General features: G+C 31.9%; 3 protein-coding genes across 6 annotated transcripts; 2 read left to right on the top strand and 1 right to left on the bottom strand.

Moving 5' to 3' along the window:
• Positions 1-2,611: 2,611 nt before the first annotated feature.
• Positions 2,612-4,554, bottom strand: LOC133329841 (glucose dehydrogenase [FAD, quinone]-like). Its single transcript, XM_061538306.1, has 2 exons — positions 4,176-4,554; positions 2,612-4,110 (listed from the first exon to the last, which is right to left on the bottom strand). Exons 1-2 carry the CDS (start codon positions 4,552-4,554, stop codon positions 2,612-2,614), a joined length of 1,878 nt encoding a protein of 625 aa, XP_061394290.1.
• Positions 4,555-23,415: 18,861 nt separating this feature from the next.
• LOC133329845 (ecdysone oxidase-like) lies at positions 23,416-25,017 on the top strand. Its single transcript, XM_061538311.1, has 2 exons — positions 23,416-23,781; positions 23,872-25,017. Exons 1-2 carry the CDS (start codon positions 23,416-23,418, stop codon positions 25,015-25,017), a joined length of 1,512 nt encoding a protein of 503 aa, XP_061394295.1.
• A 4,934-nt stretch (positions 25,018-29,951) lies between these two features.
• LOC133329838 (flotillin-2) lies at positions 29,952-101,453 on the top strand. Of its 4 annotated transcripts, none has more exons than XM_061538302.1 (6): positions 29,952-30,144; positions 36,941-36,970; positions 41,284-41,392; positions 98,913-99,480; positions 99,547-99,730; positions 101,177-101,453. In XM_061538302.1, exons 1-6 carry the CDS (start codon positions 30,055-30,057, stop codon positions 101,354-101,356), a joined length of 1,161 nt encoding a protein of 386 aa, XP_061394286.1. In that variant the 5' UTR covers positions 29,952-30,054; the 3' UTR covers positions 101,357-101,453. The 4 variants fall into 4 exon arrangements, with proteins under 4 accessions (XP_061394286.1, XP_061394283.1, XP_061394285.1 ...); XM_061538299.1 differs by having other exon boundaries at positions 41,254-41,392; XM_061538301.1 differs by lacking the exon at positions 36,941-36,970 and having other exon boundaries at positions 41,254-41,392.
• The last annotated feature ends 12,028 nt before the right edge of the window (positions 101,454-113,481 follow it).

The following is a 113,481-nucleotide window of genomic DNA, read 5'->3' as shown; positions in this document are numbered from 1 at the left end:
AATTTTTTTCAGGAGGAAGGAGATCAGTTCTACAAATAAGCATGGCTGGTTTGGTGATGATCGCATAAAATTTAGCAGGACAATTAGACCTTGACTTTTATGTACAAAGTATACCAACAAATTTATTATTGTTTGTGTTTCATGTCGCTCTAGAAGCCACGATTATGACCCGAATGTAATGAAATTTTACACGAAGATGGTGATCGGTCCAATGAATAATCATGGCCAGTTTGATGATCATGGCTATACGTATAACGGGTCATTTGGACCTAGAATTGTATACGCAAAATGCAACAAAGACTTTATTTTTCTTTGATGACCTAAATGTTCCAGAGTTCGGAATCATAACCGGAATGTCACAAATTTTTAATCGGGATTTATGCAATGAATAAGTATGACTAATTTGAAGACAATCTACTATCATTTAGTGGGTAACTTGGACCTAGACTTTTGTGCGGAAAATGGACCAACGACTTATCTATTGTATGTTCTTCTAATCGCTCTTGGGACCACAAATACGGATCGAATGTCACGAAATTCAACACGGGTGATGGAATACGTCCAACCAGAAATCATGGCATAATGATCGCTCAATATTTAGCTGGTCAAATGGATCTGGACTTTGGTGCGCAAAATGGGCCTTAGACTTACTTTTTTGTTTCTTGTTCTAATCACTCTCGGGGCCAAAATTATGAATCGAATGCCGCGAAATTTTACATAGGGAGGGAGATGTACTTAAGTAATAAGCAGGGCTAGATTGAAGATGATCATTCACTATATAGCGGTTAATTTGAACCTAGAGGTTTGTGCGCAAAATTGATCAAAGACTTTATTTTTGTTTTCTATTCATATCGCTCCCACGACCACAGTTTTCAACCGAATGCCATGAAATTTTACATAAGGAAGGGGACATGACCAACAAATGAGCCTGGTTAGTTTGGAGATGATCAACTAATATATAGCGGGTCAAATTAACCTAGATTCTTGTGCGCAAAATTTACCAAATATTTCTGTTTGTCATTCCAGTCGCTATAGGGGCCACGATTATGATCCGAATGTCAGCAAATTTTACATGGGGAAAGAGATATGCCCAACAAATGATCCTGGCTAGTTTTATGATTATCGGTTAACATTTAGTGGTTCATTTGGACCTAGACTTTGATGCCCAAAATTGACCAACGTCTTAATTTGTATTTCTTGTTCTAATCGCTCTCGGGACCACAATTATGAACTGAATTTTACAAAATTTTACACAGGGAAGGGGATCTGTAGAACAAATGAGCTTGGCTATTTTGAAGATAATCGCTCGATATTTAGTTGGTAAAATAAACCTAGACTTTTGTGCGCATAATTGATCAACGATTTTTGTTAGTCTTTTAAGTCGTTCTAGAGGCCACGATTATGATCCGAATGTCACCAAATTTTACACAGGGAAGGGGTTCTGTCCAACGAATAAGTATGTGTAGTTTGAAAATGATCGCTCAATATTTAGCTTGTCAAATGCGCCTAAAACTTTGTGCGCAAAAGGGATTAACGACTTAATTTTTATTTCTTGTTCTGGTCGCTCTCGCGGCCACAATGTTGGACCGAATGTTACGAAATTTTTCATAGGGAAGGGGATCTGTGCAACAAATGAGCACGGCTACTTTGAAGATAATCGCTCGATATTTAGCTGGCCAAAAGAACCTGGACTTTTGTGCGCAAAATAGGCCATCGACTTTATTTGTTGTTTTTTGTTCTGATCGCTCTAGAGGCCATGAATCTTAACCGAATGTCACGAAATTTTGCACGCAGATGTGGATTCATCCAACGAATAAGCATGGTTAGTTTGAAGATGATCGCTCAATATTTAGTTGGTCAAATGGGGCTAGACTTTTGTGCGCAAAATGAATCAACGACTTAATTTTTGGTTCTTGTTCTGATTGCTCTAGAACCCACAAATCTTAACCGAGTGTCGCGAAACTTTGCATGGAGAATTGGATCCATCCAACGAATAAGCATGTGTACATTGATGGCAATCGCTCAACATTTAATGGGATATTTGGACCTAGACTTTTGTGCGCAATCTGGACCAGAGACATAATTTTTGTTTCTTGTTCAAATCGTTCTCGGGACCACAATTATGACCCAAGTAAAATTAAAATTTTCATGGGGAGAGGTATAAGTCCAACTAATAATCATGGCAAATTTCAAGATAATCGACCAAGATTTAGTTGATCAAATGGACCTAGAATCCTGTGCGCAAAATGTACCAAAGGCCACAATTACGAACCGAATATAACGAATAAACATTTTTTATATATTTAAATAATTTATTTTTATATTTTAAATTAAGGACTATTCAACTTAACCTAATTTTATAGTTTAATATCATAATTTTTATAAATAAATTGTCATTTCTTTCCTCTTCTTCTTATATAAATAATTTTTTTTTGTTGTTGCTATATAAAAAAAATTACTAAACTATGACAGGCACACTAAATACAGTTTTTTCGATTTGGTTTCACATAACTTAAAAAATAATTTAAAAAATAATTCATTCACTCGTCTCCACTCTCATACACTGGACCTCTAACGAGCATTCTCTCGCTCTTACTCTCCCTCCTTCCTCCTACACCACCGTATTTTTAATCCAAAATTCCTTAATCATATCCGAACCCTTTTCGGCAATCATAATGACAGGAGCATTTGTGTTGGCACTAACCAAATTCGGCATTATACTGGCATCGATGACACGTAGACCACGAATACCATAGACCCTCAGTTGTGGATCCACAACGGCCTCGGGGTCCCAATAGGGACCCATTTTACAGGTACCAACCGGATGATAAATTGTCACAGTGTAATGACGGATCATACATTCCCAATAGGGATCGGTAAACATTTGCAGATGTTGACACCCAGGCCATTTAATGGCTGAAAGCCTGGAACCAAATCTCTGCATTGCCTGGGTCCTTGATAGGGCCACTGCAATTTTCACACCTTCTATCAGAGTTTTTGTATCAAAATCATCGGTCAGGTAATTGGGTATAATGTAAGGATAGTCGAAGGGATTTCCGGATCGCAGTTTTATCGAACCTTTACTACGTGGCCTCAGTAACATGGGTATTATGCTCCAGACATCATGATTGTTGATCTTCTCAAAGACGGCACGGTAGAAGGCATCCGTAAGGCCATGGGCCTTGCGCAGCTGATTACCACCATCGGAATTTGTTGACCCTGAGACAAAATGGAATTCAATATCCGGCCAATCCATGGTGGCATTGGCGTACTTTGTATTGACAAAGGCCAGACCCTCAACACCACCCAAAATCGTGAGGGGACCCTGACCAAAGACGGCATATTGCAGCACCGTGGACATGGAATGGAAACGATTTTCCACAATCGACACCGGTTGGTTGACCATGAAGGTCAGACCACCCAATCCGATATGGTCCTGCATATTTTCTCCCACATTCAGCTCCTTGATGACAGGGATGCGATGTTTGGTCAATTCCTTGCGAGGTCCAATACCCGACAGCATCAACAGCTGGGGAGAGTTGACGGAACCTCCGGACAAAATTACCTCTTTCTTGGCTCGCACATGATACAGCTTCTGGTCCTTGACAAATTCCACACCAAATGCCAACTTAGTGACAGGATCAATCATAATCCTGGTGACATGAGAATTCATGGAAATGTGTAAATTGGGCCTGAGCCGTGCCGGTCTCAAGAAAGCCTTGGCGGTACTGCAACGACTGCCACGCCTCGTAGTACCCTGGGCAATCATAAAGCCAGCCTGCTTTTCACCATTCAAATCGCGATTTTCATAGCCCATTTCAACGCCGGCCTCAACAAAACTTGCCGCCAATGGGGTGTGATAGGGAGCCTCTCCCACCGTTAGATATCCACCCGTCGAATGATAAGGGGTACTGGCCAAATAGGGATTGGTATTGTCCTCTGATTTTTTGAAATAATACAAAGCATCACGATAACCCCAGCCGGGGTTGCCCAAGGCCTCCCAGGCATCGTAGTCATGTTTGCTGCCTCGAAGGTATAACATATAATTCAAAACACTGGAACCACCCAAGACTTTACCTCTGGGCCAGTTACAGCGACCTCCGTTCATGGCTAAAAGAAAAATCACAAATTAGCAACTTCTTTAAATCCAAAAAAAATTCTCCTCCTCTACTCACCCAAACAAGTGGTTCCCGACGGTTCTGTCTTATATTTCCAATCCATTTTACTCAACTGCAAATATCCCGCCATTAGTGGTACATCTGATATCTCCGTTTCATCACCACCTGCCTCAAGCAGCAGAACATTCCAATTTTCCACTTCCGTTAGACGATTTGCCACCACAGCCCCTGCCGATCCTGCTCCTATCACAATAAAATCGTAGTGATCTCTGATTTCATCTCCTGCGGTATCAATGGGTTTCGACTCGGGATCCATAATTTCTTCATATTGAAAATAGGCAATTGCTGCTAGTAGGGTGGGTATGAACCAACTGTTACTTGTGGCCGCCGTCAGGGCGCCACCCACCACTGCCGCCGTATTGGCTATTGCGCTCATGTTGTGGGAGAAGAGCTACTCTCAAGGGAATTCTCTTTTTTGTTGGCAGATCGTTGGGAGAGTTTACTGGGAGTGAGAGAACATTTCCCAGGGAGAAAGAACGAACTGGAAAGAGAAAGAAAATAAAATTATGAATAAGGGATCATTATTTTGTTATCGATAGTTTGAAAAATATATATAGAAAAGAAAAATTTTATCGGTAGTTTTTGTTTGAAAGAAAAATTATCGATCATTTTCTGTAATCGATAATTTAGATAACAATTTTTCTATATAGATAATGTTAACGATATTTTTTCCATACGGAAAAATAATTATCGATAATTGTTCTATACTGAAAATTTGTTATCGATAAATTTTTAAATATAGAAAATTATTATCGATAAAAAATATATTATCGATCATTTGTCAATGCAGAAAAATTATTGTCGACTGTTTTTTTCAATACACTAATATTGTTATCGATTGGTTTGCTACATGAAAAAAATGTTATCGATTATTTTTTATACATAAAAATTGTTATGGATAATTTTGCCATGCCAAAAATATGTTATTGATATATTTTTTTTATACAAAAATATGTTATCGATATATTTTTATACAAAAAAATGTGTTTTCGATATAGTTTTTATACAAAAAATATGTTATCGATATATTTATTTATACAAAAAATATGTTATCTTTAAAAAAAATATGTTATCTATATATTTTTTATACAAAAATTATGTTATCGATGTATTATTTATACAAAACACATGTTATCGATATATTATTTATACAAAAAATATGTTATCGATATATTATTTTATACAAAAAATATGTTATCGATATATTTTTTTATACAAAAAATATTTTATCGATATATTTTTTATACAAAAATTATGTTATCGATGTATTATTTATACAAAAAATATGTTATCGATATATTTTTTATGCAAAAAATGTTATCGATATTTGTTCTATACAATAAAGCTATTATCGATTATATTTCTATAAAAAATAACTATCATCGATAATTTTTCTTGGCATATAAATTATTGTCGATTATTTTTCCATACAAAAAAATTTTATCGATAATTTTTTCTATACAAAATTTTTTATCGATAATATTTTTATAAAAAAAAAATTATTATCGATAATTTTTCTACTCAGAAAAATAGTATTGATAATTCTTCTATACAAAAAAATATCGATATTTTTTCTATATAGAAAAATTGTTATCGATAACTTTTTATATAGAAATATTGTAGTCGATAATTTTTTAATACGGAAAAATTTTAATCGATAATTTTTGTATACAGAAAATTTGTTATTGATAATTTTTCGATACGGAAAAAATGTTATCGATAAATTTTCTATGCCAAATAATCACTATCGATAATTTTTCTATACAAAAAATATGTTATCAATAAATTTTTTTAACAAAAACACTTTTTATCGATAATTTTTCTATATACAAAATTGTTATCGATAATTTTTGATTGCGAAAAATTATTTTCGTTCTTTTTTTTCATAGAAAAATTGTTATCGATAATTTTATAGTTTGTTCAATTATTATCGATAATTGTTCTGTCCAAAAAATGAATTATCGATAATTTTTAATACAAAAAAATTGTTATCGATAATTTTTTTATACCAAAAAAATGTTATCGATAATTTGTTATACAAAAATTGTTAACGATAAATTTTCTATATAAAAAATGTTTTATCAATAATTTTTCTATACAGACAAATTCTTATCGATTGTTACTGATAATTACCGATAATTAATTTTTGGTATAGAAAAATTAATTATCGATAATTTTTTTACAAAAAATTTTTATCGATAATTTTTCAATACAAAAAATTAATTATCGATAATTTGTCAATGCAAAAAATTAATTATCGATAAATTTGTATACAAAAAATAATTGTTATCGATAAATTTTCTATATAAAAAAAAGTATTATCAATATTTTTTCTATACAGAAAAATTCTTATCGATTGTTACTGATAATTTTTTTTAGCCACAAAAATTGTTATCGATAAATTTTGTATATGAAAAAAATTTTATCGATAATTTTTCCCCAAGTAATAGTACTTTTTTGTAATCGAAACACGATTAAAACCCCATCTACATTTACATGGTGACTACAACAACAAGAAATCTCCCACCAATAGCAAAAACACCAAAATTTACTGTGAGTGACAAATAAAAATTGCGCCCAGAATATTAATTAGCCATGGTGGTCACTCCGAACTACGCTACGGTTATCATGTCCACGAATCAATGCACCGTAACGATGACACCATTTCTTTGGAGGTTTTTGTTTTTGGGTAACCTGGGTTATAAAGTTTTTTAGTTGTTGTTTTTTTTTTCTTGTGACCAACCTCTGTGTCTGATTGAAAATGAAAGCTTCGTCTTTTTGGCAGGTTTGAATAAAAAAATTCCGGAAATATTGCTCCATAATCACACAGCACACTGACACAATAATAATGTAACTGATAGACAGATACGCCGCGTTGATAAGGACGTGATGGGAATTGAACAATTAGTGGGAGGGTGAGACTTCGATTTTATATATGGGTATATAAAGTGTCATCATGTGCATCTTTTATTTAGAAAAAAAAAATTGTAATAAAATTCGAGTATTTTTTGAGTGATTTTTTGTGAAATAAAAAATCCCCAAGGAGATTTCCAAAGACCTATAAAATAGATTCCCATATTTTTGTTTTTTTTTTTTTTTTTTTTTTTTTTTGAAAATAAAAACATTTCAAATTTTTAACTATTCCCCTAAAATTTATTTTTGTATTTCGATAAAACACAATCTGAAATAATTTTCTGTATTGAATTTTTTTTTTTTTTGAATAATAGATCTTTCCCTTTCTCATTGGTTATAATAGCAGGTCTTAATTTTAAATTATAGCCACCAACATTTTCTTGGCATTAAAATGTGTTAATATATCACGTCGACACCTTTTTTTGGTTACGCTCGATAATTATGGTGTAAATGTGTGTATGTCGCACGCATGGTTGACACTAAGATATGCGGTAGCGTAATTAATAATTTTAATTTATAAAAAAAAAAATTGTCAGCCACGAAAAAAAATATTTTTAAAAAATCCACGCCTAATTGTAGGCATTGAAAAATTAATTTAAAAAAAATCCACGCCTATATGTAGGCAACTATGATTCAAGACTGGAGGTCACAAGATGCTGGTAAGGAGCATGCACCAGGTGATTAGTACAATTTGTCTAGAAGAATGCATGCCCAATGATTGGAACCTCAGCATCCTGTGTTCCGTGCACAAAACAGGAGACAAGACGATATGTGCCAACTATAGAGGTATAAGTCTCCTTCACATCGCATATAAAGTGCTATACAGCGTACTGTGTGAACGACTGATGGTCAATGACATTATTGGACCATACCAATGTGGCTTCAGACCTGGCAAATCTACCATTGACCAGATTTTCACACTGCACCAAATCCTGGAAAAAACATTCCACCTATTCGTCGACTATAAAGCCGCATTCGACAGCCCTATCCGTTCAGAGGTGTATAAAGTCATGTCTGCGTTTGGCATTCCTGCAAAATTAATTCGGCTATGCAGGATAATTTTAACAGGCACAAGATCAGCAGTTAAAATCGAAAAAGAACTCTCGGATCCCGTTTAATATCGAACGAGGATTCAGACAAGGCGATAGTTTGTCGTGTGACCTTTTTAACATCCTGCTGGAAAAGGTCATACGAGAGGCAAAAGTAAACCGGAATGGCACTCTGTACACCAAAAAACACATGTTACTCGACTACGCCGCCAATGACATCGACATAATGGGTCGAACATTAAGAGCGGTAACAGCCACCTTTGAACAAATTGAGAAGAGTTTGCCAAAGTGGGTCTGGCATTAAAAGCGCGAGAAGACCAAGCTGATGGTATCCAGTAGACTCGGACCAACTGTGGAACTTGAGAACTACAGCTTCGAGGTAGTCAAAGATTTTATATACCTTGGTACTGCCATAAACAAATCGAATGACATCAGTTTTGAAATTCGGAGAAGGATAGTGATGGTCAACAGATGCAACGATGGTCTAAGTAAGCAGTTTAGAAGCAGGGCCACCTCCCGCCAGACCAAACTCACACTCTACAAAACGCTGATACTACCCGTGCTGTTATATGGATGTGAAGCATGGGTACTTGCGCAAGCGGATGAGGCAGCTCATGGAGTGTTTGAGAGAAAAATTTTCCGAAAGATCTATGGGCCGATCTGTGAGTCTGGCAGTTGAACGGCGAGAAGACCAAGATGATGGTATCAACGCGCAAGACGTCCAGTAGACTCGGACCAACTGTAGAACTTGAGAACTACAGCTTCGAGGTAGTCAAAGATTTTATATACCTTGGCACCGCCATAAATAAAACGAATGACATCCGTTTTGAAATTCGGAGAAGGATAGTGATGTCCAATCGATGCTACTATGGTCTGAGCAAACAACTCAAAAGCAAGGCCACCTCCCGCCAGACCAAACTCACACTCTACAAGACGCTGATACTACTCGTGCTGTTATATGGATCTGAAGCATGGGTACTTACGCAAGCAGATGAGGCAGCTGTTGGAGTGTTTGTGAGAAAAATTCTTCGAATGATCTATGGGCCGATTTGCGTTGACGGTGAATATCGCCGTCGAATGAACCATGAGTTGTACCAGCTATTCTCGGACAACGACATTGTTAGACGTATTGAACTGCAGCGACCACGTTGGACAGGTCATGTTGTGAGAATAGATGAAGATGCCCCAGCTCAGAAGGCATATAAAAGCGAACCAGCAGATGCTTCACGCAGAAGGGGAAGGCCACGAATACGATGGGAGGATCAAGTGGAAGATAACATTGCCGAATATAGTCTTTCAAATTGGAAAAACTGCACAAAAGACCGAACGATAGTTCTGTCACAAGCCAGCTAAGTACTAAGGATAGGCATTGAAAAAATATTTTTAATAAATCCACGCCTGTGTGTAGGCTATGAAAAAATATTTTTAATAAATCCACGCCTGTGTGTAGGCTATGAAAAAATATTTTTAATAAATCCACGCCTGTGTGTAGGCTATGAAAAAATATTTTTAATAAATCCACGCCTGTGTGTAGGCTATGAAAAATTATTTTTAATAAATCCACGCCTGTGTGTAGGCTATGAAAAATTATTTTTACAAATACTTTTAAAAATTCCACGCGTATTTTTAGACCATGAAAAATACTTTTAAAAATTCCACGCGTATTTTTAGACCATGAAAAATACTTTTAAAAATTCCACGCCTATTTAAGGGCCATGAAAAAATATTTAGTAAAAATCCAATCCAATATTAATTTTCGTTATACTCCCCGGAAAAATCCCAAAATGACCCCGCAATGAAATTAATTCGTTGCTTCGCCGAAAGAAAAACACCTGCATAAATTACACAAAGCCATTGAACTTCCAATGTCTGCTACAAAATTTTACATGGCTTATAAACTAGGAAATAAAATTTGATAGTCACTTTTCCGCCACTCTCCATATAATTTCCAAAAAAAAAACAACAACGTCAGACAAAACATAATTAAAATAAATTTACATGGCTAGTTTTTAGTTTTGTTTCTGTTTTGGATTTCCAGTTGTGAACACCTTGAACTTGACTTTTCATCGTGTTCCGCAGAGGCTGCCATTGAGAGGCAGACATTGGCGGCTGTCATTCATGGGTTGATATAATTATCTCAATTTCATTTCAAGCTACTTCTTCTTCTTCGCCTTCTCATTTTTTTCGTTAGCCACTCTTTGAGGTAAATCGATGGTGTGGGTAGGTGGTGGCCAATGGAAAACCTGTTTGAAAAATTTTCCCGCTAGCCGACGAATTTTCTGGTTAACAATTCAACTGTTTTACAACAACTGGTTGTTATTTTTTATTGCCTGGATTGTTGTTGTTTTAAAGTTCCACACACACATACAGCCTTAGATTACCTTGGCATTACAACATTTTTTTCTCCTAGGCGGAACTTGTTTTTCCTTTGGCATTTTCCTCAAATCGAGTAAATTCCAAAAATGAATTTTCTTCTTCTTCTTCTTCACATCAATGCTTTGGTTTGGTTATTCAGAGAAGCATCGGAGTTATTAATACGTAATCTACGTTACGGTGGTGAATGTATCATTACGTTACGTCATTGACTAATTAAAAAAAACCATATGTTTGATGAATATTTATTTTGTTAATTACTGAGCGATTTGTTTATTTAAAAATCGAAATGCTATTTTTAGAGCGGGAGAAAGATTATGGTAATATTTAAAAATTTCGAAGTTAATTAGCGGGCGATAAATTATTTTTGGAATTAGTTTAACGACACGTTACGTGATTGCTTATATTGTGTTTACTCAGAGGAGTCTATAGTTTAAATATAGGTGAGGTCGTGGCCTTCCCCTTCTGCGTGAACCATCAGCTGGTTCGCTTTTATATGCCTTCTGGGCTGGGGCATCTTCATCCATTCTCACAACATGACCTAGCCAACGTAGTCGCTGCAGCTCAATACGTCTACCAATGTCGATGTTCGAGAATAGCTGGTACAACTCATGGTATAATCGACGGCGATATTCACCGTCAACGCGGATCGGCCCATAGATCTTTCGGAGAATTCTTCTCTCAAGCACCCCAAGAGCTGCCTCATCTGCTTGCGGAAGTACCCATGCTTTAGATTTATATAACAGCACGGGTAGTATCAGCGTCTTGCAGAGTGTGAGTTTGGTCTGGCGGGAGGTGGCCTTGCTTTTGAGTTGTGTGCTCAGACAATAGTAACATCGGTTGGCCATCACTATCCTTCTACGAATTTCAAAACTGATGTCATTCGTTTTATTTATGGCGGTACCAAGGTAGATAAAATCTTTGACTACCTCGAAGCTGTAGTTCTCAAGTTCCACAATTGGTCCGAGTCTACTGGACGTCTTGCGCGTTGATACCATCAGCTTGGTCTTCTCGCCGTTCAACTGCCAGACCCACTTTGGCAGACTCCTTATCAATTTGTTCAAAGGTGGCTGTTACCGCTCTCAATGTTCGGCCCATTATGTCGATGTCATCGGCGTAGGCGAGTAACTGGTGTTGTTTGGTGTACAGAGTGCCATTTCTGTTCACTTTTGCCTCTCGTATGACCTTTCCAGTAGGATGTTAAAAAGGTCACACGACAAACTGTCACCTTGTCTAAATCCTCGTTCGGTATTAAAGGGCTCCGAGAGGTCATTTCCGACTTTAACTACTGATCTTGTGCCTGTTAAAGTTATCCTTGAATTAATTTTGCAGGAATGCCAAACGCAGACATGGCTTTGAACACCTCTGAACGGATAGGGCTGTCGAATGCGACTTTATAGTCGACGAATAGGTCGAGGAATGTGTAAATGTGTTTTTCGTGGGTTTTTTTCCAGGATTTGGCGCAGAGTGAAAATCTGGTCAATGGTGGATTTGCCAGGTCTGAAGCCACATTGGTATGGTATGTCATTGACCATTGGCTTCAGTCGTTCACACACAGTACGCTGGATAGCACTTTATATGCGATGAGAAGGAGACTTATTCCTCCATAGTTGTCACAGTCCGTCTTGTATCCTTTTTTGTGCACGGGCCACAGGATGCTGAGGTTCCAATCATTGGGCATGTATTCTTCTAGCCAAATTGTACTAATCAGCTTCTGCATGCTCCTTACCAGCATCCCACCACCAGTCTTGAATAGTTCGGCTTGTAATCCATCGGCACCTGCTGCTTTGTTATTCTTCAGCCGATTGATTGCTATTCTGACTCCATCTTGGCTAGGTGGTATACTCTCTATACCGCCATCTATTATTGGTTCTGGGGTATCCTCTTCACCGCTACTATTTGATACCAGACGTTTTTCAAAATGCTCCTTCCAGATCCTCAGAACGCTGTCTGTATCTGCCACCAGGTTTCCTTCTTTATCTCTACAGGAGGATGTGCCTGCACCAAAGCCTTCGGTTTGATGTTTTACCCGTTGGTAGAATTTTCGGACTTCATTCTGACTCCTGTACATCTCGATTTGCTCACGGTTTTCTTGTTTCTTCTTTTTTTTTTTTGAAAATACGTTTCTTCTCTCTCCTTTTCTCCCGATAGTTCTTCATCGCATTACGCGTTGCTACTATCCGCAGGGTTGCCCTATACCCTGCGTTTTTCATATCAGTAGCATTACGACACTCCTGATCGTACCACGAATTTCTTGATGGTGGTCTTTGGTATCCAAGTGTTGCTTTTGCTGCAGTTTGTAGGGAGTGGACAATTCTCTGCCATTGTGCTTCTATACTATTATCGGGACAAGGGGTGCTTTCGTCAAGCAGTTGGGTAAGATGAACGGCCTCGGCTACCTGTTGTGTTTGCAGCTTTTTGACGTCAAATTTCCGTTAAAACCTTTGCGGCTACATTAAGACGGGTGCGTACCTTGGCTGCCACAAGGTAATGGTCCGAATCGATATTCGCTCCCCGGATCGATCGGACGTCTAGAAAACTGGATGAATGCCTTCCGTCTATCACAACATTATCAATATAATTGCTTGATCAGGAGAGATCCATGAGGTCTTGTGTAGATCGAAATACTTGAATCTGGTGCTGCTAACTACAATGTTTTTTGCTTCCGCGAAGTCAATCAACCACATGCCGTTGTCCGATGTTTCTTCGAGGAGGCTGAATTTTCCGACGCTGGGGCCAAAGATATTTAATATCATGGCCAGGTCAACGATCATATGCTGTTTCTAGGCGCCCGTAAAATATGTCTTTGGTCTGTTCATCTTTATTTTCGGTCGGAGCATGGGCACAACTAAGACTGATGTAGAGAAGAACTTCGTTTTTATGCGGATTATAGCAAATCGCTCATCTACAGGAGTGAATCTGGAGACGAAGTCTACAAATTCTATCTCATAGCTCAAATATAAAAATTTGATATTTTCTTTGTTGTTCTTTTTATTATTCTTTCTTAATTACCTTTCCGATCCACACCTCGTATTTTTTGTTCATTCAAATTTTAATAAAAAGCCGCTGGCTGTTACCTCCGCACACAATACCCGACATTCTTTCTTTCAAACAACTTTCATTGGATTACCGTTAACTGGCACAGATTTGTTTTCGAATATAACGATTTTATTCGAATTTGTTTGGACAAGAAGAAGACAAGTGTAAAACAAAATACGAAAAGAATGACACCGCCAAACAAGTAAAGGTTAAAAGCAAATGACTAACCCCCCACAATATGATATGAGGGCGTAGAATATGGCACACGTTTAAATACAGCAACAACAACAACAAATATTGATTTCCATATAGAGTAAAAAGTAAGAAAGTCGCTTAAGAAGCGGCGACGCATGTGCGCACTCACCTTTGCGGCTAACAAATTTTGGTTATGGATATTTATGAATAGGAAATGATAAAATAGAAAATAATAAAAAAAAAACAATTCTAATAAGAAATTCTGTCTCTGCTTTTGGTTGGGAATTTAAGATATGCAAATGTGTTTTTTTGGTTATTCGGCTTTTTTGGAATAAAATTAGTCGTAGCACTTTCAATTTCACTTTTTATACCCTTCAGCACACTGTGGTACAGGGTATTATGTCTTTGTGCATATGTTTGTAACAGGCAAAAGGAAACGAGATAGACCCATGGTTCCTTTTGAGAATATGTATAGAATCACTTTCTGAGTCAATTTACGTCCTTCTGTCCATGTTTTTTGTGAACAAAGTACAGATCGAATTTATAATGTGATTTGTATGAAATTTGGCACATTTCACTTATTTGGCCTAAGGACAATCCCTATTGAAATTTGGAGAAAACCAGTTCAGATTTAGATATAGCTCCCATATATAGTTTCGTCCGATTTAAGGTAAGTGGTGCACAAAATTCGGCACAGCGTACTGAATTAACCCTAGAATGATGTGTGCTAAGTTTCGTGAAAATCGGTTCAGATTTAGATATAGCTCCCATATATATTTTCGTCCGATTTAAGGTAAATGGTGTACCAAAGTACCTTAATATTTTTCGATTTGCACGAAATTTGACACAGCGTAAAGAATTAGGTATAAAATGATGTGCGTTAAGTTTCCTGAAAATCGGTTCAGATTTAGATATAGCTGTCATATATATTTTCGTCCGATTTAAGTTAAATGGTGTACCAAAGTTCCTATATATCTTTTGATTTGCACGAAATTTGGCACAGCGTAATGAATTAGGTCTAGAATGATGTGTTTTAAGTTTCCTGAAAATCGGTTCAGATTTAGATATAGCTTCTATATCTGACCAAACGATAAATTTAGTATCGGTTGCAGAATGATATTGATCCAATTTCATTTTACTGGTCCTTTAAAAATACGACGTCTGTTTGGATTCATCTGTTAAATATACCCAATGTGGTGAAGGGTATCATATATTCGGCCCGCCCGTCTTTACTACTTTCCTTACTGGATTTTATTTGGGAAAAATGCCTTTAACCTCTTTAAAGGTTTTTTTCATATTTAAGAAAATCAAATTTCTCAAAACCCTTATATTTTCAAAATTCTTAAAAAATTGTATTGCTTTCAATAAAAAACAGTGAGCGGAGCAGTATAGTCGGACGCGTCTGATCATACGATACCCTACAAAACTACCACCGAACTCTAACTTTCTGCGTATGTTTATTCCGAGCCTGAGCAATATTTCGTGATATTTGCACCCGCTTAGAGGCCAACAGCTTCTCTTCCTTACACAGCTTCTCTTCCTTACAGCCCTTCTAATTACTTGTCTAGAGTCCTTTCACCATGTGTTGTATTGTGATGTTCGGCTTATAATTGTGGCCTATAGATCGACTCGAAAAAACACAAACCATTAATTTTTTGATCCACATTATACCAAAATAATTATCTGATTATCACCGAAAATTATATTCGTTGTCCTTGACCATAACTGGAACCTCATGGAACATTTCAAAGCGATAAGCGCTATAATTCCGCCCTCTTCCGATAAACCATTACCACACTGGTTTATCTGAATATCTGAATGAAAATAATATCTGAATACGTAAGCACCTGTAAATATTTATGTGTAACTCTCACATCCGAGTACATACGACAATATTATTGATATCAATATAAAGGTCAACCACTCGTCTTGGATATACTATCAATTTTTTTGGGTCTCTGTCCTTCAGGAGTAAATATATACGCAATAGAATACAAATTTTGTAATTTTTCACACAAAAGTCTGGGTCCATTTGACCCTCTATACATTGACTAATCTTTTTCAAAACAGGCATGCTTATTCTTTGGCCCAATCCCCTTCTCCATTTCAAATTTCGTGATGTTCGGGCCATGATTGCGGCCTCTGGAGCGACCAGAAAATCAGACAAACATAAAGTTTTTGGCCCATTTCATCCCCTAATCTTTACCAAAAACAATAGGGGTCTTCATTGGCCAGAACCCATCATACATGCAAAATTTCATGAAGATTGGTCCATAACTGTGGCCTGTATCGTGTTTACAAATTATAATGGACAGACGGGCGGGCGGACGAACACACATGTCTAGATCGACTCAGCTAGTCCATATATGACGATCGGTATACTAAAAGGTGGGTCTATGACCAATATTTCGCTGCGTTACAAACTCTTGGGGCTGCACAAAGCTATAATATCCTGACAACTTATAAAAATCCAAAAATAATAACAATTTAATATTTTTCAGCCAATTATTTTTATTGTTTAAAAATAGTAGAAACCTCACACGCTTTCTTGTTTAAAAAAAAAAAAAACAAAAACATTTAAAAAAGTCAAAAACCAATTGTTTAAGAAATATTCTTTTAAAAATTCCACAAAAATCATACAAAATATTTTAATAATTTTCAGTCAGGACTAGAACTTTTTTAAATTTTATTTTTTTTTTAAAAATTTAATTTTTTTTTTTTTTAATTTAATTTTTTTTTAAATTTTTTTTAAAAAAAATTTTATTATTTTTTTTTAATTTTTTTTAATTTTGATTTTAAAAAAATTCACGCCTTGAACTCTTTAAAAATTATGCTAAAATATCCAAAAATATTTTTAAGATTCAACAATTTTCTATTCACGAATATCTAACCATTAAAAAAATATTTTGTTAACAAATCTATGCATATAGCTCTTAAAAATATATATGTTTTTATAAAAAGTTAATAAAGGAAACCCAATGAATATTTTCTCAAAAATTACAAAATTTTTTTTATAATGTTTACATTTAAAAAATATAATTATGATAATTTTTTTTCGAAATCGAAATAAAATCAGAATATACCGACAGAAATACCGACAAAAATTTAATCTAAAGATTTATCGATCTTTTCCAAAAACAATAGGGGTCTTCATTGGCCAGAACCCATGCTACATGCAAAATTTCATGAAGATTGGTCCATAACTGTGGCCTGTATCGTCTTTACAAATTATAATGGACAGACGGAAGGACACACATGTCTAGATCGTCTCAGCTAGACGAGATATGACGATCGGTATAATTAAAGGTCGGTCTAGGACCAATATTGAGGCTGCACAAAGCTATAATACCCTTACAACTTAGTTGTGGAGGGTATAAAAATCCAAAAATAAGAAAAATTTAATATTTTTCAGCCAATTATTTTTATTGTTTAAAAAATAGTAGAAACCTCACTCCCTTTGTTGTTAAAAAAATATTTAAAAAAAGTCAAAAACCAATTGTTTAAGAAATATTCTTTTAAAAAATCCACAATAATCATACAAAATATTTTAATAATTTTTAGTCAAGACTATAACTTTTTTTCAATTTTTTAAAAATTTTTTTGAATTTTTTTTTTCAAAAATTTTTTTTTTCATTTTTTTTTTAATTTTTTCCAATTTTTTTTTAATTTTTATTTTAAAAAAATTCATGCCTAGAACTCTTTAAAAAGTATGCTAAAATATCCAAAAATATTTTTAAGATTCAACAATTTTCTATTCACGAATATCTAACCAATAAAATTTTTTTTTTTTTTTAACAAATCTATGCATATAGCTCTTAAAAAAATATATATTTTTATAAAAAGTAAACCCAAAGAATATTCACTCAAAAATTAAAAACATTTTTTTATAATGTTTACATTTAAAAAATATAATTATGATAAATTTTTTTCGAAATCGAATTTAGGCGTGGATTTTAAAAAAAATATTTGTTTATAACCAACAAATTAAAAATATTTTAAAGAAAATCCATATCGAAAAGATGTGAAAAATATTTTATTTATTATCCACGCAGTGTTTTTATGAAAAAAAAATATACTTTTTTAAAAAATTTTCTTAGAACTCTTGATATTATATTTTATAAAGAAATGGCTCTTAAAAAATCTTTTCGTAGATTTAATATATATATATATATATATATATATATTTGTTCTTAAAAAGTCCTTGTATTGTGTTCTTTAAAAAAATATTTTTTCTTAAAAATTCTAGGTTAGAATTCTTTAACTAAATTTTAATCCAATCCTAGATACCTTTAAAAATAATTTTTAAAGAATCCATACCTAGAGCGAAAAAAAAATTATTAAAACATATATTTTAAAAACCCGTATGTATGAATCTAATAAAAACCAGTAAGGAAAGTAGTAAAGTCGGACGGGGCCGACTATATGATACCCTTCACCACTTTGAGTATATTCAAGAAATGAATCCTAACAGAAGTCGTATGTGTCAGTCTCGTTTCCTACTGCCTGCTACAAACATATGCGCAAAAACATAATATCCTGTGCCAGAAAAAAAATTGGTTCAAGAACCTCAAAACCTGGGGGGTACCAGAAAAAATTGACCACTATTTATAGTGTAGAGATGTGCTACCTAATAAGAACTCGACGTACTAAATTAAGTCAATTTGGTTGAAAAATACGATCAGAACCCCCAAAATACCAAAAATTTGGGGTACCGTTATATGGGGACTACCAGAAAAACTAGACCTATATTTATAATTTTTAGTGGAGTAATTTGGTACCCAATAAGAACCCAATGTACAAAATTTCAGAGAATTCAGTTATAAAACAAGCCCAAGAACCTCAAAATACCGAAAATGTGGGGTACCCTTATATGGGAGCTATGCCTAAACGTGGACCGATTTTCTCCAATTTCAATAGGTTTCGTCCTTGGGCCAATTAAGTGACCTGTGCCAAATTTCATCCAAATCGGATCATAAATGTGACCTGTACTTTGTTAACAAAAATACATGGACGGACGGACGGACGGACAGACGGACATGCATAAATCGACTCAGAAAGTGATTCTATGCATATTCTCAAAAGGAACCATGGGTCTATCTCGATTATTTTTGCCTGTTACAAACATATGCACAAAGACATAATACCCTGTACCACAGTGTGGTGAAGGGTATAAAAATATATATTTGCAAAAGTACACTTTATGTCCTTAAATAAAATATGTTTTGAAAACAAATTTACTATTATTTTTTGGGCACCTTCTAATATTTAAAAAAATATATAAAGTATTATTTTTTTATTTTTTGAGAATATAAAAAAAAAATCTTAACGAAAGCACTTTAAAAGAGCTCCTAATTTTTTATATTTATATTTAATATTTATTTTTTTCTATTACCGTTTTCATATTTCCTCTTGATAATTTTCTAGACAAATCCTCCCCCAATAATTATCATCATCATTCTCATAATGGTATTATTATCAGGCAACTTTTTAGGCCTGATAATATTTATACAAACAAAGAAAAAATCATATAACATTTCCCCACCCCACCCCCTTTAAGCACTTAATGTAACCGCCACGATTACGTTTATGGCTTTTTTATTTTCTCAAACAGATTTTTTGTTAGTCTTCTTCTTCTTCGATTTTTCTTGTTCAACAAATGGACTTTTGCACATGCGCACAGTGTCCACACTCTACTCCACACCACTTCGAAAGATGACTTGTTTGTCTTTTGGCCAATTTCATTGTTATTATTTTTATTCTCTTTTTTTCTTTAACGTTTTGCTTTCTTTGTTTTAGACACCTTTCTTTTTTCATTTTTTTTTTTTTTGCTTTGCTTTCTTGTGAGCATTTCTTTATTCTGCTTTTCACACTTACTTAATAATAAAAATAACTTTTTTTCCAAACTGCTGTAATAATTCACGACCGACGAACGATGATGAGATTGTTATGCGAGCGAACAGCAACAAAAAATTTCAATTCAATACGATTTTTTTATTTATTTATTTTTATTATTTGAAAATAATAATTTTTGTCGATTTTCTTTTCCTTGGAATTCGAATTTCTTTAAATTTCTTTGTTTTTGTTTTTGTATTTTTTTTTTTTTTGTTTCTTTGTATTTCTTTTTCTTTCACTTTCTTTTTTCACGTAGCTTCTGCTTTGTTTGCCAGGCTATACCACCCAAGCAATTTCGATTCGTTTTTTTTTATTTATTTTTTTTTCTTTTTTGACTTCAGCGTTTTGAACGTCTTTCCTTTACGACTTCCCTCGGTTAACTGATTTTTTCCGATTGGAACTTCTTTTAGCCAAGGTTCGTGTTCATTTTTTTCTTGGTAAGCCTCATTGGGGAAGAGGCCGGTATTTCTTAGGCTCTCTCCCCTACCTTCATTACAAATGGCCATGAAGTGGCTCTTCGAAAAAAAGAGTTCAAACATAAACACTCTGAGCATGCGCAACATAATTTATTTATTGGGGTGGAACGAGTTTTTGATCTCAAGAAAAAAAATTTTTTTTAAATAGAAAATAAAATTAGAAATTTTTAGAGGCTCTCTAGAAGTGCTGTATTTAAAGAAAATTATTTTAGAGGTACCCTAGGAGTGCTGTATTTAAAGAAAATATATTTGCATACCTTCTTGGCGAGGAGTGCTGCCTAGAAGTGCTGTATTTAAAGAAAATATTTTTAGATGCTCCCCAGAAGTGCTGTATTTAAAATATTTTTTAAGAGGCTCCTAGTTAATAATCTACAATAACACTTATATACAATTGTAAAGCATAGTTTTAGGAGGCCTTATGACAACAGGATTAAATCAGCTGATAGGTTCCAAACTTGACGATATCAAAAAAGTATTATGGATTTCTAGTTAATTTTTCCACAGTTCTAGGCCTGGTTAAATTAAATCCTTTGGAGAGCTTAAGGGACGATTTATTTAAAGAAAATATTTAGAGACTCCCTAGACATGGTTTATTTAAAGAAAATATTTTTGGGCAGCTTCTAGGTGGGATTCGTTTGAAGAAAAAAAATGGCATAGGCCGTCCTAGACATGGTTTATTTAAAAAAAAATATTTTTGAATATTCCAAACCCTGGTTTGCTTAAAGAAAATTTTTTTAGGGCTCCTAGTCATGGTTTCTTTAATGAAAATATTTTTTAGGGGCGCCCTATGCGTAGTTTCTTTAACGAAAATATTTTTAGGGGCTCCCTAGGCGTGGTTTCTTTAACGAAAATATTTTCAGGGGCTCCCTAGGCGTGGTTTCTTTAACAAAACTATTTTTAGAAGCTGCCTAGGCGTGCTTTCTTTAAAGAACATATTTTCAGCATAGTCCTGGGGGTGATTTATTTGATGAACATATTTTTTGCACAGCCCTCGGCGTGATTTCTTTGAAGAACATATTTTTGCATAGCCCTAGGCGTGATTTCTTTGAAGAAAATATCTTAAATGTTCCTTAGCCGTGATTTCTTCAAGGAACATTTTTTTAAAAGTTCATTAGCCGTGGGGTTCGGTATTTAAAATATTATGCCCCTAATTAATAATCAACAATAAAATTTATATTCAAGTGTAAAGCATAGTTTTAGGAGGCCTCATGGCAACAGGGTAAATCAGCTGTTGGGATTCAAACTTGACGCTATCGGGAAAATTATTATGGACTTCTTATTGTTTTACCCACAGATCTAGGCTTTTTAAAGAAAATATTTTTAGAGGCTCCCTAGACGTGGTTTATTAAAAGAAAATATTTTAAAGTCTCTCTAGGCATGGTTTATTTAAAGGAAATACTGTTGTCTAACTTCTAGAAGTGGTTTATTTAAAGAAAATAGTTTTAGAGGCTCCCTAGGCGTGGTTTCTTTAAAGAAATTATTTTCAGTATAGCCCTGGGGGTGATTTATTTAAAGAACATATTTTTTTGCATAACCCTAGGCGTGATTTCTTTGAAGAAATTTTTTTTAAAAGCTCCTTAGCCGTGATTTCTTCCAGGAACATATTTTTAAAAGTTCATTAGCCGTGGATTCCGTATTTAAAATATGATGCCCCTAATTAATAATCAACAATTAAATGTATATTCAAGTGTAAAGCATAGTTTTAGGAGGCCTCATGGCAACAGGGTAAATCAGCTGTTGGGATACAAACTTGACGATATCGGGAAAATTATGATGGATTTCTTATTGTTTTACCCACAGCTCTAGGCTTTTTAAAGAAAATATTTTTAGAGGCTCCCTAGGTGTGGTTTATTTAAGAAAAAATTTTGGAGGCTCCCTAGTTATGCTTTATTTAAAATAAAAATTTTCTGTGAATGCCTAGGCGTGCTGTATTTAAAGAAAAAAATTTTTAGTAGAGCTATTCTTCTACCCTTTGACTTTTCATAGCTCAAATCGAAGTGAAAATGTTGATAATTTTGCTAAATTATTTTGTCATTGTTAATAGAGCAGAAATAAATTCACTACAAAAAATAGGGCTTATAAATAGGAAAATGTTTATAAGAGAATATATTTTCTCTATGAAAAAAAAAATACCTGCTCTCACTCTCTTTGGCCGATACAACAGAGAGCTACCAAGAAGTTGCTCCCAATTTTTTTTCAATAACTCATTAAATAATTATCCAAAGATCAACTCCATTTCTTAATTTCTCGCTCTCTCTCTCTTTAATAAGAGAAAGTTTCAAATGAAAGAGCTTTCTTTATTGTGTATTTCTTCCTCAATTGTTTGATCATTGCTTGGTCAACATTTCTCAAATCCCAAGCTTCTTTTATTGGGGGGCCTGCTGCCCATTAAAGGCTACTCACGCTGGCGGCTTACGTGAGTGTGGTCACGTTTTGAAAGGCCTTGCCGTTAGCTGCTGGCCGGCTTGTGTAATTTTTATTATTTTTACCTTTCCTGCCAGTAAAGCTTTTCATACAGCAGGTGCTCAGAGTAGAGCACCATTTGCCTGATGATGATGATGGCCACAAACTATGATTATGGAATTCTGGCCTACAATTGGGTGACTTGCAATTTTTATTATCTGTTTGTCATTAGAAATTATTTTTTTTCTATCTTTTATTGATTTAAAAAGAAAGAAAAGAAAATGATAAACACATAAGTGGGTGCTATGTTGTAATATTGAATTTGTGTTGGATTTCTAAGGGAAATTGAAAGTGAAATGAAGTCAAGTGGGGGTTATTTAAAATTTCTTTAAATAAACCACGCCAAGGGAGCCTCTAGAAATATTTTCTTTAAATAAACCACGCCTAGGAAGCTTCTCAAAAAATTTATTTGAAATAAACCACCCATAGGGAGTCTCTAATTGTTTTTCTAAGTAAGCCTAGACCTGCGGAAAATATATTCAGAAATCCATAATCATTTTTCCAATATAGTCAAGTTTGGATCCCATCAGCTGATTTACCCTTTTGCCATTAGACCTCCTAAAAGTATGCTTTACACATGCATACATTTTATGGTAGGTTATTAATTGAGTATATTGAGTATAAATTTAATTGCCCACAATAAGTCTGCAATTTAAAAAAAGAAAATACTACTAATTTACTGTTTATTTTTCTCGAGTGTAAAGTAAATCCCATAATTCCAATGAACATAAAAACCAGTCTGTTTGCCAAAAAATGTTTTGTTTTTTTTATTTATTTATATGTTTTTTATTATTTTATTTGCTGACAATTATTTTATCAAAGTCGAAATAAAATACAATGGAAATGAATAAAGAAATTAAAACATCTGCAAAATTTAGTTTGAAGATGTTGCTTGAAGCGGGAACATCATCGGCATTGGCTACGGCGGCCAATTACTGTCCGATACCAAGTGTGGGAGCTGTAAATACTCTGGTTTCTCTATTGGTGCAGGGAATTTTAGCGGCTCAATGTAATATTTCAAATCCTGCGTTGTGGCCTGAGGATTATGCTGAGCAGGCTTTGAAAGAGGGTCTGCAGAGTTTTGATTTTGTGATAGTGGGAGGTGGTTCAGCTGGCTCTGTGGTGGCAAGTCGTTTAAGTGAAAATCCCAAATGGGATGTTTTGCTGTTGGAGGCAGGTGGAGATCCACCACAGGAATCTGAGGTATGACAAAAAAGATTGAGATAAGAAGAAGTTCGCAATTTAATGTTGAGGTGTTTTTGTAGTTCCCTATATTTTCCAATGACTTGTTAGATTCCATGGCAGCCTTCCATGGTCACCTTTGCCAATGGCCATCGCTGGAGTTCGGCCAAAAGTTATTTGGGTCCGGTTCGCCAAAGATCGAATCTCAAGGTTATTAAAAATGCCAGGGTCACAAAATTAAATTTTGATAGCCACAATCAAAAGGTACTCTCGGTGGAGTTTCTGTTAAAGGAAAGGAAGCCAATGAAGGTTCAAATCAACAAAGACGTCATTATTTCAGCAGGGGCCTTGGAATCTCCCAAACTGTTGATGCTGTCGGGAATTGGTCCGGCTAGAAATCTACAAAGGCTTAACATTCCTCTACGCCATGATTTACCCATTGGTCGGAATTTACAGGATCATGTGGTGATAAATTTATATCTCAAGATGCCAAGTGGATCCGACACTACATCTACTCCAGGTTCCCCGGATTTGGATGGTATATATGAGTATCTAATGCATAGCAAAGGACCCTTGGCCTCCTTTCCCACTGGCCAGTTGACAGCCTATCTGAAAACCCGACCAAATGGCCCCCGGAATATGCACACCTATTTGGTTGGCATGAAACGCGGAAGCTTTTCGCAATTGGAACAATCCGCCAAAATATCGGGACTGAAGGATGAAATCAAGCAGTACCTAAGGCAGCAATTGGAAGTGCAGGATATTTTCATTGTCTATATCCTGCTGGCTCAACCCAAATCTCGCGGTAGTGTAACCCTAAAATCCTCTTCCCCCAAAGATCCGCTCATAATCAACTCAGGTTATCTGACAAATCTCGAGGATAAGAAGGCTCTATTGGATGGTATTTCATATGTCATGGATTTATTGGAAACGGAGAGTTTTAAGAAGAGGCAAATAGAATTGCTGGACATACCCTTGAAGGAGTGTGCAAAATTCGCTTCAAAATCCCCTGAATATTGGTATTGTTTTATGGAGCATTTCTCTAGTACGGGTTATCATTTTGCGGGTACAGTTAAAATGGGCCCTGTGGGGGATAATGCCACATGTGTCGATGGGGAGTTGAGGATAAAGGGTGTCCACAATCTACGTGTGGCAGATGCCTCCATTATGCCTCAGGTAACCTCGCACAATACGAATGGTCCCACCATTATGATAGGGGAAAAGGCGGCGGATATGATTACCAAGAAGTGGGAATAAAATAGAAATAAAAATCAAATTTTATATTTTTTTTAATAAATAAAAAATAAATTTGAATTGAAAAAAAATCTAAAAATTTTTTTGAATACCCCAAGGCGTTCCCTATTTAAAAAAAGTAGCCAAGATTGGTTTATTTAAAGAAAATATTTTTGAATAGCCCTAGGCCTGGTTTATTTTTCAACACAGAGCCAGCTAAACCTTCTACTCCCTCGACCACTCGACAGACCCTGTTCCAAAGCCTGTTCCGCATAATCCTCAGGCCACAACGCCGGACTTGAAATATTACATTGAGCCGATAATATGCCCTGCACCAACAGAGAAACTAAAGTATTAACTGCTCCCACACTTGGTATCGCACAATAATTGGCCGCCGTGGCCAATGCTGATGATGTTCCCGCTTCAAGCAACATCTTAAAACTAATTTTTTTGGAGAAGTCTGAACTTCTGTCTTGCTATTTGTCTGTTTCATTTGACTTTGACAAAAAGTATTGTCAGCAAATAAATTAAAAAACAGATACATAAATAAAAAAACAAAACATTTTTTGGCAAACAGACTGGTTTTTATGGTCATTGGAATTATGCGACTTACTATACACTCGAGGAAAATTAAACGTTAATTAGCCACATTTTTTTAAATTGCAGACTTATTGTGGGCAATTAAATTTCATACCTCAATATACCCAATCAATAACCTACCATAAAATGTATGCATGTGTAAAGCATACTTTTAGGAGGCCTCATGGCAAAAGGGTAAATCAGCTGATTGGATCCAAACTTGATGATATCGAAAAAATGATTATGGATTCTTTAATATTTTTTCCACAGCTCTGCGCTTATTTACAGAAATTATTCTTAAAAGCTCCCTAGGTTTGTTGTATTAGAAGAAAATATTTTTCACATAGCCCTAGGAGTGATATATTGAAAGAAATTAATTTTGGTTTGCCCCTAAGCGTGGTTTATTTAAAGAAAATATTTTTAGAGTCTCCTCAGGCGTGGTTCATTAAAAGAAAATATTTTTTGAATCACTCTGCATGTTGTTTATTTAAAGAAAATAGTTTAGAGGTCCCCTAGGCATCCGCTTACATGTAACTCAATATACCTAACTAATGATCTACAATAACATTAGGTAAAAGTGTGAAGCATAGTTTTAGGGGGCCTCATGGCAATAAGGTAAATCAGCTGATTGGATCCAAACTTCACGATATCGGCAAAATGATTATGGATTTCTAATTATTTATTCCACAACTCAACGCGTGGTTTAACTAACATTATTGAAGGTTTAGGGATGTTTTATTTAAATATTGATTTAAATCAAATATTTTGAGAAGCTTCCTAGGCGTGGTTTATTTAAAGAAAATATCTTGAGAAGCTTCCTAGGCGTGGTTTAGTTAAGGAAAATATGCTGAGAAGCTGCCTAGGCGTGGTTTATTTAAAGAAAATATTTTGACAAGCTTCCTAGGCGTGGTTTATTTAAAGTAAATATTCTTAGAGGCTCCCTAGGCGTGGTTTATTTACAGTAAATATTCTTAGAGGCTCCCTAGGCGTGGTTTATTTAAAGTAAATATTCTTAGAGGCTCCCTAGGCGTGGTTTATTTAAAGCAAATATTCTTAGAGGCTCCCTAGGCGTGGTTTATTTAAAGAAAATATTATTAGAGACCCCCTAGGCGTGGTTTATTTAAAGAAAATATTATTAGAGACCCCCTAGGCGTGGTTTATTTAAAGAAAATATTATTAGAGACCCCCTAGGCGTGGTTTATTTAAAGAAAATATTATTAGAGACCCCCTAGGCGTGGTTTATTTAAAGAAAATATTATTAGAGACCCCCTAGGCGTGGTTTATTTAAAGAAAATATTATTAGAGACCCCCTAGACGTGGTTTATTTAAGGAAAATATTTTTGCATGCCTTGTAGTCGTGGGTTATTTAAAGAAACTATGTTGAGAAGCTTCCTAGGCGTGGTTTATTTAAAGAAACTATGTTGAGAAGCTTCCTAGGCGTGGTTTATTTAAAGAAAATATTTTTAGAGACCCCCTAGGCGTGGTTTATTTAAAGAAAATATTTTTAGAGACCCCCTAGGCGTGGTTTCTTTAAAGAAAATATTTTTAGAGACCCCCTAGGCGTGGTTTCTTTAAAGAAAATATTTTTAGAGACCCCCTAGGCGTGGTTTCTTTAAAGAAAATATTTTTAGAGACCCCCTAGGCGTGGTTTCTTTAAAGAAAATATTTTTAGAGACCCCCTAGGCGTGGTTTATTTAAAGAAAATATTTTTAGAGACCCCCTAGGCGTGGTTTATTTAAAGAAAATATTTTTGCATAGCTTCTAGGCGTGGTTTATTTAAAGAAAATATTTTTGCATAGCTTCTAGGCGTGGTTTATTTAAAGAAAATATTTTTGCATAGCTTCTAGGCGTGGTTTATTTAAAGAAAATATTTTTGCATAGCTTCTAGGCGTGGTTTATTTAAAGAAAATATTCTTGCCTACCTTCTAGGCGTGCTGTATTTAAAGACAATATTTTTGTATACCTTCTAGGCGTGGTTTATTTAAATAAAATATTTTTGCATACCTTCTAGGCGTGGTTTATTTAAAGAAAATACTTTTTGTATACCTTCTAGGCGGGCTGTAGTTAATAAATTTACTTTTGCATGCATTCTGGGCGTGGTTTGTTTATGGAAAATACTTTTGCATAGCTTCTATTCGTTTTTTATTTAAAGAAAATATTTTTGCCTATCTTATTAGAGACCCCCTAGACGTGGTTTATTTAAGGAAAATATTTTTATATACCTTGTAGTCGTGGGTTATTTAAAGAAAATATGTTGAGAAGCTTCCTAGGCGTGGTTTATTTAAAGAAAATATTATTAGAGACCCCCTAGGCGTGGTTTATTTAAAGAAAATATTATTAGAGACCCCCTAGGCGTGGTTTATTTAAAGAAAATATTATTAGAGACCCCCTAGGCGTGGTTTATTTAAAGAAAATATTATTAGAGACCCCCTAGGCGTGGTTTCTTTAAAGAAAATATTATTAGAGACCCCCTAGGCGTGGTTTATTTAAAGAAAATATTATTAGAGACCCCCTAGGCGTGGTTTATTTAAAGAAAATATTATTAGAGACCCCCTAGGCGTGGTTTATTTAAAGAAAATATTATTAGAGACCCCCTAGGCGTGGTTTATTTAAAGAAAATATTATTAGAGACCCCCTAGGCGTGGTTTATTTAAAGAAAATATTATTAGAGACCCCCTAGGCGTGGTTTATTTAAAGAAAATATTATTAGAGACCCCCTAGGCGTGGTTTATTTAAAGAAAATATTATTAGAGACCCCCTAGGCGTGGTTTTTTTAAAGAAAATATTATTAGAGACCCCCTAGGCGTGGTTTATTTAAAGAAAATATTATTAGAGACCCCCTAGGCGTGGTTTATTTAAAGAAAATATTATTAGAGACCCCCTAGGCGTGGTTTATTTAAAGAAAATATTATTAGAGACCCCCTAGGCGTGGTTTATTTAAAGAAAATATTATTAGAGACCCCCTAGGCGTGGTTTATTTAAAGAAAATATTATTAGAGACCCCCTAGGCGTGGTTTATTTAAAGAAAATATTATTAGAGACCCCCTAGGCGTGGTTTATTTAAAGAAAATATTATTAGAGACCCCCTAGGCGTGGTTTATTTAAAGAAAATATTATTAGAGACCCCCTAGGCGTGGTTTATTTAAAGAAAATATTATTAGAGACCCCCTAGGCGTGGTTTATTTAAAGAAAATATTATTTAAAGAAAATATTATTAGACCCCCTAGGCGTGGTTTATTTAAAGAAAATATTATTAGAGACCCCCTAGGCGTGGTTTATTTAAAGAAAATATTATTAGAGACCCCCTAGGCGTGGTTTATTTAAAGAAAATATTATTAGAGACCCCCTAGGCGTGGTTTATTTAAAGAAAATATTATTAGAGACCCCCTAGGCGTGGTTTATTTAAAGAAAATATTATTAGAGACCCCCTAGGCGTGGTTTATTTAAAGAAAATATTATTAGAGACCCCCTAGGCGTGGTTTATTTAAAGAAAATATTATTAGAGACCCCCTAGGCGTGGTTTATTTAAATAAAATATTATTAGAGACCCCCTAGGCGTGGTTTATTTAAAGAAAATATTATTAGAGACCCCCTAGGCGTGGTTTATTTAAAGAAAATATTATTAGAGACCCCCTAGGCGTGGTTTATTTAAAGAAAATATTATTAGAGACCCCCTAGGCGTGGTTTATTTAAAAAAAATATATTGAGATGCTTCCTAGGCGTTTAAAGAAAATATTTTTGCATAGCCCCTAGGCTTGGTTTCTTTAAAGAAAATATTTTGGCATAGCTCTAGGCGCGGTTTCTTTAAAGAAAATATTTTTGGCATAGCTCTAGGCGTGGTTTCTTTAAATAACATATTTTTGCCTACCTTCTAGGCGTGGTTTACTTAAAGAAATATATTCTAAACGTGGTTTATTTAAAGAAAATATTTTGAGAAGGTTCCTACGCGTGGTTTATTTAAAGAAAATATTTTTGTATACCTTCTAGGCGTGGTTTCTTTAAAGAAGTTAATTTTGGCATACCTCTAGGCGTGCTGTATTGAAGAAAAATATTTTTGCATACCTTCTAGGCGTGGTTTATTTAAAGAAAATATTTTTGCCTACCTTCTAGGCGTGCTGTATTTAAAGAAAATATTTTTGCCTAACTTCTAGGCGTGCTGTATTTAAAGAAAATATTTTTGGCTACCTTCTAGGCGTGCTGTATTTAAAAAAAATATTTTTGCCTACCTTCTGGGCGTGCTGTATTTAAAGAAAATTTTTTCGTGCTCTAGGCGTGCTGTATTTAAAGAAATTATTTTTGCATAGCACCTAGGCTATGCAGCTTCCCAGAAGCTTTAATATTTTTATTTAAAAAAATCTTAATTATTTTTTTTGATTTTTTCCAGGTGGCTGTTGTGGCTCCACAAAGAAACGCACCATTGTCGGTGGCTGGGCCTGGGCATGGTGGCTGGTAACAGATGTCCAACGACTCTCCCTGAACGTGATGACCCTAAATCCCATGTGTGAAAGTGTGGAGACCTCACAGGGTGTACCATTGACGGTGACCGGAGTGGCCCAATGTAAAATTATGAAGGTGAGTAATAACAATAATTAATTTTTTTAAGATTTATTAATTACTTATATTAATTATGTATTAAAAATTTAAATTATTAATCCAATTCTATTTTTATATTTAATATACAAAAAAATTAAATTAATACAACTACACTTTTTTTTATTGGAAATTTAAAAAGAAAAAACTATTTGTTGTATGTACAACTATGCATGCTGGCTTTCTTGTTTCGTTTTCTCTCTAAGGATACAAATTCGAATTATTGAAAAAAAAAATAAATATTTTTTCAAAATTATTTTTGAAATCTTTTTTCTATTTATTCTCTTCTTTTATCTCTTGTAATCAATATACAAAATCTCTTGCAACTTTTGTAAAATTTCTGTATTGTTGTTTTTTTTCTTTTTTGTAAATTTCATTTGTTAATTTTTCTTTTTGGATTACATTGTTTTTTCGATTATAGTTCTCAACACCAAGAGAATTTAATAAGAAAAATGTAAGTCTTGTTTAAAAAATTAAAATAAATAAAATAAATCATTTGTCGTGTTCGTGTCCACTAGCATTTTTGTCCAAGAATGTCTTCTTCACTCTTCCCCATTTTTTAATTTATTATTTTCAATTCGAAATCTTTCAATTTTATTTTTTATTTAAATCTGTCATATCACTATCCACAATTAGCGCCTCAAAGTTTGATTTGAGTTATTTGGCACAAGCAATATAGGAAGCAATTATTTTCTCTTAAAAAATACCCCTACGAATATTCCAGAACGTTTCCTTTAAATAAACCACGCCTAGGGTTATTTGAAAAATATTTTCTTTAAATAAATCTCGCCAAGGTATATTCGAAAAAATACTTCTTTAAATAAACCAAAAATTATTTGTATATATTTTTCAGGGTGCGCAAAAAATGGCTCGCGAATGATTCAAAATACATTCTTTTCGTTTTGTGCTCATTTTACGAATGAATTTATGGCGATAAATTCTTTACCAAACGAGCATTCGCCAAAGAATGTTCGCACACACATAAAAAACGAATGAGAGCATACAACAACGTTCGTCCGTTTCATTTCTGACATTCTCTCACGAATGAAAACAAACATTCCCGAATTCTCGCAAATGCTCAAAACAGCAACAACAAACGTTCGTGAACTCAATAGTTGTTGGGCATGTGTTTTTTATTCCACACACTTTCTACTACTCACACATTCATTTGTGTTTGTGTTTACTTTTTTATGATATTTTTGTTTGTGGTTGTTTCTAACAGTACTCGCGAGTATTCGCGAACATTTGTTTTTTGAGTTTTTCAACAGAATGTTCTTCAGTAACAAATGTTCGCGAAAGAATGAATCGTCGACGCTTGCAGCGAAATGTTATCGTTCGTGACTTTTTCGTACAATGCGAACATTCGCGAGAGATTGCAAAAGCTTGTTCATTCATTTGTAACATTATCATTCGCGATAAATTGAAAACATTCGAATTTTCGCCCATGAGAAAGAGTGTATTTTAATCATTCTCCGCACCCTGATATTTTTATTTAAAGAGAAAAAAATGAGGTAGTACACTACACTTGAGGGTACCTTCGCTGACAAGATGTATACCTTAGCGGTATGCATTGACATTGAAGGAGCCTTCAACAGTGTCAGCACTAATACGCTTATCCACCTTAGATACCTTCCAAATTGATCCGGCAATCATAGACTGGGTTAACTATATGCTAAGGAATCGATAGATTAGCTGTAGCATATATTACATAACAATCAGAGACAAAGTAGTTCAGGGAACACCACAGGGAGGGATTTTGTCACCGCTCCTGTGGGTACTTACTTCCATAAGCCGAGCTTAGAAAAGATTTCCAGGCGCGTCGGTCTTTTGCGCAGTTTTTCCAATTTGAAAGACCAATTTCGGCAATGTTGTCTTCGAATTCGACTTGATCATTCCCTCGTATTCTTGGCCTTCCCCTTCTGCGTGAAACATCAGCTGGTTCGCTTTTATATGCCTTTTGGGCTGAGACATCTTCATCCATTCTCACAAGATGACCTAGCCAACGTAATCGCTGCAGCTCAATACGTCTAACAATGTCGATGATGTCCAGCTGGTACAATTCATGGTTCATTCGACGGTGATATTCACCGTCCACTTTGGCAGACTCCTTCTCAATTTGTTCAAAGGTGGCTGTTACCACTCTCAATGTTCGACCCATTATGTCGATATCATCGGTGTAGGCGGGTAACATTTGTTGTTTGGTGTACAGCATGTCATTTCTGTTCCATTTTGCCTCTCGTATGACCTTTTCCAGCAGGATCTTAAAAAGGACACACGACAAACTGTCACCTTGTCTTAATCCTCGTTCGGTATTAAAGGGCTCTGAGAGGTCCTTTCCGACTTTAACTGCTGATCTTGTGGCACTTTAAGTTATCCTGCATAGCCGAAATAATTTTGCAGGAATGCCAAACGCTGACATGGCTTTATACACCTCTGAACGGATAGGGCTGTCGAATGCGGCTTTATAGTCGACGAATAGGTGGAATGTGCCGATGTGATTTTCGTGGGTTTTTTCCAGGATTTGGCGCAGAGTGAAAATCTGGTCAATGATGGGGATTTGCCAGGTCTGAAGCCGCATTTGTATGGTCCAAAAATGTCATTGACCATTGGCTTCAGTCCTTCACACAGTATGCTGGATAGCGCTTTATATGCGATGGGAAGGAGACTTATTCCTCTATAGTTGGCACATATCGTCTTTTTTGTGAACGGGACGCAGGATGCTGAGGTTCCAATCATTGGGCATGCATTTTTCTAGCCAAATTGTAGTAATCAGCTGGTGCATGCTCCTCACCAGCATCTGACCACTAGTCTTGAATAGTTCGGCTTGTAACCCATCGGCACCTGTTGTTTTATTATTCTTCAGCCGATTGATTGCTATTCTGACTTCATCTTGACTAGGTGGTATACAATCTATACTGTCATATATTATTGGTTCTAGGGTATCCACTTCACTGCTACTATTTGATACCAGAAGTTTCTCAAAATGCTCCCTCCAGATCCTCAGCACGCTGTCTGTATCTGTCACCAAATTTCCTTCTTTATCTCTACAGGAGGATGTGCCTGTACCAAAGCATTGATGGTGGTCTTTGGTATCCAAGTCTTGCTTTTGCTGCAGTTTGTAGGAAGTGGACAAATCTCTGCCATTGTACTTCTATCAGGGGTGCTTTCGCCAAGGGTAAGTTGGGCGGAGTAGGCTTCTGCTATCTGTTGTGTTTGCAGCTTTTGGACGTAAAATTTCCGTGTTACATTAGATCGCACCTTTGCTGCTATATTAAGACGGGTGCGTACCTTGGCTGCCACAAGGTAATGGTCCGAATCGATATTCGCTCACCGGATCGATCGGACGTCTATAACACTGTACTTCTAGGCAGATCTTTCTGCAGAAGAGTTGTGGGCTCTAAATGGGGTTTCAATCCAAAGATGGTACACTGGATCTATAAGAGCGTTATTAGACCAATTCTAACATACGCGTCTGTTGTCTGGTGGACAGCAATGGATAAAAAATTTAAGGTAAAAGCGTTCCCGAAAGTCAGGAACGTGTTGTCTAGGTATTGTGGAGCAATGGGTATAACACCAACTAGGGCCTTGGAGACAATATTATATATACATCCAATAGACATCCAAATAGACATCCGGCGGTTGCAGCTTTAAGACTTAAAGCACGTCAACATTCAATACCTTCCAATTCAGACCGCATACCTGAAACGAAATTAGTAACACGATGCGAAACTATAATACCAGATAGAGAACAATGGTATAGAACGGAACACTAGTTCGCATGCCGCCTGGTAACTGTTGCTACACAGATGGCTCTCGATTAGAAGGAAAAACTGGACTGGGACTTTTTATAGAAGAATCGGGTACCGAAATTTCTCTTCGTCTTACAGATCACAGCACGATCTTACAGGCGGAGGTTCACGGAGGAAAAACTGGACTGGGACTTTTTTTTATCGAAGAACCGGGTACTGAAATTTCTCTTCGTCTTACAGATCACAGCACGTTCAAGCTATAACAGAGTGTCTTAACTGGTTAAGTTCAAGTTATTATGGACAGCAAGCATTACGGACCAAGGAATCATAGGCAACGAGATAGCAAATCAACTAGCCGGGAGTGCTACTGCAGCACTATCCACAATAGATTTGAGTACCGCCAAACCCTTTTAGGGAAACACGCCAAGAAATGAGGAAATGGGCGAATGAGACCCACAAAACCCTTTGGGAAAATGAGGGGACAGAAAAAATCACCAAAATCTTATGGGGTGACCCAAATGGAGACAATATTAAGGAAATCCTAACGCTAAACGAAAAAGAAATAAACCGACTTAGGGGTATTCTAACAGGACACCTTAGCCTGAAGGCATATCTACTTAAGATTGAATGCGAAGGTAGCAGAATGTGCAGAACGTGTGGGGAAGACAGTGAACGGTGGAACATTTCCTGTGCTATTGCCCAGCATTTACAAGCCTTCGGAAACTGTTCTTGGGAAATGACACTCTTCACGGACTAACCGATCTGAGGGGGTGTGAATAGAGAAGACTGAAGGCGTTCACAAAAAATACGGAATTCCTAGATTCATAGGGGAATCAAACTCAAATGCTTTTTATACCCTCCACCATAGTATGGAGGGTATATTAGTTTTGTTTTTCCGTTTGTAACGCATCGAAATAATCATTTCCGACCCTATAAAATATATATATTCTTAAGCGTAAAATTCTATGACGATTTAAGCATGTCCATCTGTCCACATTTAGGCATAGCTCCCATATAAGCGTACCCTGATATTTTGAGGTTCTTGAAATTTGGCACATTGAGTTCTTATTGGGTAGCAAATCTCTCCACTAAAAATTATAAACATAGGTCCATTTTTTTGGATAGCCCCCATATAAGGGTACCCTTCAATTTTGCGGTATTTTGGGGTTTTTATCGCATTTCCGACCAAATTCGCTGAAATGTGGTACTTTGAGTTCTTATTGGGCAGCAAATCTCCCTACTAAAAATTATATATATAAATCAATTTTTTCAGATAGGCCCTATATAAGGGTACCGCCAATTTTCGGTATTTTGGGGTTCCTGGACTCGTTTTGCAACTGAATTAGCTGAAATTTCGTACATTGGTTTATTATTGGATACCAAATTACCCCACTAAAAATTATAAATATATGTCAATTTTTTCGGATAGCCCCCATATAAGGGTACCCCCCCCCCATTTTCGGTATTTTGGGGTTCTTGAACGCGCTTTTCAACCAAATTCTTTGTAATTTGGTTTTTTGTAATCGTATATGGTAACAAACCTCCCTCCCAACAATTAGTAATATTCGCCCCCCCCCCTTTTAGGGGTAGTCCCCATATAGCCCCCTTTTTATATTAAAATAGTTATCTGATTTGTTCCGCGTTTTGGGTTGGGTTCTAAGACTTTGTTGTAATCATTTTACCTGTGGAGGATATAGAGATAAACAATTAGAACGTGAGGTTCCTGAATGAACAATATAAAACCTCTGGTGATGGCCTTTTCTAACTGTAACCTCTACATTGCAGTATTTTGGTACCATGCGTCGTCTATATCGGTCCACTTTTTGGGGGGTTTTTAGTAAAAACGTCCTAAAAATTTCTGAAATTTGTATTTCCTGTATATCGGCAGGCATCTCTTCCTTATAATAAGATACATAATTGAGATACATACCTAAAATATTGGTTTCGAAATCTACATATATCGGTCATTAATTATGCATAGCCCTCATATAATGATAACCCCAAATATTCTCTAATTCCTACACTATGTAATCAATATTGGTCTCCCTTTACGCATTGCCTCATATAACTTTGCAATCTAAATTGCAGTAGTTTGAGGATTTTATACTCTACCATACGTTATTATTATCAGTCCATGCTTTGGGGTTTTCAGATTTTAGAAAATATCCCCATTAAAAATTGCTGAATTTTTTATTTGGTGTCTATAATATGGTTTACATAAATCCGTTTGTAGAATTATCGGTATAGGTTCACTTTCTGATATTTTCCCTATATTTACATTTCAAGTATCTATCAGTATACCTATGGTGGAGGGTATCCAAAGTTAACTTAACGCTTTTTTCACTTGTTTAATATAAACTTTCACTAATTCTGGACTTGACTTTCTCCGGATTTCTAGAGCGCACAACAGGCCTCATTTGGCTTATGTGTTTGTCCTTTTCATGTTGAACATGTTGTGGTATCATGCACCCCTCTTTTCAACCTTACCTATTATTGGTTTATTTTTAGAGAGATTTTCTTTTCATTAGCCTTCATTTGTATTAATTTGGAACACTTCCATTGCCAGTAACGTTAACGCCTCAAAGTATGCTTTAGTTTTGTAACATCTATTGGCACAGACCTCTAAAAGAATTAAATCATACCGTTCAACGTAGAATAAAAATCAATAAACAGAAAATTGATAGATTTTTTCTGAATTTTTACAAATAAGCACAACAAATAATATTTCGATTCCAATTTAATTTCGATTTTTTGCACAAATTCCAATTTTTTTAGAATTTTTGGCACATTTCCCCCTAATTTAATTTTATTTTTTATTAATATTTTATTTATTCTATATTTTTTATTTAGTTTTATTTTGTTTTTACTTAGAAAATTAGTAGTCCGTTTATTTTGTTTGATCATGCCTATTGTAAATTATTTTCCCATTTCTTTTCTGGAATGAACAAAAAAACAAAACTCCTTTATTTATTATTTGTTGTATATTTTTTTCTTCATTTCTTTTTTCTATTCTCTTTTTTCGATTGCAGTCTAGCAAATATGGAAAAATGGATGATGAGGTATGATTTGCAGTTTGTGATATGTTTAAGTTTTTTTAATTCTCTATCGCGAAGAATTCATCCTGAATGGAAGGGTAGATTTTGGAATTTTAAAAATAAATAAAAAAAATATTTTTTTTAGAAGCCAAAAGGTCTTTAAAAATAATTAAAATGGGATATAAAATAAATAAAATGGAACATAATTAAATTATATATATATACATATATATGTTATATATATATAATTTCAAATATGTTCATATATATTCATGCCTAAAATATTTTTTTAATAATTCCAAAATCTCCTTTCAATTTTATTTATTTTTTTCTTTTTCTTTTTTAATAAATTCTAATTTTTATTTTTTTTTATAATTTTTTTAATATATGATCTTCATCCTGTAATTTGTTTTCCATAATTTTGTTGGAGTATTTACTGCCGTAGTTTTGAGTTCCCCATTTGATGATATGATTTTTGAATATGTTTTTTCTAAATAAAAGGTATGTTGAATATATTTTAATATTTATTTTATTTTTTTAAATATTTTTTTTTTATAATATTTTCAGTAATTTTTGTTGTGTTTTTCACCACTTTTTCTCACTCTATTATTATTTATAAAAATTAATTAATTGTTTTCACCTAACTTCTTAATATGTTGCCATTAAATGTTGTACATTTTGTCCACGTCTAAATAACAAAAAAAAATAATTTTATATTTTTTTTAATTTTTTCACATCTCATATATTTAAATTTAATATATAAATATAAGTATATATGTACAGTCGAATAAAAAAACAAATAAAAAAACAAAACAAAAAACAATATTATTTGACTGTATATAAAAAGGAATTTTTTACAAATAATCACATTAACCACTGTGCTACAAGTTCAAAAAATACTTCAAGACTGCCCTTCAAAATCAGGGGTCGCTGAACATGTATTGGTTTTGTAAAAATATTCCTGACTAAATAAAGTATTGTATTAAAATATCGATTTTTATTAAAAGCAAGAGGGTTGATTTTTTTCAAAGTAACTTTTTCAGATTTTATATAAAAATCTAAAAAAAAAAATCTTTCAAATATAGACAATATCCTATATAAATTTTTATATCGATAACAAAAATTTCTTCATGATTTTATACCGATAACTGCATTTTCGGTAAAAATTCTTTTAGCTAACTAAATTTTCAAAGAAATTCTGAGCAATAAGAAAATTTTTCCGTTCCAAATCTCATCGATAACAAGAATTTTTAAAAAAATTTTTATCGATAACAAATATTTTTACTGAAAAATTTTTTGATAACTTTTAAATATAGTCGATTATAAGATTTTATTTTAAAATTTTTTATTTCCAAAAAAAAATGGTGATCGATAACAATATTTTCAAAAGAAATTGTAATCGATAACAAAAATTTCCGTTCAAATAATTAATAACAATTTTTTCTATAGAAATTACTGTCGATATTTTTTTTCCTAAAAATCTCTTCAAAAACAAAATTTGTTATCGAAAACAAAATTCTTAATTTCTTATCGATAACAGCATTTTCCACAAAAATTGTGATCGATAACTACATTTTCCAAAGAAAGTATGATCGATAACAACGTTTTCCGTTTTAAATTTAATCGATAACAGGACTTTTAATAAAAATGGCTATCGATAACAAATGTTTTTACAGACATTCTTATCAATAATTTACAAATACGGTCGATTGAAAGATTTTTTATCGAATTTCTTTTATCGATAACAAACATTTCCAAATAAGCTCATATCGATAACAAACATTTCCAAATAAGCTCATATCGATAACAGAATTTTCTACAGCAAGAATTAGAATTAGTGTCGATAACTTTCAAATATATATTCTTTATCGATTTTTTTAATATCGATTCAAAAATTGCCGATAACAGTACATTCTGCAGAAATTACCAATATTTTCTAAAGAAGATTAAAAATTCCCCCTTGAAATTCTTATCGCTAGCAAGATTTTTGATAAAAAAAAATTACCATCGCTAACAAAATATATTTGTGTTGTTATCGATAACAAAAATGTCCCTTTAAATTTATACAGATAACAACATTTTCTATCGATAACTGGATTTTTCATAGAAATTGTGATCGATAATATAGACAATAAAAAAGATTTTTTTCGAATTTTAATATCGATAACAAAAATTTTCCCATATATTCATGTCGATAACAGCATTTTGTGTTTGTAATTCTTATCGATAACAATATTTTTAATAGAAATTGTGTTCGATATCAAAAGTTTTCGTTGAAAAGCTAATCGATAATTAAATTTTTGTCCAATATACTATCGATAAAAATTTTTTATGGAAGTTATTATCGATAAATTGATTTCAGATAATACCAAGAAATTATTTTCGATAATATTATATTTCTATCGATAACAACGTTTTCTACAAAATTGTTTTCGATAACAATTATTTCTATAATAATTCTCATCGATAGTCTGTAAGAATTGTTATCGGTAACACGATTTTCTATTGAAATTTTTTTCGATAATATAATTCTTCTATCGATAAATTAAATTTTCTATAGTAATATTTATCGATAACAAAAACTTATATACAAATTCTTATCGATAACCGAATTTTCTATACGAATTCATATCGATAACAGTATTTTCTATTAAAATTCTTATCGATAACTGGATTTTATATAAAAATTGTTATCGATAACTAGATTTTTTTTCGATAATATAATTTTTCTATCGATAAACTAAATTTTCTATAGTAATTTTATATCGATAAAAAAACTTCTATACAAATTCTTATCGATAACCGACTTATCTATAAAAATTCTTTTCAATATTCGGATTATATATCAAATATTTTTATCGATAACTAAATCTTTATAATTTTTTCGATAATATAATTTTTCTATCGAAAAACTAAATTTTCTATAGTAATATTTATCGATAACAAAATTGTTTATAGTCAATTTTTCGTTAACAAAAACTTTTATAAAAATTCTTATCGATAACCAAACTTTCTACAGAAATTAATTTCTATAACATAATTTTTCTATCGATAACAAATTTTCCTATTGCAATTTTTATCGATAACAAAATTTTCTATAGTACTTTGTATCGATAACAAAATTTGCTATAGAGCTCATTTTTGATAATATGAATTTTCTATCCATAAACTAAATTTTCGATAGTAATATTTATCGAAACCAAATTTTCCATTGGAATTTTTACCTATAACAAAACTTGCTATCGTAGTTTTTATGGAAAACAAAAATTTCTACAGAAGTTATTTTCGATAATACGATTTTTCTATCAATAAAAATGTTGTTATTGTAACATTTATCGATTAATAAATTTTTTATAAAATTTTTTATCGATAACAAGGTTTTCTATACTATACAAATGGATACCAAAATTGTATTTTTCGATAATATAATTTTGGTATCCATTTGTATAGTAATTTTAATCCATAACTAAATTTTCTATAAAAAATATATATCGATAACAGGATTTTATACAGAAAATATTATCGATAACAAGGTTTTTTATAGAAAATATGGTCAATATCACAATTTTTTGTAGTAATTTTTATCGATAACCAGATTTTCTAAACATTTTTGTTAATGTCATGCGTGTCTATTGAAAATTCTAATCGATAACTATTTTTTTTAACTCGATAGTATCATTCTGAAAAAATTACTTTAAAAAAATCATCCCCTTATTAAATTATATAACTAATTTTGTATAATAAAATATTTTTAAATAAAAAACTAAAGATGTTTTTTTCTTTTACTTTCCCGACCCTCTTATACTCTATTGACAACCATGCATTTCCGTATCCGTTTGAATTGAAAACATAACCCAAAAAACAAAAAACCGATACAAATGCAAACGTCATTGTTTGTTTTGATGGATACCTTGATGTCTGTGTGGGTGTGATGTTGTACCGTTATCTTTTGTGTTGCGCTTTTTGGCTGTTGTGCTGCTCTCTGCTGTAACTACTCCTCTCTGTCTCTCTCTGCCGTTTCATCCTGAATTAAATAAATGCTGCCAACGAACGCTCTCTGTATTTCATAATAAATATAAATATACATGGATATATAAACATATATATAAATAAATAAACAAATAATTGTTGTCATAATGTACATATATAAATGAAATAAAAATATATATATTTCGCTGACGCTGCTGACAACGACAACAAAAACCCCACAACAACAACACATATTAATAAAACCATAAAAATTCCTTTTATATTCTCCAAAAAAACAAAAACCCCTGAACAATGAATGAACGGATTTGTTCATGCAGATGATGAATGTCTATTATTTTCATCATCAGGCTGACGAACTTCTGGGCACCGCCAGTGAACAGTTCCTGGGCAAGAGTGTTAGCGAAATTAAACAGACGATCCTGCAGACGCTCGAAGGACATTTGCGTGCAATATTGGGTGAGTGTTTTTTTTTAATAATTAATAAATATATTTTATTTCATATTCGATATTAATATTAAAGAAATCGATAACTTATCGATAAAATCTCAAAATATAGAGAAAAAAAATTAAGAAAAATTTCTGTAGAAATTATTGTTATCGATTATAATTTCTATAGAAAATCTTTTAATGTTATCGATCATTTTTTCGATAGAAAATCTTGTTATCGTTAAGTACTTCAATAGAAAATATCGTCATCGAAAATTATTTCTTTACAAATCATGTTATCGATAATATTTTTTGTGGAAAATCGTGTTATCAATTAAAATGTCGACAGAAAATCTAGTTATCGAAAATATTTTCTGTGAAAAATCTTGTAATCGATAATATTTTTTATGGAATATCGATAATATGTTCGGTAGAAAATCTTTTTATCGATAAGATTTTCTTTAGAAAATTTTGTTATCAATAATATTTTCGATAGAAAATCATGTTATCGATAATTTTTTGGTAGAACACCTTGTTATCGATAATATTTTCTATAGAAAATTCTATAAAATATTCTATAAAAAATCGTATTATCGATAATAATTTTTATAGAAAATCTTGTTATTGATAATAATTTTAAAACAACATCTAGTTATCGATAATATTTTCGATAGAAAATCATGTTATAGATAATGTTTTCGGTAGAACATCTAGTTATCGATAATATTTTCTATAGAAAATTCTATGAAATATTCTATAAAAAATTGTATTATCGATAATAATTTTTATAGAAAATCTTGTTATCGATAATATTTTATATAGAAAATATGGTTATCGATATAAAGTTATATAAACAATGTTTTTATCGATAATAATTTCAACACTAAATCTTTTAATCGATAATATTTTCTGTAGAAAATCTTGTTATCGGTAATGTTTTCTATAGGAAATCTTGTTATCGATATTGTTTTCTATAGAAAATCTTGTTATCAATCGGAAAAAATTTCTACAGTAAATCTTGTTATCGGAAAATATTTATACAGAAAATCTTGTTATCGATAATGTTTTCGATAAAAAAAAACTTGTTATCGGAAAAAAATTTCTACAGTAAATCTTGTTATCGGAAAAAAATTCTACAGAAAATCTTATTATCGATAATGTTTTCGATATAAAAACTTGTAATCGATAATATTTTCTATAGATTAAATCGTATTATCGGAAATAGTTTCTGTAGAAACTCCTGTTATCGATAATAATTTCTATAGAAAATCTTGCTATCGATATTAATTTGTATAGAAAATTATGTTCTCGATAACTATTTTAATAGAAAATCTTGTTATCGATGGTATTTTCTAGAGGAAATCGTGTTATCGATATTAATTTCTATAAGTATCAATAATAATTTTTATACAAAATCGTGTTATCGATAATAAATTTAATAGTAAATCTTGTTATCGATAATAATTTCTATAGAAAATCATATTATCGTATTGTTATTAGTAATAATTTTTATAGAAAATTTTGTTATCGATAACTATTTTTATAGAAAATACTGTTATCTTGCTATAGTGATTCTTATAGAAAATATTGCTATCAATAATAATTTCTAAAAAAACTTTTTATCGAAAATAATGCCTAATAAAAATCTTGTTATCGATAATAGTTTTAACAGAAAATCTTGTTATCGGTAGAAATATTTGTAGAAAATCTGGTTACCGACAATAATTTCTATAGAAACCCTTATTATCGATAAAAACTACCATACAAAATATTGTTATCGACAATAATTTCAATAGAAAGTCTTGTTATCGATAATAATTTATATAGAAAATCTTGTTATCGATAATTATTTCTATAGATAATCTATTATCGATAATAATTTCTATAGCAAATCTTGTTATCGATAATAATTACTATATAAAATCTTGTTATCGATTACATTATTTATAGAAAATCTTGTTATCGATATTAATTTGTATAGAAAATGTTTTTATCGTTAGAACTATTTATTGAAAATTATTGTTATCGATAAAAAAAATTAAAGAAAAATTTGTTATCGATAATAATTTCTATAGCAAATTTGATATCGATAATAATTTCTTTAGAACATTTTTTATCGATAATAATTTCGATAAAGAATCTTGTTATCGATAATATTTTCTGGATAAATCCATGTTATCGAAAATAATTACTATAGAAAATCTCGTTATCGGTAATTTTTTTTTATAAAAAATAAAAAAATTGTATCGAATATACTGTTATCGATAAAAATTTTCATCAAAACATTTTTTTATCGATAATAATTTATTATGAAAATCCAGTTATCGATAACACTTGTTTTTAAAAATGATGTTATCGATAAAATTTGTTACATAAAGTCATGTTATCGATAATAATTTATTATGAAAATCGAGTTATCGAAAACAATTTCTATAGAAAATGTTGTTATCGATCAAATTTGCTGTACAAAATCTTCCTTTTGGCCGGAAATTTGCATAGTAACTTATTGTTATCGAAAATATTGTTTTCAAATTAATTAAAAACGGTGTTTAGTCTCTCCATATTAAAATCTTTAAATATGTGGTTTTTATTATTATCCTCCCCATCATCACGTTCAGTTCACATATTGTCCTAAATATGTTATCCTCGATTTATATGCATATATTTGCAACATTAACCACAAAACAAAGCCGCCACAACACAAAAGAAACAAAATAGAAAAAAACCCCGCATAAATATCCCATTCATAGTGTACAACAAATACCGCAACAACAATACGGACATCCCGCCTTTGTTTACACATTGTTGTGTAAATGTATTTTGAATCCTTCAAAAATAACCGTTAGTCCACCACGAAACTACTCTCCGTGTTTGATTTTAGTGTGTCTTCCTTCCGTTCTATTCACTGCTCTTTCTTTTCCACCAAATTACACCCAGACACCAGCCCGCCCACAGAGCGTATGAATAATAAATGCCCCGAGTTTTATATCTTCCTTTTGTCTGTGCAGCAGGAGCAGCAGTAACTGCTGCAAATAATATCCTGTGGCCAAGAAGTAGATAATTTTTGCAATGTTTGCCATATTTTTTGTAGTGGGAGTTTCTTTTGCTTATAAATATTTATTGTTAATATATGCCGGGCAAATACACCAGCCCCCTCCTCCCAAAGGCAGCAGCCACTGCCAATATTATTGAGTTATACCCAGGAAATTTATGGATACAATATTCTTTCTTCTTTTTTTTTTTGCCACCCTAAAATCAATTCTCTATTTTGGAAACTTAAGAAGCAGTCAATGTTATTGCCAAAGATTCGATGTTATTTGGTTACGCTTGAGTGACCATAAATGTCTGTGTTTTATATACGTATGCGGTCAAGATAAGTCATTTCGATTAGTAAATGTTATATGAATTGATTTTAATGACCTTTTGCGGGACACAATGAAGTGGCAATTTCAGTGGCAGTTTGTATTTTATGATTTCTCACACACTAAATGTTTTCACACTTGATCTGTATTGGGTTAGGAGAGGGTTGGGAAAATTCAATCGATACAGTTTTTTTTGTCGATGTCAATGTTTTATATAGGAAAAAATGATCGATAACAGGATTTTCTATTGAAATTGTTATCGATAACAAACTTTTCTATTGAAATTATTATCGATAACAAGATTTTCATAAAAAAGTATCGATTACTAGATTTTCTACCGAAAATATTATCGATAACATGATTTTTTGTAGAAAATATTATCGATAACATGATTTTCTATAGAAAATATTATCGATAACACGATTTCCTATCGAAAATATTAATAATAATATAAGTTTACAGAGAAACTTTTATCGATAACTAGATGTTATATTGAAATTGTCATCGATAACATTTTTTTTTTTGCAAAAATTATTATCTATAACAAAATTGTCTATAGAAACGATAACACGATTTTATATTGCAATTATTATCGCTAAAAAGATTTTTTATTGAAATTATTATCGATAACAAGGTGTTCTATAGAAACTATGATCGACAACAATTTATGTAAAAATTATTATCGATAACAAAATTTTCTGCAAAACTTATTACGGATAACAAACTTTTCTATAGAAATTATAATTGATGTCAATATTTTTCTAAAGAAACTCATATCGATAACACGATTTCCTGTTTAAATTATTATCGATAACAAAATTTTCTATAGAAACTAATATCGATATCAATATTTGCTAAAGAAATTCATAGCGATAACACGATTTTATATTGCAATTATTATCACTAGGAAGATTTTTTATTGAAATTATTATCGATAACAAGGTGTTCTATAGAAAATATGATCGACAACAATTTATGTGAAAATTATTATCGATAACAACATTTTCTGCAAAACTTATTATCGATAACAAACTTTTCTATGGAAATTATTATCGATATCAGTATTTTCTAAAAAAAAATCATATCGATAACACGATTTCCTGTTTAAATTATTATCGATAACAATATTTTCTATAAGAACTTTTATAGATAACACATTTTTATATAGAAATTGTTATCGATAACATGATTTTGTATGCAAATGCTTATCGATAACAAGATTTTTTATAGATATTATTAGCGATTAAACTTTTTCGCATTTTGTCGAAACGATTTTCTATACAAAATATTATCGAAAATGTAATTTCGATAAAATTTCACTATAGAAGAAATTTCAATCGATAACAGTTTTTTGTCGATACCAAAGTGTTCTAATTATCGATAACAAGTTTTTCTATTGAAATTGTTATCGATAACAAAATTTTCAATTGCAATTATTATCGTTAACAAAAAAAAATTTTCTGCATAAAAATATTATCTTATTTTCTATCGATAACAAACTTTTCTAAAGAAATTATTATAACAAATTTTATTGTAAAAATTATTATCTATAACAAAATTGATATCAATCAATATTTGCTAAAGAAATTCATAGCGATAACACGATTTTATATTGCAATTATTATCACTAAGAAGATTTTTTAAAATTATTATCGATAACAAGGTGTTCTATAGAAAATATGATCGACAACAATTTATGTGAAAATTTTTATCGATAACAATTTTCTGCAAAACTTATTATCGATAACAAACTTTTCTATGGAAATTATTATCGATATCAGTATTTTCTAAAAAAAATCATATCGATAACACGATTTCCTGTTTAAATTATTATCGATAACAATATTTTCTATAAGAACTTTTATTGATAACACATTTTTCTATAGAAATTGTTATCGATAACATGATTTTGTATGCAAATGCTTATCGATAACAAGATTTTCTATAGATATTATTATCGATTAAACGATTTTCTATCGAAAATTTTGTCGATAACACTATTTACTATTGAAATTTGTATAGATAACAAAATTTTCTGCATAACTATTTATCGATAACAAACTTTTCTAAAGAAATTATTATCGATATCAATATATTCGAAAGAAATTCAAATCGATAACACGATTTCCTGTTTAAATTATTATCGATAACAATATTTTCTATAATAACTTTTGTCGATAACAAAATTTTCTATAGAAATTGTTATCGATAACATAATTTTGTATGCAAATGCTTATCGATAACAAGATTTTCTATAGATATTATTATCGATTAAAAGATTTTCTATGGCAAATATTGTCGATAACCCTATTTACTAATGAAACATTTATCGATTACAATATTTTCTATATGAATTATTAACGATATCGAGATTTTCTATTGAAATTGTTATCGGTAACGTTATTTTGTATTCAAATAATTATGGATAACAAGATTTTATACATAAAATTTTGTCGATAACCATATTTTCCATAGAATTTATTATCGATAACATGATTTTTTATAGAAATCACTGTCGATAACAGTATTTTCTACAGAAAAAGTGTTCGATTACAACATTTTCTGTAGAAATTATGATCGATAACAAACTTAGCTCTATCAATTATTATCGACAACACGATTTTTAATAGAAATTATTATCGATAACTTGATTTTTAATAGAAAAATGTATCGATATAAATTTTTCGATTGAAAATATTATCGATAACAAAATTGTCTATGTGAGTTGTTATCGATATCAATATTTTCTTAAGAAATTCATATCGATAAAAAGTTTTTCTATAGGTATTATTATCGAAAACAAGGTTTTTCTATAGAAATTTCTATAGATAACATGATTTCCATAGAAATTACTATCGATAACAAGTTTTTTCTATAGAAATAATCATCGATAACAAGATTTTCTATAAAAATAACTTTCGATAGCAAGTTTTAATGAATGTATTCTATAAAAAATATAATCGACAACAAGATTTCTGTGTTCGGAAACAAGATTTGATATACACATTATAATCGATAACAAGTTTTGATATAGAAAATATTGTCGATAACCAGATGTTCTATAGAAATTAGTATCAATAGCAAGATTTTTATAAAATTTGTTATCGATAATAAGATTTTCTGTTGAATTTCTATAGAAAATATAATCGATAACAAGATTTTCTATAGAAATCGTTATCGATAGCAATATTTTCTATAGAAATTATTATCGATAGTACCATTTTCTATAGAAATTTTTTATCGATATCAAGATTTTCTATAGAAATTATTATCGATAACAAGTATTTATATAAAAATTGATATTGATAATACATTTTCTACAAAAATTATTATCGATAACAAGATTTTTTTATGCATATTACTATCGATAACACATATTTATATTAAAATTATTATCGATAACACGTTTTTATATACAAATTATTATCGATAACACGTTTTTATATATAAATAATTATCGATAACACGTTTTTATATACAAATTATTATCGATTAAAAGAGTTTATAAAGAAATTTTTATCGATAATCTATTTTTATCGATAACATAATTTGTTTCTTAATATTTGTTCTATCTATTCCGACCGTTGACAAAATATTCGAATTAATTTCTTTTGTCGATAACAAGATATTTCTTCCCATTCTCAGTCGTGGCCTCCTCTTAATTGTAGAATCATAATTTTCCTCTTCCCCCTACCTAACTTGTCATCAAGCTGTCATCTTTTTTATTGTTGACTAGAAAGTAAACAAGAAAATTTAATTACAGCTTCAAAAACAAATTCATATTCAAGAGAGCAACGGCGGCAGCCATAGAAAAAATTACTGTTATGCCTCTCATTCAATTAAAAAAACTGAACTGAATTGAATTGGCATGATTAGACAAGCCATGCGTCCGCCATGCGACAAGCAAGCCAAGCGAGCCAGCCAATCAACCATGCGGGCAAACTGCACTTGACATTGAATTGATGACGATAAAAAAGTTCAGAAACCAAGTGAAGGTCATTGCGAAGATATTCTATCAAGCCAAACATCAACCATCAACCAGTAATGACAGATAAAAGTCACAGCGAATGATTAGCCTAAACAGGCAAGCCCTTCATGTTCTCAATATTCTCAGCAACTAACTCTACAATTTTTGCTAACTCAACAATTTTTTTTCAAACTTTTTTTCTTTAAAATGTAATTTTGTAATCTCAAACATTCCATTACATCTGATATAGTTTCAATATTTCTTTTCGTGATAACGAAAATATTTCGTTTCACACTTTTGGCTGGCCGCCCTGGGGGGTTATTGAACTGCCTTCACTCATTTTCGCCTCACTCTCTCATTTTTGTTGTTGTTTATTTTTGGTCGCTCTAATTTGTTGTTGTTGTGTCTTAAATCAATATTCCCTTGAAATACTTAGAAGTCAGTTACACTTGTAAAAGTTATTTTTTTCGGCGACGCGTCCATTGTAACTGAGTAAATGGTGGATGGTGGGTGTCATGTCAGGCACACGTACTCACACCTACACACACACTTACACAATTGTATCAACATAGAAACAGCTTTTCAGTTTTTACTGTTTAAAATAGAACTTGCAATCACCCCCTTTAATTTATGATGTATTAAATAAATAATAAATCGAAAAAAAAGCAATCGAAACATCGTTTATAAAAGTCAGTGCACTAATAATAAAGGTAGGAGGTAATGGAGCCCTGCCTCAATGACGTTTAGAGATATGTGTCAGGTAACAATGTGATAATTGTTTCTAGGCAATATAGTTTACCTATGACTACGTTCAAATATTTTTTTCCGGCGATTTTCTGTTGGATTTTTTTTTCGATAACAAAATTTTCGATAGAACTTTTTATCGATAACAACATTGTCTATAGAATTTATTATCGACTAAAATATTTTCTCGAGAAATACTTATCGATAATTAATTTTCGTTAAATTTTTTTATCGATAACAAAATTTTCAATAAAAATTTTTATCGATAACAACATTGTCTATAGGATTTATTATCGACTACAATATTTTTTTTCGAGAAATACTTATCGATAATTAATTTTCGATAAAATTTTTTATCGATTACAAAATTTTCGATTACAAAATTTTCGATTACAAAATTTTCGATAAACATTTTTATCGATTACAAAATTTTTGATAAACATGTTTATCGATTGCAGATTTTCGATAAAAATGATTAGGTATCGATTACAATATTTTTTATAGAAATTATTAACGATTACAAAATTTTCTTTAGATATACTTATCGATAATAAATTTTTCTATAAAAATATAATCGATAACAAGATTTTATATAGAAATCATAATAGATATCCCGATTTTTATATAGTAGTCATAATCAATAACAGATTTTTTTTTTTTGCTAAAATTCCTATCGATAATAAATTTTTCTATAAATATGTTTAGCGATAACAAGATTTTCAATAGTAATCATTATCGATTACCCGTTTCTCAGTTCCAATTATTTGATATTAAATTTTCTATAGAAATTATTATCGATCACAAAATTGTTTTCGGTAATACTTTTCGAAAAAAAATTTTCTATAAAAATATTTTTATCGATAACAAAATGTTCGATTATTATCGATTAACAGATTATCCATTGAAATTATTATCGATAACAAAATTTTGTTCAAAATTATTATCGATCATAATTTATATTTCCGATAGAAGTGACGGGATACCTATCGATAACAAGATTTTCAGACAAAATTTTTACCAATAAGAAAATTTTCTTTATAAATTACTATCGATAATAATATTTGCTATAAAAATTATTGTCGATAACAAGATTTTCAATTAAAATTATTACTGATAACCAGATTTTGTATAGGGAATTCATTCGATAACAAGATTTTCTATTGAAACAAAAATTATCAATAGAAAATGCAATCGATAACTAGTGTTGTTTAAGAAATCAGTAACGATAAATACATTTTCTAACGATACACTTATCGATAACAAGATTTTGAGATGACATTTTTATCGATTAAATAACATTCTATAGAAATTGCTATCGATAACAGTAATTCGATAACAATATTTTTCTATTCAAATTATTATCGATAACAACATTTTCTATTCAAATTGTTATAGATAACTAGGTTTTGTATACAAGCAATAATCGATAACATGATTTTCTGTAGTAATTCTTATTAATAAGAAAAATATCGATTAAAATTCGTATCGATAACATGTTGCATTATTAAAAATGTTATCGGTAACACGATTTTCTATTATAATTTGTATCGATAACATAAATTCCTTTAAAAAATATCGATAACTCTATATTTAAATTTATATTAAAACTTTATCGATAACAAGATTTTCTATTAAAACTGTTATCGATAAAATAGCTTTCTATAAAAAGTGTTATCATTAACCAGATTTTCTATTAAAATTATTATCGATAAAACGTTTTTCTATTAAAAATGTCATCGATATCATGGTTTTCTATTCAAATTCGTATCGATAACAAGGTTCTCTATTACAATTTGTATCGATAAAACGATTTTATGTTTAAATTTATATCGATTAAATTTTTTAATATTAAAAATTTTATCGATAACAAGATTTTCTGTAAAAATTATTATCGATAACATGGTTTTCTATGAAAAATGTTTTCGATAACACGATTTGCTATTAAAATTTTAATCGACAACATGGTTTTCTATTAAATATTTTATCGATAACACAATTTTATACTTAATTTTTTATCGATTATAAGATTATCTATTTAAAATGTTTTCATTATCATGGTTTTGTATCGAAAATTTTGTCGATAACTCGATTTTCTTTGAAAATTTTTATCGATTGTAAGATTTTCTATTAAAATTTTTATCTTTAACATGATTTTCTATTCGAAATTTTTTTGATAACTCGTTTTTATATTTACATTTTTATCGATAACACGATTCTATATTTACATTTTTATCGATAACACTATTTTCTATTAAACTTATTATCGATAACATGTTTTTCTATTTAAATTGTTATCGATAACACTATTTCCAATTAAATTTGTTGTCGATAACACTATTTTATGTCGAATTTTTTTTATCGATAATAAAATTTTCTATTAAAATTTTTATCGACAACACTTTTTTTTATTCAAATTTTTATCGATAACAAGGTTCTCTATTAAAAATTAAATTGATAACATGGTTTTCTATTAATATTATAATCGATAACATGGTTTTCTATTAAAATTATTATTATGATTTTCTAATTAAATAGTTATCGATTATAAAATGTTCTATTAAAAATGTTATCGATAACATGTTTTTCCATTTAAAATGTTATCGATAACACTATTTTCTATTAAATTTGTTGTCGATAACACTATTTTATGTCGAATTTTTTTATCGATAATAAAATTTTCTATTAACATTTTTATCGACAACACTTTTTTTATTCAAATTTGTATCGATAACAAGGTTCTCTATTAAAAATTAAATTGATAGCATGGTTTTCTATTAATATTATAATCGATAACATGTTTTCCCATTAAAATTATTATCGATAACATGATTTTCTTAATTAAAAAGTCATCGATTATATAATGTTCTATTAAAAATGATATCAATAACACGATTTTCTTTAAAAATAATATCGATGACACAATTTTCTATTAGAAATGGTATCGATAATACAATTTTCTATTAAACACTGTTAACGATAACATGGTTTTGTACTAAAATGTTTGTCGATAACAAGATTTTGTATTAAAATTGTTATCGATAACATGATTTTCTATTAAAAATTTTATCGATTATAAGAATTTCTATTAAAAATGTTGTCGCTAACACTATTTTCTATTTAAAATGTTATCGATTATACAATTTCCTATTAAAATTGTTATCGATATCATGAGTTTCTATTCAAATTTTTTATAGATAAAAAACATTTATCGATTATAAGAATTTCTATTAAAAACTTTGTCGATAACACGATTTTCAATTTCAAATGTAATCGATTATACGATTTCCTATTGAAATTGTTATCGATAACATGGGTTCACATTTTTTACAGATAAAAAAAAAATTAATCGATCATAAGAATTTCTATTAAAAACGTTGTCGACAACACTATTTTCTATTTAAAATGTTATCGATTATACGATTTTCTATTAAAATTGTTATCGATAATTTATATAACAAAATGTATACCGATAACTATATTAAATGTTTGGATTATTTTTTCCTCTAAAAATTCTTATCGATTACAAAGTTGTACTTCGATATTTTTTTATTTGTCCCTATTGGTATAAAAACTTCCACCATTTGTTTGCTGGGTTATTTGGCCATTTTATATCCTTGTTTATTGGTTTTGATAAATGTCATGTCAATAAAAAAAAAATTGGAACTTTTCCTTTAAGAATTTTGTGAACATGAACACCTGCCCTCGGATTGTTCGGTCACGACATAAGGACACCATTTTACAAGTACACTGACAACATTGCGTGTCGGTTATGTCCTCATGAAAAGGATATCATCACAATAATTGCCGTGATAGGTATTTGTTTTTTTTTTTTATTTATTTATTTATTATTTCGATTTCTTTGTACAACAAAATCGATAACAGTTTAACGAGGTCGAGGAACTTAAGAAAATATACGGTGTGTTCCCGTACAAGAAGAATTTACTATTTTATTTTAGATATAATATAAGGGAACATTTTTTCAATTTTTGCAGGTTCTGAAATAGACTTATAAAAAATTAAATTTTAATATTAATTTCCATAATTCCACATTCCCATCCCTGGCCTCTATGCAAAGTACCACCTGCAGGTGGTACTTTTTATTGTGACCCAGTTATAATTAATTGCCCCGTACATATATAATTTAATAATTTGTATAAATCGTATACAAATTGACATATAAAAAAACAAGTTTATGAATCATTAATACAATTTTACACAACTACAACTACATTTATATATATGTAAAATTAAATGGAGGAGCATCAATGACATACGTACACATATAGGTGGAAGTTTTTGATTCAACAACAATAATTTTCTTCCATATGAAAACTAACAACAATTTGCCATTAAATTGTTTTTTTCTTTATTGTTACTAACTCGAATAGTTTCCCTCACTTTCATTCCTCCTCTCCCTTTCCCCTTCTCCCTATAATTTTGCCCTTGACTTCCAATTTTGTTACTCTAAAATGGCATTCATCCATTACTCCTGAACTTCATTGTTCCACAACATTTAAAGTTGAAATCAGTTTTTCTTTTTTATTTTTGTTGTAGTTGCAAATTTATATGTTTTCGGGGGATAAATTTCATGTTTTCACTTTCACTTTCCCCTTCCCTATTCCACTTCAAATTGTCGACATGGAAAATTTAGTTCACACTTGATGATGATGATATGACATTTAAGCTTAAATTGTGTTGCTGTTCTACTTCTGTCATGTTTTTGCTGTCGAGCTTGACATTTAACTGATTGTTGTATTTTTTGGTATTTGGATTTTTGATGCATTCTTTTTTCATTTTCATCAGTAAAAATTTCATTGAAATTTTCCGAAATGACTAAAATTGTGCTTCAATCATCATTATTCTCTCTGGAGAATTTTTGGTTTGTTTCAATATTTATGTTTGATACTACTCGATTTTGAGGTTATTTGCATTTGAAATGAGCTTGTCAGAGGATATCATCAACATCATCATTCTCATGTGTAAATTAAATATAAACATAATCCGGGCGGTCAATAATGGCCAAAGTGGCCAGAATTGGGTGAAATGCTTTTTATTTTTCAATATTAGGTGCGGGAAAACAATTTAACAAGGTTTAGATGTAAAGAGAATTGATATTTTATAACTGACAAAAAATATATTAAAAACCACAAAAATATTCCTCCTATAGCCCAATTTTAAATACCTTTGATTGTGCTATCAATTCCCAGTGAATGTTTATTTGATTAAATTTAAATTTATCTTGAGTTATATATCCATAAAGTACACATAGAAAAATCAATGGACATATTTATTCTATATGTGGCTATCAGTTCTTTGTGAATGCTTACAAATTTAAAAATTAAAATACTTTGTACAAAAAAAAACTGAAAAAATAGTCACCCGGATGAAGGGTCATTGACCCCGGACTACAGCTTAGTCCGGATTAAGAGTCATTGACCCCGAAAAAATAGTACTAAATGGTACTAAATAGTACGAAATGGTACTAAATAGTACTAAATATGGTTAAATGTCATTGACCCCGGATTAAGGCTAAATCCGGATTAAGGATCATTGGACCCGGATTAGGCTTAATCCGGATTAAGGGTGATTGACCCCGGATTAGGCTTAATCCGTACTAAGGGTCATTGACCTCGGATTAAGGTTTAATACGGATTAAGGGTCATTGACCCCGGATTACGGCTTAGTCCGGATTAAGAGTCATTGATTCCGATAAATAGTACTTAATGGTACTAAATAGTACTAAATAGTACTAAATGGTACTAAATAGTACTAAATAATACTAAACGGTACTAAATATCATTGACCCCGTATTAAGGTATAATCCGGATTAAGACTCATTGACCCCGGATTAGGCTTAATTCGGATTAAGGGTCATTGACTCCGGATTAAGGATTAATCCGGATTAAGGGTCATTGACTCCGGATTAAGGCTTAATCCGGATTAAAGGTCATTGACCCCGGATTAAGGCTTAATCCGTACTAAGGGTCATTGACCTCGGATTAAAGCTTAATCCGGATTAAGGGTCATTGACCTCGGATTAAGGTTTAATCCGGATTAAGGGTCATTGACCCCGGATTAAGGTATAATCCGGATTAAGAGTCATTGACCCCGGATTAGGCTTAATCCGGATTAAGGGTCATTGACCCCGATAAATAGTACTAAATGGTACTAAATAGTACTAAATGGTACTAAATAGTACTAAATGGTACTAAATAGTACTAAATGGTACTAAATAGTACTAAATGGTACTAAATAGTACTAAATGGTACATTGACCCCGGATTAAAGATCATTGGTCTCGGATTAAGGGTCATTGACTCCTGATTAAGGCTTAATCCAGATAAAAGGTCATTGACCCCGGATTAAAGGTCATTGACCCCGGATTAAGGCTTAATCCGTACTAAGGGTCATTGACCTCGGATTAAGGTATAATCCGGATTAAGAGTCATTGACCCCGGATTAGGCTTAATCCGGATTAAGGGTCATTGACCCCGGATTAGACTTAATCCGGATTAATGACCATTGACCTCGGATTAAGGCTTAATTTGAATTAAGGGTCATTGACCCTGGATTAACATTTAATCCGGATTAAGGGTCATTGACCCCGGATTACGGCTTAATCCGGATTAAGGGTCATTGACTCCGGATTAATGGGCATTGATCCCGGATTAAGGCTTAATCCTACTAAATGTCATTGACCGCGGATTAAGGTCATTGACCCCGGATTAAGGTCATTGACCCCGGATTAAGGTCATTGACCCCTGATTAACTCTTAATACGGAGTAAGGATTACTGTTAGAGTACATGATTGAGGTTGTGTTGGAAATTCGAAACCAAATGGTACAAATTGGTACTAATAGTACTAAATGGTACTAAGTAGTACTAAATGGTACTTAACAGTATAAAATGGTACTAAATATGGTACAATATAAATCTATGGGAACGAATAGGGCTGGGATACTGATTTTTTTGATTAAAGTTGGAGTAATCCGAAATTGTGTCTGTTTTGGAAGATTGAACTTTCGTTCACAAAAAGTAATAAATGGTACTAAATTTGGTACAATTTGGATGTTGGTGAACGGATGGAGGTGCAAGCCATAAATGTGGACTTATTGGAGAGCATGAAGGAGGTAGATTTGGCAATTCGTACTTATACGGTACGAACGAAGTACTAAAATTGGTACAATTAAAGATTGAGATAGTTTTGGAATATGGGTACGAAAAATACCGAACGGTGGCAAATCTGATACAATGTAGATATCGATTAAATTTTGACTTCCGATTAACATTTGAAAGCAGGATTGAGGTAGTTTATTTTAATTCGTACTTATGTGTACGAAAAGTACTAAATATGGCACAAAGATCGAAATTAAAGTATTTCCCTAAATAAGATTCCTGAGAAATGGTCGCTGGTTAAATTTCAATCAAAAAAATTAAAATACTAAACCTTTTGGAAGGAAAATTAATTTGTTTGCTACACTATAATACAATTAGCTCCATCTGATTAAATCTCCTCAATCCAATTAAATCGCATGCTCAAGAATTACTTTTTCCCCTTACCAAATTTTGCCGTTAATTTTTATGATTCACTTTTCTTATTGGTGTATGCCGAAAAGCCGACCAATCAATCATCTGTCATTAAAAACCCCCCTAGACACATGCTGAAGTGATTGACACATTTGTAGATTTGACATTTGACTTGATATATAAAAACAGACACACGGACTCTGCTATCAATCAGTGTAGTGGTCATTTGATTACTGGTCGTTAATCAAAAGAAATCTCCCCACCATAAACGTGGTTAAGTGGTAATGGTTTTGCAAAGTCATTTAATGCGTCTTATGTAACAAATTATTTCAATTTTAAATGTCACGCAAAATTTTAACCACACACAACATTTCCTTGACGGTTTATCCTTTTCGAAAACCAAGAAATGTCATAATTATCAAAAGGAAGTGGTTGGACAGAAATAACTGAATATTTAATGTTGTGGTTAGTTAGAATGAAAAGGGAGACTTATTTTTGGTTTGATGAAAAATTTGGGAAATATTATTTTTTAAATTTAATAAAATTTTAAATTAAATATTACAGTTTTAATTAGCAATATTTAACTATTATAATTATGCTAACATTTTACAGTGAATTATAATGCAAGTAAGACCAACCTAAATTAAAAGCGTGTATGTCACATGGAACCCTACAAAAATACGTAATTTTCTATGTATACGTAAACAAATATCAGCTGATTGACTTTATACAATTTTAATACTAATCTAAACAGCTAAGATTTAGTACCTGGATTTAGAAATCGAGTCGATTTAGAAGGCAAAGCCAAATCGCATCTTTAACTTTTGAATTTATATGTATATTTTTTTACTAATAGGTTATCTTGATTGAAATAAACACTCGCAGTGAAATGTTAGCTTAAACATTAATATGTCTGATTATTAATCAATGTATGGAAAATATCACTGGAACTATGAGCAACAATCAGACATATTAATAAAAAAATATTTAAGCTAACATTTCCCTGTGAATGTTTATATAAATCAACGTAGGTCTACCAATTAATGTATATTATCCAATTAATTTCTATTATCGAACTTATTGGTACGAACGAAGTACTGAAATTGGTACAATTTAGGATTGAGATAGTTTTGGATTATGACATGTTTCGATCAGCTGATTGATATGGCTTTATTTTATCAATCAGCTGATCGAATCAAACCTATGGAAATCAATATATTCGTCTGATATGTCACTATTTATCGAATACATTGATTTCCATATGTTTGGTTCGATCAGCTGATTGATAGTTTTGGAAATTCGTACTTATTGGTACGAACGAAGTACAAAATTGGTACAACTGAGATAGTTTGGATTGAGATAGTTTTGGATTATGACATGTTTGGATCAGCTGATTGATATGACGTTATACATATTAAACAGCTGATCGATTCAAACATATGGAAATCAATGTATTAGTCTGCTATGTCACTATCAATCGAATACAGCTGATTGATATATCGTCGCCTCCGAACCATAGTATGCTAAGTCGACTTAGCATGTTTTAAAGATCTTTACGCTATTAGATACTACGGTCCTTAATTTATATTCTCTGCAATTTTGGTAATCATCGGCCAATCCAAACCAAAGTTATAAGCAAAAATGTACTTAGCATTGCACGTAAGATATAAGAAACTTCCATACTTTGAGAGCTTCTACTGAAAAACTCACTTTTCAGACTTAGCATACTATGGTTCGGAGGCGTCGATATGTAGCCATATCATTCAGCTAATCGAACCATGTCATATCTAATTCTACCTTAAACTATAATTAGAAATATATTTTCTCAAAGACTAATGCCACGTTTAGACTATGCTTTCTAAATCAACTCAATTTCTAAATCATGGTACTAAATCCTAGCTGTTCAGACTACGGGTTTATTGTTATTCCCCTGGATAATAGACCATAATTGGTAAAACTAAATATTTGACTTGCTTGCGAAATATAAATTCAATTCAGGGGTTCTGAAATGAAAAATTGAGGCAGATGAAGAAGAGATGTTTAGAAAAGAATCCTTTGAAGGCCAAAGCCATAAAAATAGGATAATTATGTAATATTAGAACACTATTCGTTTTAAGCTAACAAGGTATTTAATTATGCAGAGATGTTCCAAAATGTGCTCAATAACACAATCGAATATGGCTGAAATTGGACTCCGAATATATGGTATATTTTATTCACACATTTAAATCTTCTATGTTTTCTACTTCTGATCCGACAAATACCGTCTCAAATCTATACAAATGATGGTATATCTATTTTTTAAATCCTGTTTAAACGAACACTAAGGTCTCCGCCGGACACAGCTAAAAATGATGTGTTTATTATTAGCTGAGTCCGGCGGAGACCTCATTCCAACGTTAATAATTTCTACTTCTGATTCGATAGGTACTGTAACCAAACTTTTCACCTCCAAAAGACCATGGGCATTTTCTCAAGCAAACCAGATAAAAAATACGCAAAATGAACTCGAGGGGCATGCTCGATTATTACTTCCGAAGCGATGGATACTGACCCACAAACATTTAACTTTTCAGCGATAAAAACTAATTTTTCTCCTCTGTTTTTTGTTAAATCCTGTTTAATGAAGATAATGTACTCGGTATATATTATCCTAAATTTTTGTAGGTGTATTTCCACTTTTAGGTAACATTTTTTAGATATCCTTCATTATGGCTAACCACATCGAAGGTCCAATGAAAGCAATTTAATGAAGATGATTATCGGCATAAGTCCTTTTTGATTTCCTTAAATATTCTTCCATGCCAAATATTAAAATTTTCTACTTCTGATACGATAGATATTAAACCTCAGTAGATAGTCGATACTTTTGAAAGTATTTTTTTTTATTACAAGATTCGACATTTTGCAATTAAATTGATATAATGCAGATTATCACGACAAAATCTAAAGTCTAAACGCTGTCCTATGCAAATATTAGATTATTATATGTCTGCCAACATTTTGCAGTGAATGATTTTTAAAGAAAGTCCTACCTAAAATAAAAGCGTTTAAATCACATGAATACCCTAATTAAATACATCATTTATTTGAATATTTTCCAAATATTGAGTAATAATCAGGCATATTAATAACATTATTTATGTTAACAGTTCACAGTGAATGTTTTTTTGTTTCATTATTAGAAATATTTATGGTAAAAGACTAAAATATTTATGATTGATTTATGATCTGATTTAAAGTCAGTCAGCTGATATTTGTTTACGTATACTTATATATTCGATATACATTTTACAGTGAATGATTACTGAAGAAAGCCCTACCTGAAATAAAAACGTGTATATATCGTAATTAAATACATCCTTTTTTAAATTTTCCATACATTAAGTAACAATCATACGTATTAATAAAAATATTTCAGCTAGCATTTCTCTGTGAATGTTATTTTTTAATTATTAGAAATATATAACCTCAAAAGCTAAACAAGTATTCATGATATTCATTAAAATCTCATATTTAGTATTTACGCTAACATTTTACAGTGAATGATTTGATAATTTTCGAAGAAACCTAATCTAATATGAAAAATAATATAACGGCGTATATTTTGGCGCCTAAAGAATGTATTTTAAGAATATTTTTGAGTAATAATCAGGTATTATATTAACGATAATATTTAAGCTAACATTTCTCTGTGAATGCCAATTACATGATTAGAAATATATAACCTCAAAGGCTAAACAGATATTCTGAACATAAATATTAAAATCATATATTTATTGTTAGGCCAACATTTTACAGTGAATGGTTATAGAAGAAATCTAACCTAAAATGAAAACATATAAATTCATATTGACGCGAAAAATAACGCATTATAAGACTCGTTTATAGTACGTTTACATTGTATCGGATTTTCAATGGGCTTAAATTTTCAATAAATCGATATACTAAATCCTAGCTGTTTAGACTAGTATTAAAATAATATAAAGTTGACAGTCAGCTGTTATTTGTTTACGTATACATACACATTTCTAATTATGCGTAGTTGGCCAGTATTTTCATAATTCTAATAGGAATTAATCTCCATAGGATGAAAAATGAATTGAAAACATGTGTTGTTTTAAAATTGTTTAATATTTATAATCATTTTTCTTAATATAAATTTGTTTAAATTTGCTGAACTAAATGACGTGTTTAATTATAAAAGTTTTGAATATATATTTTTTAAATATAATTTTTTCAAAACTCCCCCTACTTAATCACCCTTTCAGCCACACATTTCTTTACACAATTATTCTTTCAACACCTGTATTCTAAATTTATAACAAAATTTCCAACACGTTTCATCAAAAAATAACATCTCAAACCCTAACAGCAATCACAAAATGTGTAACAATCTTTTCAAATTTTTCCACCAAACACCTCTCCCTCCCCCTTAACATACAACGCATCATTAGTGGCAAAATTCACACTTGCCCTTTTAGCACGCATATAAGTGTCCTTACAACAACGAAAAAACCTCAAACAGCAAAAAAACTTTTTTTGAAGGATTTCCTTTATTATCGTCGGACAAAAATATTTCAACAGCACCCATTTTTCTACTCTATTCACCAGTTGCTTTTGTTCCGAAAGACAAGTAGAATGATTTGAAAAGAACATGACATAGAAAAGGCGAAAACAAAAATAATAACGAAAATAAAACTATTTTTGTTGTTGTGTGAACATTGTAATATTACTTATCTGGGGTCATTTATCAAGATGTCTTTTTTATGAGGGGGGCAGTAAAGAACGGTAGCTGTAACCGTGGCCAAATTTAAATTATTTCATGGGCAACCTGTTTTTGTGGGGGGTTTTTCTTCTTCTTTGCCTTTCTTATTAGGCTTTTGATATTAGGAAAGAATATACAGAGTTGCCATAGTGGCTGCAATAGAGAAAAATCTTCTTCGAAATTATTGATTGTGTTGGAATTATAACGAATATTAAACGATTTTAATACAACTCCATATAAATCTTTTTGGAGATAAATTCCTATTAGAATTGTGAAAATATTGGTCAGCTACGTGGAATTAGAAAGCTGACTGGCTTTATACAATTTTAATACTAGTCTAAGCACCTGGGATACAGTTCCTCGATTTAAAATTTAAGACAATAAGGTATAGTCTAAACGCTCCTGAAATTCTATGCCAAATCGAGATAATTTCAAATACAACTCTGCTTTCTACAACACTTTTTTTAAGTTCCAAATTTCTATGTCTCTATGTACGAGCACCCTAATTTTGTTTATAGAACCTTAATTAGAAGTTCTTTTACATTCATCTACCGCTTTATCCATCCAGCCAATAACGTTTCTCCTAGGCAGTTTTCCAAGTTCTTTATACGGTGATTTACTTTTCCGTCGATGAAGATGTTTATTTGGTGGGACTTTGACAGAAGGAATACTCCTAAATTCGTTGCCATTTCCACGTATTTCTTTAAAATTAGCTACGATCCTACGTACAGCTAGCTGTCTCCTCTTCGCGTCTATCTGCTTCAGTCTTTAGTTGAGCTTTAACTGCTTCCGCTTTATGTACTGTTTTCTTCTCTTTTCCCTGATATACTATTATTCTAGGCTTTCTACAATTAGACAACTTTTTGAAGACAACACTTACTTGATTTATCGACTTAGTTTACCCCCATCAAAAATCTCTTCTTCGACCTAGGTTATTTCTGCAATTTCTCAATCTATGGGGTTTATACCATAATGCTCATCAATATTCTTGAGATCGATGTATTGTTCCTGTTTCCCAAAATCTGCTCCTTCATCATTCTTTTTCTTCATCTATCCTCTTCGGATCTATCTGCTTTAGATTTTAGGTCGGCTTTAAATGCTTTCGCTTTATGTACTGTTTTCGTCTCTTTTCCCTGATACATCGTTTTTCCAGGCATCTTTACGCTTCTAGTTACCTCCACAGACGTTATAAAATTAAATCACTGTTTGAAGACAACACAGTACCTAACATCGGCTTTTTGTTACCGTTTTCCAAGATCCACTCCGCTTTTCATCCTTTTTCTTCAGTTGGCCCATAGATCCTGCTGCGCTATACTGCAGGTTTTTTTTTTTTTTTTGTTTCTGCTTTTCAAAGACTTCTGGTTCTAACCCACAGATTATCAGAACATTCTGGTCTTCCTACTGGTGAGCTTTTACGGACCAGCACGACGTAATTCTGACAATTAGACAACTTTTTGAAGACAACACTTAATTGGTTTATCGTCTTGCTTTACCCCAATCACAAATCTCTTCTTCGACCTTGGTTTCTCCTGCATTATTATTTTCATCTACATTTTGGAGATACACCATTTCTCTGGGCATCTGTCCTCTTCTAGTTACCTCCACAGGTTTTCTACAGTTAGACAACTTTTTGAAGACAACACAGAACTTAACATCGGTGATTGGTTTATCGTCTTGCTTTATCCCATGAAAAAATCTCTTCTTCGACTTTAGTTTCTTCTGCAATATTTTTATATACATTCTGGAAATTGACTTGTTGTTCCTGTTTTCAAAGTTCCGCTCCGTCATCATCCTTTTTCTTCATAAATGCAGGTTTTCTTTTTGTTTCTTCTGGTTCTAACCCATGGATTTTCAAATCATTATCCAGTGGTCTTCCTACCGCTAAACCAGTTGAGTGTCAACATATTTGCCTTTTATAAATAAATTCCCTCCACAGTGAATAAATTCCCACCACAGTGAGGGCTTGTCGGTGGGCACATAAATATTGGATGGTTTCAATTACTCCCCTCAGCTACTTTCTTATATCGAAGTTTATTTGGAGCATCGTACTTAATTTGATGAATATATCTTCAGAGAACTCCATATCTGCATATTTTGGATGGAAGAGTGAACTCCATATACGACGTTTTCAAAGACTCCATTACAATTAGCGCTACGTTTTAAGACATACCAGGCAAATCATGTCTCGCAACGTCACATTGACTAATTACATGATCATTGCATATTTCCTTCAATAATAAGCCCTCTTGATGCCATCCACTTTCTTTATAATAGTTTCACACATTCGAGTAATACGCTTTAGTTCCGAATTAATTTTTCCATCTCGGATGCATGTTGTTTCAGTTCTCCCAGCTTGTCTTTAATAATATTTACCCATTCCTATAGAAGACCTAATGTCCATAAGGGTATTTTTTAATTATTTATATATGGCTTTTACCTCCTGCGTGTCTCGACTAAATCGACTGTATTTTCTAATTTTTTCTAATTCTTGAGATCTCTACTCAAAATTGCTATTGGATTTTTCAGCCAATTGCTTATAATATGTCTTCTTCTTATCAGCTTTGCATGTGGGATTTTAGACACTTGTCTTAAAACACTTCAACGATCAAATCTTCTGTAATACAAAATGCCGTTCAAAGTATTTTGAACATGAGTCAGTATGGTAACCTCTCATTTTCCCCATTAAAATCTATGCCATGGCAACTCTAGTGTCAAAGTAAACATTTTTTTCTTTTTTTTACCAAATAACCTTAACAAATCTTAAATAAATAACAACAGAGGAAAAGTTTTTCTTTTAAAAAATATATTTATTCTAACCATAAATGTTGTTTATTTGTTGTTGTTAACTTCTTTACTAAAGTTTTATTTCCAATTTTGTTTCCTCTCTCCTCCATTATTACAATTTACCATGGGGGTTTTTTGTGAGTGAAGGAATGCCAGCCAGCTTTGTTTATTATTGCAATGGTAATGGCAAAATCATGGTAAAATGGAACAAGTCGTGCTCTCTCTCTCTCTTTCTTCCTATTCTACTTCTGTAATACAAGTGAGAGAGAGTGTGTGTGTGTGTATTAAAGCTCCCAAGTTTAATGTAGGTTATTTGGCATTACAATTGACAATTTTTTGTGACTGTAAAATGACTCTCTCTCTCTCTATCTCTTTATAATATTCTCTCTCTCTGTGTGACTGTTTGCATGCATCGTTATGTTTTGTTGTTGTTGTTTGTTGGGATTTGTTTGATAATCAAGAACGCCGTTCTTTCGTTTGGCGCGCACTTTTGCTGTTACTGCTGAGAGTCACACACAGAACAGTTATTAACCAGACGTCAAAGTGTTTACATGTGTATTGAGTTGAATTGTTTGAAAGTTATCAAAATAAAAAAACGTACAAAAACAAAACTTGTAACGTGTTTCTGACTTTAATTGGCAAATAAACAAAATACATAAACAAATAATAATAATAAACAACGAAAATTATCAAACAATTAACAAGAAAATTAATTGAATAAATCAAAGCAAAAAAAAGAATTAAACAAGAAATAAAAAATTAAATAAATATTAAACACTGAAAAAATGTAATTATGTTTTGTTTAAAGAAAAAATTGAAAATTTGTTTCACCTTTTTAAAAAAGAAATGGCTTCAAAAAATAAGTAGCAATTAATCATAAAAGTGTGAAAAATTAGTACAAAATAGTAACAAGAAATTTATTAGACTTGGGGCGTTAACAAAATTAGTGCAAATTTGGTAAATGAACCAATTTTGATATTTATTTTTCATAATGAACCCACTTCAGCTGTTGAGTAAATTTTGACATATGTCTACGCGTAATATCATCCCTGAAAATAGAATTTTGGAAATATCAAAAATATTTTATTAACAATACACTAAAAATTTATAATAACTTCAATACAAATAAATCTTATTATTTATAAATAAAAAACTTAAAACTTTTTGATTTTTTGAAATAAAAAATATTTTTATTTCAATGTGGGCTATGCCTTTTAAATCGAGGTACTAAATAATTGCTGTTTAGACCAGCTAGAAATTTATACCTCGATGTTAAATTAGAACAGTGAGTCGAAGAAAATGATCGTAAGGTAAATTCGTATAAAGTAGGCGACTTTGTAGTGATTAAAAAATATAGATACAGCAGTAGGTATGAATAAAAAACTGATACCGAAATTGAAATGACCATATAACGTATAAAAATTGTTGCCACATTTTAGATATGTGGTTGGGGATATCGAAAATTGCCAGATTACATAAATGTCCTATGAAGGGGCAATAGAGGCCTGTAATATGCGATTGTGGAAAACGGATTATGATACTCAGGGCAGCTCTTCCTAGTAGATCGTATAGTAGTATATAAATATGTGTAAAAAATACAAAAAATTATACAATGTTTACATAAAATGTGTTTTAATAAAAGATGTAATTTCAATTGTATATTGCTTTGAGAAAATATTGTGTCCTTCGCTTCCTAAAATAATAACTATATTATTAAAACTCACCAACCAATTTAAAACTTTTTCAAAGTTTCCCAACTAATATTTCAATTCTTTATTAGGTTCTTATTAACCTCCAATTTATTAAACCTCAATTAACAATTAGTAGCCCGTTTGTTTTTTGTATCTTTTTTTAATAATTCCAATTTGAGTATGGGTTCTATCATTCTGTTTCATTCTGGCTTCAGGCCTAATGAGAACCTGCCATATTTAAATTATAAAATAATTACATGTAATAAACAAGTAAGCATCTAGTGTGTTACCACGCTACTGTCACTAGACCGTAGCCGTAATTACGCTGACAAGACAATAAAAATCGAATGTTTGGGGGAAAGGGAGGGGGAGCAGAGGAAAATTATAATTTAAAAAATTCCAAATCAAAAAGTAAACACTACAGGTGTTACATTTTTTTTGTGGGCTTATCAGTCTATGTAAAATAAGGTCAAAATTAACACAAGGTCAAGCAAGTGATAATCTCAAATTTACGCTCTTAAAACTAAAGGGAAATAGGAATTAGAAAAATAATTGAAATTAAAAGATGAAAAATAGTATCTTGAGTATTTAAAAAATTATTTGCAAGACTTTTTTCCTTTTACCTCTTACAAGTAAGTCAGCTGTTTTTTCTTCTCATGTCTAATGTCAAATATTTGGAATATTTGTTTACGTTTTCATACTGATAGTCAATTCGCAATAGTGGATCTAAGCTCCATAAGACGACTCACAATTAAAAATAACTGAATTGGTTCAATTAAATGAATCATGGATACGAATTACCGAACTAGTTCAATTAAATGATTCACGTATGTGGACAATCGAACCAGTTCAATGCAGGTATATATTCCATGTTATTTTTTCAAAAATTCTACCACACTCGATTAAATGAAAAATATGAAGATATATACCGGAAAAAGGATATTTTCCTAGATTGTGAAAAATTTTATAGTACGTTTAACCGGATTTCGTTAACCTAGTGGGTTTCAATTGTCAATTTCTTTGCATAAATGTCAAATAAATCCTCATAAAGTAGGTTAACCCGGTAAAAAATTCTAATGTAGGACCAGAGACTGAAAGACGATTGACACAAGTCATTGAGACGAGCTGAAGCAGGGAATCTTTAGAGATTAGTTGAAGCAGGGAATGATTATAGAAGATCTACTGATGAGGATATTTCTACACGAGTTGCAGAACTAGGGAGACTCTATTGTTGAACTGAAATTTGAAGAGTTTTTAAGCAAACTGAGGCAGGGACTCTTGATGAAGCAAGCTGAATCTGCATATAGCCTTTATAGACGAGGTTAGGAAGTCTTTATATGTAATATATAAATATGAAATACTGTCCCTAGAGTAGAATAATCTTGTAGTTGTACATATTAATAGCAAAAGCAATCAATCGAATTTACAATTCCGCCGATTTCACAATAGTAGGGTATATGTGGGATTTCCAACATTTAACCGACAATTGTGAAATAGGCGGGTCATTTATTAAAAATAAAGTTGGAATTTAATGAATGAGGACCATCATTACAACAAAAATTGTTATAGTGTTATTGAAACAATATTAATCGAAACTGCAAGTATGGAACTCCCCTACTTACCCTACTATTGAGAAATATTAAACAAAATTAAATTCCAAATATATAACATGTAAATAAACCCCCTTTAGACATTCTGCTATATTCTTATATTAATATTTCGATTAAAGAATAAATCGAAATTACAATCCCGCCGATTTTAAAATAGTAGGGTAAATATGGGATTTCCGATATTTACCAGACTATTATAAAAAATGCGGGTCAATTATTATAAATGAAAGTAGTATTGTTATAAAAGTATAAAATTCCATTGTATTATTAATCAAGTTAAACAAAATTTATCGGGATGGAATTCCCATATTTAACCTACTATTGAGAAATATTATACAAAATAAAATTCCAAATATATAACTTGCCTTTAGACCTTTTGCTATATTTTTTATACTGCTCTATCTTGCACTTATAATTATTAATAAACAAAATATATTTTTTCCCAAAAATAAATAAATCGAAATTAAAACCCTACCGATTTCACAATAGTAGGGTAAATATGAGACTACCAGTACTCTACTATTGTGAAATCAATTATTTTAAATAAAGATAGAATTGAATAACTTTTAAGACAAAAATTGGTTGGGTATTATTGGAAGAAAATTAATCGAAACTGCCAAGATGGAACTCCCCTATTTACCCTACTATTGAAAAATATTAAACAAACAAAAAAAATAGTAGGGTAATTATGGGATTTCCCATATATTCCCGGCTATTGTGAAATCAATCTACTATTAAGTCAAAAGCTGTCAGAGCTTTAATTGAACAAAATTAATCGAAATTGTAAATATGACACTCCCATATATACCCTATTAAATATTGAGAAATAGGCCAGCCAATGAGGGAGAGAGTTTCAGTTCAGACAATTTTGAAGGAAACTATATGCATTAGGATTTATTTAAAAAAATTCATGCAAGCTTAGAGACAGAATGCAAATTTGAAACTATTCCGCTAAGAGAAAAAAAATATTGAAAATACACGCTACTCCCATATTTACCCTACAATTGTCAAGTATCCAATTCAATTGTTATAAATGAAGGTAGATATGAACTTGTGGTCCTCATGGAGATACAATTTAACGGAAGATATTTTCGAACAGAAATATTAAACGAAATTACACACCGACCCCACTACGCAATAGTAGGGTAAATATGGGAGTTCCAATATTTCTACTACTATTGTGAAATATGTGAATAAATTAGAGTTAATATGAAAGTGTAAATTTCATTAAAATAAAAATTAGATGAGGATATTTGAAAAACATAAAAACCTTTCATTTCACGATAGTAGGGTAAATATGGGAGTTCCAATATTTCTCCTACTATTGTGAAATAGGTGAATAAATTATTATAAATTATAGTTGATGTGAACGTACGATCCTCATTAATATAAAAATTAGATGAGGATATTTAAAAAACATAGAAACCTCTCATTTCACGATAGTAGGGTGATTATGGGAGTTCCGATATTTCTCCTACTATTGTGAAATATGTGGATAAATTGTAGTTAATTTGAACGTACGATCCCCATTAATATAAAAATTAGATGAGGATATTTAAAAACATAACAACTTCTTATTTCACAATAGTAGGGTAAATATAGGAGTTCCAATATTTTTCCTACTATTGTGAAATATGTGAATAAATTAGAGTTAATATGAAAGTGTACATTTCATTAAAATAAAAATTAGATGAGGATATTTAAAAAAACATAAAAACCTCTCATTTCACAATAGTAGGGTAAATATGGGAGTTCCAATATTTCTCCTACTATTGTGAAATATGTGAGTAATTATTATAATTTACAGTTAATGTGAAAGTGTGATTATCATTAAAATAAAAAATTAGAAGAGGATATTAAAAAAAACATGAAAACCCGTCAATTCACAATAGTAGGGTAAATATGGGAGTTCTAGTATTTAACCTACTTCTGGGAAATATGCAGGTCAATAATTATAAATGATCAAAATATCAAATTTAGCAGAGAATATTTTCTAAAATAATTAATCGAAAGTACAAAACCGTACATTTTGCAATAATAGGGTAACTAAGGGAGTCAATCGAAATTACACACCCGTCTATTTAACAATAGTAGGGTAAATGTGGGATTTCCAATATTTACCCGACTATTGTGAAATCTACTATTATAAATAAAAGTAGAATTGAATGAATGAGGACCAGTATTAATTCAAAAATTGCCAGAGTAGTATTTGAACAAAAGTGTATCGAAACTGCAAACATGAAACTCCCCTATTTACCCTACTATGGAGAAATTGGCTAGCCAATTATTATTATAAATGAAAGTGAATGGGAACATATGGTTATCATTAAAAGAATAATTGGCAGAGAATATATTGCAAATACATTCCTTGTAAAATAAAAATCTTCCTTTCAATATTGTGCTATATTTTTACCCTACACTGTAATGCAGCTTGTAAATTGTTGACGATTATAAATGCAATTTAAATTCATAGTTGTTGGCATTTTTTTATGCAAGGTTGTTCTTTTTTTTTTTTTTTGCTATTTAATATGTTGAATATGATAATAAATAGATAAATAATGTATATTAAGTTTAAAGCGAACAAAAAATGAGGTACCAGCAAACGACTATGAGTGTAAACCACTTCTAAATGGAAATGATGAAATCTATAAAACATTGTTAGCCAGCAACGCGTGAGGGTGGAAGAAATAAAATTATTGCCTTGATTTAATGAAAAGAATTCCTCACACAAGGCAAAAAATAAACTATGAAATAAATTCCAAGCAATTTTATAGCAAACAGCTGTTTAAATTATCGTCCTGATGGCATTTGACAACTTTCCCTGAGCTAATATAAAGTATTTTCAAAGAGTGTTCTCCCAAATTCAATTATTTGCCTTAAGTGTTTCGAAAGGTAAAAACTCAAAGTGGTTTGGAGAATAAAAGCTATTAAGGATGTTCAAATTTTTGCCACTTTATGAGTACCGAAACATTATTGATAGATGGCATCTCACAAATTGCTCATTGCTAATGTGTGGTGCATACTTTTAGGCTTAACCCCCAAATTCCAGCTGTAATTCAAAAATTTTTATTATTGTATTAACAACTTAATTTTAATTTTCTTCACACTATGAGATTTCATAAAATCTTTTTTAATTTCATTTCTTTGATTTATCATCCTTGGCATATTTATTTTTATGTTTATTGCTCATAAAAAATAAGAAAAACCTGTGTTACCTCAGTTGTTGGCTTGCAGCTGTTTGTTTGCTTTCCTGTTTCCTTTCCCGATGCTACAGGATGTCAAATCTGTTTGATATCATAAAAAAATGCTGCCATATTATGCAGTTTATATCTGTACTGTAAATAAATTTAATTAAAATCAGTGGCAAATAAAAATTTGTGATGAGGGATATGAGGGTGGGAGGAGCAGTAACCCGAAAAGACAGGGAAGAAATTACGAAATTTTTAAAATTTGCAGAGAAAAATAAATTCTTACAAACTAAGATAAATTTTGGGACTATAAGGATATTTGAAATGCTTGATAAAAGGGCCTACAAAATGTATAAAAATTCGCAACTCCCATATTTACCCTACTATTATGAAGTATCCAGGTGAAATGTTATAAATGAATAGTAGGATAAATATGGGAGTACCAATATTTATCCCACTATTGTGAAATATGTGCATAAATTATTTTAAATTAAATTTGTTATGAATAAGTGATTCTCATTAAGATAAAAAATTGAAGAGGATATTTAAAAAACAAACAAAAAACTGTCATTTCACAATAGTAGGGTAAATATGGGAGTTCAAGTAGTTAACCTACTTTTATAAAAATTAGAGATTGCTTTCGAAACAAAATATTTATCGAAAATACAAAACCGCAGTAATAGGGTAAATAAGGGAGTTAATCGAAATAACAAAACCTCCTATTTTACAATTGTAGGGTAAATATGGGAGTTCAAATAATTACCCTACTATCATAAAAAAATCTAGTTAATTACTATAAAAGGAAGTATATAACAGCGTATAATCCCCACTAAAATAAAACAAAGAAAAAATTTACAAAAAGAAATACAGACTACAAATTTTACAATAGTAGGGTAAATATGAGAGTTCCAAATCTAACCTACTATTGTGAAATATTATTATAAATGATAGTAGATATAAATGTAAGTCCCTAATAAAAACTAAAGTTAGCAGAGGATATCAAAAAATCTAAATTTCAAGCTCGCATTGTTCACAATAGTAGGGAAAACATGGGAGTTCCATTATTTACCCTACTATTGTGAAATAGCCGAGTCAATTACTATAAAAGGAAGCAGCCTATAAAACACATTAAAAAAAGAAGAGGAACTACCAAAAATAAATACAAACTCCCCATTTAACAATAGTAGGGTAAATATGGGAGTCAAAATTTACCCTACTCTTGTGAATATTATAAATGATGGTAGATATGTATGTATAGTCCTAATTGAAATAAAAATTAACAGAGAATTGAAAAAATATACTTAAATTCCAAGCTAGCATTTTTCACAATAGTAGGGTAAATATGGGAGTTCTAGTATTTAACCTACTTTTTTGAAAATTAGAGAATGTTTTTGAGACAAAATATTAATCGAAATTACAAAGCCGTCTCTTTCACAATAATAGGGTTAATAAGGGAGTTAATCGAAATTAAAAACCCTCCTATTTTCACAACAGTAGGGTAAATATGGGAGTTCCAATATTCACCCTACTATTGTGAAATAGCCGAGTCAATTACTATAAAAGGAAGCAGCCTATAATCCTCATTAAAAAAAGAAGTGGAACTACCAAAAATAAATACAAACTCCCAATTGTACAATAGTAGGGTAAATATGGGAGTCAAAATTTACCCTACTCTTGTGAATATTATAATTGATAGTAGATTTGAATGTATAGTCCTAATTGAAATAAAAATTAACAGAGAATTGAAAAATATACTTAAATTTCAAGCTAGCATTTTTCACAATAGTAGGGTAAATATGGGAGTTCGAATATTTACCCTACTATTGAGAAATTGACCAACCCATTATTATAAATACAAATAGATAAGAACGGATAACTTTCATTAAAATAAAACTTAGAAGAGGATTTACAAAAAACCACACACTCCCCTTTTTACAATAGTAGGGTAAATATGAGAGGTTTTAGTCTAACCTACTCTTGTGAGATATTATAAATTAAAGTAGATATGAATGTATGGTCCAAATTGAAATCAAAATTAGCGGAGGATATTAAAAAATTTATCTAAATTTCAAGCTAGAATTTTTCGCAATAGTAGGGTAAATATGGGAGTTCTAATATTTACCCAACTATTGTGAAATATCGGTGCGAATTACTTTAAATAAAAGTAGATATGAACATATGGTAATTATTTAAAAAAAAAATAGAAGTGATTTTCAAAAAAAAAAAAAATATGGGAATAGGTTGTCAGAGGATATATGCGGAAAAAATATTAATCGAAATTATAATTTTTCCTACCGAATCATGTTAATAATTATACTCCGAAATCTGCTGCAATGCTGGCTATAAATATTTCCATTACATTTAATACCACCTACCCAAAATCTCCACAAATTATATCCTTTACAACCTTTTTTTATTTAATACAAACAACAAATAATTCTCCCACTAACTTATCTATAACCATAAACAAAAACAGATGCCCCATTCGCTTCATCGTGTCCCTTTTTTTGCGTTCACCATTTTCTTATGGCCTGTTAATATCTTCATTACAAGGCATAAAGATTCTAATCATTTAAGGCAAAAAGAAGAAACTCAACCATTAAATCCTTTGCACAAAATTCCTTTACTAATACGAAAACAAATAAGATGGGATTATGTGTGACGGGGAACCCTTTTTTTCTCCATGACAATGCAATGGCTTGGTAACGAAAAGGGATAGATAAATAAAGAAATAAATAAAATCAATTTACCGGCCAGTAGGTTATCTATTGTGAATTCGGTGAAGAGATACATTTAAGTAATCTATGGTCCAATAAAAATCTAAAGGTTTCACTTTATTTATCACTGGCAATATTGTTTTTTAATCTCCTCATTTGTTTACATTCTTTCAGCATTGGTAACATACCCTCACTCGCAAGCCGTTGCTACACATTTGTGTAACAATAATCGTTGCTACACATTTGTGTAACAATAACTAGTGTATACTTTTAGGGTTTTATGTGATAAGATGAAGGTAAATGAATCTTTATAGACTAGCTGAAGGTTTGACAAGTCTTAATAGTCGAAAATAGTTCTTATAGAAGGCAATTGTTTTATTCATTAAAATTAATAAACTGTACATCCATGTATGACCTACTTTTGTGGAATAATAAATACCCGGAAATCCCATATTGGCCCTACTATTGTAAAATAGATAGGCTCATCCTATATATAGGCTATAGAAATTGTCTTCAGCTCGCCAACAGAGACTTCCACTCTGCAGTTCGTCTGTAATAATAATGGTTTTATTACAAGAAATACCTTGAAGTCCCATATATGACCTACTATTGTGAAATAGATGGACTCATACCCCTACTACTATCGTAGTCGTAGAATATCTGAAGGATCGGAAAAACATTTGAGACTATCAAAAAATTCAATAAAATACAGAATAATTCGTATCGGGGATAATTGTTATATTACAATAAATATTCAGAACTCCCATAAATGCCCTACTACTAAAAAATATACCGAAATCCCATATGAACTAATATTTATGGACGTAGTTATAAACTCGCATATGTTCCCTACTACTATGGACTAGGTATGACGAGGAAAAATATTTTGGAGATGATTAATTTCGTTCATTTATATAGTTTTATTACAATAAATACCCTGAACTCCCATATATGACCTACTATTATTTAGCAGGTATGATCGGGGAAACTTTAGAGACTAGTCGAAGGTTCAAGGAAGTATATAATAATAAATATTAGGAATAATTGTTATATTACAGTAAATACCAGAAACTCCCATATATGCCCTACTATTTTTGAATGTATGAATATTGTCATGCATGGAGCCATTTCGATTATCTGTTGAGACGAGCTGAAGGTTGAAGGAAGTACAGAATAATTCATATGGGTGATAATTGTTTTATTACAATAAATATCGAGAACTCCCATATATAACCTACTATTGTGGAATTCTCATACAAGAAGGCTTTTCAGATTATCTGATGGATTCGGAAAACTTTTTAGACTAGCTGAAGGTTAAAGGAAGTACAGAAAAATTGTATATGGGAGATAAATCTTATATTACAATAAATACCCAGAACTATCATATATACCCTACTACTATTTAATAGGCGAGATATTAATAATGAAAATATGTAACAAAGGGGCAAAGAAAAGTTCTTCGAATATCGAATGAAGCTGATATATTATAAAAAATATACGATACTCTCAATTTTAACCTACTATTATTGTTTATGAACGTAGATATAAACTCCCATATCTGACCGATTATGGGATAGGCTTGCCAAGGATAAATATTTTACATTGGAGTAATCTCGTTCATTTCTTTAGTTTTATTTCAATAAATACCCGGAACTCCCATATATGACCTACTATTGTGTAAGATTATATAAAGGATCGGGGGACATTTAGAGATAAACTAAAGGTTTTAGGAAGTACAGAATAATTCATATCGGGGATAATTGTTAAATTGCAATAAATATACTAAACTACCATATATGCCCTATTGTGGAATGTATGAACCCATTTTCAGATTATCTGAAGGTTCGATTAAACTTTAAAGACTATCTGAAGGTTCAACGAAGGACACAATTGTGGTAATAATTCTACTATCCTTTTATAGCCCTACTATACTTTTATAGACTAGAAAGTTAAAGTTTAATAAAAAATGTGCAAATAATAGGCAGATATAGATTAACGATCTGAAGGATGAAGGTGAACAGGAGAAAAGGGAATCAAAAGTAATTAGATTAACAAAATAACCGTAAATAGTTTCTTTGCGGAATAGTTGCGGAGAGATGAGTTTCTAAAGCTAAAATTGTCTTGAAGAGTTGGAAGTTGAGCTGTTCGGCCTTTATTGAGGACCTGAAGGGAGTCTTTGTTAAGATGCTGAAGGTCATATTCATTGAGGAGACGACTGTCAGAAGAGAGTCTTTATAGATAAGCTAAAGCAGTATTTATAGACGAGCCGTAGTTGGTCTCAATAGATAAGCTGAAGGTGGTATTTATAAAAGAACAGGAGGTAATCTTTACACACGATGGGTCTTTATAGACCAGTTCAGGGGCACATTTATAGGAGAGCAGTTGGGTGTCATTTTGGATGAGCTGACGGGCGGTGTAGCCGAGCTGATGGGAATTTCTTTCGGCGAACTGAAGGGAGGAAGAGAGTCCTAATAGACGTGCCAAAGGGAGTTTTTATAGACGAACTGAAAAAGGTTTTATAGATAAGCTTAAGGGAGTTTTTATGGACGAGTTTAAGGAAGCATTTATAGATTATCTGAAGGGACTCCCTTCAGCTCGCCTTTAAAGCCTCTTCCTTCAGCTCGCATATAAAGACTTCCTTAATGACTTCATCGCCTTTAAAGATTTAAAGGAGCTGAAGGGAGTCTTTAAAGGCGAGCTGAAAGGAGTCTTTAAAGGCGAGCTGAAGGTAGTCTTTAAAGGCGAGCTGAAGGGAATCTTTAAAGGCGAACTGAAGGGAGTCTTTAACGGCGAGCTGAGGGGAGTCTTTAAAGGCGCGCTGAAGGAAGTCTTTAAAGGCGAGTTGAAGACTTTATATACGATCTTTTAGAAGCTTTAGGGCGTCTTAATGGACGAAGTAAAGGGAACCTTTATGAAAAGCGTTTTTAAAAGAGATTAAAGGCGTTTTTACAGATGATCCAAAAGCCGTATTTTCAGTAACATTGAAAGGCGTATTTACAGAGAAGCAGATGGGCTGATTGAAGGGCGTTTTTATAGTCGAGCTGAGGGACGTCTTTACAGATGCGTTGAAAGTCGCATTTACAGAGAAATGGAGAGCATTTTTATAAAATAACTGAAGAAAATGTTTATGTACGAAGTGAAGGGTATATTTATAGGCGAACTGAAGTGCATTTTTTAAAGGAACTGAAAGGCATATTAAAAATGCAGAATGGTGTGTTTGTAGACGATTTGGAGTATGTCTTTATATATAAAGAAAGGAGAATTTCTGTAGGGAGGAAGAGTCTTAGAATTTTTTCGTAGACAAGTTCAATAGAATATTGTGCAGGATGGGAAGGAGAATAAATTGAACACGCCTTTGCCCCTTTTTCCATTCCATTAATTAAGGCTCTTCGTGGCAATAAAAGAAACTATAATAAATTAACTAGTTTTTTCTCCTAAAAAATTCTAATTATTTATTAGCTGTCAAAAATATGCCAAGAATTCTACAATGACAAGACCTTTTTCTCCATTCTTACCCTCTCGAAGCCAATAAAACATTTGGTAGTTAAAATGAAATAGAATTTCAATGTCAAATTCCTGCCAGCACCCCCGAAAACTAGATAACGAATGGAAAATATTGTCCTTTCAATACAAAACAGCCTTTAGGTAGCCCATCCTTTTTTTTTTTTTGGCAATTAATTTATTGAGGATTGGAATTTTAATAGGAAATTTAAATATTTTTCTATTTTGGGAATAGTGATGAAGGTTTCCATAGACTTGTGGTGGGATTGTAAAAGATTTTATTTAAGGCTTTTGAAATATTTAATTAAATCATAACAATTAATTTTTATCCTTTTGATGATGTGGATCCTTGCGGAAAAATGATAATTAATAAGGAATGTTTTTAATATTTGTAATATTATGAGATAGTAGGGTATTTATGGGAGAGTAGAAGAAAGTAGGGTATATATGGGAAGAATATAGGGTATATATGGGTGCCATATGATTAATTAAATCTTAATAATTTATTTTGATTCTTTTGATGTGGATCCATGCGAAAAATCCTAATTAATAAGGAATACTTTTAATATTTGTAATGTTATGAGATAGTAGGGTAAATATGGGAGAGTATGATTAATTAGGGTATATATGGGCACAGGGTGACATACGATTGATATATGATATTATTAGATAGTAGGGTATATATGGAATAGTAGGGTATATATGGGAGAGTAGGAAAGTAGGATATGTATGGACACCGAGTGACATATGATTAATTAAATCATAATAATTTATTTTGATCCTTTTGATGTGGATTCATGCGAAAAATCATAATAAATAAGGAATATTTTTAATATTTGTAATATTATGAGAGATAGTAGGCTAAATATGGGAGAGTAGGAGAAAGTAGGGTATATATGGGAGTGTAGGAGAAAGTAGGGTTAATATGGGCTGTGATATGTGCTATTCGTTACAGTGTTACTAATACAAGGACTGCTCACAAACAATAATATTTTGAATACATATGGGATAGTAGGGTATATATGGGCACAGGGTGACATATGATTGATATATGTTATTATTAGATAGTAGGGTATATATGGGAGAGTAGGATAAAATATGGTATATATGGGCACAGGGTGACATATGATTGATATGTGGTATTATTAGATAGTAGGGTATATATGTAATAGTAGGGTATATATGGGAGAGTAGGGCATATATGCTATTCATTACAGTGTTGATAATACAAGGACTGCTCACATATATTAATATTTTGAATACAAATGGGATAGTAGGATAAAGCAGGGTATAATTGGGCATAGGGTGACATATGATTCATATATGTTATTCATTATAGTGTTGATAATACAAGGACTGCTCACAAATGCTTATATTTTGAAGGTGACTATTTGACATTTATTATTTTCTGAAATAATTTTAAAACCTTCTGGCGTATGATTGATTTATATGCATCATACGCATAGTAGACATTTAAGAACCCGGGTGGCGTATGACAGCGTTATAAATCATACGCACACATGAACATAAATATTTTCTTTACGGAATTTCCTATTTTAAATCCTATTTAAATATTTATTTTGCAATTGTTGCTCTATTCTAATCCATCTATTTACATGGCAACTTATTTATCTTTGATAATTTGTATTTGTTTGAATTTTTTCTCTAGCAATCAACACCTTCCACAAAAGCCGACAATATCATTTATATTCACTTAAGCATTTGGTGTTTTTATTTTTTAACTAAATTCAATTCCTAACAAATTTTCCTTTAACAAAAAACAGGCACACACATAGAATACACATTTACATATTCCGAACAAGTAAGCCTAGGTAGGCAGGCAATGTGTTTAGTATTATCCTCCACGACGAAAGAAAAAAGGAACGGCAAAACCCCAAAATGTCAATATGCAAATCGTTCGGAGCAAAAGGACATAAATCATTGTCAACATACTGTTGCTAAAACCCACTTCGTCTTTGCAGGATACATTACGCAAGCAATAAAAACGTCCAAGGTATAGATCCTAGAAGTTAATAGATTTTCTTTTTTGGGTATATGATTACCGATACTTATTTTTTTTTCTTGGAATAGGAGAAGGTTAGCTATGGAGGGGGGACAATGACAGCAGAATATTTATGTTTAAATTACAATTTGTCTGGAATTTGTTGTTCTTTGTGAATAAATATAGGTTAACATTTTGGGAACAATGAAAAGAGATAATAGAAATCATCTAGATTCTCTTTGCTGTTACTCAATGCACACAACGTATTCGAATTCAGCACTATATCTATCGAGAGTCTCCCTATTTTCTCAAATCACTCTCTTTAGATAATATTTCATGAACATCATTGCCACCTCGCCGATTCCTCCGAGTGCGGAATAAAATGTCTGTCTAATATTTCTGAATTCCTTTTTGAAGAACACATGTAATTTTCCTACGAAGTTGGTACCATTATCGGAGCAGCGAAGAAGTTCTTCGGCGAGAGAATTCTGGCCAGATAGCTTTCGAGATTCTGCAATCAGGTTCTCTTGACCATATGTTGCCGACTACCGCCAGAGATCTCTCAATCGGAAGGTTGGACGACTGCGAACGCCCTCGAGCAAGTTCGTGAGCAAATCTCATTCCCTTCTATGTTACTATGTCCTGGAACCCAACATAAATTAACTATCCGTCGTATATCATGTAGAGTAGCCTTGCTATTATGAACCGTTTTTTGAGTTTATAATGCACGACTTTAAAGCCTTCAGGTCAACCTGACTATCGACATATATAGTTATCGGTCCTATACATTCAGATAACTGTCGACCAGCAACCATTTATCGTCACTGATAATCCCATCGGGGTCAGCTCGATCTATGATTGCTAGTCGCAGGTCCTCCAGTACCTCTTGTGGAGCAGCAGGGTTGCAATGCACCGTTGTAGTTTTTCACCACACCCTAACCGCTCTTGGCAGGTTTCTCCATCGACGCTTACGAAACAGAACTACGTGCGTAGGTCTCTTAGCAGCAGCTTGTTGTTCCTCCGAGGACATCATTCTCTTCACAGCTGTGGTCTGTGGTCGAGATTCGGCTCCCGGAGTGACAATTGCTGCAGAGATATACCCAGCTGGAAGAAGGCACCTGCTTCGCGCTCGCAACTTTTGATGTATCCACCAACAACTGTCCATTAGTCATAAACTATGATTTCGGTTTCGACAGTTCGGCAGAGGGTGGATTTCCACAGGGAGGTTGTGCCTTATCAGCTTTCTTGCAGGCCTTTTTAAGGGCTCTCCTTCGGGCTCACTTCGACAGTCCCTTACCCTCCGTTTTCGTGGATACTGGTATAAGGGATGTCTCAGTGCTCAGCTCAACCTTGGGGGTACTGAGGGCTCAGACGTCCCAGCCACCAGCATCCTAGATGTACTGGGACTACTAACAGTTATCTCCTTTTTGGAGGGACTACCGTGGTGGCATTCGCACTTGTTTTAGAAATGCTTTCAATCAAGAAGTCTCTCGCAATATCGTTCGGATAGTTCCTGGAGAACCTTTGAATGAATTTGAGGTTCCACTCTCCGGTACATCTTCTTGACAGAGATCATCCGTCCATCTTAACGATGGGTGATTCATCCATCTTAACGATGGGTGTCTCATCAGTCACGCGACGTCGCTACATGGGGTTAGGATCCCCTACCATGCCAGGGTTAACACCCCTACTCACCAACTGGGAGGACTCACTTTGTGTTGTTCACAATATTTGGCCCAAAGTTGATTCGGGATGCTACCCTGACAAAGGCGGAAGGAGCCGGTTTCCTCTATAAGGTTGAGGAGAAAATCCGTCTGCCTCTCCAAGCTTTCATTTACGTCCTCGAGAGTAACGGGATTTGAGGCAAAAGAGTGGTCCAGTGAAATAGCATGGATTGTCAACTTGTGTGGGGGTTGATTGAAATCTGACCTTGTGGAGTTCGAGACTGGGAGGACTCACTGTGTGTTGTTCACAATAGTTGTCCCAAAGTTGATTCAGGATGCTATCCTGGCTAAGACGGAAGGAGCCGGTTTCCTCTATAAGGTTGAGGAGAAGATCCGTCTACCTCTCCAGGCATTAATTTACATCGTCGAGAGTGATGGGATTTGAGGCAAAAGAGTGGTCCAATGAAATAGCATGGTTTGTCAACATTTGTGGGGATTGATTGAAATCGGACCTTGTAGAGTTCGAGACTGTGGGTACCAAGGCAGCCACACCAGCATCAGTCGACAAATCGCATACACTATCATTTTTATTTTTTTAAGTGGGGGAGGGGTGTTTGTTAAAATTCTGCTCCATAGAATTTGATTTTAGTGAGGATTTGAGGTCAACCATGGCAAAGCCTCTTACCATGGTAAGGATTTGCCAGCTAAGCCTGAATGAACTTGTTGAGGCGCCCAGTTATCAACAAGGCTCCATTCTAATACAGACGAGACCCTGACTGTACACCGTAGAACACTGATGGGTACGAGGTCGCATGATACCCTAGCGTTAGCGGGGTCACTTGTAAGAGGTAGTGACTCAGAACTTTGAGATGGGTATATATGGGGTGTCTTTCTCGCTTCGTCAGGTCAAGGATCATGGACACTCGGTCATTTCCTCCGATACTCTCCCCCCCCCCCCCCTGAATCCGCTGATTGTCTGCGACTGTTTATTTAATATTCACAGTTACCCAAAGAATAGATTGGCCTTCCCACTATCCGCAACCTGTGGACGCGTCCGTTGGCATTCAACTCCGCTCCTCAAATTCAACACTGCATCGATCTGGGCAAGTAGCGTAACTGATTCTTTGGAGTATTGTAATTTATAAGTATTGTGTGTTTAAGATCGGACTAAGCGGGAATTAGTTTATGTAGTACCTAAGGAAAAAATGTCTGAATGAAATGATAGATTTTCTGTTTTCTTCCCACAGTCGTAGAAAACCGAAATATCGAATTTTACGCCGGACTACGTATCCCTGGTGGAAAAACTCTCCTCAGATCAAATCCTATTATTATAGCAAATAGTTTTTTGATAAGTATTTTGTGTTTAAGATCGGGCTAAGCAAGATTAGTTTATGTAGTACCTAAGGAAAAAATGTTTGAGAATAAAATCCGAATTTTGAACAGCACTTGAAGTGACAGATTTTCTGTTTTCTTCTTATAGTTGGAAAAATTCGGACATTGCTAGTTATCCTGGTTATTTACATCCTCCATTTGAAAATTTTTTTTTCTTTTTACCTTACCTAATTTATAACTTAGTTTGCTCCTTGCTTTTTCCTAGCCCCCTTCCCTGAATAACCTTCGAAAAAAACACTAATCGATATCCAAGCAGTGTTGTCAAAAGACATTTACATTTTTTGACACAGATATCCATGGTGTTTATTAATGCCAATGAAAGTGACATTAAGAGCTTTGCGAGTAGAGCTACAAACACATTAACAATGACCTCTAGAAACGGAAGTTTTTCCGAACTTAAACGTTTCTTATTGTTGAACAATTTGGCTATTTTCCCACTCCTAGATGGCGGATATCAAATACCAAAAAAAATAAAACGAAACGTTCGTGACATGGAATACATTTATTTTTTTGTTTGAGGTAGAGGAGGGAGAATTGATGGCAAACCCCCTACCACAAAAAAAAAACAACCGACACCAACCTCCAAAAAAGCAATTTATAATAAATGCTTTAAGGTAGAAGAACAAAAAAAAAAAAACGCTTCCAATAATTCCATTTACCAGCTAGGATATGGTATTTGACATTGATGAGGGTTTTGTGTGGAGAGAAAATAATTTTTGGTTTATTTCTTCTTAAGTGTAAACAATACATAACTCCCAGCTCTGCGCTAAAGTTGACATTATTGATGTTCTTCTTCTTCTTGTTCTTTTCTTTTTTGACACTTTATAAAGTATCTGTATCAACAGCTGTCTATTATAAATTGATGATGGCGCTGGTAATGCCAAACTGCCAAAAAAAGATAACCAAATTTTTCTTATCTTTTATTCCACAAAAAAGCATAACGAAAATGTAATAAAAAGTTTCTTTAGGAATTTGCAAAATTTTTATGATTTTCCTTTTGAAGGAATCCCGTTTTATGTTAATGGTTAATTGTCAGCTTTTTTATGACTCTAAGGGACTTTGTTACCTTGTTCTGGTAATTATCATTTAGCTTAACATCTTAAAATTCCTTTTCTTATCTCGTAATGATTTAAAATTCCAGACATCGGCTATTAGATTTAAGGTTAAGTATAATAATTCCATGATCCTAATTTTGTCACGTGCGTCATTACGTGTTCCTTTTTTTTTTGGAGACAGGATATTTTTTGTAAGCTATGCGCCTTAAGGGAATGTTGCTCCCCTTGCTTAATGGGTAATTAAGCTTTAAAATATGCGCTCATTGAGGAGCATAAATTAGTCATACTTAAGGGAAAAGGGAGGGAAATTAATTCAAAATTACGGTATAAGAGAATTACCATGCAAGCTAAAGCTAAGTAGGTTCGCAATGGTAGATATGCATATGTTTTGTAATATTCAAACTACCCTAAGAGTCTAAACACAACCAGAGAGTCTAGAGTCAGCGACGGTCGTTTACCGTTTCTTTCTTATTGGCAACGGGAAATCCCGACGACTGACGTCCTCGTCTTGCGGCTTTACGCTATAATAGATTATATTCATTTTTGCTCAGCGTCATACTCACATTTTCTCTCTTGCTCTCAATTGAGTTGCCATATTTTAGGTAAAAATCAGCAGTGCTGTTAAAAAAATATTTTCAAAGATAGTCGACGATTTTTAACGAGTTAATAATAAAATAGAAGAAGAAAATTGATCGAGGAAATAAAAAATACGGCATTTTGTATGAATTGGAATCTCCTGAATAAATTGAATTTGGTTTTCACAGAAAATGAAAACAAAAAATTGACATTTTGTGCCGCTAACTCTTTCGTTTGGTTTTCACGGCGGCGAAAAAGTATGCCGCTGTCTCCTGACGCTATTGTTGCGTTTAGACTCCTACGCTAGAATAGATTTTATTAATTTTTGCTCAGCGTCATACTCAAATTTTCTCTCTTGCTCTCAATTGAGTTGTCATATTTTAGATAAAGATCAGCAGTGCTATCAACATTTCCATGGAAATTGATATCAAAACATATGGCAGATTGTGGACGTTTTTTTTAACGAATGAATGGATAATAAGATAGAAGAAGAAAATTGATCGAGGAAATAAAAAATACGACATTTTGAATAACATGGAATCTCCTGATTACAAACAACGTATAATTTGCACGACGTATAATATTCTGTCAGAAAATGAAAACAAATAATTGACATTTTGTGCCGCTAGCCGCTAGCCGCTAACTCTTTCGTTTGGTTTTCACGCCGGCGAAAAAGTATGACGCTGACTCCTGACTCTCTGGCTGTGTTTAGACTCTAACTCTAATTTATCTAATAGGCATTGGTACAATAAATGAGTACTCCATTTAGCGCAGCTGATTATTCGATTAACTGTCAAAGTGCATAGTTTCTCTTTGAATTCGTGGAACTGCTACAAATATATTTTAAAAATAATTTAATAAAGTCGGCGTACTGTCGAATATAATAAATAATTTAAAAACCAACGAGCGGAGCAGTATAGTCGGTACCCTACACAACTACCACTGAACTCTAACTTTCTGCGGATGTTTATTCCGAGTTTGGGCAATATTTCGTGATATTTGCTCCCTCTAGCCCGATTAGAGGTCAACAGCACCTCTTCCTTACACTGACATATTTTCCGAATAAATCCACGTCTTTCAAATTGAGTCCATAAATCTTCATTTTATGCGTGGAGTATGTTCAGTAAAATACTCATAACACAATGAGGCATATTATGGTTGTACATCGAAATTCTCCAGGAAGCATTATTGTGGACTTTTTGTCCTTTTCTTTGAAGAAATATATATTTTCAAATTGTTCCAAATTTTCATTTTAGTCGTGGAGTATGTTCAGCAAAATTACTCGTAGCGCAATGAGGAATACTCAACCATAGAAGATTTGTTTTGCCTGAACTTCAAAAAAATATTCTAAACCTCCAAAATATATATATATTTTTTTTTGGGAAATAATCGCAATTTTGGGTCAAAATTTTCCATAAATCTTTATTTTCGTCGTGGAGTATGTTCAGTAAAATTACTCATAACACAATGAGGAATATTTTTGTGGAACATATTAATCCTCTAGGAAGCCATTATAGAAGACTTTTTGGGCTCTTCTTCAGAAAAAGAAGTCTAAACTTTTAATAATAGATTTTTTGGACAATATTTTCAAATAGGACCAATATTGTCTGTAAATTTGCACTTTTAGTCGTGAAGTATGTTCAGTAAAATTACTCATAACATACTGAGGAACATTTTTGCAGAGGATATCAATCATCTAGGAACACATTATAGGAAAATTTTTGTCCTGAACTTCGAAAAAATTTTTGTACTTCCTTTTCTTTGAAGAAATAATTCTAAACTTCCAAAAATAGATTTTTTGGGCATTATTTTCAAAATCGGGTAATATTATCCATAAATCTTTATGTTAGTCGTGGAGTATGTTCAGTAAAATTATCATAACACATTGAGGAATATTTTTGTGGAACATAATAATCCTCTAGAAACACATTGTAGGGAACTTTTTGTCCTTTTCTTCGAAGAAATAATTCAAAACTTTCCAAAAATATATTTTATGGCCAATACTTTTAAATTGGTTTAATATTGTCCATAAATCTTCATTTTAGTCATAGAGTACGTTCAGCAAAATCACTCATAACACAATGAGGAATATTTTTGTGGAACATATTAATTCTCCAGGAAGCCATTATTGTGGACTTCTTGTCCTTTTCATTGAAGAAATAATTCAGTAAGTTTCAAAAATAGATTTTTTGACAATATTTTCAAATTGACAAAATGCAATAAAAAAATATTCTAAACTTCCAAAAGTATATTTTTTTGGCAATATTTTCAAATTCGGCCAAAATTGTCCATAAACCTTAAATTTTGTCATGGATGGACTATTTGGAGCAAAGGAACTATATTAAGGAACTAGTTCCCTTTTAAAAAATGAACGAGAAACAACTGTATGAATTAAAGGAACTATATGGAGCAAAGGAACCAGTTCCTTTTTAAAAAAGGAACGAGAAATATTGATCCACTAAGTGAACTAGATTGCCCAACTCTACTAAACTTCCAAATATTGATTTTTTCATGTTGAAAAAATACAAAATATTTTAATAAAATCTACGTATTGAAATACAATGCAACACATTACATCTAGTATGCGCCCTAAAGGACCACAATAAAAACATAATTTAATAAAATCCACACCTCGAAGGACCACAACAAAAAATAATTTTAAAAAACTCTGCACCCTGAAGAACCTCTATACAAAATATTTTAATAAAAATCCGCACCATAATGCAAAAGGGGTTTGCCTTAAAATGTGAATCCCCTTTATGGAAATGCAGGGTATTGTATTGTTGGTGGTTGTCTTTGCTATTTGAAGTATTATAATGTGACAATTTGATGGCATTTCTAATTGGCGTATAGAATTTATGCAAATATGAACAAATGCAACTCTGAAATTGTGTTCTATTATGTCACATTTTCTTACATATATTTGCACAAAATAACTTTTGGTTTGTTCCCTCACTGCAAAAATCTACTAATTTTTACAATTATTTTAAATATCATAAAGGAAAATTTTCTATGGCAGTAAAAAATTGTACATTCCTGCAGGTGCAGGAACAGACATTTTTTTTCTTCAGTATAACTTAAAAAATTGTTTAGTAATTGTCAACTAATGACATTCAAATTTGTCTTCAAGTTTTCTTTCTCTTTTTGAGGTTAAATTTCTCTTCTTTCCTTTTCCCTTGATTTTTACACACAATCTAATTAAAAAATTGCTCTTAAATAGCAAACATTTTTTTCTTCCCATTCTTTCGACTGGCATCCTTGTGACATTTCCAACTATTTATGTTTCCATTCTTTTTGCTATTATCTTTTTCTCTCATTGCCTTCTGTTATGTTTTGCTTAAATTGCTGTCCTAACAAGTCTTTTTGCAAGTGTAAATTAAATATAATTCCCAAGAAATTTTCTTTTGTTTCAATATCCTTGTCATTTTTCATGAGCGTTAAAGTGTCATTTGATTGTCTTACAACATTTCCAAGAGCCTTTCAAAATAGTGGCAAGGAAACATGAGGGGGTTTGGCGACAACTGCATCCACAGCTACTTAACAAGCTATAAAGGAGGTAATTGGCATGTGGCAATGGCAACAATGCCACAATTTATCATTGACGCATTTAACGGCATTGCGGTAAAGTTTAAGTGTTCAAAATGGAGGGTGGGCGAGCGATTTTAAGCATGTTCAATTAAATTGATTTACAATATTCTCCCCTCAAATAAGGCAATGAGCACACCTGAGGACAATTGTAACGAAATGAATTAGTAATTTTTTTGAGGGAGTGTAAATATTTTTATCGGTAAATTTTAAAGTGTAACGAGAGGGGGAATAATTTAATTGTGCCTGTGGTTACTTAAAAAAAATATATTTTTGAAATTATTTACTAAAATTTTAAGGAATTTGTAAGGGGCCTTATATGCCCCACCATTGATTTTGCATTTTTTATTATTTTATCATTAATTTTGTTTGTTCACTACCATTCAACTTAAATATTAAATCACATAGTTGAAAGCAACCTTAAATACCAACCAATTCGTTAATAGCCTAAAAGTATGCTATGCTTTCTTAACCCATACACATTTGTTATTTGCCTTTAGGGCAATGTTTATAATGTTTAAGATTAAAGGATTCAAAGATAAAGAGTTCAAAGATGATTTCTAATACGAGATGACAATCAAAATTATCTACACAGACATATGTAGGCATGTGTGTGTGTGTTCAATGTTCATAGGGTTTGCGTTCATTTTTGGGAATTAAAGGAACTATTCCCCCCTTTAACAGCTTTGTATGAGGAAAAGGCGCCAAATTCTTTGTGATTCTTACTCTTTGAACATGGGATATATTGAGAAAAATTGTTTAAAACATAACAAAGAATATTTTTGTAGAATATGTTAACCCTCTAGGAAGCCAATTTATGGGAATTTTTGGTCCCTCTTTAAAAAAAATAATAAAACCTATTTTAAATTGTATTTTCTTATGGAACAAATTTTCCAATGAGTATGTTCAGCAAAATTACAATGAGGAATATCTTTTTGTGGAGCATATCAATCCTCTAGGCACCCATTTGCCCTGAACTTCGAAAAAAATATTCCAAATATACATTTTCTGTGCAATATTTCAAAAATTGGCCCAATACTATCAATACATCTTCATTTTAGGCATAGGGTATGTTAAGTAAAATTACTCATAACACAATAAGGAATATTTTTGAGGAGCAAGTGAATCCTCTAGGAACCCACTATAGGGGATTTTTTTGCCCAGCCTTTCGAAAAAATATTCTAAACTTCCAAAAATCGATTTTTTGGGCAATATTTTCAAATTCGTCCAAAATTGTTCGTGGAGTATGTTCAGCAAAATTACTCATAACTCAATGAGGAATATTTTTGTGGAACATGTTAATCCTCTAGGAACCCATTATAGGGGACTTTATGCCTCTTTACTTTACATAAAAAAAAATATTCTAAACTTCCAAAAATATATATTTTGGACAATATTTTCAAATTGGGCCATTATTGTTCATAAATCTTCATTATAGGCATAGAGTATGTTCAGTAAAATTACTCATAACTCAATAAGGAATATTTTTGAGGAGCAAGTCAATCCTCTAGGAACCCATTATAGGTTATTTTTTTGTCCTGAACTTCGAAAACATATTCTAAACTTTCAAAAAAATAGATTTTTTGAGCAATATTTTTAAATTTGTACCAAAAATATTTATAAATCGTCATTTTAGGCATATGATATGTTCAGTAAAATTACTTATAACACAATGAGGAATATTTTTGTGGAACACATAAATCCTCCATGAAACCATTATTGTGGACTTGTTGTCCTTTTCTTTAAAAAAGTAATTCTAACCATCTTAAAATAAAGTTAATATTTCCAAATTGGGCCAAAATTAGCCATAAATCTTCATTTTAGCCATTGAGTATGTTCAGTTAAGTTGTTCATAACACTACATGCTACATTTTGTGGGAATATATTAACCCTATTGGAAGCTATTTTAAAGGACTTATGGGGTGTTTTAAAAAATATATAGTTGTAAATTTTAAAATTGGATTTTCAAATTGTGTCCACATTTTAAAATCGGGCAAAATTGTCCATAGATCTTTAATTTAATCATAGAGTATGTTCAGTTAAATTTTTAGCTTTACTTCAAATAATTAATTCTACAAGCTACATTTTTGTTGAAAATATTCAAATTGGAACAAAACTCAATTAAGGTGACTTTTTGAGCTCATCTTCGGAAAAGGAAAATAATTAGATTTTAGGGTTCTTTCGGGGTCTTCTTTGAAAAAATTATTTCTAAATTTTTAAAATTGGAAATTGTTTAAATGTTGGATCAAAATGGTCCATATAACACCAATTTAGGTATGAGGTATGTTAAACGAAATTAATTTTAACACAATAAGTAACAATTTTGTGGAGTATTGTAATAATCTACGAAGCCATTTTATGCCATTTTTATGATTTTTTTAAAAACAATTCTTAGCTATTTTCTAAATATGTTTGGTTTAAATTTTTTAAAAAACATTCATTATTTGTTAAAATTCGCCCAAAACCCTTATTATCATTACTAAATTAACTTCCTCAAAAGATTTGCCCATTTCTTCCGTATGACTAGAAGGGTAACATCGTCACGTGTCGGCTGTCAAAATACTCCCATTAAATTGTTATTAGCCCTTTTATATGAGCAGCTACAACAAACAAGGAAGTTTAGTAGTTTTATTTTACAAAGTTCATTACCTCTATTCAATCTTAGAGATAATAATAAAATAAAAACTGAGCGTTAAGTGTAAAACTTGTTGGCCAGACCTCAGGGCTTTAACATCTATGCGAACATACTGTCTGCTATACATACGTACATGTTTTCAAGTGCAGATACCGGGTGTATTTGATTTGTAAGTGATTTCAAAGATAACGAACATGTAAAAAAATAATAAAAAAAAAACAATTAGAAAATCTGAACAGGTTTTTGTTTGGTTATTTGAAGTTAGCGGCGAATGTTCCAAGTTTTATGGGAGTTTTGTGTGGTAAAAAGCGTCGATTATTCTCCAATTTCCTCATTAACTTCCAAGTAGTCTAGAGAGATTTTATGGGTAATTTTTTTATCAGAATATATCGAGAGAATAGAGCTGCTGCCAATTTCTTTTCTTTGGAGACTTGTAGTGAAATTTTATGTAGATTTTTTTTCATTAACACCATTCCTCTAAAATGAACTTCGAATTTAAAATATTGCCACCAAATCAGATCTGGCGTAAATCTAAAAACAGGAAATTTAATAAATATGACAGCTGTTATATATTGAAATTAGAATCGAAAATTTATAGGTATATATTATAGCTACAGATATGGCTTCTTCGGAGACTTTTAGTAAAATTTTGTGGAGAATATTTTTTCTATTAACAGCATCCCTCTAAAGTGAATTTTAACAGGACTTATTGCCCTAAACTCAGAAGGGGTGTGCAATCGTGTTCATAAAAACGATATACAAATTTCCTTATTAAATGCTCCAATTGGATTATATATTTTGTTGGTAAATATTGGATCTACCGATTTCTCTTCTTCTGAGACTTATAGTGAAATTTGATGGAGAATATGTTTTCCATTGACATCTTGGCTCTAAAATGATGCTCAAGAGGAGATATTGGTGCCAATTCAGAGTAGGTAGAAACTAATCATAGGAAATGAAATACATATCCCATATGAAACACATAACCCAATCGAACCGATATTTTAGTGTTATATGTTACAGCTACCGATTTCTGTTCTTCAGAGACTTATAGTGGAATTTTATGTAGAATATTTTTTCCATTGACAACAACCTTCTAAAATGAACTTTAAAGGGAATTATTGGCATCATATCAGAAAAAGGTTTGTAACATTGCTCACACAAATGAAATAAAAATTGTATTTGCATATATCAAATTGGTGCTGATATTTGTATGGTATATCATGGAGCTACCGATTTCTCTTCCTCGGAGACTTATAGTGAAATTTCGTGTAGAATATTTTTTCCATTGACAGATCTCACCTAAAATGATGTTCAAAAGGAGATATTGCAGTTAATTCAAAAGTTTTATAAAATAATCATAAAACATATTTTTTATATATTCAAATTCGAACCGATATTTTAGTGATATATATTAAAGCTACCGATTTCTCTTCTTCAGAGACCTAGAGTGAAATTTGATGGAGAATATTTTTTCCATTAGCATCATCCTTCTAAAATTACGTTTAAAGGCAATTTTTGGCCTCAAATCTGGAAGAGTTAGCAACCTTGAAAATTAAAATGACATACAACTTTTTCTTTCCAAATGATCTAATTGGAGTAGATATTTTGATGGTATTTATTGGACCAATGGATTTCTCTTCTTCGGAGACATATAGTGAAATTTGGTGTAGAATATTTTTTTCATTAACAGCAACATTCTAATATGAAGTTTAAAGGCAGTTATATACCTCAAATCAGAAAGGGTTGTTAGTGATGCTCACAAAAACGAAATATATTTTTTTATTTTATATTCTTTAATTGGTGCTGATGTGTTTATGATATATATTGGAGCTACCGATTTCTCTTCCTCGGAGACTTATAGTGAAATTTGGCGCAGAATATTTTTTCCATTGACAACTCGGCCCAAAAATGATGTTAAAAGGGAGATATTGGACAATATCAGAAGGTGTGTAAACTAACCATATTTTTTATATATTCCATTTCGAATCGATATTTTATTGATATAAACCTTCCGATTTTTTCTTCCACGGGGTCTTATAATGAAATTTTATGTAGAATATTTTCCCCATAAATACCAATCCCTCTCCTCTAAAATAAAATATTGTGGATTAGATTGTCACCAAGTGGTATAGAGTCTTACAGAAATATACACATGTAATCCTTAAACGCCTGTTTGTTAAGAAATGATTTCCCCTCCTCCCCCCATACCTCCAAACCATCTCGCATAGTAAGTTTAGCTATTGAATTCTACTGCTCCTTCTAGAAAATCCTTCTTTTATACATTCCTCTCCCCTTCAAACAATTGCCTTTAGTCTGTCAAAGTGTCACACAGTTACCACAATAGAAATTAAACAGAAATACACACATACATTACAGGATACATGTGGAGGACATTTAAAGCGGATGCCAATGGTGTCGGGACTATGAAATTTTCTATTTTTTAGAAAATTGTATTAAATTTTCTTTTATTTTCCAGCAATCTTTTGAAAAAAGCCTCTAATCTCAACAATAAGGAAATTGCAAACATAGGCAATAGCTTGGTAAAGGACATTAAAGGAATCAAAAGGGATTCATGGTTTAAAAGAGGGATATTAAGACGGGTGGGAGGATAAATGGGAAATTAAAAACTTCAGGAATAAAGGGATTAAATTTCTCATATGTAGATTGAGAGGAAAGGAGGAGGAGTTGCGATGCCTTAAAGAAGGATTTTTATTAAGGATAATTTTTCAGAGATGAAAAGGACATAAAGTGTGGATTTTTTTCAAGGGGCTCAAAGGATTTTTATGTCGGATTTTTAAGGAATATTTTCACAAGGATTAACTTTAATTTTCGCAGGGATCAATAGGTCCTTTTCCCAAGGATTTTTGGAGAATATGTTCCCAAGAATACATAGGTCATAAGGCGTGGATTTTTAAAGAATATTTTCGCCAAGAATCCATAGGTCCTAAGGCGTGGATTTTTAAAGAATATTTTCGCCAAGAATCCATAGGTCCTAAGGCGTGGATTTTTAAAGAATATTTTCGCCAAGAATCCATAGGTCCTAAGGCGTGGATTTTTAAAGAATATTTTCGCCAAGAATCCATAGGTCCTAAGGCGTGGATTTTTAAAGAATATTTTCGCCAAGAATCCATAGGTCCTAAGGCGTGGATTTTTAAAGAATATTTTCGCCAAGAATCCATAGGTCCTAAGGCGTGGATTTTTAAAGAATATTTTCGCCAAGAATCCATAGGTCCTAAGGCGTGGATTTTTAAAGAATATTTTCGCCAAGAATCCATAGGTCCTAAGGCGTGGATTTTTAAAGAATATTTTCGCCAAGAATCCATAGGTCCTAAGGCGTGGATTTTTAAAGAATATTTTCGCCAAGAATCCATAGGTCCTAAGGCGTGGATTTTTAAAGAATATTTTCGCCAAGAATCCATAGGTCTCCTAAATTCGATTATAAAATATGTCTTTTAAGGAACAATTGATTTATTGAGCTTCAACTGTCCATGTGTGACGTTCCAGTCATCCCACCCATCCCATTCTGTTACGACTTTATTTTTGATTAATTGCTTACTGACGGTGTATATTCCTTAAGAACACCTAAACCACCTTTGCGAATTCCCCATTCATCTTATCTGTTTTTTAAAAAAGTACTGCATAGTGACGTCAATTCCAGTCCCGCTTTCTACCTCATCGATAAGTGGCCAGAAAAAAAAATCGTAATTGTTTTTTTTTTACTTTCACGCCAATAATAAAAAATAAAAAAACATTGATAACCATAATAAATTTACGTGGTAATTTAATTTTTTATCTCTTCGGAATTTCTTTGTGACAAGAACAAAAAAACTACAACAAAAAGAAAAAATCCCGATGTATGGCAACTATATTTTAAACGTTATGATTATTTATTTATTATTGCGATTTTTTTCTTTAAAGAACAATTTTGTTATTGTTGTTGTGTGAAAAAATAGATATCACTTTAGAAGTAAAAGATGTCTAGGGAAAGATAAGTGATAAATGAAAGAGAGGGTGTTAATTTATTGGGGTGATAGAAAATGAAATTTGAAAAATTATGAAGGAAAAAATTAAATAATAAAAAAATATATGTAAATAATGCTCAATTTGGAGCCCATATTTAAAGGGTATATAATAAAGCTAGCGATTTCTTCTCTTAGGGAACCTATAGTGAAATTCGATGCAGTTTACTTTTTTCATTTACACCAACCCTCCAAAATAAAGTTTTAAGCGAAATATTGGTAAGAAATCAAAAATGATATGAAATAAACCATCAATAATCAAATAATTCTTCTTTGGTTTATAGGACCAAGTTGCTCAATTTGGAGCCCATTTTTAAAGGGTATATATTATAGCTAGCGATTTCAGTTCTTCGGGTACCCATAATGAAATTCGATGCAGATTATATTTTTCCTTTACACCTACCCACCAAAATAAAGTTTTAAGCGAAATATTGGCCAAAATTTAAAAATTATTTGAAATACACCATCAATAATCAAATTCTTTTTTTCTTATTTATAGGACCAGGTTGAGGTCGATATTTCATGGCTATATATTATAGCTAACGATTTGCTTGCTTTGGTGACCTATAGTAAAATTTTGTGTAGAATATTTCTTTCATTGATAGCATCCCTCCAAAATAAATTTTTAAGGGAAATATTGGCCAGAATTCAAAAATGTTTTGAAATAGACCGTTAATAATCAAATAATTATTTTCTGATTTATAGGACCAAGTTGAGGTCAATATTTTATGGGTATATATTATAGCTAACGATTTGGTTCCTTTGGTGACCTATAGTAAAATTTGGTGTAGAATATTTCTTCCATTAGTATCTTCCCTCTAAAATGAAGCTCAAAGGGAATTATGGGCCTCAAATCAGAAGGTATTTTGAAATTACTGTAAGAACGGAATATTCCTTTTCTTCTGTTTATATACATAAATTGTAAGGCATATTTTATCGGTAAATATTACAGCTACCGATTTGCTTCCCTCGGCGACTTATAGTAAAATTTGGTGTAGAATATTTCTTCAATTGTCGTCATCGCCTAAAAATAAAGTTCAAATGGAATTAATGGCCTCAAATCAGAAGAGGTTTTGGAAAAATAATGTAAGAATGAAATACTTTTTTCTGTTTATATGCCAAAATAATAAGGGATATTTTATCGGCAAATATTACAGCTACCGATTTGCTTCCTTCGGGGACTTATAGTAGAATTCGATGTAGAATATTTCTTTCATTAATAGAATTCATCTAAAACCAAGTTCAAGGCTAAATATTGACCCAAAATCAGAAAAGGTTTCATATGACCATAATAACAAAATACACATTTTATGGTTGATATGTCCACATAAATGCTGTTATTTTATCGATAAATATTACAGCTACCCGTTTGGTCCTTTCGATGACTTATAGTAAAATTTGACATAGAATATTTCTTCCATTAATAGAATTCATCTAAAACGAAGCTCAAGGTGAAATATTGACCCAAAATCAGAATAGCTTTCACATGACCATAATAACAAAATACTAATTTTATGGTAAATAAGCCCAAATAAAAGCTGATAGTTTATCGGTATATATTAAAGCTATCTATTTGGTTCCATCGGCGACTTATAGTGTAATTTGACGTAGAATATTTCTACCATTGACTTCTTTAACCTAAAATGAAGCATTACGGGAAATATCGGCCTCAATTCGGAAGTAGATTGTAAGTGGCCAGTAAATATATATTAAAAATACTCTTGTTTATATTCCCAATTTGCAGCAGATATTTCATAGGTATATATAGGAGCTATCAATTTCTTTACATCCCGAACTTATAGTGAAATTCGATGTAGAATATTTTTTCTATTTACACCTCCCCCCTAGAATGAAGTTTTTTGGAAGATATTAAGCGGAATTCAAAAGTTATTTGAAATAAACCACACACAACAAAATGCAAATTGTTTTGTTTTTATGGCCAAGTTGAGGCCGATATTTATGGGTATATATTATAGCTACCGATTTGGTTCCTTCGGCGACTCATATTGAAATTTGATGTAGAATATTTTTTCCATTGACTTTGTACCTCTAAAATAAAGTTCACAGGGAAATATTGGTCTCTATTCAGATACGTTTTGTAAATGGCCACCAAGAAATTAATACACATTTTCTAGTTTATATTCCCATTTTGCAGCTGATATTTCATTGGTATATATGGGAGCTACCAATTTCTATGCCTCCGAGACCTATAGCTAAATTTGATGTAGATTATTTCTTCCATAGATATCATCCCTCTAAAATGAATCTCAAAGGGGGAAAACCCTTCTTTTCGGAATTACCAATAAATGTGCTACTTTTCTTATTTATATATCTATATTCGAACCGATGTTTTATTGCTATATAATGGATCTACGGATTTCTCTTGTTCGGAGACTTATAGTGGAATTTAGTGTAGAATATTTTTTCCATTGACTAGGTCCTTCTAAAATGATGATAAACTCGAAATATTGGCGCCCAATCAGAAATACTATAAAACTAGCCGTACAAAATTAAATAATCATGATCACTTTTATATATCGAAATTTGAACCGATATTTTATTGTTATATAATGGAGCTACCGATTTCTCTTCTTCGAAGACTTATAGTGAAATTTGGTGTAGAATATTTTTTCCATTGACATCAACCTCCTAAAATTATGCTAAACCCGAAATGTTGGCGCCCAATCAGAAGTGCTCTAAAACTAGCAGCTCAAAATTAAATAATCATGATCACTTTTATATATCGAATTTTGAACCGATATTTTATTGATATATAATGGAGCTACCAATTTCTCTTGTTCGGAGACTTATAGTGGAATTTGGTGTAGAATATTTTTTCCATTGACATCAACCTCCTAAAATTATGCTAAAGTCGAAACATTGGCGCCCAATCAGAAGTACTCAAAAATTAGCAGCTCAAAATTAAATAATCATGATCACTTTTATATAATGAATTTTGAACCGATATTTTATTGATATATAATGGAGCTACCGATTTCTCTTGTTCGGAGATTTATAGTGGAATTTAGTGTAGAATATTTCTTCCATTGACATCATCCTCATAAAATGATGCTAAAGGGTAAATAGTGGCGCCCAATCAGATATGCTACAAAACTAAACACACAAAATTAAACAAATAAGATAACTTCTATATATCTAATTTATATTGGATATTTTTTTGATATATAGTGGAGCTACCGATTTCTCTTCTTCGGAGACTTATATTGGAATTAGGTGTATAATATATTCTGCTTTGATAACACCCCTCCAAACTGAAGTATTGTGGGTCATACTGGCACCAAGTGAAATAGAGTCAAATGGAGATAATGTGTACACAATTAATTTTTTTTATTTGCATGCCTTACTAAGAACCTGTCATTCCAAATTATACGACCCTCTTTTCTACTTAGACGTTTTTAATATCTGATATAAACAAACAATAAGTGTTTGATAGCCGCTTGGCTACTTGAAACGTTTTAAAACATTGCAAAGTTAACTGGCAAAGCTAAAGGAACGCCGTAAACGCTTCCAGAAAAGCATCGAAGCGGAGTTTTTAAAATCATTTTTTTAAATTTAAAAGCCATTTTAGAAAAAAGTGAAACAAATTATTAAAAAAATTAAATAAATTGTTGTAAATATTTGGAAACTAATTTCTAATTTTATTAAATAACTAGAAGTCAATCGTTATTTATTGCAAACGTCGTTAAGTAAAAAATTTAAAATCGAAAATGTCATTCGTATGGATGGGAGCATTTAAAGTGACCATGATTTTGGGTCTAACATATGCAGTGGTTACAAGGTAAAAAAATGCACAGTGGTAATTAAGTGAAATATTTACTCAATCGATTACAGATACCAATTTTTTCTAAAGAAAATTCTATCGATAATTATTTTTTAAGAAAAGTTATTTATTGATTAATAAGTGTCTTTGTATAAACTAGATCGATAACAAATTTTCTCTATAGAAAAGATATCAATAACAACTATTCTATCTAGAAAAGTTATCGATAACAACTATTCTATAGAGAAAAGTTGTCGATAACAACTATTCTATATAAAAAAGTTATCAATAACAACTATTCTATATAGAAAAGTTATCGATAACAACTATTCTATATAGAAAAGTTATCGATAACAACTATTCTATATAGAAAAGTTATCGATAACAACTATTCTATATAGAAAAGTTATCGATAACAAGTATTCTATATAGAAAAGTTATCGATATAGAAAAGTTATCGATAACAATATTCTATATAGAAAAGTTATCGATAACAAGTATTCTATACAGAAAAGTTTTCGATAACCACTATTCTATATAGAAAAGTTGTCGATAACAACTATTCTATATAGAAAAGTTGTCGATAACAACTATTCTATATAGAAAAGTTGTCGATAACAACTATTCTATATAAAAAAGTTGTCGATAACAACTATTCTATATAGGAATGTAATCGATAACAAATATTGTATATAGAAAAATTGTCGATAACAACAATTATATATAAAAAAGTTGTCGATAACAACATTTATATATAGAAAAGTGGTCGATAACATTTATTTCGATAAGAACTATTCTGTATAGAAAAGTTGTCGATAAATACTATTCTATAGAGAAAAGTTGTCCATAACCACCATTCCATATATAGAAGTTATCGATAACCTAAATTTCATTTTTTTTATCGATAACAACTATCTTCGATATTTAAGTTACTTCTTATTTCCAACTAATCATTGTTATTCTCTTCTCCCCTTTTACAGGAACGCTTACAGTCGAAGAAGTCTACAAAGACCGCGATCAATTCGCTGCCTTGGTACGCGAAGTAGCCGCACCTGATGTCGGTCGCATGGGCATCGAAATTCTATCTTTCGTCATCAAAGATGTCTACGACGATGTCCAATATCTTGCCTCGCTGGGCAAGGCGCAAACGGCTATGGTTAAACGTGACGCTGACGCCGGCGTAGCCGAGGCAAATCGTGACGCCGGCATTCGAGAGGCTGAATGTGAAAAAAGTGCAATGGATGTGAAATATTCCACCGATACAAAAATCGAAGATAATGCACGTCTCTTCAAGTTGCAAAAGGCCAATTTCGATCAGGAAACAAATACCGCCAAAGCGGAATCTCAACTAGCCTATGAACTGCAAGCCGCAAAGATTCGCCAAAAGATTCGTAATGAAGAAATCCAAATTGATGTGGTGGAGAGACGTAAACAAATCGAAATTGAGGTACAGGAGGTTCAACGCAAGGAACGTGAATTGATGAGTACCGTTAAATTGCCAGCCGAGGCGGAGGCATTTAGGGTCCAGACCATAGCACAGGGTAAACAGTAAGTATTGACATGAAATTGAAGTGGAAGTGGACAGATTTTTAATATCGAAATTCTCTTCTCTAGATGTCAAACTATTGAAATGGCTCGTGCCGAGGCTGAGAAAATTCGTAAAATTGGTGCTGCCGAAGCTCATGCCATTGAGCTGGTGGGCAAGGCCGAAGCTGAACGTATGCGCATGAAGGCCCATGTTTATAAACAATATGGTGATGCTGCTATTATGAATATTGTTTTGGAATCTCTGCCCAAGGTGAGTTACATGAAAATCGATTATTTTTTAGCGATACAGTTGGTTATCAAAGTAGATATAATATCTATTAGAAACTATAACAATTCTATATGGAAATGTTATCGATAACAGCTATTTTATATACAAAAGTTGTCGATAACAACAAAACTATATAAAAAGTGGTCGATAACAAGTTTTTAATATAGAAAAGTTCCCGATAAAGACTAATTTATATAGAATTGTTGTCGACAACACATATTTTATATAGAAAATTTGTCGATAACTACTATTTTATAGAGAAAATTTATCGAAAACAAATATTTTATAGAGAAAAGTTGTCGATAACAAATATTCAATATAGAAAAGTTGTCGATAACACATATTCAATATAGAAAAGTTGTCGATAATAACTATTCTATAAAGAGAAGCTGTCGATAACACATATCCCATATAGAAAAGTGGTCGATAACAACTATTCTATATAGAAAAGTTGTCGATAACAACTATTCTACATAGAAAAGTTGTCGATAACAACTATTCTATATAGAAAAGTGTTCGATAACAACTATTCTATATAGAAAAGTGTTCGATAACAACTGTTCTATATAGAAAAGTTGTCGATAACAACTATTTTATATAGAAAAGTTGTCGATAACAACTATTCTATATAGAAAAGTTGTCGATAACAACTATTCTATATAGAAAAGTTGTCGATAACAACTATTCTATATAGAAAAGTTGTCGATAACAACTATTCTATATAGAAAAGTTGTCGATAACAACTATTCTATATAGAAAAGTTGTCGATAACAATTATTCTATATAGAAAAGTTGTCGATAACAACTATTCTATATAGAAAAGTTGTCGATAACAACTATTCTATATAGAAAAGTTGTCGATAACAACTATTCTATATAGAATAGATGTCGATAACAACTATTCTATATAGAATAGATGTCGATAACAACTATTCTATATAGAAAAGTTATCGATAATAACTATTCTATATAGAAAAGTTGTCGATAATAACTATTCTATATAGAAAAGTTGTCGATAACAACTATTCTATTTAGAAAAGTTATCGATAAAAACTATTCTATTTAGAAAAGTTATCGATAATAACATTTCTCTGCAGAAAATCTATCTATAACTATAATCTTTTATAGAAAAATCGTCGATAATAACATTTCTCTACAGAAAAGCTATCGATAACAACTATTTTATATAGAAAAATATCCGCTAACAACTATTATATATAGAAATGTTATCGATAACAACTGTTTTATTTAGAAAAGTTATTGATAACAAATATTCTTTATAGAAAATTTATCGATACCACTTTTCCTACTAGTTCTCTCGATAAAATCTATAACATGTAGAAATTTTGTCTTTAACAACTATTTTGTTATCGATTATTCTAATTATGTTTTCAATCAATAATAATTATTATTATTTCCTTCTTCCAGATCGCTGCCGAAGTAGCTGCTCCTCTGGCCAAAACAGAAGAGATTGTCCTGATTGGCGGCAACGATAATCTAACCAACGATGTTACCCGCCTTGTGGCGCAATTACCTCCCTCTATCAATGCTTTGACCGGTGTCGATTTGTCCAAGGTCCTGTCGAAGATACCGGGTGCCAAGGCGTGAGATTTAGCACATATTTCCTCCCATGGATTCGATGATCTGGCAATGGCTTGAGAATTGAATTGAAGACGCTGCACGATATTAAAATGAACTTTCCTCCTCTCTCTCACTCGCTCTCACGAACTTTCTCTCAAAACCCCCCTTTTCTCATTCAAATAATAACAATGAAGAAAAAGAAAATTATGATGATGATAACGACAATGAAAAACAATGGACGACGATTATGATTGAATAAAAAACGAAATTGATGCTGACTAATTATGGAAATATTTTTTCTTTATATATAATAAAATAAGAAATTCGTATATAACAAAATAATTGAACTTAAAATGGCAAACAATCACCGAAAATCAATTTTTTTACAAAACAAAAAATCTAAATTTAATGTAAACGAAGAAAAAGAATCTATGTATTAAAAACTTTTAGGCAAAACTAAATAACAACATGAAAACTAACAACCATGAAGGCATTTATAATAATATTATATAAATATATAAAAAAGTGTGTGAAGTATTTAATTTATAATATTTTTTATAAAAGAAAAATCACCTTTTTTATTTTGTAAACAAAATTGGCACTTAAAACAACGAAACAAAATATAGTTTTAATTTAAATTCCAATACAAATCTCAAAATTATTGTAAACATATAATTTTTGTAATAATTATAATTTATATATCTATGATTTACTATATTTTTCAATAAACTTCCTTTATGCACTCGACTGTCACAGTGTTGATATTGTTCTATCAGCTGTTTGTGGATAATTGTCATTAAAAGATTTCTAGGCTACCATAGTAAACAATTCAATAAAAACATTAAAAGTTCTTAATAACAACATTTGTACACAGAAAACTTATCGATAACAACTATTTTATATAGAAAGTTATCGATAACAAATATTTCATAAATAAATGATATCGATAACAACTATTCTATTTAGAAAAGTCACCGATAACAACTATTCTATTTAGAAAAGTCATCGATAACAACTATTCTACAGAGAAAAGTTGTCGATAACAACTATTCTATATAGAAAAGCTGTCGGTAACAACTATTCTATATAAAAAAGGTGTCGATAACTAATATTCTATATAGAAAAGTCATCGATAAGAAATATTCTATATGGAAAAGTTGTCGATAACAACTATTCTATATAGAAAAGTTGTCAATAAGAACTATTCTATAAAGAAAAGTTATCGATAACAACTATTCTGTATAGATAAGTGGTCGATGACAATTATTCTGTATAGAAAAGTTGTCAATAACAACTATTCTATATAGAAAAGTTATCGATGACAACTATTCTATATAGAAAAGTTGTCGATAACAGCTATTTTGACAGCAAACTTGAGAGGCAGCTGATATCCAGCTGGTCTCTCTGGATGACGTTACTAATAGATCGTGGATTTTATTTTTAATAAAGTGATGAGTCTACAAAACAGCTGACTAACAAATCAGCTGATGGAACTTTAAGGGGACCCCCCCCCATTCTCGGGGTCAAATTTTTTGTTGACTTAATTCCAATCTACACTAATTCAAGAATGTCCCTGCAAAATTTCAAGTAAAAATCTCAAGAACTCTTGAAGATATAGCCGATTTATTGTGTCAGCATCAAGTGACGGCTGAAGGGCTTCTCAAACTTTAAACGCGTTTTTCTCTAAACATTTTTTTGCGAATGGCGGGCACGATAACTCAAAAACTAATAACCCAAATTTTTACACGTTTCTCTGTGAGTGTATAGCTATCGTATGAACTAGGATAAAGCCAATCGGTGAAGATCTTCCTTATTTTTTAACTTGGTTTTTGGTAAAAAATCGGCGATTTTCCAAAAATATTTTTTCAAAGTTCCGCCATTTTGTTAATTTTAGAGCGAAGTCAATAATCCTAGTTCATACGAGAGCCAGACATGTACTCTTTCTAACACCGTTGGAATTTTCGGATTCCGATGTTCCAGTGAGGAGTTATCATGCCCGCCATCAAAAATAAGGACTTTTCTTTGATCACAAAAAACAACAACAAAATTTTTTTGTAAATTATTTTTCTTCCTCTTTAAATCTTCAAATATATATGTGCAAAGTTACAAACCTTAACAAGCATTGGTATTCATTTACCAGCCCATTTAAAATCTTAAACATAACAAATTGAGAATGGGGGGGGTTCCCTTAAATGTTTAAACCAAGGCCTTTTAATAAGACCATCCAAGAAGATGAGTTGTAAATAAGCTACTTCTCAAGTTTGCTGTCAAAATCTATCATTGTTAAATTAATTGTTTCCCATTATGAAAACGTAAAGAACGTCCAAATTTTTGACATTTAATTTGACAGATGTTTTTTACTTTCTGGGTGATCATATTAATAATGCTTGTCAATGCTTGTCTCATTTGCATTGTTTTATTAACTGATATTCCCCAGCTGGGTGATCTTATTAATAGATTTTAATCATCATCAACAGGCATTCAAGAAAATATTCATGGATATGATGGATTGTCGTCAGTAATCGATAGATAAAAAATGACAGTTTAAAGTGATAGTGTGTAGTCGACTTTACACAATATTTAATAAATATTTGATTATTATATATTATAGTGTTTTTGACTACTTTTCCAAAATTCTGTCTTTTGAAACATTACCTCAATTTTTAACATCACTTTTTGTATGAATCTCAAAAGCTAACAATAAAACTCCCATCTTTTTTAAATTCAAAAGAAAAGCACTGCCAATTGTATAGCATTTACAAAAAAAATGTTCTTTTCAACACCAAAAAACTGAGCGAATTTTGTTCTTGAATTAAAAAATAATAATAATGAACAAATTTACATAAAATTTTGTTAATTAAAAATAATATTTAAATTTTCACATGTGGTATGTTCCTGTACTGGAAGAATCTACGAGTTTTTACTATTTTTTCGATATATTAAAGAAAAAAATGTTATCGTAGTAAAAAATAGTAGATTCTTGCAGTACGGGGACAGTTACTCAATACTACTCGGAATTAGTTTCGAATTGACTATGTTTTTTCTAGGTATTTTCAATTAATATTAGCTCATATATGAGCATTTTTGGAACCACTTTCGAATTTAATTAGAATTGTTCTTTACATTTTTGTTTATTTAAGGACAAGGAATATACATAACCTCAAAAATATTTGCGTTTTAACCTCAAAATTTTTTAGTGATTATTTTTTGTTTTGCTACGTTTATATTGTTGTACGTTTTTCTTTTATTGTAATCTCTGTTATTTAATATTTTTTATAATATACGTTATTATTATTATTCTGTTTGAATCTGTTATTATCATTATTTTTATTACTAATTTTATATTTCTAATTATTTCTTTCTAACCTCACTTTTTAATGTAACTAACTATTTAAAGGTTTTACAATTTCTATAATAATTATAATATTAATATAATTGCTAAAATTTTCGTTAATGGTTTTTTGAATAATTTTTTTTGACGTTTAATAAAAATAAATATTTTTTAGCCTTTTTCTAACCTAACTTTGCAACTAAAAATATTTCAATATTTTTATACCCTTCACCACACTGTGGTACAGGGTATTATGTCTTTGTGCATATGTTTGTAACAGGCAAAAATAATCGAGATAGACCCATGGTTCCTTTTGAGAATATGCATAGAATCACTTTCTGAGTCGATTTATGCATGTCCGTCTGTCCGTCTGTCCGTCCGTCCGTCTGTCCGTCCGTCCATGTATTTTTGTTAACAAAGTACAGGTCGCATTTATGATCCGATTTGGATGAAATTTGGCACAGGTCACTTAATTGGCCCAAGGACGAACCCTATTGAAATTGGAAAAAATCGGTCCACGTTTAGGCATAGCTCCCATATAAGGGTACCCCAAAATTTTCGGTATTTTGAGGTTCTTGAGCGCGTTTTTTAACTGAATTCGCTGAAATTTGGTACTTTGAGTTCTTATTGGGTAGCAAATCTCTCTATCAAAAATTATAAATAAAGGTCCATTTTTTCGGATAGCCCCCATATAAGATTACCCCCAATTTTCGGTATTTTGGGGGTTTTGATCGCATTTTCCGACCGAATTCGCTGAAATTTGGTACTTTATGTTCATATTGGGTAGCAAATCTCCCTACCAAAAATTATAAATAACGGTCCATTTTTTCGCATAGCCCCCATATAAGGGTACCCCCAAATTTTCGGTATTTTGAGGTTCTTGAGCGCGTTTTTTAACTGAATTCCCTGAAATTTTGTACATTGAGTTCTTATTGGGTAGCAAATATCCCTACCAAAAATTATAAATAAAGGTCCATTTTTTCGGATAGCCCCCATATAAGATTACCCCCAATTTTCGGTTTTTTGGGGGTTTTGATCGCATTTTTCGACCGAATTCACTGAAATTTGGTACTTTGTGTTCTTATTGGGTAGCTAATCCCCCTACCAAACATTATAAATAAAGGTCCATTTTTTCGGAAAGCCCCCATATAAGGGCACCCCCAATTTTCGGTATTTTCGGGGTTTTGGGCTCGTTTTATAACTGAATTCGCTGAAATTTTGTACATTGGGTTCTTATTGGGTACCAAATTACTCCACTAAAAATTATAAATATAGGTCCAGTTTTTCTGGTAGTACCCATATAACGGTACCCCAAAATTTTTGGTATTTTGGGGGTTCTGATCGGATTTTTCGACCAAATTGACTGTAATTTAGTACGTCTAGTTCTTATTAGGTAGCACATCTCTCCACTATAAATTATAAATATTGGTAAATTTTTTCTGGTAGCCCCCAGGTTATGAGGTTCTTGAACCAAATTCTTTTTTCTGGTACAGGGTATTATGTTTTTGTGCATATGTTTGTAACATGCAAAAATAATCGAGATAGACCCATGGTTCCTTTTGAGAATATGCATAGAATCACTTTTTGAGTCGATTTAAGCACGAAATTTGGCACCGCGTAGCAAATTAGGTCTAGAATGATGTGTGTAAAGTTGCCTGAAAATCGGTTCAGATTTATATATAGCTCCCACATATACTTTCGTCAGATTTAATGTAAATGGTGCACCAAAGTCCCTATATATCTTTCGATTTGCACGAAATTTGGCACAGCGTAACAAATTAGGTCTAGAATGATGTGTGTTAAGTTTCCTGAAATCGGTTCAGATTTAGATATAGCTTCTATATCTGACCAAATGAACAATTTAGTATCGGTTGCAGAATGACGTGTTTTTGTTTCCAATTTCATTGTACTGGTCCTTTAAAAATGCGACTTCTGTTAGGATTCATCTGTTAAATATACTCAAAGTGGTGAAGGGTATCATATAGTCGGCCCCGTCCGACTTTACTACTTTCCTTACTGGTTTCTGTTATTTTTTTATACTATCAAATATTACTTTTTATATATTTAAAAACAAAATATTATATCCAATTTTGCAAATTGAATATTGAATTTAAAATTTTTTTATATGGAAAAAGTTTCAAATTTCAAATGAAATTTGAAACTTGTTTAATAAAAGATCAATATCTTTTTTAAAAGTTTCAAATTATATTATCAATTTATATAAAAAAAAACTCACACACTTAACTCAACATTTTGTATTTTCTCCAGAAAAATTAATAATTTTGAAAAAAATAACAACTTTGCTATATTTTTTAAAATAAAAAAATCAAAATTGAAAAATAAACGAACAACAATTTTTCTAATAATTGTAATAAAATAAAATTGTCGGAATAAGTAAGAAAAAAACACTCTTAATAATAAAAATGTTTTTTTTTTTTTTGGAAATTTTTTGCAATTGTAAACAATCGAACTTAACCTAACATTCATACAAACATATTTATGTGTAATAATAATAATAAAAATATTTGTAAATGAAAAGGAAAAAATATATAAATAAAAATAAATGGTAAATAAATAAAATATACAATTATAAAAAGAACACAAATATTGTTGTTGTTATTTGAAAGGAAGAATTTACCACTTGGGCTAAAAAAATATATTGAAAAATTTTAACCTTGGACAATTTAGAGAAAACATTCTGTTAAACATTTACCCCTTGGCCTATTTGAAAAACTATTATTTTAGAAAATTTACACCTTGGGCTATTTACAAAAAACATTTTTTTTTTAATTCACGCCTTGAGGGCTACTTGAAAGAAAATATTCTTTAAAAAAATCTAAGCCTTGGTTTATTTACAAAGATGGTCACAAGCCACGTGTCGTCGAGATCAAGCGATTGTGATCCGGCTATTCTAGGTGTGGATGCCTTGGCACCTGCAGCTGTATCTGTTACAAGTGCATCAATTCGAAATCCAAACGTTAACGAACCGACGAATGCTCATTTTGGCAACTGAGCATGTCAAGACTGATTAAAATCTGTCTCTGACAGGACAGGACTGTAGTTCTGGGAGGGCACGACCTACGCGGGACTCTAAACGCTATCCGCGATAGTCTAGAGGAGCAAAGTAAGGAACTCTTCGACCTGTTACAGACTGATACCGGAAGAGCAATGTGGGGATACGCTTCCGGAGGAACTGCAACCCTAAATAAACTTCAGAGGCAATCTGCGACGGAGTCGATGTCCGACGATGGGAAATCTGTCGAGACCCCGAGAAGTAGCTGATGCGAAACACTATCTCCGCAAATTCGTGGGGCGAGACGCGAATTTGATTTCTCACCTCATCAAGGGTAAGATGTGATTCGTAAGGAAGTTCGAAAGAATCTATCCGCACGCTCTCCATCGAGAACTCGAGGTGGACAGGATCTTCCTACCGAATCCTACTGCTCGCACAAAAGTGTAGAATCGGCGAAACTTTCTCTGACAAAGGTGCTAAGCCAACTTCTGATCTGTAGCCTAGCTCGAAGCCAATCCCTAGTCTAAAGGCACAGGAAAAGGCTATTGACAACATCCCGAAGGAAAATGTCACCCATAAGGGTGATCAACGTGTGGAAGGCTCTGCCTCAAAGCCCGATTCTGCGCCTAACGACAAAGGTGAAGCTAAAGCTTTGCGTGGATCTACTAGTGGTCGAAATGGGAAAGGAAAGTCCGGCAAGGAACCATCGTCTCCTGGGAGAGTAAATGCCGCCCCGTAGCGCAAATCTGTGAAGCGCATCCGTTCTTCAGAAGGTCCGCAACTTAACCCAAGAAGACGATGACTTCTCGTCTGGCTGACACTTCTACCTCATATGCGGCTGTCGCTGGACAACAAACGGCGAAGAAACAGCCTAGTACAGAGAAGGCATTAAACTCCTCTGTAAAGGCAAACTCCAAGGTTCGTAGCCAAAGACAGCGTAAGTCATATGACAGACCGACCAAGGCAGCCGCTGATGAAGACCTTCAAGTGGCTATCATTGACAAATCTTATCCTCATGGCAGGATTAGTGATAGTCATTGGTTGCTCTTTGAAGGTGCCCTTCGGTCGGCCATCGTCTGTGGGTCGGACCAAGAGGATCGTCAGTTTGGCAGTGCCTTCATGCAGAAGGGTGCCAAAGTCATTAATCCAAGGAGAACAAACTGGGAGAAATTCACGGAGCTTACGAACTCCCAGCTGACTCTTAATACAAACTTAGGAACAGCTGTCGAACTTAATGGGGCTGTGGACGCTGGGAAAAAATCTCACCTAGTGTGATGGAACAGGGAACGACCAGACAACTGTACAACAGGGCGCATAAATCAAAACTCGATATTGTTTGGAACTCCTACAGAGCTAGTTTCAGCAAATACAAGAGTGAGATCAAACGCGCAAAGAAAAAGTCTTGAATAAATTTCTGTGAGTAGATAGAAAGAGTCAACGACGCTGATAGATTTCGAAGACTACTATCCAAGGATCCGAAGTCCATCGGAAGCATCAAGAGGCAGGATAGAGCGAGGACGGACTCTGGTTCTGAGACTCTTAATCTCCTAGCTGAGACTCATTTCCCAGGTAGCAAAGATATGGGTACCATCGACGGTGAACGTGCTGACACTCAGCCTCTTTTGAATCTAGATTTGGATCTCATTGGCAAGGTGGTTAACAGAAATAAGATACGATGGGCAGTCAATACATTCAAACCGTATAAATCGCCAGGATCAGATGGAATCATACCGGCGATGCTTCAATTTGCCTCGCCAAGTATATATCTGATCCTTGAGAGAATCTATACGGCGTGTTTGACTCTCTCGTATGTCCAGGATCTATGTAACGAGGTAAAGGTTACATACATTGTCAAAGCGGGGAAACCAAGCCACTCTGCACCAAACGACTATAGACCCATTAGCTTATCATCCTTTCTCCTCAAGACTCTCGAAAGACTGAGCAACCTGGAGATTAGGAGTCGTATAGAGACCACCTCTCCTAGCAACTCACAACACGCATACATAAAGGTCAAGTCTTTAGAATCTCTGTACTGCACGAGGTGGTAGGTTGCATTGAGAGGAATATGGAAAATTCAAATTTTACGCAGGCCGCCTTCCTAGATGTAGAGGGAGCCTTTAACAACGTTAAACCTGAATCGACCAAACCATTCACTTAAAGAAGTTGGCATTCCTGATACCCTTACGTATTGGATAGATAAAATGCTAAACAGCAGAATTATAAATTCAAGTGTGGGGGATACAAAAATCAGGAAAACGAAAACTAGAGGCACACCTCAGGGAGGGGTGCTCTCGCCGTTGCTATGACTATTGGTAATTAATAATATACTGATGGAACTGGACGGGAAAAGTATCCGGAAAATTTCCGTCAACAATCTCAGAGCTTATGCAAAGAGCCTTAATGACGATGTCGCGTTGGGCCAGGGCGAACGGCCTTGGTGTAAATCCAACAAAGACGGAACTGGGCGTTTTTGCTCCACCAACACTGGATGGAGAGCAACTTCATATATCTCCCGAAGCAAAGTAGCCCGGCACAGTTGTGGACTATCAACTACGATAGAATAGGAACGGGCGAAGAGAGGGCTGATTGCACTCTATGCATGCAACAACTCCATTGTGAAATGCTGGGGGCTAAAACCATCGACTATACACTGGTTGTATAACACCGTGGTGAGGCCCATCCTATCCTATGGTTCTCTTGTGTGGTGGAACTGTCTGCCCCACAAGTCGATATCCAGTAAATTAGATAAGGTACCAAGAGCCGCCTCGATTTTAGTTACAGGAGCCAGGAGGAGTACGCAACAAGCAGCTCTGAACGCATTGTTGAATTTTAAGCCTCTGGGCCTCAGCATTAAGTGTCAGGCCGTGCGTAGCGCCCTAAGGCTGGATGAACAAAACCTCTGGCGATGTTGTACCTTTGGGCATGGTCGTATCTTGAACGAGCCAGGTATGACATTGAACCAATGCCTAAAACTAAGCGACGATATATCACCAGTCCTGATATTTGACCATGTAGATGTCGTTATTCCTAGTAGAGACGACTGGAACCGATGTAACCCTCCTCTGGACGGTCTGGCCTTCTATACAGACGGATCTAAGATGGAACAATGTACAGGGGCAGGCGTCTACTGTGAAAGGCTAGGCCTTGAGTTAACCCACAAGCTGGATTGCAACTGTAGTGTTTTCAAATCTTAAATCTTCACGATTTGGAAGGCAGCGGAATTGATAAAAAGTCTGGATGCGAAGGTCGTTGAACCGGTGACTATTTTCGTGGTGACTATCAAACGGCTCTTAAAGCCATCAAATCTTGTTATATCAAATCTGAGGCCGTCCTCAAGTGTAGAACAGCTTGGAAGAACTTACTTACACTACCTTAGGTTTATTTAAAAAAAATATATATTTTTATAAAAATTCCACACATTAGGTTTAAAAAAAATATTCATTTAAAAAAATATTATTTTAAAAAATCCAAATCTTTAGTTCTTTGCCAAAAATATTCTTTTAAAAAATCTAGACCTTGATTTGTTTGGAAACAATTTTATTTTAAAAAATCCTTGCCATCCCCTGGACAATTAAAAACCCATTAATTTTTTTTTTTTTTGTATTTTTTGATTTTTTTTATTATTTTATTTATTAATTTATTAAACATAAAATTAATTGTATGCATTTGTTGTTGTTTGTTTTTTACTCAGTTGTTTATTATTATTAATTATTATTACTTTATATTTACTTTAAAGTATATTTAAATATACTTCTAAATATTTGTTTGTTTGTTTTGTTGGGGGATTTTTTTAATTTATTTCTTTTTTTTTGTTTTTGTCTTATACAAAAAATGTAATTATATATGCAATATATAGTATTTTTTGTTTAGTTTTTTACTTGGGATTTTTTTATTTTATTTTACTTAATTGATGGATGAGTTTGGGGGTTTTTTGACAAAAATTTATTTACTGAAGGATTTTTTTATATTTTTTTATTTTATTTTTTAATTTGAGGTTATGTGAAAGGGAAACAAAATTTAATTTTTTTCTTGTCTGCATAAACAAAATTACAAAAGTGTATATGTATTTTAAAATAAAAAAAATATATATATATTTAATATAAACAAAAAAAAAATGTTAAAAATTAAAAAATAAAGTAAAGCGTTTTTATATAACAAAAGTTATAACAAAAAGTATGTGTTTTAAAAAAAATTTACTTTTATTTTCAGAAAAAAATGTTTTATTTTTAAATGTTTGTTAGGATGCGAATTCTTTTGTTTTTTTTTTCTTTTTTAAGACTTCTTAGAAAAACAATTTGTTAGTTTTAAAAAATAATAATTATTAATTAAAAAAAAATAATTATAAGAAACGAGGTTGTAGTTTAAAATATATATATATATATATTCTTAGTTTGCTTAAAACAAAAATTTAAAAAAAAGAAAAACGTTATTTTTCAAATGGAAGATTTTTCAAAAGAAAAAAAATAATAAAAATACGAGAATTTTTTTAAGAAAACAATTTTTTTTAAGAAAAAAATTAAACGCAAGCCTTTGGCAGAGAGAAAAACAAAACGAGAATTTTTTTATTTTTTGGAGTTTTAGGTGTTGAAAATTCAGCTAAGAATTGGATTTTTATTTTTTAAAAATTAAAATTTTTTTCAAAATTTTTTGGGGGGTTAATTTTTTTTTTTTTTTTTTTTGAAAGGAAAAGCTTTAAATATTTTTTTGTTTGCTATGCTCTTTTTGTGGAAATGAGGGGGTGTTGTTGTTATAAATATGAAAGGATTGTTGGGGTTTGTTTTTTTTATTTTTCCGTTTTCTTTATTAATTTTAATTACAATATTTACCTTTTTATGTTGTTGTTATATATTTAAATTAGTTTTTTTTTGTTTATATAGTAATGTATATAATGCAAAGTATATAAGTATATGGTATTAAAGTTATATTTAATATATATTTTATTTTTTTTATTTAAAAAGTAGGTTTTTTTGTTACGATTTCTGCTGGGTGAAAATTGTTGTTGTTGTTGTGTTGTTTTTTTTATAATAGGAGAAGAAGGAGGAGCAGAGGCTTATATTAGTTGTTGTTGTATATTGCTTTCCAAAAGAAAAATGTTATTAAAAAAACACGAGAATGCCAACAACGTTTTCTTTGCTATTGTTTTTAGTGGGGGGCGTTGTAAAAGAATTTTTGTTTTGTTTTGTTTTTTTTTCAATATTTATATATTTGTATATAATATATAAATATTATTTTTTTGTGTATATATATATTTTTTATACTTAATATATATTTTTTATTTATTTTTATTTTCAAAAAAAAATTAAAGAAATATTTTTTATAAATTAAAATAAAAAATAGGAAAATCTTTTATAAAATTAAAAAATTGTATTGAAATATAAAAATTGTTTTGATCTCTGTCCAATTAAAAAATTTTATTTAATTTTTTTATTTTAGAGATGGTTACACTTTTTTTAGCAAATTCGGAAACAAAATATAAAGACAAAGTTAATTATTTTTTATATAAAAAAATCAAATAAAATTAAATTTCACGTTATTGCTTGCTTGCTCTCTCTTTTTTGCTGGCCGGGGCTTGGCTTAATTCTTCTTCAAAAAAGTTATAAACAAAAAGTTAATATTGTTAAGAATATTGAATTCTGTTCTCTTTGCTTTTGTAGATTGTGGATTATGTTGTTGTTTTTGGTATTACGCATAAAATTGTAGTTGTTGTTGGCTTTTGAATTTTTTTGTTGTATATTATCCTTTTGTTAATCTTTTCCGGGTTTTTGTTATTTTTAAGTTATTAAATATTCTCTTCAGTAAATTGTTTTC

This window comes from Musca vetustissima, unplaced genomic scaffold (genome assembly GCF_032173495.1).
Source record: "Musca vetustissima isolate MV318-11 ecotype Yass unplaced genomic scaffold, APGP_CSIRO_Mvet_v1 utg12221, whole genome shotgun sequence".
Classification (NCBI taxonomy): Eukaryota; Metazoa; Arthropoda; class Insecta; order Diptera; family Muscidae; genus Musca; species Musca vetustissima.
This window is presented reverse-complemented; position numbering and strand designations above follow the sequence as displayed.

Coding starts and splice junctions, on each gene's coding strand:
- LOC133329841 (XM_061538306.1), bottom strand. CDS start 4,554: ATGAGCGCAATAGCCAATACGGCGGCAGTGGTGGGTGGCGCCCTGACG. Junction 4,111..4,175: donor GTCGGGAACCACTTGTTTGG/GTGAGTAGAGGA, acceptor TTTTTCTTTTAG/CCATGAACGGAGGTCGCTGT.
- LOC133329845 (XM_061538311.1), top strand. CDS start 23,416: ATGGAAATGAATAAAGAAATTAAAACATCTGCAAAATTTAGTTTGAAG. Junction 23,782..23,871: donor ATCCACCACAGGAATCTGAG/GTATGACAAAAA, acceptor ATGACTTGTTAG/ATTCCATGGCAGCCTTCCAT.
- LOC133329838 (XM_061538299.1), top strand. CDS start 30,055: ATGACCCTAAATCCCATGTGTGAAAGTGTGGAGACCTCACAGGGTGTA. Junction 30,145..36,940: donor CCCAATGTAAAATTATGAAG/GTGAGTAATAAC, acceptor TTTCGATTGCAG/TCTAGCAAATATGGAAAAAT. Junction 99,731..101,176: donor TTTTGGAATCTCTGCCCAAG/GTGAGTTACATG, acceptor TCCTTCTTCCAG/ATCGCTGCCGAAGTAGCTGC.